General features: G+C 37.6%; 1 protein-coding gene and 1 pseudogene across 1 annotated transcript; one reads left to right on the forward strand and one right to left on the reverse strand.

Annotated features, from left to right (window-relative positions):
- Positions 1-17,345: 17,345 nt before the first annotated feature.
- On the forward strand, positions 17,346-113,662 carry LOC125233523 (extracellular serine/threonine protein CG31145-like). Its single transcript, XM_048139575.1, has 11 exons — positions 17,346-17,398; positions 24,409-24,441; positions 81,777-82,124; positions 95,557-95,793; positions 98,309-98,433; positions 100,091-100,169; positions 103,828-104,071; positions 106,754-106,834; positions 109,803-109,915; positions 110,486-110,626; positions 111,681-113,662. The coding sequence occupies exons 1-11, from the start codon at positions 17,361-17,363 to the stop codon at positions 111,871-111,873; spliced, it is 1,632 nt and encodes a 543-aa protein (XP_047995532.1). The 5' UTR covers positions 17,346-17,360; the 3' UTR covers positions 111,874-113,662.
- A 23,445-nt stretch (positions 113,663-137,107) lies between these two features.
- On the reverse strand, positions 137,108-139,218 carry LOC125233526 (annotated as a pseudogene).
- Between the last annotated feature and the right edge of the window lie 4,961 nt (positions 139,219-144,179).

Consider the following 144,179-nt stretch of genomic DNA (forward strand, 5'->3'; position numbering starts at 1 on the left):
ACTGCAGACTGAATACAAACGTAAGTCAACGTAATCGGTTTTATTTAGGATTTGCGTAGGAACGGCGACCGATTATGGTTATATGGGTTGTGTTTAACAATACATCTACGTAGCTAACTAAAATTAAACATGATCATGGTCAAGGTCGGCGAAACGGCTATATTTAGACGGTCATTGCTTTCTCATGTTGTATTTACATATTAAATTAATATTCCTGACGAAAGGCCTAGACTTAGCGACGAACACAGAACTAGATTTAGATAGAAGAAAGAAGTTCATGTATTTGTATGGCGGCCGAGCGTGTCAGGTTTTGTACTGAAGTTGTTACTTGCCTGTGATTTTATATATGTCTCAGGCACTTCGGCGTTGCTATTCTCATTAAGGCCCCATTTAGACGGTACGAGAACTCGCATACGAGTTTTATTACATATGCGGTATTTCATGGCTGTGCAAAATTAATCTAACCTCAACAGCCCGCAATGTAACTAAAATCGCATGCGAGTTCGCACGCCGTCTAAATCAGGCCTTACCACAGAATATATAATAGTCAGGCCTTACACTGGTTAACGCCGTGTCTTGCGTGGGCGACGGTCGCGCGATCGTCGCCGTCGCGTCTCATACTTCCATATCAATAAGGTTTGATTTCGTATGCATCGCATCGCCGTCGCGCGACCATCGCGCGACCGTCGCCCACGCAAGCCACGGCGTTAACCAGTGTTAAGGAGAATAGCAACGCCGAAGTGCCTAATAAGATTAGAGATACATAATAGAAGAGGCGTATTTACAATAATGGCCCCGCCTACCACCAGTAGCGCACGCGTGGTTGTTCAGTCCGCTGTAAACGATATTTGATGCGCAGTATTATACACAGATTTAACCTCTTTTATTATTAATGAAACTTTTCTGCTCCGAATATGCTTAAAATTGAGTATTATTTTTGTGGCTTATACTTTTATTTTTCACCACAAATGACACTTGTTTAGCAGCGTGTCTTTGTTGGCGTGACTACGTGGGACGACCCACTCGACTTATGTTGTGAATTTAAGCTTCGAGGCGTAAACTACAAGACTCGAGTCGCGATTTCTGAGTCTTGAAGCCTCGAACCTTGAGTGACTCGACCCTTGATCTCAAGGAGTATCATGAAATTTCAGTGCATGGGAAGAAATTATGTTAAATTTAATTGATTTCACTACATCAACTGATAAAATACTCGTCATATTTACATCAAAAACAAATGAGAAAGTTTTATCCACATGTGAGCAAAGTAATTTTCACACACTTTTAACTTAAGATAATAACTTGGGGGTAATCGCTACGCATATTAGCACTAACGGTTAAACAAAAGCTTAACTCCTTTTAAAACAAATAAATATTACTGTATAAAGTTGTTTAGGTGATTACATAAAATATGTTTAGGTGAGGTAGCAGATATAAAGGATTTATTTAACATAAGGTAAAATTTAACTATCTACAACTACACTATATTTACAACTACACTATATTTACTATATTGACAATCCTGCACTAACTAAAGTTTCTGTTTGATCCAATGGTTGACTGGTAGAGAATGCCTTAAGGCATTAAGTCCGCCATTTGTACAATTTTATGTCGTGCAATAAAGTTTAAATAAATAAATAAATATATTTAAGTACCAGCTTAAGTTGCTCTAATTATAAAGTTACCAGCTTTAAATTGCGTGCCTACTAAGTATTCTCACGACTCTGTCGAAACAGCGAGCGATCATGAAATAAGATGCGAAATTTTTTATCAGCGAGGTTTTGTCTCGAGGCGCGAACAATGTTCAAACGCGGCTTTCGTCATAAGAATAAACTTACTATGCTGCAGGGTTTTCAGACACGTGCTAAAAATGTTGTAAGCTGGGAATTTCGTCATCCAGCATCTTTTGCCTTGGTTTTGTTTTTAAAGGTATATCCGTTAACTTGTTTGCTTTCGAAATAAAAAAAACCTTTCATGTAATTTCGCATTATATTTCTTTGATCAAATGTATGAGACAAATTGAATAATAGAAAGAACAAGTTGAGAAGATATCTTCAAAAGACGCAGTTGCCCTGATTGGCTAGCCTCTAAATTCTAAATGGACGTAGTTACGCAAAAACGTTCCAATCCACATGAAATTGTCATTATGTTTTAGACCTTCTATACCTTTGAAAATCAAAAGTCTTTCATTTCAATGACACTTACAGATGGATTTTTTGCGTAACTACGTCCAAATATGATACTAGAACTAGACCTCTAAAACACCAAGGTAATCCATATCCCGATTGCAATCGTACGACACAACTATTACCTATGTAGGATACTGTATTCCCCGCGTTGTGACAGGTCAAGAAGCTTTCCTTACATGGGTATCGCAGAAGTCGACTGTGAGATATGATTTTTTTATCATGCAGAAACGTCTGCGAGCGATATTACATATTTTTTAAAATAAAGGAAAAATTCACACCTCCGGCAGGTAATAGGCATAAGATAGTAGTGTGAAGTGTCAGCGGTTGAAGATTAACTAAACAATTAAAACAAAAACGCCAAACATGTGCATTGTTTGTGACTTACGCATGATCTTGCTTCAGATAAGGTTAGTGCTATTACGCCATGTTGTTATTGTGAGGTCGTTGTGTAAAACTTCTTATGAATAGATTTGTCGAAATAGTAGCGACGTGTGAATGTCGTAGAAATTTATAAAGTATGGACGCGGAATGAAAATATAATCATTAAAAGAAGCTGATTTTACCAGAAGGAAAGTAGCCTATTTTTAAAATGTCCTTATTCGTGTCAGTGTCAAAATTGTCTTTGTTTGAAGAAACGTCATCTTTGACACATGTGTCGCTTAACTTCAAAACTGGGTAAATCTATTCTGCTATAAGGTTGATTATCTTTCAGATATAATATTATATTTTTTATATATTCAACTTTAAAGCATAAGTAATGGATTTACCCAGGTTTGAAGTTAAGCGACACACATGTTCGACCCATGTCGTACCTAGAGCTGATATTTGACGTGTATATAATTCCAATCGTGCCGATAGTCGCGACATCGAGTCGGGGTCATCAGCGGGAGACAATTGATTCACCGAGACGCGCTAAATGTCGCCGGGCTGTTTGTCGCACGTAATCTTTTGCATTCATGAAACATAAACGTCAATTTGCCATTTATCTCCTCATACGCGCCAAGTCGAACACTACATTAATATCAGACTTAGGTATATAAAACTGTCAATTAGGTAAGTACTAAGCATTTCGCTCGAACTTTTCTTGCATGTATTGAGGCGGGTGAAACCCGAGATAAGTAAATATTAATAATCATTTTAATATCAGTTTTGATTGTTACAGAAAATTCTGTGTTTCGAAATGAATAATAAATATAGTTTTTGTATTATTGTAATTACTGGATTAAACATTCATAATTTTCGCACATTATTTAAACTTATTGAAACTATTAAGCAAACGATGGCCGAGTTGTTTTGTACGGCTACCTAGGTAAGTAGAGGTATACTTAAGTTTAAATTATGTGCGAAATTTATTTTAAGAAAGAAGAAGATTTAAGGAAGAAAGGTCGTAATTTATGTACAAATAACATCTTAGAGCGTCCCCGAGCGTCACCTATGCTTAAGCGATATGTGGTAATATTTACTTGAGAAAGCCGCATAATAGGTATGAACTACAGTTTGCATTTGCACTGACTGTAACGAAATGTGCGGATGTGAAGTTGCTAAAGTCGTATTTATTTATAAACGGATTAAGGAAATAAGGATCCAGCCAATCCAATCAAGCCAGGAATTTTAATCGTTGTAGATATGCACTCGACTGCAAACGCAATAGTAATGACTCTGTTAACTGAACGTATTTAACATTTTAAGCGATATTGGGAAGTTTATAGGATAGGATGGACGAACCGTGCGAATATGTATGTATGGTTTAGTATTAACCGTCCATGTCGTGGATTGTTGGTTTCGTTTCAGGATTACAGCAATCTCGTTATATGGAACATATTATGTACGTTCTGGAAATTCAGAAATGTATTTGCAAGTATACGTGAATCTCGTATACTGACACTATCCAGAGTTATTCTTGCGTCGTCATTATTGGAGCTTGTGAATTGTCAATAATTTAATTTAATTTATTTATTTGGCTCACAAAACAAGTTACAGACATTAATAGAAAAATACATTACAATTTTACTAAAGTACTGAGCTGGCCTATAACTCTAAACATGTGTGCACAGATAGTATTTAATTTAAGTAAACAATATGCGCTAGGGAGGTGAGATGTCTTCTTTTATACTAGGTACTTACATCAATTATGGAAAAGCAAATGACTAAACTTATACATATTACATACAGAGGTAACTTAAAACTAAACTAAACTAAGTAGAAAGTAGAAATTATCATAGACATAAACATGTTCGTAATTGCCATTACTGACTAGACATATGAACGCAGCTTATGGATTATGTGTAAAAGATTTTCATGATTTTATTTTTAAAGGAGGGTAAGCTACATTCGAATATGTCTATAGTCGGATATTCAATAACCGTTTCGTTGTATGAACGACACATTCTGGTAACGGGATTATAGAATGAGGTATTGTTTTTATAAATTTGAAGTTGGAATAGTTTGGGTGAGGGATTTCGAGATTTGTAACGAGTGATGAAGTTGAGAAGAGAAAGAAGGGAAGGACAGTCAATTTGGGAGTGTATAATTTTATAAAGAGTAAAAAGCTCGCTGCATTTCCTGCGACTTGTAAGTGAAGGAATTTTAAAATGCTGGAGCCGGCTAGCGTACGATCTAAGGCTGCGACCAAGCTGGAGTCTGTAACTTAAGATGTTGAGAAACTGCTTTTGCACTTTTTCTATTCTGTTCATGTGAGTATTATAGTAAGGCGCCCATATTACAGACCCATACTCTAACGTACTCCTGACCAAGGTACAGTATAGATATTTTAGAACATATACGTTTTTAATTTCCTTGGTGCAACGAAATATGAATCCGTTCAATTTTATTCCTTTTGCGATTATGTATTCGTAGTGAGATTGGAATGTTAATTTATCGTCTAAGTAGATACCAAGGTCACGAATAGTAGATGTACGATTTAGTGTAAAATTATTTAGGGAGTAGTTAAAATATAATTTTTGTTTACAAGTCGAAAAAGAAATTACATAACATTTTTCTGAATTAAGGAACATACGGTTAGAGCTGCACCATTCTGCCACTGTATTTAGATTTCTCTGGAGAACCGCGCAGTCCTCGTCGTTTTGGACTGTTGAGTAAATCTTAATATCAGAAAATAAAGTTTTTAATATATATTTATAATAAGGTTTTGTATAGGTTTTCTAGTGGTAGTGAGCAGGTTGAGATATGGGCTGCCCTAAATGATAATTCTAAAACATTCTGCTATTAATTTATTATTAATAATTTGAGTTCTTTGCTAGCCTCGCATTCAAAAACGCCTCGATTCAAACTGTAAGTCAAGTCTAATATTAGCTCTAGATACGATTAGAATCGGGTATCAAAAATGACGTTTCTTCAAATATGTAATCAATTTTGTTATAATAATAACCAATCGATGTATCAAGAACTTGTTTGACGTATTTTAGAGTTGGTTTATTTAGTAAGCTACTACCAGCGTTGTAAAAGCCATAAACGGTTTTTAAAAAAAGTTAAAAAATAATCCAAGTACTTACTTATGTTGTGGGGGCCCCTTAACTAATTAAGAGTTTCAGTCATCCAGTTTAGTTCAATGGTCAATGGCAGGAGGGGAGCGCTTCCTGCGCACGACAAAACAGGATAAACATTACGTGTGTAACGTGTGTTGTTCTTCATATTATCTCAACGGCTTTAAATAATCCGATGAAATAAGTAGCATTTTGACTTTATGACCATTAGTAGCTATTTCACACACCTTTATTTAACTTGCAATTGTTGATTATTAGATTTATTAGCAATAACTTGGGTTCTGGGAATCTTGCGAGCTTGAAACCCACTTTCTGTGATTGACCTGTAACTTTCCACAATCGTACAATCGTAAACTGTATGACAGTGCAATACCTATACAGGTCAATTCACAAGAGCTGGCATGAATGGAACGAATGAGTGAATGAAAATATCTATGTGATGTGTGTGACAGTTTAACCAATAAAATTGTGGATCTTGACAGTTACGAGACTATATTTATAAGGTACCGATGCAGGTGACACGATAAAAGTTTCGTTCATTCCACTCATGCCAGCTTTCGTAAATTAACCTGTACATAGACATGATACCATTGAACTTGTCTAGTGATCGACCTACTAAGAGGTGGCTAAATTGTTCCAATGTTCTGTCGGGGTACGTAAGTTTTTGCCTCGATAAAGAGTTGTCAGTTTAAAAAGTCAATATAAGCCCAGCTTACAAGCTTCGCTTAGTCTAGCTAAATACTCTTGAAGGACTTTATATCATTTAACTCTGGTATTTTTAGTTTATTTCTCACATTTCTATAGTTGTTGATGACGCTAGTTGTAAACAACGGTAAACGTCGTGTAATCGATGTCGCTAAATCACTCCACTTCCGCGACATGTTGTGTTGGTCCGATATTTTACGCGCCCACGCGGCCTGAAACAGTCGATGTACTCGCTGTACTAGCGAAGTATGGAACCGAGATGCATTGATTTATGTCGCCAAACTGGTTCATACAAAACCTTTGACCCTTTGGCAACGGAAATCAGAACGTACGTTAGATTTGACCGTCTTTCTGAATCAGACGGTAGGACTATTAAGCTCACGGTAAGGTAACCTTAATACTTAATTAAATAAAAGGTCCTGCATTCTCACAATCGAATCCATAATTGAATGTAATGGTTTCAATTTCTATGAGTAGAATTTATCTTATTTCTCATGAGATCCTCAGGAAAATTCCTAGATTTTTCTTTAACATCACGCGAGACAGCCCGAGGTCTTGCGCTGTATTTTATACGGCACATTGACCTCTGCTCCGCTTATCACAATAATCTTGTCAGCTATCTAAGAATATATTGAATCGATATAATATGTATATTGAATCGAGGTCGCTGTATGGCACTACACTTACCTATTAAAATAAGAAGTATCGCGACTTTTTTACAGATATACCCACCTATATATATTATAATAGACACTCTTTATTTGTTTATATTTAAAATTCATCATCATCATCATTTCAGCCATTAATCGCCCACTGCTGAGCATAGGCCTCCCTTCGTGTACGCCACTTATCCCCGGTCCTGGGCTAATCTCATCCAGAAGTGCCCCGAAATTTTAAAATTATATATTTAAGAAGAATTGTCTTATTGGGAAAGTAATGGAATAAAATACGATCTTGTTGTCATGCTGCTTCTCTGTGAGCGACAAAGTTTCGGAACCAAAGGTTAGAACAGACAGAGTACACTGGGCAGATATACTGGTTTAAAAAAATGCAAACATTTGTATGATATGAACCTGATTTAGATTGAGTGTCATTGTCAAATCAACAAAATGCTAGTTCACTGACGACATCTCCGTCCACTTTTCACAAAATGCTGCGTTTCGTCTTTATTATACTAGCAAAATTAGCTACTATATATCGAACATCTGACACAGCAGGCTAATGCATGTTTATCCATAGGTAGATCTAGGTAACTAGAGTGCAACTCATTGAAACTTAACAATAAGGTTAAGAGGCAACGATTGAAAGAGTCACGATCCACGCTTGTGCCTCCGGCCGTATATTATCAAGGCGCCAGCGATGGCCAATGTAATCTGACCTAAAAGTCCTCAATAAATATGAGTAAACATGAAAGTTTCGTATACTGGTTTCAGCAATATTTTTGTTCTTTTGCTTGCGAAGCGATTGCAATGGGCGTTTCTGTAAGTGACGCAACAAGCCAGGTTGACAGCAAAGGTTAAATCTGCACTTTAAACGGCAATAATGTCAGCCATATTATTGCCAAGTAAACTTTACGATATTTAAATCACTTACGGTTTCTGAATGAAGAATTGTTTGTTAAGTTTGCAAAATACAAAATTAACGTGCAAATTGCGGACTTAAGTATCGAGTTGACGACTTGACGCACATTTGATGTAGGACAGCGTGCAACTTGTTAGATTATTCTTCTAAAGGAATTTGTTTTCTTTTTGTCATTTAGTATTGCTGCTGCAGAGCAGCCGGCGTAGCCGAATGGCAATCGTCGATGCCAGACGCCGACAGAAATGCAGTCTAGCTTTGTCCCTCCAATACGCAAGAGCGAAAGAGGTAGATAGCTACGAAACAGATAAACGTTTGTGCATTCGGCTACGCACAATCCTGCGTGACCTATTTTTCATTCATAAAACACCCGTTATCTTTTAGGGAAAAACGCGATTAAATGGAAACAGGAATCTATCCAGATATGAAGAAATTAAAATCATACATGAATTAGGTAAGATCATGCTGTTATGGCTTCAGCAGGTTGCACATTTAAACGATATGTTAGTAAGTCATTTTGACCTAGTAATGACGACACAGCCGAATGCATCTTGCGCACGAGTACGTAACAAGCAAATATTCGGCGTACCGTAGGTGGGCATTGTACAGCGTGTCCCAGAAAGGTTTAACAAAGTATAAAGGTTAATGTCCAAAAATAAATAGGTATACCTATATTAAATAATGCATCCAGTGCCTCTACATGATTATGCACATGCAGGTACGATTTGAGTCTGTACTTTCTAGAACATCTTTATACTGTTTACATCTCCTTTTACTCGTAGATATACAGATATACATATATACCGGGTAGCGATAATTGTGTAAGCAATTTACATTTCATATTACCGATAAATCGATTATTAATATCCTATCTATCTATCTGCCTGCGCCATTTCCCATCATCTGGGGTCGGCTCTCCTTGTCCGTTTTCTCCATTCCGGGCGGTTTTGGGCGATATCTGGGTTTATATGTTGTTGTTTCAGGTCTTTTTGGACCGTCGTTAACCAAGTGGCGGTAGGCTTTCCACGGCCTTGCTTCGTCACAGGTATGTTTAGGGCTACACGCACCATGTGGTCTTCAGGACGCCTGAGGATATGTCCATACCAGCGTAAACGTTTCTCTTGGACTTTTTCAACTATGGGGGTGATTTTGAAGCTACCTCTGATATACTCATTCCTGATTTTGTCGAGCCTGGTGACACCCGCTGACCAGCGTAACATGCGCATCTCAGTGGTGTGCAACTTTGTGAGATGTTTCTTGGTAGAAGCCCAGCACTCTGTTCCGTACAAAATAGCAGGGCGAATAGCCGTTTTGTACAGTTTGCCCTTTGTTTTTAGAGGCATTCTTTTGTCGCACATTACGCCTGTGAGCTGTCGCCATTTATTCCAACCACACGTGGTACGATGGATCACGTCGCAGTCAATTTTGCCATCGTTGTTTATGATTGACCCGAGATATTTAAATTGTTGTATGGTTGGGATAGGTGTGTCGTCAAGCAGGAACTTAATTTGCTGTCCATCCGTTGTACCATCGAATATACAAGACATGTGCTCGGTTTTCTTGCGGCTAATTTTGAGACCACTTTCTTCCAGCGACTGTGTCCAGGTATTAAACTGGCATTGAAGGTCCTGGACGTTGTCAGAAATCAGCACGACATCATCCGCGTACAGTATGTTCCAGGGTACGGGTTTTTGGCAGTCTCTTGTTAGGTAGTCCATGGTAACGTTGAACAACAGAGGGCTGAGTGCGGATCCCTGATGTACTCCGACCTCAATTGCGAAACCATCACTGGTACCAGCTGGGCTGACTACTTGGGTGGTGACATTGCTGTACATATCTCGTATCAGCGATATGTACTGCTCGGGGACTTGTTGAGCTCTTAGAGCGTCCCATATTAAATTTCGAGGCACGTGATCAAAGGCCTTCTCTAAATCTATGAAGATCATATGTAGATTTGACTTGTTTGCCTTTGCCTTTTCGAGCAGGATTCGCAATGTTTGGACTGCGTCCGACGTACCTTTCCCAGCGACGAAGCCGCATTGATTCGGAGTTAATTGTATTAAGCATTCAAATCGATTTTTTAGTACGCGTTCCCAAATTTTAAATGTATGAGACATGAGTTTGATCGCCCTGTAGTTGTTACAGTCACGAATATCTCCCTTTCCCTTGTAAAAAGGGACGAGATAGCTTTGTCGCCATATGTCAGGGATATGCTGGCCGGCAATAAACTTGTTGAAGAGCTTATACAACCAGAGTTCTCCCACATCTCCTAGTTGCTTCCACATTTCGGCTGGGATTTCATCGGGGCCTACAGCCTTGTTGTTTTTCATTTGCCTAATTGCCGCTTTTATTTCGCTTGGTGTAATGAAAGGGAGAGGTCCATGAACTGGCATAGGCTTCTCATTTTTTTGCTTTACCGGATGGGACACATTTAGCAAATGTTGGTAGTATTCCACCCATCTAGCGTTGATATGGGCGTCTTCTGTCAATAGCTTATGATCTTTATCTTTAATGTACTTTACTGTGCTGTAATCCTTTGAATAATTATATCTAGTTCTAGCGATTTTATAGATGTCTACCTCAGATTCTGCAGTTTCTAGTTGTTCGTAGATATTATGGTCAGATTCAGACTTAGCAATGGCTACTTGTCGTTTGGCTATTTTCTTAGCTTCCTTGTATAGATCTAGGTCAGTCTGATCTCCCGAAGTCTGCCATCTCTTGAAGTATTCTTTTTTGGTTGTAACTGCCTGCTTAACGTCTTCTTGCCACCAGTGAGTTTCTTTAAAGGGGCCTTTTCTTGGTTTTGTGCGGCCTAGATGTTTTTCAGCACTGACTTTACAGAAGGGTTCGAACTCACTCCATAGATCTTTAGCGGTGCAATATTCGGTATTCATGGAAGTTAGTTTTTCTGAAACTGTTTCAATGAGTTGCTTTCCATTTGTCTCTCGTAACAATCTCCACTTGATCTTCGGTGTTGTTCTTTTATTAGACTTAAGCGCTTTTGGGAGTTTGTATACGGTTACTAAGAGTCTATGTTGGGTTGTCAAGGGTTCTCCAGGTATGACCTTACAATCTCTATACAATCCTAACTGTGTGCGCCTTGCTAGGCAAAAATCTATTTGTGTACTATGTCCTCCACTTTTATAGGTTATTAGGTGGGTATCCCTTTTTTGAAAGAATGTGTTGATAATAGCGAGGTCGCAACCAGAAGCAAACTCAAGAATGCGGTCACCATCCGCGTTTCTTATCCCGTAACCAAAGCCACCGTGCCATCTGGCGAAACGGCTGTTGCTAGCGCCTATGTGACCATTTAGATCGCCTCCGATGTGTACAGATTCGCTAGGGGGAATTTCGGTTACGAGTTTGTGCAGATCGATTGTGATGTGCAGATTATTAATATCCTAATGATAAGTATAATTTGGCACGAGTTGCCTAGTAATACACGTCAAATTTAGATATATTTGATTACGAGCCGTGCCAAATAAAGTCATGCATGAGATAATAAATACAAAATAATATCTCTGCACTTAACCGAACTGCAAGAGTTTAGAGACAGGTAAACCGCCATTCTAAATGATACTGGAATGACAGAGAGAAACATAATTTGACCAGCGTATCAACGCTAGCCCGGGAAGTGGGCTGCCTATTTTCGCTTTTAAGGGTCACAAAAAAGACCCTAACCTAACTTAGTTTAGATACTTCATTGGTCTTTCTATTTTACGGGGGTCTTCGCCCCCGGTCCCTGTTTACTTTATGTTTCTTCAACATTTAACTATGCGAAACGAAAAATAAAACCCTGACTACATATGTAGGTATTTAGAAACACAGATCCTGCCTTGAGATAGTACAAAAACAATTTTGCAATGGTATCAACCTACACGCACATTTCTGCAATGCAAATTCGGTGTGTAAAAGCAGTCAAGTTGCATCGGCATGCGGGCAAAGCGCATAAGCAAGGTTGTGATGTAACGTCTTGTTCCGAAGACGAGCCTCGAAAGTGGTCGAGCCGGTCGAGTCGACGACCGGTTGCACTTGGTAGGGTTGACACCGCATCTAAAACGATTCGTAATGAGGTGGATGTACAAGTACATTAGCGATTTTATGATTCCGGTGCAAATTTTGAGTGTTTGGTCCCTGCAACGGGTCCTTGTTAATGCGAAAAATAACTGCTAATTGGACATTAATTTGTATGATAATTATTCTGTAGTTTTTTAACCGCCTTCCAAATCTCAAGGGAAGGGGTTCTCAATTCGTCTGATGTTTTTTTTTTTTTTAATGTTTGTTCCTCGATATCTCCGTCGTTACTGGACCGATTTTGATTTTTTTTTTGATTGGATATATATGCATACAGATTGGTCCCATTTTTCTCAGAACCCAGTTCTGGTGGTGGGATCCTGGAGAAATCGAGGGAACTCTTCAAATCTGAAAGGCATACATATGGTGATTTTTGTGTTTTTAAAGGAACAGCATGCATTTACGTACGGAACAGTGACATTTGGTGCAGTGGAACTCCTGATGATGGTCAGAATGGAACTCCTCAAATCTGAACGGCACACTTATAGTGACTTTGGTATTTTTATAAGAACAGCATACACTTACGTCCAGAACAGTGACATTTGGTGCAGTGGAACTGCTGATGATGGTCAGAACGGAACTCCTCAAATCTGATCGGCACACTTATAGTGACTTTGGTATTTTTATAAGAACAGCATGCACTTACGTCCAGAACAGTGACATTTGGTGCAGTGGAACTGGACAGGACTGAACAAAACCCCAAAGGAAGGCGGTTTTTTTTTATTAAAAATTATTACAGTTAGAATCTCATTTAATTTAATGATATTTAAATTTGTAAAACACTTGTTTAAAACCGCTGACGAATTACTTTTTTCAGTGTACTCCTAATTTAATTTGGGGTGTTTCACAGTTTTCCATGTAAAACACGACCTTTGACAGCGTCGTATTGGGCATTAAAAGAAAAAAAATAACATACAATTCTTACGTAAGCAAGCAGGGGCCTATTTCTCGAAGCTACAAGGTACAATTTACAAGCGGTACTCAATATCTAATATGACAAGTTGGAAAAAGACTTCCGCTTGTAACTTTCAGTTTTGAGAAATGGGCCCCAGTTATCCAAAGCCGTATCTTCTACTGAGGGAAATTCTGTCAATCCACAGATAAAACGTGAAAGGTGACTTTGCTTCTCTATGAGTCTATTTGCTGTTACTGCAACCTCAGTTGCCAACCCTATACCTACAAGCGATTCCTGATTGGCCACTGTGTCACCGGAGCAACGCGAGCTGACCGAGAATAATCGACAACATCATGAAGATCGTCACGCGTACATTTTTCCCCAGAAATTGCACAGATTGCACTCATCGATTGTTCATACTTTGTCCGTCTTTGTTGTCCTGGCACGCAATTTCAATTTGATTATCGACTCCTCGCAACACCACTTTGTGATTTTCGCGCGGAATTTGTTATACGTCTACATATAACAGTTTAAACGGAATATAAAAATGCCTAGAAATACCTACTACTAATAATAAAGTAGTAGTAAAATATAAAATAAAACATACCTATGTATGTCGTAATTATACGAAAGAAAAAAATAAGTCAGGTCTCGATTGGCCAAGGATGGAAAATAACCAGCAATATTTATAGGTGGGTTGGGTTTGTCATGTGGGTCCAGTGGGTCACAGCACAGGGCACAGTGGCATGGGTCGATTTTTCTTATGGTGCCTTTTGGATAAAAATATTTTGAATTTGTGTACCTACTTTAGTTTAGTAACATAGTTTTTACTTTATTTTGCTCAGTAAACAAAAATCTTACCACCGTGCGCCATGTATCGAACGAAATCATCAAAAATCATAACAGACGTTTTATTATGGCCACGCTATAATCACATGTCACAAAGAAGATAGATAACTTTATTGCTTGTATTTAGAGTCTAAAATACAACTAGTCTATGGTGAATAATACAGGCAAAGGACGTTATTTAGATTGATTCTCATTGCAAATGGTTTCCATAATACAATTAATCAATTCTGTCCATAATAGGCATAATGGGGCTAATAAGAAACACATTGGATAATTGAGGAGATTACTAAGTCATCCTGTTATTCAAGTACTTAAAGTTATGTCATAGGTTTATTTTTACGGCATAGGTACAGTCGAGTAATATTGCAACGAGTTAAGGTGAAGAAATGTACACATAGGTATTTATGAACTCGAACTGTACTAACATACACAAAGCTGCTAAAAGAAATTGTTGTTCACGTCTTCAAAAGATGCGCCGTCATTACGATGAAGATGTCCCACAAAACGATATGTCCCATTCCCATCATTGATATAAATGTATCTTGGACGTCATTTGGGTTTCTCCTTTAAAACAGCCGAAGGTTGCCCGTGTTAGTTGCTCCTACCCATAGACTCGCGAAGGTTCGAAAGTCGCTCAGTGTAATCGGGCCCAAAATATACAATAAAATTCCTCATGACATTAAAGCTATAAGACTAACTAAACTTTTACTCCTAAGTCAAGCATGTTACTTATACTGTCGAGGACTTTATGAAATGATGTATGAATGTAACTATTTCTAAAATAATGTAATAATATAATTATAGCTGGCACAATCATTATTATTATCTCAACAAAAGTAAATGTAGACCTAAGTATTCTTTATAATGAATTTAATAATAATGTAAGTAATTTATTATTTTATTGTGTACCTTTTAACTTCCTATTTCTGTGATGACCTGATTTGACCTGTAAAATGTTTAATTTTTACCAATAAAGAAACTGAACTGAACTGAACTAATAAGTGATGGAGGCAGAAATGTGTCATTTTACTTAGAAAACCATTTAGTATGTCTGACAGACAAGTTTGTGGCATTTCATAAAAATCATAAGAGTAGTAGTAGAGAGTCTTTGTAGAGTTCACTATTTAACGCTGGATTACATCTTGTAAAAATGAGAAAAATATGTTCAACAAATACTCGTAACCAGTAAATTAGTATAACTACGTGAAACTTTTCCATCTATTTTAAAATTATGTGTTTTATATCATAATTATGATACTAACCTGCTGGAGTCAAAAGTGACTTTTTGGTCTGTCACTTTTAGTACTCACAAATAAGTATAATATCAAAAACAGATCAAATTATTTATTTCCAATCGGGCAGTAAGCCCTCAAAAAACAGATGAATATTGCTATGCTCTCTAAAAGATGTACTATATGTATGTATGTTCTATAGATACGTTTGTTTTGTTGATCCATCTGAGACACATGCTTTTATTCGAAAATCCGTTTTAAACACCAATGCAAATGTTGCATACAGCAATGACCGCGATATCGGCGAAGATTTTATTGGGTATTCGTTCAACAAAATTGGGTTTCGGAAAATAATCACAAACTGTTTATACGATTAACTTTATACGACGCGATGGTTGCGAAAGTGGCATTCGCTGGGATGCAATAAAACTACTTCTAGTCGGAATATTTCTTGCAACTTGTGACGATCCAGTAGAATTTAATGTATTTTACTTACTTATAATCAGAGATCGGACGGATTTGCGACATTCTTAGTGACTTACGTCATTTTAATGACTTTTAGTATGAGATGACGCACAAAAATCCGATCTCTGCTTATAATTGATGTTTAGAGGTTTGTTTTTTTGAAGGTGTGACCAAGAAATCTACGTAAGATAGCAGTATCTTAGGACTATAGACCGAGGTAAGTCGTTGTCCCTTGGTCTACATGATTATTCGGAAACTTTTATGATGCAAGTTGTAAATATTTTTCTATATTGCTATAGTTTGTAGATTGTAAATATTTTTCTATATTGCTATAGTTTGTAGGTAAAGGTAGCTTAGGAAAGTGTACTGTCTCCAATTCTCCCTTAACTGCTCTAAGGTTAACTGGAAGAAATCCCTTAATGGAATAAGTTCGCCTTTGTACAAATGATGTGTGTGTTATTTTTATTTTTTCTGTTATATATGTTTTTATTCTTGTACAATAAAGTGTAATAACTGCTACTATATTATGGTACACTGTAATTACTGCAGTGGTGATATTTTGCTTGAAAAATTCAATAAGTAATAATGTTCAATAACTGGATAATATTACTGCAATTTGGCAATACTGTAATGTAAGTAAACATATTAAAAATATTTCTTCTTCTTTATAAGCATTATTAATTCGGTTTTTGTTGGGACATTCTACTGTTAGGTATTGAATGCGTCCACCCTATAAGCCTAAAGCATGTACTGTAATAATTTTCACGGTCGTCGTTTACATTTGTATTATTTCCTGACAATATTTTTCACCAAATATCTGAATTTGTATCCGATGTATAAGTTTCATAAAACACCCCGAGGTGAGTTTGAAACTGCAACTTTATTGTAAATGTTTAAATTAGTAGTAGGTATACCTAAATGAGTTTAAACATTTTCCAAAAACACTCTTCGTCCGGTTCATTCCGTCGGATGTTCAGTTTATTATTCGAGCACGTAAAGACACAGTGTCCCATATGATTCAAACAAATATGTAAGTTGTCAGTGGTATTTACTATGATAATAACAATTACATATTATATTTTACTAGAGTCTGTTCGGAACTTCGGAAAGAGAAGAGTCGTGGAATGTATTACAGCCCATACATTTCACGATTCTCCTCTTTCCGAACAGGGCACCGATTTTTGAATTTCGAACGATCGAATTCGCTGTTCGGAAGTCTGGAAAAACGGCGTAATGTAATTTTTGAACGAATGCGGCTAGTTATTTTAAAACTAGTGGCTATGACCACTCGCTTTCGCTACTGTTAGTAGAATTTAAATCGCTAGTAGTGCAGATATTATTGAACGAAATTCACGAAATCGAATGGTCGACATTCAAAAATCGGCCCCCAGACTCTAGTGCTTCGTATATTTAGTGTCACTACCGGGTCTAAACTAAATATCATTATTGTACCTTTTTCCCGAGTGGTTTGTCGTGAGCTACAATGGTTTGTTTTTATAAAGAGATCCGAGTATTGATTTGGCTTATCGTTCACAGTATTGACATCGAAAAGTGTCATTGCCACTGGGATAAATTTAGCTCCAATCGTACGAGTACCGTGTTCAAAATAAGACTTGTTTTTAAGATAGACCTACAAGTGGAACAAGTCGTCGTATTCCAGGCAACCTTGCCGAGGGCCGAGAAGCTCTAGTTATAGCCGCGTGAATGCGTGGGCGCGTCTTTCTTTGCCGCGCGATTTGCTCAAAACACTTGGCGCCCGCGCATCGCGCCGGATCGGCTTACATCCCTTTCCTCTCCCGCTTTTTTAACAAATTTATTCGTAATTGACGATGTGTGAGTGAAATTTTGTGAAAAAGTGGTTAAAGTTTACGTGATGAGATATTTTCAGTTTTGTTTAGTGTTATTATGCAGGTAATGTGTTGTTTTTTACAATTTGAATGTCTGCGAATAAGTTGGTACGATGATTTTTGTGCATGTGTCTGATGTGTCATTGTAAATTTTGTGAAAAATTCGTTTTTGGCAATTAGAAACTATTGCCAACATTTTCTCATTTAGCTTTTAATAGTAAAAAATCGGGCAGTAAGTAATTGGAACAACTCTATAATGAGAACTCGGTGTTTGATAACCAATAAATTCACTAGACGATATAACACTAGTTATTTAGACACTGTAGGTACTAAATACCTACCTGCCTACCTGTAACATTATTAACGCTCAAGGTTGATTCGACGGAATTGATCGAACGGTTGGAATGTAAGAGTCTCAATTTTAGTTTGACGCAGATCTTAGAAATTTCCTCTTAACTTTTCAGATGTGACTTTTTAGAAATGAAAATTCAGATCAGATTCTCCTGATTCCTGATCGTAAATTGTATGTACACGAATAGCCTTTTAGCTATGATAATTTTGTATTTATGTTATTACTTAGAAAACTGTCTGAGTCTGAGCTGAAGTTTTGACATATGTACCTATTTTATAATTTCAATGAAATATAAGTAGGTACATTATTAATACAAATAGATAAATATAAGTAAGTATGAATGTGAAATTAATTGGCTTACTTTTGCTTGTTTCTTGGAAAATAATTATATCCTTTATTTTTTGGCTACCTCTACTGCAAACTAATGCAAATAATTACGCTAATACTCATATTATATCATAACTGAAGATTGTAAGTCTTTAAGTAATATTCAAAAATTGCGATTTATTAAAAAAATGCCCATTGTGTCATTTAGTAACATAGTAACAAGTGGCACACTAAAACGACTGTATCATCTGCTTTAAATAACAATAAGAATTACGTACGATTCGCAAGTTTGCATAATATCACATCAATCGAAAGGCCTTCTTCGTTCAAGTGATTTGAACATGATCCAAAGAGTAGTATAATATATATGAGACATGATCTGCCAGCCTAGCCGAAATGACAATCGCTGACGCTAAACGCCGATCGAAACGCAGCCTTGCTCTGTTGCGCCAATAAAGAGCGATAGAGATACAATACGATACCATTACGATATTATCGTAAGCGTTTGTGCATTTGGCTATGTTACGTATCCTGAATGGCTTTACGTTACAGTGTAACTGCGAGGTCAATCTTATTGATGTACAAATGACGTAAGTTTATGCAATGGAGTAAAAATTGCAGTATCTTTCTAGTATCATTTAAGTGTTAAGTCGATTCTAAAGTACAATACAAGTGGCATCTACACAAATTACGTGGTTTGGTCTGTTAAAATGTTGAAATTTGGTAATAATACTTAATAAATTGAATGCAAACAAAAAATTATCTACCGTAACTTTTACAGATGCAAAATGAAATGGTGACCGATTTGTTAACTGTATAAAGATAATATAATATATGTTTAGCCCAATGGTTGACTGGTAGAGAATGCCTCAAGGCGTTAAGTCCGCCATTTGTACTCTTTTTTTTGTAAATTTGTGCAATAAAGTTTAAATAAATAAATAAATATAAGAAACATGAATTAATAATATAAAAGACTAGAAAATTTTAATATAAGGTTATACTTAGTATAAAAGATTCAAAATTTGATGGATTTTAAGTATAAAAAATATAATCCCGAAATAATACATAATTATTTTATCATTACATAATCACACACTTTTATTTTTGAATGTTAAATAAGAGGAGTAGGTACGAATTATTACGGCAGCGGAGATTTTGTCGGTAACCGAGTCATGACAGATCACGAAACCTGTCTCCGACCTTGCAGACAAACCGGTATTTGATACTGTTATTTATGTTCATAAATAACTCGTTGTATGATAACATTCTTCGAGAAAAACCGATAGATTTTACGAACTATTGAACTGAATGAGGATTACTGTAGCACAAATTGTAGTGTATTTTCTCTACCCATCGAGGGTTCCGTACAAACTTTCAAACTCCCCAGTTAAAATAATCTCATGTTTTCACATAACTCTAACGACTTGACTAGAAGACAAAAGTATAGGTACTAATGAGCATTATTGTGTATAGCGCCATCTCTCGGTGAATTCGCTAACTAATTTGCGCGACCATAGTATGTTGGTTTTTCAGTGATTATTCTTTATAATGTTAACCGATTTAAACAATTTTTACTTTATTGGAAAGAAGATGATTTACGTAACATCTCGTATTAATTTGAAGTACTATATACATCTGCAAAGGTGGGTAAATTAAAAGTAAAAATGTGAAAAGTTTTTTGTGAATTAAAAAAAAAGTTTTCAAGATACAAACACGATTATATTTTTCCTGTAATATTTAGCATAAAACCAATGTTTCCTAAAATTTTCATAATTTTTCGTTGGTAAACTTCGGAGATAAGGGGGGGGGAACGGTATTTTTTTTTACATTTTGCTTCAAAATTCTTTTTTTTTCCACAACAAAAAAATTATAAAAAATAGTTTATTTACGTTCAATTTAAGCTCTTTCTAACGATACCCCACTTGACCTAGTAACTTGAAATTTACAGTTTGCCCCCCTTTCATTTTAGCCATTTTCTACAATTAAAATTAATAAATTTAAATAAAATTATACCTTCTATTTGTAGAGGTTCACAATGTTCACAACTATTCCAAATTTCAAGTTGATAGCATAAGTAGTTCTCGAGATATTTAGGAATGTGACAGACGGACAGACAGACGGACAGAGTCGCACCATAAGGGTTCCTGTTGTACCTTTTTGGTACGGAACCCTAAAAAGGTAATCACGGTCTATATCCCGGTCAATATAAGTCTAATGAAAATAACTGTGAATCATTCAAAACTCTTATATATGTTTTGATTTTAAATTGTGATTTTTATTTACTCTTATTAGCGTCTAGAATCGTTAGTTAAAATCTTTCGGGTTTTTCAAGCCCACGGTGTATAAAATAAGTAGTTTAGTTATGGTCATCTAATTTCAATTAACTACCGGGATCCGGAATCAAGGTACCTAAGGTGTACTAGGCGTGTTAAATAATAATCCCCAATAGATGACACCTCTGTCATGTATAGATTTTGGCATTGACATTGGCTTATGATTGAAAATGGTGGTTACTGGAACACAGTCGAGCACAGGGACATTTACGTTACCAACATACCTAATAGCGAAATAATCGTAAAATTTTTCGCATATCAGCTCAAAATCTGCGCACAGCCGTGACGAATTAACTAATTAAAACTAAATTAATTTCATATGTACTTGCATTAATTGTACAAATGGTAACATTAAAACACGGAGCTCGGCCCATTAGTAACTGGGCCATTGTCACTGCCATATGACTGGAATGGAATTTTAATTTCGTTCTGCATTTTTATTCAAAAGTTAATTTAAACTGGTCCTTAACTGAACGCTGCTGGCATTGAGACTGGCAGCGTAGCCAAATTGCCAACCGTTTACGCTCTGTAGCCAATGAAACGGTGTCACTTTCACCTAACCTAACCACAAAATTGAAATTTTGAAAAAAAACCCCAACGTAGTGGACAGATTTCCATCAAACATGACTAAGAACACTCCCGACTAATTCCGTTTTTAAACATAAAAACTAAAACAGTTCATCCGTTCGGGAGCTAAGATGCCACCTCAAACTTATAGCACCCCGTCGTTTTTGCGTCGGGGGTTAAAAAGGGATAGAAAGAAAGCGTTTCGTTGTAGTACTGCAATTGTCACCTCGGCCATGCAGTAGGTTATATAACCGTTGTTGTTTAAAGCCCGTTTCATAGTGGGGTTCGTTATTGGGAGGTCATCTCGATTGCTACAGTGCGATTGCAAGCTTCGGTTTCATATGACAATATGAAGAAGTTGATGCAATCTGGATTTTCCATTTTCCGATTTAAAGCAAGTAAGTTGTTTTGTCTGGCACAACTTTTAGTGAAGTACCTATTTATATTATTTTTGTAGTGAGTATAGCCAAATTTCTATTTGATTTCAAATTTTTTAACCGACTTCAAAAAAGGAGGAGGTTCTCAATTCGACTGAATGTTTTTATTTTATTTTATTTTTTATTTTTTTTTGTATGTATGTTATTCGATATCTCCGAGAATCATGGACCGATTTTCAAAATTTTTTTTTCATTCGATCCGGTATAACCCCGAGATGGTCCCATTGGCACCAAGTCGGGGTCTGATGATGGGATCTTGGAGAAATCGAGGGAACTCCTCAAATGTTATAGGCACATGTAATGTTTTTAGTGTATTTTTCAAAGGTACACCAGTATTTACGCCTGATGGTGATAACTTTATGTGGCTGAGCTGATGATGGAAGGTCAACTCCTCAATGGTTAGGAGTTAAAGGATAATTCTTTCACTACTGTACATATATTCGGACTGATACATAAAATATCAATAGGAACCACTAAAAATCAACAAATAAATAAACTTTTTAACAAAAAATAAAACCGCCTTCAAAAATGAGCGCGTTACAAAACACGGAGAAACTAAAAAGCAAAAAATAATAAACCTTTGAATTCAGATTTCTTATCGGATTGCAATAATCTAAACATCCAAATTATAAACAAATCAATTATTTTTGGAGTCGGTACCAGCCTGCGTATGGTTGAGTGGTGCAAACAGGAAGGCGATGTACAGGTCTGGTACCGACTACAAAAGTAATTGATTTGTTTATAATTTGGATGTTTAGATTATTGCAATCCGATAAGAAATCTGAATTCAAAGGTTTATTATTTTTTGCTTTTTAGTTTCTCCGTGTTTTGTAACGCGCTCATTTTTGAAGGCGGTTTTATTTTTTGTTAAAAAGTTTTATTTAGATAAAAAATTAGTATTATCTTCTGATAATACTAATTTTTAATCTCATAATTAACTGAAAACCACACTTTGAAATTGTAGCCGTATTTGCTTACTTAAATAAAATGGGTTCAACATGAACCAGTATTATCATATCATATCTATGGTGTGGTATGTCATATCTATGGTTTTAAGCCATTCTAAACTGTATCATCAATATTGTGATTTATTCCGTTTACTAAAATACTTTTGTTTCAAACGGATAAACCCGCAACAAGTCGAACTTGTTAAATTCACAATACAAATTTCTCTCAGTGTAGTCTATGTATAAATAATAAATAAAAATGTAGTATAGTACACCTGTATCTACTCAAGCTTAACTAATTTAATGACAAAAAAAACTTTTGGGGATAAAATTTATTTGAACCAATAATTCCTTGCTGTTAATTAACAGTTATTTTTATTGCGGTTTAAATAAAGTATTTACCTTATCGAATTTACACTGGAAACTACCTGTTTACATTTTATAAAGTTATTTAGCTTTTATTTTCTGTTAAAAGAGTAAGTTGAGGCAATTAGCGCAACTTTCCCGCGCCGTCAGCGCACCAAGTTCGTTTGATTTGAAATGTTCCCTCTAATGACCGATGCTCCCCTCCTAATGGGGGTTGATGGCTATTTGTTGACATTACCGACTGTTATTAATATTTATTACTTGCAGTTCAGTACTTTGTGGTGATGAGTCTGTTGATGAGAATATGATTTTTGAACTTATGTTAGTGTGAACCCAAAAAGGTTGTTTTTTGCGTTTTGTGTAGATAAAGTCTTCGTACAACGGGATGGAAATTTAAGCATTTTGTTTTCTTTCAGAATAAACTTTACAGTATTATTTAGAAATCTGGACCGATAGCATGGTCGTGCGATAAACGACATAACGTCAGGCCGTCTTTTTCGCACTATTTGTAAGTGCGATAGGGACGGCCTGACGTTATATCGTTTATCACGCGACCATGCTACAGGCTAGCATGGTCGCGTGATAAACTGTATTCTTTAAGTAGGTACATAATTTGAAAATTTGATATAATAATTATTTGGTTGAATACTGAGATAATTAATAATGTAACTGTAGGTATGCTGATATGCTCTTACCCAACTTAAGCCGAGAATAATATTAATATCGGTTTTATTGGAATAAATTACAAAATGAAATTACTTGCAAAAGTCCCGCCGACAATTCTGAAGTTATATGTTCTGGATCAGGCATTAGGTTGCGTCACATCCAATTGTTAGTAAATAGGTATCCTGCATTTGACGAGTGATAGTTTCCTGCACCGCCGAGAGGACATTCCTATTTCCACGCAGATGAGATTAACTAATAAACTGGATTTATCACCGCGTGGGAGTGCCTTCCTTCGCTGTAACTAGTCGAGTTCAGAAACATCTTTAATTCTTTATAACCCAACATTCCAAATATGTATGTTACATGACCGTCTTATCACCGTCTTTGTCTTAGAGACGTGTAAACATCTTTTGACTTGTCGGATGTTTGCTAATTTTGTAATACTTTACATTGGTAAAGTTGCACCGCGTCTATAGGAATTTCCCACCCCAGACATGAACACTGGGTGGTGTTAAAAGTGCAACAACCTGCTAACCGTACTGTTTTTTCACCTCACGGTTCTAATAAAATGCCACACGATAAATAAATAAGTAGCGACGAAAAATGTAATAATATTTTGACGCCGACTATACTTACAGTAATGTTGTTTTTAGTGTTCCATTTCATGAATATTATGGGTCATAAAAGAGTATTGTAATTTAAGTTCATACTTTTCAAACACTAAACTCCATACCATTTTGTTTTAAGTAATAGTTAATAATATCAGTTTATCTATTCAGTTTACACGTGACGGTGTTGCAATACTTGCGATGCACTAGAGGCCAATTCGGATAGATCAAATTGTTGAACTTTTCATATTGTTTTGACAAGACAAGTAATCTGTGTCACGTACTGTCGCTTGCACTGAAGTATCTCGCTTGCACTAATCAGGATGTACCAATACACAATATGAAATTTTACATTCTTAATCAGAATTTGATATTTACATGATCTACCTTATTAATTTTCTAATTCTGAAGTATGTAAGTAATGTTTTGATATATTTTACTTTATTTAATTTACTTTTTGTTTATTTTCAGGAATCTGGAAGCTGTCTTCTACTTTATCTCTGGGTAAGTTTAAGTATATTTTATTATTAGGAATAACGAGGAGCAAAAAGTTTCTATCACTTTTATTACATCCAGAAAATTTACATTTGCATTGCACTTCTTAAATACTCTAAATGAGATATGAAATGAGTCTTAGGGTAGAAGAACAATGCACTAATGGTACATCCAGCAGGAAAATTGACATGCATATTCATTATTTTTTAAATCTTAACAATTTATATCCTACCTACTTGTAAAAACCTATAAAATAAACAGTACCGTACTGCAGTCGATCAAGCTCCCCAGAGAAAGAAGCGAGGCCCGTTAACAGCACCCTGGTGACAATCGACGATCTACACCCAAGAGCAATAAAACTGGGTCATATTATATAGAAATTACCATTCAATGTGGCTCACTTTTATTGGTATCGAGTGTAACATGATCGGTACCGATCTCACGCGTGCCCCACAATGCTCGATTTATGCGCTTCGCGACATTGTTTTTGTAACATGACGGATTATTGTGACCTCAATAATTACCTACATACGTGGGCATAATTACATATTGTATTTCTATTCATATTGATTTTAAAACATGCATATATCGCAGTACATATGCTAAGTCGAAAGCTCAGTTCTCAGTTATCACGTACAACTTTTGTAGTCAGTTTTTGGAAATGTAACATAAATTGTTAGAAATGTAAGATAATTGGTTATTAGGGTTCCGTAGTCAACTAGTTTCGCCATGTCTGTCTGTCCGTCTGTCTGTCCGTCCGTCCGTCCGTCCGTCCGTCCGTCCGTCCGTCCGTCCGTCCGTCCGTCCGTCCGTCCGTCCGTCCGTCCGTCCGTCCGTCCGTCCGTCCGTCCGTCCGCGGATAATCTCAGTAACCGTAAGCACTAGAAAGCTGAAATTTAGTACCAATATGTATATCAATCACGCCAACAAAGTGCGAAAATAAAAAATGGAAAAAAATGTTTTATTAGGGTACCCCCCCTACATGTAAAGTGGGGGCTGATATTTTTTTTTAATTCCAACCCCAACGTGTGATATATTGTTGAATAGGTATTTAAAAATGAATAAGGGTTTACTAAGATCGTTTTTTGATAAATATTAATATTTTAGGAAATAATCGCTCCTAAAGGAAAAAAAAGTGCGTCCCCCCCCTCTAACTTTTGAACCATATGTTTAAAAAATATGAAAAAAATCGCAAGAGTAGAACTTTATAAAGACTTTCTAGGAAAATGATTTTGAACTTGATAGGTTCAGTAGTTTTTGAGAAAAATACGGAAAACTACGGAACCCTACACAGCGTGGCCCGACACGCTCTTGGCCGGTTTTTTTTTTTAAATTAAACCTGTTCAAAAGTTATTTGGGGGAACTGTCATAGACACCATGATTCAATATTAAATGTAAGAATTAAACTCCTTAAAATTACTTATGTTGTTATTCATGTATGTTTAAATATAAAGTATTGTTTTTTCCTCAAACGCAATACCTATTACCTCTATTTGTGTTGTATGTAATACTCCTCACATAGATGAATAATCAATCATTTCAAAATTTTAATATGATTATGATTTCAATGCTAAAATGTTATTTGCCGATACTGAATTCAGTATATTTTGAATTAATTAAAGTAAATGCTTTATTTTTATAAAAGAATACAGATATCAACTTCACAACTGTATAAGTGTATTTAACTACTACCTCTACATACCTACATTACACCTACTGCTTGATATCCGGCACGCCAGCGTCTTACACCACTTTGTGGTCATTTTGTCATCTCTGACAACTGCGTGATGGGGAATATGATGAACTTGATTTTAACTTATCAATTTGAACAGAGCACAATGGAGTGTTCAAATCTTAAAGGTTAAACTATAAAACGAATCAGCCCAGCCGTATGTAATGTACTTCTCTGATGTCAGCGAACAGTTGAACAGACATTTGTAATTTTCTGGAAAGCTGGCTCCGACATGTATGAGTGCACCGGGAACACTACCGCTTTCTACTCGACGGTCAATTTGAGTTACTTGTAGGACTACCATTCATACCGCAGAGCAATGAAATAAACAGAGTAATATGCAACTTGCTATGAACAATAGATATTTACTGACCTATTTGGTATAATACAAACCCAAATTATGAGGAGTAAAAATACAAAACGAATAATGCGAATAGCATTACTTTCTAGTTGTGCCTTAAGTTATCGCTCCTCTTGAACACGTATGAGAGCATTTGAATGACGTAATATATGACGTACTCTTTTTCTTTTATAACTCTGTGTCCTTACAACAGAATCGCGTTTTATTCGTTTAGTTAGAGCGTTGTTTGCGCTGGAAAATTATATTATGATCTAGTCTCACAATCCACAAATGACAAGTATATAAATAATTGTGACAAAATAGATAATGTAATAGATACGTTGCACAAATATTTGGTGTAACAATCAAAGATGGAATCTTTTGGATTAAATAAATTTCAGACGAGGCTATTCCATTTTGCAAGTTACTAGATGTCGTAAGATTAAACATTTTTCAGCAATAAAATTAGGTTTAGAGTATCGCAGCGGGTGGCAGTTTTAGTAATCTAATTGTCTTATTTAATGTTTCATAACGTTCATCAGTCATAATCGATTAGACAAATAGGCCCAGGTTGCGAAAGGCGACGACCGGTAAAATGGCGGACTGTTGTTGCTGTTCCTTTAGCTTACAATGGGTTAATCTCTGATGCACTAGTATAAGTTGTACTAATAGTTAAGAGTGCATGCATATTTGATAGAACGGCCATTTTTAGTTCAAATTAGAATCCAAAGAGATCGTGCTACTCGTGTGGTTTACTTACAGAGTCTTCTTGCCTCATTCGCGGTGAAATGGCACAGCAAAATATATTGTATATATTGTATTAACTGTATTCGATATACAACAGTATAAACTAAAATAAAAAATTACATTTTCATAATCTAACGGTAACGTTTTCCTGAAATTTACCGCAATTTCTGAGCGCTCTCAGAGTGCAAAAAAAGTAAGTAAAATACATTTCAAAACTTTCTTCATGGAAGAATAAAGACCGAGGTCAGAATTATGCTGGTGTCACGAGACGATGCGTTTCGTTTAGGACGGGAACTATCCAGTTGTATCGGTTATTAAGCACCGCGACGCTTGCTTGATTACTAACCGCTGTCCCGCAGTGAGTGACGCACTGACGCATAAACTGCTTTCCGAACTATATGTGGACTATGGTGACGGCTGTATTAGATATAAGGCACTTGCGAGAAAGAAAGTACTACTTAGTTTAAAAAATATTTCTTTTAAAAGTCTGAATGGGTGCGTCCATTCGCCTGATTCGCACACTAGACTCACACTATGCTTGTGCATGCATGTATGCAGCGATTAAGATAGCCCTACCTGTGCAAGTGTTATTTTTTAAAGTTAAATTTACATTATACAGATCTATTTATTGATTCTTAGTTCTATCATACGATAGTACTCTTTATTATACTGTGGTTCTATGTAGTAGCAAAGAGAAAACTGCTGTTGCTAACTTGTGACATAAATTGCAACCTTTAGATACAATTTATTTTCCCCTCACTAGCTCGGAAACACGTGTTTTGTCCTTTAATACCAGCGGGTAAAAACGCATTTTATCCACTAGTGGGTAAAGTAATTTGACCTTGAATAAAGTCAAATTAACTGCTTTAAAATTGATAAAAGTAGGTGAATCTAGTAATAAAGATGATTTACCACCTGTGGAACTACTGGAAGCAGTGATAAACGCATTTTTTGCGTTGTAGTTTCCTCGCTATAGTGAGGGGAAAAGTTTTGTGTTACACTCGGGTGCAAATGTATTTTACTTCTCGTGTGTTAAAAAACTCGCAAGTTCAGGATTCTATTCTCGAACCACTCGCTTCACTCGTGGTTCAACTATAGAATCCTTTCACTTGCTCGTTTTTCAATTCCACACTCGGCGTTAAAATACAACTTTGCCCCCTTGTATAACAAATAACTATTCACTGACTGTTATATGTTTTGTAAATGGAAGAAAAGACTGAAGATCGACATATAATATACATAGAATACGAGTATATATTCTGTGTCGAAGAAATAAGTATAATTACTTATTATTTGTTTGTATAATGACCCTTTTATGCGAATAAGGTTGCAGCTACTTAATGATCATTTATTGCACAGTTAGCGAAAGGCTAAATAGGGTTCAATTAAAGTTAAATATCCATATGGGCAAATAATTTATTGCAATTGACAAACAATCATGAAGACGAACGAGCGTAAAGTTCAGTGTAACTTCGCCATGAGTGTTTAGAATGTTCCAGACAATTATTATTTAGTTCTGAAAAACATGTTTTCTTGAACATGATAGTGATACTATTCATATCTATGTGTCTGCCATATAAACAACAATAATTTATCTTACCTGAAAGTTTGACATGCGTGTTTGTAAAGATATAGTATAGACAAAAACATGTTGTAAGTAAATATATATTTAGATTCATTTATATTAATTAGGCAGAAGCGAAAGGGGTATGTCAGGATCGCAGCAAGTGGAAATTATAGTGTCTGCTTCCCTAGAAATGGCGTGACTATATATATATCGAGCATTAAATTTGAGCCATTTACTATTGCTATCAACTTGAAATTTGGAATATAGAAAGTATAATTTTTTTAAATATATTAATTTTTTTAGAAAATGGCCAAAATTTAAATTTAAATAAATAATATAATACAACAATTACTTTGACATTTGACGAAGCGGTTAGCTAAGTAAGAGCAAATATTTGTTCCTTTATCTCGGATGTTGTCTCAGTATAACATATCTGTGTATGTGTATTGTTTAAGCCCTTGAGTGGACAATGGTAACATATTTGTAGTCATACAACGAAAAAGATTGGACAAACTGTGTCTTGAAATCTAAAGGTTTGGGAGGGTTCAGGGGTTGTATCTTGTTATTTAATGCATGTTAGTTATAAAATGTAATGTTTTGAAAAGAAGTTGCCCGCCGAGTTTCTTGCCGGTCCCATAGGATACCCCCTCCCAACTGAGGGGGACTGAAACGTCTCGAGGCTGAGGCGTAGGGTTAGAGCCGGCATAGCTTTATTTGACGTTCATATGCGCATTGTAATATGCCTACTTTAAAAATTAAATATTTCATTTTCATTTTTCATTTTCATTTTCATTTTCAGTTTTAAATTAGCACATAGGTCCAGACACGTCTAGCTATGTAGACTGCTACTTATTCAAACTAAATAAAGCCCTAGCATTATTTTGTACAACATTCGTGTACTTCATGTATCTACATAACATAAGCAATAAAAAACCTCATTGTCGAACATAATAAACTTACAATAAAAACATAATATACGACATGTGTAGGTATGTACGACGTACATACGCAGTTACTGATCGACCTGTTTTTTTTAAATAAATTAAAATATTTGTCTAGTGTAAAAAAAATCTCATGTTAACCTTAGCCTGTACTGCTGGTAGGCGTTTTGCACTGTCACGTACGGTCTGGCAAAAGAGTATTAAAAAAATTGCAATATTGTGGTGTTGTCCTTTTAACATCAATACTATACAAGATCACGAGGCCGACTAGACGTTACCACTTTTTAATTTTTACTCTTTTCTTGCCAGACTGTGCACAGGCTTCGCAGTTAGTGAGTTTGTCGCTGTTACATAGAATTTTCAATTTATTAGCTGTTTTTTTCAGTTTTAATTAGATTTTAAATTCGACCCGAATCTCCGTTAACGTCGTCTCGGTGGCGCGTCGAATGCTAAACACAGCCCAGCTCATTAGAGTTTTCATTAAGCGATTCGTGAGCTGTGCGGTGTGCGTGCATCGTACAATAAACAACTATGACAAATTGGTGCAGTTTAATTGCCTTGGCGATATGATTTGTGTTCGAAAGATTGAAAGAAAATCTTAAGACGCTACAGGAGCGAAAATGCTAAAATGGAAAGGACCCCCTTTCAATTTGGGAATTCTAGTTTAATATACTAGTGTTGTTAACTAGATTTATCGAAAAAAAATTGTCTGTTAATAACAAGTCATTTAAAAGATATTGCGAAAAAATCATTAAAATCGAGGTTTCGCTCTCGACTGTTTACTCCTTCAAAACTTAATCAATCGTAACGAAATTTGATGATCTGAATAATAATGAAATAGTCTGTGTCGGACCGTTTAGTTTTTTTGGCTAATTGTCACCAATTTTGAATACCACACCTTTTTTACGCCATAATCAATAACACCGTTTTTGAAAAATGTTGATGGCCTCTAGCGTCTTTAAAAATAAGAATATCGAAAAAATCAAAACGATCCGACACAGATAATAGTATTTTATGCAACTGGCGTTTAAGTGAGGTCAAAAAAGACGAGAGGCGTAAGTATTTTTTGAAAGGCGCCACGAGTATTTTTTACTCAGTTAAACACCGTTGCATACAATACTTTTTCTACGACCATGCACTTACTTTTTAATAGTTTTCTAGAATAACGTTCGTGAAATTCGCACTATTTCCTGTATTCACCCCTGCACTCACCCTGTCGCCCGCACTTCCCCCCGCCGCCGCCAGCCCCCGGCGCCCCGCGCACCCCCACTATATCCATTAAAGGTTTACTAACAATGCTTTAAGAGCTATATCGTAAGAGCTATATCGGGGCGCCGGGCGGGGGCTGGCATCTTTTATGTAGGGTTTTAAAGATCTATGCAAGACACTGTAAATGACGAATAACACTATGGGAGTAGAAAAAAAAATAGTCTGTGTTGAAAAAATCATTGCTCTATCTTCAAAAACCAGGGAGGAAATAGTCGAGAGCGTTTGTATGGAGAATTGACGCTTCCTGTAGCGTCTTAATATATTATGTAGGTAATAAAAATGGAAATCAAAAAATATATCACCTATCACCATATTTGTTTCATATTTATACCATATAATTGTGAAACCATTTCTGAAATCTTTCAGAGATCCTTCAAGATCAGGTCGGATATGAAACGTAGGATTATGCCAGGTTGGGTATTATGCCTAATACGGCCTAGCTTACGAAAACATACCGATAAGCGTCATCCATATATTACGTCACAGTGTTGCGGGGGGGGGTCATAATAAAGTGACAATCCCTGTTAAAGGGATACAAAAAAGATGACATAATGGGTTAAAACCAGAAATTTTGTGAATAATATGTGGATAACCCAAGCTGGATTAACCTTCACTAATATTGCGTAATACTTTCGTAATAAGTCCTATACGGTATCTGTAACCCTATGCGCGTCTCCAGAAAAACAGTATAATATTTGTCAAGGTCTGCCAAGTAGGTACATCACTATCCTTGGTGTAGCAAACGTGTACATATATGCATATCGGTAATCGCGATGCCATGAAATTTGTTACCAATTAGGTAACAAATTTCATGGCATCGTAGTCGAATTACAGTGAAGGAAAATTTCAATTTGAAGCTTACGGTCATTTAACGTTAAAACTTAATACTTAGTTTTAAATTTGACCTGTATTTAAGTATATTTCTTTAATTGATACATCTATTGAAGTAAGGTAATTTTCTTTCACACGCAATTTACGCGTAATTAGATAAAATATATCCTGATATAACGTAAACACGCACGTGCACAGTCAGTAACATAAATATCTATACACTTTAAAGGCTTACAGATAACGAAAGTAGTACAAAAATGTATACAACATTTTTATTACCGTTACTGTCCGGTGGACTGATTGTCAATGGGTGCATTTAGATAGACCCAGTCCAGTACCTACATACTTATAATTATAATAGAAAAATTTTACAATAACATGTTCAAAATTCAAATTTCGAACGGGAAAATTAGCGTCGTCAATTGTTTTTACCAGAGAACCGCGCATTTTTGTTTGTATTTGGAATACACGGTATAATCCGAAGTACACTGATTTTAAAGCCGACTGTACTTGGGTCACTTTGTGTTTAAGGTTCACATTAGCTGCACTCGTAATTATCTGCAATCTTTCTAATTGTAAGTCAGTTAATTGAGTTTTATAGCGTGATGCGCTCTGACACAGTGGCTGAGTAACCGCCATGTTTTTTCGCACGCTGCTCACATCGACTCTTGCGCTTCGGAAGCGGAACGAGTGCGCGCGCGCACGCGATCACATCCTAGTTGCAGTTTGCGCAATAGACAAACAGTGTAACGACGAAAGTGAAAACTATGACTATTGTAGGAATGTTATTACAATTGATTGGTCTATTTGATGTTTGGCAGTATGTGTATAAATTTTAAGTAAAGGAATGGAAAAATTTAGGAGGTTCTGACGGGCCTACCGTAGAGCGATAGACTGATTCCAATGGATTTGAGTTAATATTTGTATGTCCACGAAGCTCTACGCTTATGCACGCTAGGAAAAATTGCTACAATGAGCTATCATATAATAGACTTCGTCATAGATTTTGTATGTTTACTCATACGTCTATTACTATGCTGCCACACGTCAACCAGAAGGCCGATTCGAGTACTTACTCGAGATGTTTACTCAAGATTCTGTGGGAGTGATACTGTCATCAGAAATCAAGAAGTGTAACATGGCAAACCTGCATGTTGCAGTCGCCGCGCGCACTGGCCGCTAAGAAGAAAAAGTACGGCCATATCACGCGTCTTTTGTTTTTTTGCACAAAATTTTCATTAAGAATGTCTAATGACGCCATTTGTGGCTTTTGTGCTGCTGAGGATTGCAATTTGGATCATTTGTTTTTTGTTTGTCCTTATTTCAATTTGCAGAGATTACTCTTTGTTTGTAATTGTAAAGATATATTAAAGGACAAGAAGTTTCCTACTTCCGTACAGGAACTTCTAAAGCATTATGATTTGTATAGAGTAGTTTATGAGTTTACCAAGCATACCTTCGGCCTATTGTAAATTACTAATTTGTTTGTTGTTGTTTATGTATTTTTTGTATCTTTGTTATGTCTCTGTTTGAGCTGATGGCCGTGTTGCCAATGCTCTAAATAAATTAAAAAAAAAAAAAAAACAAAATTTTCTCTGCCGGGGAAGGCTCATAGACATTTCAAGTGCTAATTATTTCATTGCATTTAAAACTTGTGAAATACTTATATTGTAAAAACAGTGTGTTTGTGTTGGGCTGCCTCTTATGCAGGTACTTATAATTGTATAATATGTGTAAATAGTTAAGTTTATTCGTTTAATGTTGAAACCTAATCCAAGTCTTATTGTACGTCACTGTTTCGCGAAAGCGAATAAGGCCTGGGCTAGGTTCCGACTGCAGACCTAAGCACGCACGATTGTTGCAGCCCTTTCTTCTACTTTAAAATTGAAGAAGAACTTTGCTAAACGTCGCTGCTTATACTACTCAGCGCTGGAACATCTTCAGCCTGGTTTCTGTACAACTCGCGCAGTGGCACCTGCGGACAGACCACGTATACGGCTACACGAGAAAGATGTAAAATTTAGGGATACTTAGACGAAAGAAAATAAATGCTAAATCATAGATTTCTTGTTTCAAAACAACATATTATTTCCTTAAAACAAGAACTATTTATTAAATACGCTATAAATAAAAAATTTTCCCATTATAACTTTAGATACGAAATAAAATATGTATTTACAACTTTAAATTTAGAAGTTTCTCGTCATCACTATCTTAGCGCGTCTGATAAGTGAATTTATAGTTCAACTCGCTTATTTGATATTAGTTTATCTTAAATAAACTGATATAAGTAACTTTGACAATGCCGTGAGGTCTTTTAGGTAGTTTCTAGTCTAGGCTAGGTACTCGTAGTTTTGTTTACGCGTTTGTTTTTTCAACATCGTTATAAGTATACGATCAAAACGGTGTATTCCCATTCGACCACCGCAATACAAGAAGCAGCACACCCTTGAAATAAGATTATACTTGGCAAAGTAGAAGGCCGACTCTCTAGGGATGAAATACCAATAAGGTGGGCTAACACCATGAAAAAAGTATGTGGTTCCATACAGAGGGCAGTCTATTTCGCCCTAGACAGTGCCAAATGGAGGGACATCACTGTTGGTCACGATCCTCAGCAAGAAAGATGAAAATACAATAAGCAGGGATAAATATCTTGGAACGATATGCAGCGGCTATTGCCTATTGCCACCTGTGCCACAGTATAATAAAGAGTACTATCGTACAGTATGGCCACTCCCGCTCCCCGCTGAAAGTGCCTCCACCCCCTCTCGGTTACCTCACAGTTACCGCCTGTCAAAAACACGAACAGTCGACCTGTCATATGTCACTCATACAAGCATGGTACGCGTTCACCTACACGAGCTTAGACTGTGTGCTAGGAACGCGCCTCTTTCATATATTTGATCGCCAGTGTCCAGAGGTGTGCCTGCGCCCACCACAATTGAACATTGTGTGGACAAATGGGAATGACCCTCAAAATAGAGTAGGTATCTAATCTATGCTTGGTTGTTCCAAGTATACGTTCTCGGCCGTAATGACTACCGTCAAAACAAAGGTGCGGCCGAAAAAGCGCTAAGGGGTGACTTAATTGACGTGCTACGTGGATTTATGGAATACCGATACCCGAAGAATCGATACGAGTGTGTGCGTAACCTAGTTCATATCACACGCTTTTTGTGTGTCGGTATTGGTTAAACGGAATACAAAAATAACAATTACCGAAATATTAGTAGATACCGGTAACAGGTAGCTTTCTTGCCAGTGTTATTAAATTATGCTGAAAAAATGATAATAGAGGTTTAGTACCTGGAGGCACACCACACCTCGGACACTGGCGATTAAATATATGAAAGAGGCGCGTTCCTAGCACACAGTCTAAGCTCGTGTAGGTGAACGCGTACTATGCTTGTATGAGTGAAATATGACTGGTCGACTGTTCGCGTCTTTGACAGGCGGTAACTGTGAGGTAACTGAGAGGGTGTGGGCGGTTGCACTTTCAGCGGGGAGCGGGAGTGGCTATACTGTACGATAGTACTCTTTATTATACTTTGCTAGAGGAGAAATTATGTACCTACTTGCTCACTATTTTGCTTCAAGAAGTTTTATGTCTTCCTAACAAGATTTCGTGCAAACGAATTGATAAAAATAGATCTATCAGAAGGAGATTGCACGTAGCGGAAATGAGAATGTTGAGATGGATGTGTGGAGTGACCAGAATGGATCGGATCAGGAATGAGTATATTAGGGGAAGTTTGAAAGTTGCGCCTATAACGGAAAAGATGAGGAGTGGCAGGTTGGCGTGGTACGGTCATGTAATGAGGAGGGATGAGTGTCATATAGGCAAAAGAATGTTGGAGATGAATGTTGATGGATAGAGGAGGGGTAAACCCAAACAACGATGGATGGATTGTGTGAAAGAGGACATGAGAAAGAAAGATGTGAGTGTTGAGATGACGAAAGATAGGGGAGAATGGAAGAGAAAGACATGTTGTACCGACCCCACATAACGTGGGATAAGGGTAGGAGGAAGAAGAAGAAGATCTATCAGAAACTGCTACTATTTAATTTAGAGTGGTTGATTAAATAATGTTGTTTTGTTAAGTAAAAGATCAACTAGTGTCTAGATTTAGGCGTATACAGGTTGTAATGCTTATGTGAATTCAGTCATTATGTAGGTAATTTTGCCAATATTTCAAATAAATATATTTTGCAAATCTATTGTGTTACCAAGTTACCAACTTATCACCTCATATTATGTTTCAATACTGAATTTAATACATGCTTCATACGCGACAGCATTATGTTCTTAGTCGGAAGCGACAAGTAAAATGTAATAATAAATGATTCGACTAAATTTATCGAGCAACGAGGAAGCAATATTATTAGCGCAGAATATCAAAACAAGCCAACCAAGAAGACGACAGCGACATAAATGTCGTATTAATATAACGTGTTGGATATGTTGTTAATCGTATGACAATAATTTTAAATGCTGATACATATTGTCCTTTTGTATTACTTGGTGTTTAGTGAAATATAAATGTTTGATTTGTAAGGTACTCGTACTATCGGAAATATTACAAACTGATAAAAAAAAGTTATGTTTATAAGAATTATACCTAGGTACTTACAGCAACAGAAAGGTGTAGGTATATGTAGAAAATGTGTAAAATGTCTGACTTATTCCTGGCAAACACGTAACACAGTAGTAAGTCATCAAATAAAAATAAACCTTAACGTAGAATATTGACTATGAAAGTAAATAAACAGGCTCATAAAATACGTTTAATTTTATTATCTAACAAGCGCCAACTATTACTAAGAAAACAACTCTGTCTTGCTCCAAAATTTGGCTTCAGGCTTACACGATGACAACACTGACAACCAGGTAACACTTTTCAGGCGTTCTAAAGACGGTGCCAGAGTACCTAGCCAGCGTCACAATTGCTTACCCTTCCTAAGCGTTTTGTATATAACAGTCCCTATCGCTCTTCTGTAGTGAAGCGACAGAGACTGCGTTTCAATCGCCAAGTAGCGTCTACGATTGTCATTTTGGGTAAACCGGCAGGTAACACTCTTTAGGCGTTCGGAACACGGTGCCAGAATAGTGTCCCGAGTATTTTACGCACGTCAATGGGGATTAGTTCCCGACGGGGCGACGACACCGCCACCTGTTGGCGTCTCACCAATTACCTGCCACTTCCCATATCTCCTGTCCCTCTCGAATCCAGTGAATCAGCCAGGGATGACACATGTCGTCGTTCAAATCGTTTATTGTGCGGGTTTACGTAATGAGCACATCTTTGAAGCTGTTCGAAGAAAATTTTCGTGGGTTTGCTCAGGTGTTGTTTGCCGCAGTTGTCACATTCCACGCGTCTATGATTATGAGTTCTTCGTTTATCAAATTTATTTGACACAATACATTCGAATCAAGCTACACTGCCAAGTTAAAAGTTGGCAAGTATAAATGATAAATTCGCAATACAAAATCCTGCGTACCTCTACTGTGCGAACTACCTACCGCGGTTACCGCGAACGACACACTTCGCAAAACCGGATTATTTCTCTATCGCTCTAATCGGAGTAAATTAGAAAAGAGGAGTTTCACGGTAAACCATCTACAATAATATATGTGGTATTCCTAGGGATATCCTCTTCCAAATTCAACGTAATGTTGATACATGTCCTCAAGATCTAGTATCAAAGTATGTAATTCTATCACCATCACTAAGTATGATAAATACGTTAGTGACAGTGCCAAGTTTCTGTCGTAGATAATTTAGACGGGGTAATGAGTAACATGCCGGTGCGACACATTAGATGTCTACTCGACTGAGGAAATTACAATAGTAAAATGATACTTTGTTTGGGTCGACAATGACATATTTATTTAGTTACAATTCTCACGCGTACGCGACAGGCTGGCAACCTGTCACTGCAATGTCACAGTTTCGTTTCCTTTCAACCCCTTATTTGCCAAGAGTGGCACTGAAACCTGAGTAGTTTGATGTGTTCTGCCTACCCCTTCATGGGACACAGGCGTGATTGTATGTATGTATGTATGTACAATTCTCACTGTTTGGCTCTAAATAGTTATAACTCCAAAGGGGGTCACATGGTATACCCAGTTCGTCAGACGATATCTTCCTGTCCGTTCATAGCTACTAGACGGAGAGCTGGCAGGATTTTGGAGTAGGTCCTTGAGGCAACCTGGAAAGGTGCTCAGATGCTTCTCTGATCATAGCCAACATCAGGTCTGCAAGTCTGGCAGCTGGGGAGCGGGGCTTTATCGAGCTATGAATTTTTAAAGATTTAATTTTTTGAGGCCCAAAAAAGGTGTTTGAGGCAACCTGGAATTATTAAAAAGTGAAAATAGAGTTCCTCAGAAGTCGCATAGTATTTATGCCAGATCATTTGGCCGGGTCCTTCACCGTGCCAGAACGGTACAAAGTGGTAAAAAAAAAAATTCCAAAAAAGGTTCTTGAGGCAGTCTGTCATTTTTACCAGTGAAAGATGAGGGTCTAAATAGCCATGGAAAAATAATGCTATGACATGAGGTGGGGTCCGTACCCTGCCATTCGATCTTGAAAGTCAATTTTTTAGTTTTTCGTAAATAACTCGTAAACGGTGGCCCACAGCAAAAAAATATGTTAAACAGAAAATATCTACATAAAATTTCCTACAAGAAAGGTTATGTACGTTTTTTCGATAGGATCAATATATAAATGGATAATTTAGTAAGAAAGTTTTTTTTAATCGATTACATGCTCCGTTTTTCGTCAATACCTCGTAAACGGTGGCCCACAGCAAAAAATTATGTTAAACAGAAAATATTTACATAAAATTTCCTATAAGAAAGGTTATATAACTTTTTTCGCTAGGATCAATTTTTTAGTTGGAAAGTATTTTAAATAGATATTTGGGCCGTTTTTTGTTGATAACTCAAAAACGGTGGCTCACAGCCAAAAATAATGTTAGACAGAATTAATCTACATAATATTTCCTACAAGAAAGGTTCTATACGTTTTTTCGCTAGAATCAATATTTTAGTTGGAAAGTATTTTTAAATACATTTCATGGGCAGTTTTTTGTTAATAACTCGAATTCGGTGGCTCACAGCCAAAAATAATGTTAAACAGAATTAATCTACATAATATTTCCCATAAGAAAGGTTCTATAACATTTTTCGCTAGAATCAATATTTTAGTTGGAAATTATTTTTAAATAGATTTCATGGGCCGTTTTTTGTTAATAACTCGAAATCGGTGGCTCACAGCCAAAACTAATGTTACACAGAATTAATCTTCATAATATTTCCTACAAGAAAGGTTCTATAATATTTTTCGCTAGGATCAATATTTTAGTTGGGAAGTATTTTTAAATAGATTTCATGGGCCGTTTTTTGTAAATACCTCGTAAACGGTGGCCTACAGCTAAATAAAATGCTCACGAGAAAAAATCTACATAATATTTCCTACAAGAAAGGTTCTATACGTTTTTTCGCTAGAATCAATATTTTAGTTGGAAAGTATTTTTAAATGGGCCGCTTTTTGTTGATAACTCAAAAACGGTGGCTCACAGCAAAAATAATGGTATACAGAATTAATCGTCATAATATTTCCTACAAGAAAGGTTCTATAAGATTTTTCGCTAGGATCAATATTTTAGTTGGAAAATATTTTTAAATAGATTTCATGGGCCGTTTTTTGTAAATACCTCGTAAACGGTGGCCCACAGCTAAATAAAATGTTCACGAGAATAAAATCTACATAAAATTTCCTATAAGAAAGGTTCTATACGTTTTTTCGCTAGGATCAATATTTTAGTTGGAAAGTATTTTGAAATAGATTACATGGGCCGCTTTTTGTTAATAACATCAAAAACGGTGCCCCATTACCAGAAATAATATTAAACAGAAATAATCTATATAATATTTGCTACAAGAAACGTTATGTATGATTTTTCGTTAGGATCAATATTTTAGTAGGACAGTATTTTAAATAGATTACACGAGCCGTTTTTTGCAAATAACTCGAAAACGGTGGTCCACAGCTAAATCAATCTTCAACGGGAATAACAAACATAAAATTTGCTACAATAAAAGTTTTGTACGTTTTTTCGCTAGGATCTATTGATCCTAAAATTGATAATGATAACGTTAAAAAATATTATTATATTTAAATAGATTTATTTATTTATTTACACAAAGAAAATTACACAGTATGACAGTATACAAAACTAAAGCACCGTGAATTTTAAATAAACATTACAACAAGTAACACAAAATTAAATATTAAATAAACAGCAAAATCAAAACATTACATACCATAACATAACTAATAAATAACAGATGAAGGCCTAGCATCCAATCCCACACAAAACCTCATGCATTCGTCACGTATAAACGCCCATCTGCTCGCAAGAATATCAACATTAGGTGCCACGTCTAAAAACTCATTCACTATTTGCAGTGCACGAACTAGCGGTTACTTGCGGCAAAACACGGTTCGAGCGGCCGGCACCGCCAGTAGGGGTTATATGCTTTTCGTGAATGTAGGCATCACGAAAAGCATATTTCGTCACAGAGGGAACAAATAGACGGACCAGCTGGGATACTAAAACCGGGCAATCTGACTCTCCCTTCAAAATACCACATGCAACAGACATCAGCACGACATTACGCCTAACTTCTAACGAGAAGAAACCCAACGTCCCCAAAAGGAATTTTGTTGGGTACAAGAATTGGTAATACCCGTACATTTTTTTATAAAAGAAACGCAAAAATGTTTTTTGGACCTTTTCGAGCAGCAGGATGTAGGGCGCTTCATGGGGATTCCAAACGGCTGAGGCTGTCTCAAGCTTACTTCTCATGAGGGCAGTATAAAGAAGCTTTATGTCCCTGGGATTGTCAAATTCTTTGGCGTTGCGGACAACAAACCCAAGCCTGCGGTAACAGTCTGCAGCAAGCATTGTTATGTGCTCATGAAAGTTAAGGTGGGAATCTAAAACAACCCCCAAGTCCCGTATCAATGTGACACGGGCGATGGGTTTCCACCCCAGGAGATACTGCCTACACAGGGGACTACGCGCTTTACAAAAAGTAATAACCGCACAGTTGTCAACATTGAACTGAAGTTTCAGAAGTTTGTTTACAAGACTCAATTCATAAACCCGATCAATATCACTTTGTAAAGATTGTAAGTCAGAATCTTCCTGGACCCTGTAAATTAGTTTCAGGTCGTCAGCATAGAGTAGGCATTGCGCATGCTTAGGCACCAAGGCCAGATCATTGACCATAACACCAAAGAGCAGAGGACCCAGAATAGAGCCCTGACTGACCCCGGAACGGGTGGGGTAGGCACTCGACACATAGCATCCGTGCTGCACATATTGCCGTCTATCACGTAGATAACTAGCAAAAAGGCAAAACAGTTTAGGCGAGAAACCAATGCTGCATAATTTGCTTAAGAGTACGTCGTTATCTACGCGATCAAAGGCTTTTTTTAAATCAAAGTACAGCACGTCCACCTGCATCCCTCTATCTAAGTAGCGCGAAACGGAATCAACCAAGGTTAAGAGGCCTTATTCCTAAAGAAGAGCGTTTTTTGCAAAATGTAACATTTTTCATTCAAAACTATATAGAAACTATACTTAAGTGATTATTAAAAAACTGATAATGTTCCTAAAAGAACATATCTTAAGCTAGTTAATCATAATATAATATTTTAAAATATGTCTTTTTATACTTAAAACAAATCAGTTTTTTCGGTAGACGTTTTCAAATTTCGTAGTGGGATCACTCGTTTAGAATCGTGATTGTGCTGTTAAATATGTTATTTGGGGTAATAAATGATCACAATCCTATTTGTTATATCCAGCACGGGAAGCATGGTCGCGCGATAGACGATAAAATATCAGGCCGTCCGGATATCGCACTTACAAATAGTGCGATAGGGACGGCCTGCTATTTTATCGTCTATCGCGCGACCATGCTCCCCGTGCTGTACGAGGTAATCATAGTTTGACATTTTAAGATTTATTTGAAATGGTGGATTTAATAAATAACCTTCCGTATCTTCCCCATTTTTTCGATAAAAAGAGGTTTACATTATGTATTTTTCCTGGGATTCCTGCATTTATTGTAACTCTTAAATAATATTATCCTAAACTAGAACTTCTTGTTGACATATAAGAAAAAATTATACATATAGGACATACCTTTCTGTCGACAGACATTTTTTTAAAGCACCTAAAATTCGAATAAAATACACTGTGTTGATACGGGCCCGCTCAGTCTGCGCCGAGCGCTCGTAGGTCGTAGACAACGGACTTGCGTTCGATCGTCCGGCGCTCCTTGCTTTCGTAAGTAGCTAGATAGTTCCGAGAAATGCTGTATACTGCGACTTAACAAACCTTGATCCCGTGGGTGGCAAACAGGCATACGGTCTTATATATAGCTGCAACCCCACTGATTTCTAACCTCTCCCTATATCTGGAGAACGGCTAAACCGATTTCGAAGGTCGAAGTGTCTTTGTATAGAGGGAGCGGGGAGACGTGTGGGAAAAATATGGAATCTGGTCTGCGACTCTTGGGTCAAAAAATGTTGGACGGCCTGGCTAAACGGGGGAGATATTGGGGGGGGTGCTCGACCAAATGTCATAGATATTGAATATAATGATAATGAGATATTCGATAGAATCGAGTTGTGCCTAAGAGGCCACAGTACTGGCTGTTGAAGGAATACTGTCATATTTTGTATTTGGTATAGCAACCGATTCTTTGATATGTTTGTTTACGTTTTGTAAGTCAGTCGGTCAATAACAGTTCTCATGTAAACATTGAATAAATTCCTGGTGTACACTTTCTTGGTTTCCTTGTGCTATAGATCTCTGCTATATAGTGTTAGACCTGTGGGATATCCCCCACAGTGGTTATGGTCCCTCGTACGAATCAAGAATTGTGTTAACAGTAAAAGGAAGACATTTTCAGCGGAAATGAGTAGTACTGTGAAAATTGACCAACTCAACGAGAGTAATTATGAGACGTGGAAAATCCAAGTAGAAGCAGTGTTGATAAAAAACGACGCCTGGGGATACGTTAATGGGAGTATCAAGAAGCCAGCTGGAGAAAGTGGAGAAGCCGAAGTAGCGAAATGGGAGACAGGAGATTCCAAAGCTAAGTCTGACCTAATTTTATCCATAACTCCGAGTGAATTGAGGCACCTAAGAGGTTGCAAAACATCGCGTGACGTATGGCTAAAGTTAAAGGATATTCATGCTTCCAAAGGACCTGCGAAAAAGGCTACACTGTTGAAAGAGTTGTTGCTGCGTAAATTGGATGAAAACGGCGATTTGAGGGAACATGTTATGAGATTTTTCGACATTATAAGCCAATTATCTGACATGGACATTGAAATGCCTGACGATTTGATATCTATAATGCTTCTGTATAGTTTACCGTCCAGTTTTGACAATTTTAGATGTGCAATAGAATCTAGAGATGCATTGCCAAAGCCAGACGCACTGAAAGTGAAGATTTTAGAAGAGGAACATTCCAGAAATCAGAAAGAATGTGTAGATAAGGCACTTCTTGTAAGAGGAAAGAGATCTTCTAAGCCAAAGAGTGGCATAGAGCAACGTCAACGCGCAAGTGATGCCCCAGAGCAGGCTAGGTCGAAATTCAATTATAAATGTTTCAAATGCCATTTACACGGTCATAAAGCCTCGGATTGTACTCGAAAGAAGAAGGAACAACGTAATGACAGTGCAAAGTATGTGTCGAACTCAAGTGATTTACATGATTTTAATTCCAATTTTGTAACATTTAATTGTGTTTCAGATGTTAATGCTGTTGGGAACGAGAATGGAAATTGGATCGTTGACAGTGGGTGTACGTCACATTTGTGTAACGATGCAGATAAATTTGGTACTTCATTACTACCGTTGTCCGGTAAGCTAAATTTAGCAACGAATTCGAGCACAGACGTACAAGGTAAGGGGACAGTTAGATTTTCTTCATGTGATAATGGTTCTAAAACTGAAGTGCAATTGCCAAATACATTATTTGTTCCGGATTTGCGATGTAACCTGATTTCAGTAGCAAAAATTACCGATCAAGGTTATAGCATTACGTTTAACAAAAATATAGCTAGTGTTCAAGATAGCTATGGTAATACTAAACTAGTCGCAAATCGTAAAGGTAATTTATATTACGTCGAGGAACATTGTGGTGTAGTGTCAGCGATTTCTGAGCGAAAGGTTGACGTATGGTCGTGGCACGAACGTCTTGGTCATTTAAATGCGAAAGATCTTGTCCGAGTTTTAAATAAATCTGGCATGAATTTAAAGATGTCAGATGTAACTGAATTGTATGATTGTGACATTTGTGCGAAAGGAAAAATAAGTAGGTTGCCATTTTCTAGCTCGAATGGACTATGCAATGAAAAGTTAAAAATCAAACATAACGTGAAGATAAACGTGAAGAAAAGAAACGGATCAAGGTTTGAAATCGATAAGAAAAGATCGACAAATACTACAAATCAACCTTTATCGGTAGATGTAGAGTTCCATCCGGCTCAGACTAGGGGAAATCCGGTAGAACAGATCTCTGATCACGAGGATGTGAACATAAGGTCATCGAGTGGTCGTGATCCTGAACCCGAGAGAGAAGAGGATATTCCTGTTGAAGCCCGTCAAATGACAGATGTTCCAGGTACTGTCGCAGAACCATCTCAACATGATCATCATCAAGATGAAGTTCATGTTGATGGGGGGAGGATAGTGAAGAGAGGTCCAGGGCGACCGCGACTGGAGAGAGGTCATGTTGGGCGTCCTCGGAAGATATATAACACAGTTATCGTAGAGCCAGAGGTTGTCGTAGAGCCAGAGATTATCGCAGAGCCAGAAGTTGCCATAGAATCAGAGGTTTCTGCGGAAGAAGGCTTTGAGTCAACCGAGGAGTATGGAGACTGCGAAGATTTCGTTGGAGTTGCCGAGATCAGTCTGAAAGAGGCTTTATCAGGTAACGAGCGAAAAGGATGGAAGGATGCAATAATGTCAGAAGTCAAAAGTTTAATTAAAAACGACACTTTTGATATCGTCAAGAAACCCATGGGCCGAAATGTCGTTGGTTGCCGATATATTTTAACGACGAAGTTAAATATCGACAAGACTGAGAAGAAGAAAGCTAGACTGGTGGCGAAAGGCTTTAGCCAACGTTACGGCGTCGATTACCAGAAAACCTTTGCGCCAGTCGCTAGACTTGATTCAGTGAGATTATTAGTTGCACTTGCAGTGGAACTGGATCTTGAAATTCATCAGTTGGACATAAATACGGCATATTTAAATGGATTATTAGAAGAAGAGATATACATGAAAGTACCAGATCTTCTTGACGAATGTTTGCAAGATTTAACACGATTGGAGCAGCCAGGTTCATTCATATATGAAAGAGCTAGCAAGTTGTTATGCGACCTGAGGTCTGGAGGCAATGTATGCAAGCTCAAGAGGTCGCTGTACGGCCTAAAACAAGCTGGTAGACAGTGGAACATCAGACTGGATGAACAGCTGAAGTGCATGGGATTGCAAGCATCTTTAAATGAGCCATGCCTTTATTTTAAAAATATAGACTCGCAAACTAAACTCTTTGTATTAATTTATGTGGATGACATACTCGTCGCATCGCAAAGAGGTGAATGCATCGAACATTTCAAAAAGGAACTGGCCGAAAAGTTTGAATTGAAAGATTATGGCATTGCGAAGTATATGTTAGGCATAGAGTTTGACAGATTTGACAATGGAATGAAATTGTCACAACAAAAATATATTGACGATTTGTTAATTAAATTTAATATGGATAAATGTAAACCGATATCTACGCCTATGGAATTTAAGCAAAAGATAGAAAAACCGGTGAATAAGTGTAGTGCGCGTGAACAATACCCATATCGCGAAATTATAGGTTCGTTGATGTATCTTTCTACGGGAACGAGACCTGATATTACGAATACGGTGGCTGTATTGAGTCAATTCCTGGATTGCCCTAACGAGGAATGTTGGAATGCAGCAAAGCGTGTGTTGAGATACCTGAAGCATACGAAACAATATGGACTTATTTACAAAAAGACAGGTAAATCATTGCATGGTTATTCGGATGCTGATTGGGGAGGTTGTTTGATAGATAGGCGTTCTTATTCTGGTTATGTTTTTATGTTAGGAGCTGGTTGTGTAAGCTGGAGATCAGAAAAACAGAGATGTGTGAGCACTTCATCTTGTCAATCGGAGTATATAAGCTTGGCATCGGCAATGAAGGAAGCTATATACCTGAACAGTTTGCTTACTGAAATTGGGTTACGTAAGTATGCACCATTATCTTTACATGTAGATAATCAGGGGGCAATATGTCTTGCGAGCGATCCAATGTTTCATTCTCGGTCCAAACATATTGATATAAAGTATCACTTTGTGCGAAGTGTATTAAAGGACAATAAGAGTATTGAGTTAAAGTACTTACCGACCGACTCAATGCTCGCCGATATATTAACGAAGGCTTTGCCTAGAGAAAAGCATTATACGTGCATGCGCGGTTTGGGCATTGCTTGTTAATTGTTTACATTTTTAATAGTTGTTCTTTGATATCACTTTAGTTTGTTGTATGTTTTATTGTGTTACAATTTATTTTGAATATGCACATTAAGGGGGCGTATTGAATATAATGATAATGAGATATTCGATAGAATCGAGTTGTGCCTAAGAGGCCACAGTACTGGCTGTTGAAGGAATACTGTCATATTTTGTATTTGGTATAGCAACCGATTCTTTGATATGTTTGTTTACGTTTTGTAAGTCAGTCGGTCAATAACAGTTCTCATGTAAACATTGAATAAATTCCTGGTGTACACTTTCTTGGTTTCCTTGTGCTATAGATCTCTGCTATATAGTGTTAGACCTGTGGGATATCCCCCACAATAGAGGACCCTGGGCAGTTTTTGAGGCCGCCATTTTTTTTTTCAAAATGGCCGACTTGTTTTTTGTCGATTTTTTAAAGTTTATCCTAGAGTGCTCAAATTTTGGTCATAGAATCTCTCTAGGGTCTAGATTAGAATGATATAAAAAAAATTTGAAAAATGCTACAAATGGGAAAAAAAAATCCACTTTTTTTGTATGGCAACTTTTAAACCGTAAGAGATAGCCGGGGGGTGCTCGATCAAATGTCATACAGGAGCCCGAGTAGAAAAAAGTTGCATCAAAAAAATTCAAAATGGCCGACTTTTTTTTTCAAGTTGGTTTCAAGCCCTTAGAATACAAATGTCAAAAAATTTTTTTCGAAAATCCAAGATGGCCGCCGTTATGGCAAAATAATTTTTTCAAGTATTTTCGCGAGCCCAAAGGGCGAGCTTCAGGGTGGGAGGCCGAAGGCCGACCCCGCGAAGGGCCGCAGGAACGGGGCTCACCTTTAGGCTCCCACCCGGGCCAAATCAAAGTAATTTCACTGCGGGCATAAAGTGCTCCCATACAATTTCCTTACAAAAGTGTCTTAAACAAGCGTAACCGGCGGGCCGAAGGCCCAACGGTAGAGCTTCGGAGTCGAGCGAAGGCCGAAGGCCGAGCTCCGCGTAGGGCCTAAGGCCCGGAGCGTCCCTGATGGACTCGCCGGCGGTCCGGGAAGTTGGAAAAATACTTTCCAACTAAAATATTGATCCTAGCGAAAAATATTAAAGAACCTTTCTTGTAGGAAATATTATGAAGATTAATTCTGTGAAACATTAGTTTTGGCTGTGAGCCACCGATTTCGAGTTATTAACAAAAAACGGCCCATGAAATCTATTCAAAAATACTTTCCAACTAAAATATTGATTCTAGCGAAAAATGTTATAGAACCTTTCTTGTAGGAAATATTATTTAGATTAATTCTGTATAACATTATTTTTGGCTGTGAGCCACCGATTTCGAGTTATTAACAAAAAACTGCCCATGAAATCTATTTAAAAATACTTTCCAACTAAAATATTGATCCTAGCGAAAAATCTTATAGAACCTTTCTTGTAGGAAATATCGACTCTTTTATTTTAACCCTAGAATCCATTCGCTAGTTCGTGTTGCAATTCCACACTCGGTTAAAATACAACTTTGCTCCCTTGTATAACAAATAACTATTGCTTGTTTTAATTATTGCACTGTCAGGAAAATCTAGTTAGTTTATAAATCGCGTGTAATGTCTAATCGGCTAGGAAAACCTTGTTTTTATACCGCGACCTTGATTTACTAGGGGGCCGGTCTCTCTTACCAACGTCATACTATGTTCAATGATTTTGAAACTAAGGATAAATTTATAGAAAATGGCGCGAAATTAAAATGTTGTATGGGACGATAAACAGTATAAATATTCACGATTTTTTTTTATATACTACGTCGGTGGCAAACAAGCATACGGCCCGCCTGATGTAAAGCGGTCACCGTAACCTATGGACGCCTGCAACTCAAACAGTGTCACATGCGCGTTGCCACCCCATTAGAAACTTGTACATTCCCTTTTTAACGCTTTGGGGCTAAAAGTATTGTATAACTAAAATATTGATCCTAGCGAAAAATCTTATAGAACCTTTCTTGTAGAAAATATTATGTAGATTAATTCTGTCTAACATTATTTTTGGCTGTGAGCCACCGTTTTTGAGTTATCAACAAAAAACGGCTCAAATATCTATTAAAAAATACTTTCCAACTAAAAAATTGATCCTAGCGAAAAATATTACAGAACCTTTCTTGTAGGAAATATTATGAAGATTAATTCTATGTAACATTAGTTTTGGCTGTGAGCCACTGATTTCGAGTTATTAACAAAAAACGGCCCATGAAATCTATTTAAAAATAATTTCCAACTAAAATATTGATTCTAGCGAAAAATGTTATAGAACCCTTCTTGTAGGAAATATTATGTAGATTAATTTTGTGTAACATTAGTTTTGGCTGTGAGCCACCGATTTCGAGTTATTAACAAAAAACGGCCCATGTAATCTATTTAAAAATACTTTCCAACTAAAATATTGATTCTAGCGAAAAATGTTATAGAACCTTTCTTGTGGGAAATATTATGTAGATTAATTCTGTTTAACATTATTTTTGGCTGTGAGCCACCGAATTCGAGTTATTAACAAAAAACTGCCCATGAAATGTATTTAAAAATACTTTCCAACTAAAATATTGATTCTAGCGAAAAAACGTATAGAACCTTTCTTGTAGGAAATATTATGTAGATTAATTCTGTCTAACATTATTTTTGGCTGTGAGCCACTGTTTTTGAGTTATCAACAAAAAACGGCCCAAATATCTATTTAAAAATTCTTTCCAACTAAAAAATTGATCCTAGCGAAAAAAGTTATATAACCTTTCTTATAGGAAATTTTATGTAGATATTTTCTGTTTAACATAATTTTTTGCTGTGGGCCACCGTTTACGAGGTATTGACGAAAAACGGAGCATGTAATCGATTAAAAAAAACTTTCGTACTAAATTATCCATTTATATATTGATCCTATCGAAAAACGTACATAACCTTTCTTGTAGGAAATTTTATGTAGATATTTTCTGTTTAACATATTTTTTTGCTGTGGGCCACCGTTTACGAGTTATTTACGAAAAACTAAAAAATTGACTTTCAAGATCGAATGGCAGGGTACGGACCCCACCTCATGTCATGGCATTATTTTTCCATGGCTATTTAGACCCTCATCTTTCACTGGTAAAAATGACAGACTGCCTCAAGAACCTTTTTGGAATTTTTTTTTTTACCACTTTGTACCGTTCTGGCACGGTGAAGGACCCGGCCAAATGATCTGGCATAAATACTATGCGACTTCTGAGGAACTCTATTTTCACTTTTTAATAATTCCAGGTTGCCTCAAACACCTTTTTTGGGCCTCAAAAAATTAAATCTTTAAAAATTCATAGCTCGATAAAGCCCCGCTCCCCAGCTGCCAGACTTGCAGACCTGATGTTGGCTATGATCAGAGAAGCATCTGAGCACCTTTCCAGGTTGCCTCAAGGACCTACTCCAAAATCCTGCCAGCTCTTGGACCATACTGTTTATTACCTTTAAAAACACTATAAAAAAAAATCGGAAGGAAATCAAATACTGAAACAGCATCTGCAAGCCAGAACCATAAGGTGACTGATATTTTTATTATGATACAAATAATATGTGAATGGATTGTTACGCCCTGGCTTGCGTGGGCGACGGTCGCGCGATGGTCGCACGACGGCGATGCGACGCATACGAAATCAAACCTTATCGATATGGAAGTATGAGACGCGACGGCGACGGTCGCGCGACGGTCGCGCGACCGTCGCCCACGCAAGACACGGCGTTAGGTAATCCATCTTTCAAACTAGTTACTTACATTTTATTCAGGGTGGTGAGGTCTTAGTTTATCTTAGTTTATATTTTTGTGATGTGTATTTAGTAATTAGCTGAATGTTAAGAGTTAAGTACTTCATTCAATATAGGTACAGGTTGTAAATTATGCAAAAATGCATTTTCTTGCTTTTCCTTTGTCTCAGCCGCGTTTCTAGTGCCTGCGTAAACGTAGATTTCTCTGTTTATAAATGTAACTCTAGGTCAAGAGCTCTCGCGATCGCTGGCTTCCTTCCAATCGAGGGGCTAACCTCAACTGTCTCTTATCTATGCAAAATGGGGAAATCTTTCTCTGCATTTTACTGGGAGCTGCGCAGCGTTATTTTAAAAGTATCTAAAGTTTAAAGAGGAAAATGTATTTATTGTTTACCGATTTTTGGAGCTTTTTGTGTGAAAATGTAATTTAATTGCGCTGGTATTTATATATTTGCCTTATTAGGTTGTCGTTTAAAAACATATTCACAAAAAATTCATCTCCTCCTTTCAATTCGGACCATTGAAGATACTAATTTCTGACCTAAAATGCTCCATACTGGGGGAGCCCTTTTAAAACAGCTAAAAATAAAACTGTATAGGCTATATACCTACGTACTCCGTAGACTGATCACCATTTTATCACCACCCGTACTTGTACTAATATGTATTCTGTGCCACCCGCTATGTGTTGACATATAATCTTACTTAACTTACCTATTATTAAATCTCGACTACTAGAAAATTTCGACATCAAACATTTTATCAGACCTTAAGATATTCACTCGACTGTAGATATACTCGTAAACTCACGGTTGAAGTAAGTTGATAATAATACAGCAATAATATACAAAGGTTGAATTGTCTAAAATTTTATACATGTGTGGATCCCGTTACAGTCATCAGTTGATCCTTTCAAATATCATACCGTTTTCTTCCATTTAGTTTCTATCACGGCACACTTGATTATGCAGTTGTATTGTTGTGATCACGAGTGGCGCGACGTTATGGTCGCCGCTAATATACAGTATGACGCATGCGTCTGTATGGTTTCATAATAATATTAGCAAATCACCGGCACGGTGCGAGGTGCAAGCGTACTTTAACCTGAAACTGAGCCGAAAGCATTTGTTGCCATGCGCATTTCATATACTCCCTTATTCACAAACGTGCACTCACTAAAGTTATCAAGCCGATAAAGTTCATTTGTCTCTGTCCGACGTATTGGTGTGATAGAAAGGGACAAACGAACTTTATCGGCTTGATAACTTTAGTGAAAATTTATGAATAAGGGGGTTAGAAATCATTTGGAGATAAAAAGATGAAGTATATTTTCAGAGCATAAATATATTAATTCTTCTATTGGCAATTGACTATTCTATTGCAGGGGGTATTGCCTGAAATGCCTCAAATTGCCTTTCCTAGTAGAAAATTTTAAGCAAATGTACAGTGTCTACTTATTTATTATGCTCTCTATGTATATTATTCGTTACGGAATTGTACGGAGATCAATCATTAAGAGTTATGACCCTTATGAGTGCACGGCAAATATATGCGTGTAGCAATCAATCAATATGCGTATATTAGTGCCTAATTAGTTATATACATAGACATAGAAAGGCTTTATTTAATATCACATTAAAGTGTTAAAATGGTATAATGATATAGTGATGGGCATAAGTGCAAAAATATAGTACAGTCAGCATCAAAGGTAGCGGATCAAATAACGCTTCAGGAGTAACTACCATTCTGTAACTGCTAAGCAAAAATAAAGTTTGACACATCTGACCGCAATCTGTACGGATCTAAAGTATTTGGTATATTTAGAAAAGTTACTACTTTAGGATTTCAAATAGGTACTTTTATTTTAGGGCTTAGGTAGGCATTCACTGGGGAATTTCAGAAATTGGGTGCTGCAATTAGCGTAAAAAGTTAAGTTAGTGTCAGTTTTGTTGCCAACGTTAAGCATTAAATATTTACTAAAACGAACTACATATTTCTGTTATGTGTTTCTGCGTTTTTATATTGTGCGTTGTTGTTTATACTTTATGAAATGAACACCAAAACCAAATTATTGTAAATATTTAATGCTTAACGTTGGTAACAAAACTGACACTGACTTACTTTTTCTTAACTTTTTACGCTAATTGCTGTACCCTATTTCTAAAATTGCCCCACTGTACAATTATAGGTGTAAATTCAATAAAATCTTGCTCCGAAATATCGAAATATTTTTGATTTTATTATAATTTTATTTTTCATGATTATTTTGGAACAGACTTACGGTTTATTTATTATTTAAATTTAAGAATCACCACCACCATTACCAAGTTAGTAAGTAGATAGCTAATAAAGAAAGAACTGTCGACGGTTACGTATTAAGCCGAGTGATCAAGCACGCAAATGCCACGCACGATCACCCCTTACAGGTCAACTGCTTGCCAGGAATACTACAGTAGTTATCTGTGGCTGTAAATAAATTATCAACTCTAAAAATATTGTTTCGTAATTAACATTAAGCTAAATTTAAATTAACTCATGTGTTTCACCCATGAGGTGACGGGATGGGAATTTCACCACCCCCTTTCTTCCCGTAGGTATCGTAGGAATTGACTGTGATATAGGGTGGGCGATGATGGGCTATTGACCTGTCACTGAAACATCACAATTTTGTTTTTCTTGAAACTTGCTAAAAGTGTTAAGCCAATAGTATTGCTGACGGTACTTGTAAAAAATACACGACTTAAATTGTAAAACATAAATGTTTCTGGTAGTATAGTATGTCTGACGACAGTTTGTATTCAATAGTTTTATAATTAAGCAATAAAGGCTGAAATGTATATTGATTATTGATTTAAATTAACGCGTTTTTCACTCAGAGTTTACAACGAAACGATACTTATCGCGTGCATGTGTAAAATAAATAAATAATTATTGTAAATCTACGTGACTAGGTCCCGTTTCGGTTTAAATTATCATTGATAGATATATTTATGTAAATAGAAAAATATCTTAGTTAATTTATTAAACTGCTGTATCCGTTATTGACGACCGGTCTGGTGTAGTCACCCTGCCTGCTTAGCCGCAGTCCTGGGTTCGAATCAGGGCTAAAGGTACCTACCGTTTATAACAAACATAAAACACTTATTCACCGGTAAATTGCGTTGTCAAATGCTGTAATGTTCACGCACCAGTGCCATAACTGTCCAATTTGATGGTTCGCCCACCAGTAGGCCTAGCACATGATGGCCGCGGGAGTATGTCGCCGCGAGATAGATGACACGTCTTTGTCTAATTGTATTAATGACATAAGGACAGGTAACTCTCGCGGCCATCATGTGCTAGGCCTGTGCTAATAAATCGTCACTTTTAAAAAATCTCGTATCTCACGCTGCTCCTCAAAGTTAAAACGCAGTAAGTCTATATGCATTCCATACATACTTACTACAATTTTCTTTTCATTGACAGACGAAGATACAAGTTTTTTTAAAAGTAGAGACGAAATATATGTAAACCAACTAAACAAACACTACTCGTTACATCATACGTAACAATCTTAGCAATAAAAAAGCAATAAACTCTCTTTTGTTCTTCTCTAGGCGAGCGATAAAATTATGTTCAGTTCAAAGGCAAACGAATTGATTCGTCGCACGCGATGGCCGGTGTATGTAAATTTAAAATAATAGTGTAAAACGTATTAAGGATTTTATGGATTTTCTGAGCAAATTGTTCAATTTTTTATGAGTTGATTTATGATTATTTATAATCGGTGTGTAGACAACATTTATATTTGCCGTGTATACAGGGTGTCCGGTAATTAATCGACAACCTTTTAACCAACAAGAGGGCACCTTATACTGGTCCAGAAAATCGACATTAAGGTTTAGTAAAAGTCGCCTGGTTTTCGAGATTTTCACACTTTTTAAAATTTTAGGTAGTATTAAAATTTAAAAAACCGGCCAAGAGCGTGTCGGGCCACGCTCAGTGTAGGGTTCCGTAGTTTTCCGTATTTTTCTCAAAAACTACTGAACCTATCAAGTTCAAAACAATTTTCCTAGAAAGTTTTTATAAAGATCTACTATTGTGATTTTTTTTCATATTTTTTGAACATAGGGTTCTAAAGTTAGAGGGTCGTCGGAAGTCGATTATTTCCGAAAATATTAATATTATCAAAAAACGATCTTAGTAAACCCTTCTTCATTTTTAAATACCTATCCAACAATATATCACACGTTGGGGTTAGAATGAAAAAAATATCCGCTCCCACTTTACATGTAAGGGGGGGTACCCTAATAAAACATTTTTTTCCATTTTTTATTTTTGCACTTTGTTGGCGTGACTGATATACATATTGGTACCAAATTTCAGCTTTCTAGTGCTTACGGTTACTGAGATTATCCGCGGACGGACGGACGGACGGACGGACGGACGGACAGACAGACATGGCGAAACTATAAGGGTTCCTAGTTGACTACGGAACCCTAAAAAGTGTGAAAATCTCGAAAACCAGGCGACTCTAACTAAACCTTAAAGTCGATTTTTTGGACCAGTGTAAGTTGCCCTCTTGGTGGTTAAAAGGTTGTCCATTAATTACCGGGCACCCTGTATATGTACTTGGTTACCTATTGAAATCGTACTGAATTAATTCATGATATGACGGCTGCAAATTTAGGAAAATGCTTAACATTAAATGAAAATATACAAAACACATCACGCGACTTTATTTGTTTGCCAAATTTATGAAAACTTATTCTAAGTTGGGTTCAGTAGGTAGGTAGGGAATGACATTTTAAAAACGATACTGCACACCCATTTAAACTTTCTTTCTCTAACAGTTGCGTAGAAACATGAAATAACATGCAGCATGACCAAAAGTTACGCATGCGGCCTAAAGACTCACGATTTACCCATACCACTTAAAAAACATGTAGATCGGGCCATAATCAACATTAAAAATGGAATCGTGCTCTTACAGACCAGCGCCCTCTAATTCGGTTGTTTTCACTACAAACGTGACAGCGATAGAGATCGTCCGTTTACCAAATCCATGTCCGTGAAGCTACGAGTGACAGTGTTTTGTTTTGGCATGCAGAATGAGTCCCGGCTACCGGAGTAAAGAAACGGAACAGAGTGACATCTTTAAAAAGTTATTGAGAACCGATGAAATATTTTTAATCCCTGACACAAAAACGACGGGTGTTATAAGTTTGACGTGTCTGTATGTCTGTGGCATTGTAGCTCCCGAACGGGTGATCCGATTTAGATTTAGTGTTTTTTTTGTTTGAAAGCTGAAGTAGTAGTAGTAGTAGTTAGTAGTAATTAGTTTAGTATACATGAAGCAATTGAAGCAGTATGACCTGTATGACTACTTAAAACACAAAAACCAAAATATTTGTGTTTTAACCATGTCACACTCCCGGTGTTTTAACCATGTTTGATGGAAACTGGGCTTTTTTCAAAATTTTAATGTTGTGGTTATGTTAGTCACAAATATTTTGGTTTGTGTGTTTTAAGTAGTCATACTTAAACAATTGCTTCATGTATACTTAAAACAATTGCTTCATCATGTCGAGTGATCGGGGATTTGGATGCCACATTCTTATGTCATAGTAGACAAATCATCAGACGGAGCGGCTAATGGTAAGCAACTATCGTAGCTCATAAACAATGAGGTTACAAGTAATTACCTACTACTAACTTTAATTTATAAATCACTACTACTACTAAATGTCATGTCAGCAAAAAAAAAACGATGGAGGCTAGCGATTTTCTTGTTATGGCATCAGCCATGCTACCTTCCATCCATTACATGTAAATAAACGCATTGATACATAAATAATTCCTATCGACCGCCCGTTGTTACCTCTGTTTAATTTGTTTTTGTTTCTTGTGCATTAGGTACTTGAAAACTATGTGAGGTGTGCAATAAAGAGTATTGTATTGTATAATCTCAAAAACTAATAAAAAAAAACTGATCAGGTACACCAACCAGTCAACATGCACTATATGTGAGTGTGCACGGGAAAACGTCCCACTTTGTCGATTGCTATAAAGCCGCTTTGTTAGTTTATATAAAGATAATAGTAAATCTCGCTTTAATGGTAACCGACAAAGTGGGACGTTTTACTAAACATGCTCACATATGCTTTCTTTGTGCAACAAACTAAGGTCAAATGAAGCTGTTACTCTGTTCCGTTCCTTTACTCCCATGTCCCACCGACCGCGCTTTATTAACCACCTGACACACTTACAAGGAGAAACAAACAGTCATAGGTACCTTTCCAACGCCATAGCGTACTTCAATCTGCAATCTTGCTGCATACGAAATACAGTTATAATTTGAAAAACACAGAATTTATAGTTATGAGGTTGGGAAAAGTAACCGATATGGACAATTTAACATAATAGTTAGTAGTTTAATGGAATTAATACACAGGGAATAAATGATACATTATTGTCAGGTGAAGTGTAAAACGTCTGTTTACATTTCAAAATTATTTTCACTTTTCGAAAGCAATTATTATGAACATATTACTTAAATATGTCAATCGTCAATCAATGTTAAAAATAACATAATGTTACAGGTGTACAGTCAACATCAATAGTAGCGGATAAAATAACGACCCAAACTTTTCTGACATCCTGAATCTATTCAAAATATAGATAAATCTGCACAGTTTGCGGTCAAAAATCTTTCTTTCAAAGTTTCTTTTTTTTTATATAATTATAAATGGGATATTATTAAGCGCACAGCAAAAAAAATAATCGCCTATCAATTTATCGTCATCAATAATATACTTCTGTACATCAAATTAATTACTTCACTGCAAATAAACTAAATGATTAACAAAACTAGTAATGCAGATTATTCCAAAATACACATCAGCACGACATTACTTTTTTCCTCTAATGCAAGACAATTAAATTCCTTTAGGAAAAAAAATACAACAATCTTATCAAAAATACTAATTGCGCAGCAATTTACCCGTCTTCATAGCAAATTATTCAATTCGAAGAGCATACATCCTTTTTTCTTATTTTTTAAGTATTCACGTTCAGCTAATTTAATAATTATTATAGCTACAATATCTTAATTCATTGCATTATTTCTAAGGAACAGAACTGTCACCGTCACGAAAACAAACTTTTGCTAGAAAATTGGGTTAGGTTAGGTTAGGACTGCGACCCTCACGGAAACAAACTTTTGTGAGAAAAGTGGGTTAGGTTAGGTTAGAACTGCTCCCCCCCCCCTCCCGAGGGTGCCCACCTTGCCGTGGTGGGGGGGCTTAGTAACCGTGGACTGGTCACCCACGGCGAAGCTAAGAGGTACCCAGGGCCGGCTTGTTACTGGGCGAGCTGGCCCGAGGAGGATGCTCCAAATGGGCTTGTAAAGCCCACTTGAGACGCATTTGGGAGGACTGCCGTGGGAGGGAAGATCCGGCAGTATGGGATGCCGCTCTGTGCCCTCCCACGGTAGCCGAGGTGGGATCGCAGGAGGAGAGGCGTGATGGTATAGCGGTGCGCCACTCTCCCTACCCCCTGCGACCTTGGCGGGGCCGCTCCGCTGTAGCGGCATTGGTGGGGCCGCAAGGGAAGAGGAGTGCCGGTATTACGGTGCGCCGTTCTCCCTATCCTTTGCGGCCGACTAGGTTAGCGGTGGAACCAAAGACCATGTCCACCGCCGGGCGCCGGAACTCTTCTGGCGCCCATGGAACCTGCGGGTGATGGATCGGGAGTCCCATCACCCACCTAAACGAGGTTCCGAACTGGAAGGCCCTCCCGTGTTCCGAGGGCCTTAGCGGAGTAAGCTGTCTAAGCAGTCTTCGAGAAGGGCCCGCAAGGGCAACGCTGACGGGGTATCGGAGGCCTGCAACCGAGTGCCCGAAACCCCGTCCAAAGAGCGAGCGGCGGAACGCCCCAGGGGGTTGGTTGAGCATGAGGTGGAACAACTCGGAGCTGCGCTGATTCGCATCTGCGACGCAGCGATGCCTAGAGCAAAACTTCTTTCGACGAAACGACGGGTGTACTTGTGGATACCAGAACTCATTGCTAGAATTCACTGCCAGAATCAATTGCGAAACGCTTGCGTGGCTGCGCGCCGTCAATACACAAGAAGTAGAAGAAGGCGCATCCGAGTTCAAGAAGAGGAAGATGCTTTTTACGAATTGTACAGGGCCGCTCGTAAAACGCTGCATAATGCTATCGCGCAGGCCAAAGAGGCCAGGGAAGCGCTCAACAGGGATCCATGGGGCAGATCGTATCGGAGCGTAAGGCAAAAGCTCCGGCCCCCCCCCCCCCCCCCACTGACCAGCAGTCTCGAGCCAGATCTTTTGGAACGAGTTGTCAGTGCTCTTTTCCTAGAAAGGGGCGGCTTTGTGCCACCAGCTATGGCATCTGGTTGTGCCATACCACCAGACGTGGTTAGAGATAGAGAGGTACCGCCAGTCACGGAGGTCAAACTGAGTGTTGCTGTCTTGAAACTCCGCTCCAAAAAGACAGCACCCGAGCCAGACGGCATACCTGGGCGAGCCCTGGTAGTCGCGCTCAGCGAGATGGAGGAAAGAGTCAGAAACCTTTTCACTGCGTGCCTAACCCAGGGGCGTTTTCCCGATAGGTGGAAAACAGGCAAGTTGGTGCTCCTTCGGAAGAACGGGCGCCCACCTGATCAGCCGTCAGCATATCGCCCCATAGTGCTGCTTGACGAGACGAGCAAGGGAGCTCTCGTTAAGAGCATGCAGCCGGGTCTGAGCGATTGCCAATATGGCTTCCGTCCGCAGCGTTCGACACTAGACGCAATTGCCCACGTAAGGGACTTCGCAGAAGAGGAGATCTCCCAGGGTGGGACTGTGATGCCTGTGTCACTAGACATTTCGAATGCATTCAATACCTTACCCTGGGAGACAATAAAGGCGGCACTCAAATATCACAATGTGCCCAATCATCTACAAAACACAGTGGCGGAATACTTTGCCGGGCGCGTTGTGGTATTCCCAACTAAAGATGGCTGGGGAAGACGGAAAATGGCGTGCGGTGTTCCACAGGGCTCGGTGTTAGGGCCGCTCCTGTGGAACATTGGATACGATTGGGTCTTACGCGGGGCCACTCTGCGGGGGGTCAGCATCTCCTGCTATGCTGATGACACTCTCGTGTCGGCCCGTGGCAGAACCTACAGGAGGCCGCCTATGTAGCCACAGCTGGGGTAGCACACGTAGTGCATAGGATTCGGGCGCTAGGTCTGGAAGTCGCACTGCACAAATCCGAGGTTCCGGTCTTCCACGGGCCTCGAAATAAACCTCCGGAGGGAGCCCAAATTACAGTGGGGGGAACTTCCATAGCCATCGGGTCGACGATGAAGTACCTGGGACTCGTTCTCGACGGTAGGTTCGAGGAACACTTCAAGCGTCTGGCCCCAAAATTGCTGGCTGCTGCCGGCGCGCTTGGGCGTATTCTCCCAAATCTGGACGGGCCAGGAGGAGCATGTAGACGACTCTATATGAGCGTGGTACGTTCAATGGCCCTCTACGGGGCGCCAATATGGGCGGACACCCTGAGATCTAAAAGTGAGGCCCTTCTACGTCGTCCTCAACGAGCTATAGTTCTCAGGGTGGCTCGAGCGTACCGCGACAATTCGTACGCGGCAGCTAGCCTACTAGCCGGAAGGCCGCCGTGGGACCTTGAAGCCAAGGTTCAAACCGCGGTCTATTGGCGGATGACGGCAGCAAGGAGGGAAGAGAACTGGCCTGCCCCTCAAGAAATCCAAAAGTAGGAGAAGAAGCACGAGAAGTGCTCTTCGAGCGTTTGGAGATCCCGGGAGCTAGCCGGGAACCAGAAAGAAGCGGCCGCTGTTCGGCCCGTTCTAAAAGAATGGGTGGAACGTAAGTACGGCGCAACTTCTTTCCATCTCACACAGCTCCTGACGGGGCACGGCTGCTTCGGCTGGTACCTGTGTGAGAGGGTGGGAAGGGAGCCTACTACAGCGTGTCACCATTGTGATCGAAGAGCAGTGGACACGGCCCAACACACGCGCGAAGAGTGAGGGGCTTGGGATGAGCCTCGCGCTGCCCTGTTCACGGTTATAGGGGGTGATCTCTCACTGCCGGCGCTAATACGCCATATGCTTAGCAGTGAAGAGGAGTGGGAGGCAGTGACCACCTTTAGCGTCGTTGTCATGACGCAAAAGGAGGCCGCCGAAAAAGTGCGCGAGCTCAGCGCCGCAGAAGGCCAGGCAGGCGGCGAAGAGTCTTCGCAGAGAGACTGATGCCGCCCTAACCGAAACTTGCGGGTGATGGACCGGGAGCTACATCACCCGCCTGAAGAGTTTCTGTGCTGGAAGGCCCTCAAGCGTTTTAAGGGTACCTTCAGCGGAGTAGGCTGCATGACCAGCCACAAGAGCCGGGCCCGCAAGGGCAACGCTGGCGGGGCAACAGTGGTCTACAACCGTGTTCCCGAAACCCCGCCAAAAACCGCCGCCTTTGGGGTTCTGGTGAAAGCTACTTGCGAATGTTGGATTATGTAGAAATGTGTAGGTATTTTTTTAAACTGCTTTTAATGCTTTAATTATTTGATGGCAACAAAAATCAATATACGTATACCGGGGTTTGAGGAGTTTCCTCAATTTCTCATGAATCCGATTATAAGAAATAGAAGCTTGACAAAATTTGACTTGAAAAGTCAATATGCGAAATAAATGTTACTGTTCTGAAATCCATGCTGTTTTTATAAAAATACCAAAGTCACTATAAGTGTGCCATTCAGATTTGAGGACTTCGGTTCTGACCATCATCTGCAGTTCCACTGCACCAAATGTCACTTTTCTGGACGTAAGTGCATGCTGTTCTTATAAAAATACCAAAGTCACTATAAGCGTGGCGTTCAGATTTGAGGAGTTCCGTTCTGACCATCATCAGGAGTTCCACTGCACCAAATGTCACTGTTCTGGACGTAAGTGCATGCTGTTTTTATAAAAATACCAAAGTCACTATAAGCGTGCCGTTCAGATTTGAGGAGTTCCGTTCTGACCATCATCAGCAGTTCCACTGCACCAAATGTCACTGTTCCGTACGTAAATGCATGCTGTTCTTTTCTTTATAAACACAAAAATCGCCATATGTATGCCTTGAAAGGCAGAAGAAGATCTGAAGATTTGAGGAGTTCCCTCGATTTCTCCAGGATCCCATCATCAGAACTGGGTTCTGAGAAAAATGGGACCAATATGTATGTATATACAACCAATCAAAAAAAATTTCAAAATCGGTCCAGTAACGACGGAGATATCTAGGAACAAACATTAAGAAAAAATACAAACTAATAGAGAACCACCTTCTTTTAAGATATTTTAGGCGGCGGTTAAAAAAGCCGTTCTTTTCTGAATGCGCTTTAAATTTTTTTTTTTTGCTGGTCACTTTATGTTGTAATTAATAAAAAAAATGATTGCAATTAGAATAAAATGCTGTGTCATTTAGATTAAACTGCTGTATATTATGTAAAAATAGAAGCTACATTTAAAAAAAAAAGCGTTGCTAGGTATACTGTGCGTTAATAATTATTAGCGATGCAATCATGAAAAAGTTTTACTAAAAGTTAAAATAGATGCACGCCACGAATATATATTGAAGTGTATTTAGTAATATTTTGAGTTGCAAATTTTGCTGTTCAATTAGTATTTTTGATATGAATTTGGACTATATTTGCGTAAAAAAAGTAATTTTTTTGATTTTCGTTTAAATACCACCCATTATAAATTATAGACAGTTAGACACGTATCTCTGTTTATTTAGCGGTCTGGTATTATATGGTAATTATTTCTGAAGCGTTATGATTAGGGATGTACCGACTATTGATTTGGCCGACTAGGCCGACTACCGACTAGTCGGCGCTTGGGTGGCCGATTAGTCGGCCGACTAGTCGGCTAGTCGGCCAAAACATAATTTTCGACTAAATTCACATTTTGAATGTCATTTTTGGTCCTTCGAACGCGCTATTCATGATTTTTTACAAGTTCAAAGGTTCATGACAATATTTATATGTATACATTTTCCATTTTTGACAACCGGCTCGGCTTAGTGGGTAGTGATCCTGCCTATGAAGTCGATAATCCTAGGTAGGATATTTATTTCTGTGAACCATAATTTTCAGATGGTAATTTAATTTTGTACTGTTTTTCTATCACTAATGAAGTGCCGACTAATCGGCCCTTTTTGCCGACTAGTCGCCGACTAATCGCCGACTACAAATGTGGCCGGATAGTCGGCTTTCCCGACTAGTCGGCGACTAGTCGGTACATCCCTAGTTATGATTCGCTAGTTTTGATGCTGACTGTAACTATTGTATGTTAATTTAATAAGATGTTAAACAATTATTGAACATGAACACTACACTTGTTATGAAGACTGTAGTATACTTTCTGATGCATTCGGTTACTCATCAAAGATGACTCAAGGACCTCTTGAGTAACAATTGACTAAAATCACTTAAAACAGTCCACCCACTCTGTTTACATAATTTTCAATAATTTCAATACAAATGCGAAGGTTTTTGTATGCTAACAAACCTGACTTTGATACGATATTACCGTGAACTGACACTGTCATTGTGTCACCGTTACATAAATGGCGATATTGTGGTCAAGCCAATGTCAACCATTCAGAAATATCAATTGAAATTGGACTGCATTATGATCGTATTCGTGACGAATCAATTTCAGAGGTCAGAAGATTAATGATTTACCTATTACGTTACATAATAACCGTAATAAGGCTCATTTGGACATTGACATCACTATTTTGGACATACCATGATAGCGCGGACGTGACAGAGATGGTATGTAACTTTTACTAGAGTAGGTACCTACTGTACCTAGCCTATTGTGATTGTATTGACATTGTGATGAGATCATGTGCTTATGTTCCGAAATTTTGTTAGAACTGTATAGTTTTCAATTTTCATACTAGGTATATATTGAATTGAGATCACATTATAATATTTCATATGTCATAGGGTGGTCTACTATTAAAACATGCGTACCAACAATAACATATTTAAAATTTTCCAATTAAGTAGTTCCGCCTTATTTATTGTACCTATATTTTTTTTATAGATCTAAATTGTATTGTAATCTAAAAAAGTCACACATACTTAGATGCAGCATTGAATTTCAATTAGACACCGTAGTATGTATGTCAATGACAGCGTATGCGTAGAAAAATATATCTGTTTTGTTTACAAACAATGTTACAATAGGTAAATCCTTTTTTTCTACTCCCAAACTGTTATTCGTCATTTACAGGGTCGTGCAAAAGATCTTTAAACATAAAAGTCTATTCCCCAAAGCCAGCGCCCACCGGCTATCGCGCACGCGCGCAGTAACGAAAAAAATTAAAACGTATTATTTGGCTCTGTAACCATGGCGACGTATTGTTATAACGATACTTCGCGCGTGCGCGGTAAGCCGGCGGGGGGATGGCTTTGGGCAGCTGCGCTTGCAGTGAAAAATACAGGAAACAGTGTGAATTTCACGAAAATATTCTAGAAAACTATTAAAAACTATGTGCATGGTCGTAGAAAAAGTATTGTATGCAACGGTGTTTAAAATGTTTAACTACCTCCTTTAAACGCCTGTTACATAAAATACTATTAAATGTTTAATTCTTAATAAATTATTATGTTTTTTTACCAGTGCCAGTGTTTATTAAATTAGTAATAGGTAGAAAAAGAATTTATTTACTTTTATTTTTGTACTCGTAATGAAGTGATTGTATATTTTTACTGTCTGTAAGTACAAAATACCTAACATAATTATAGTTGGCTAGAAATTTACAAGCGAATTAAAAATCTAAAAAAATCCCTTCTATCATAATATTCATAATAAACCTCTCTTCTCTCTCTTTAGATGTTCAAGAGATAATACCTAACATTGTAAGTGCTTTTAGCAGGTAAATATCTACTTAATGTAATAACATTTTATTGTATTTCCTCATAAATTAATATGTATATGATAATTATCACCAGTCTTTAACACCTTGTAACGTTTATTTATTACCATTTAACAGAAAGTTATTGGCACGCTTTCAATTATTAGTTGTAGGAATACAGGGTGTTTTTAGTCACTTGCAATATTTAAGTCATAATATGAAAATATATTTTTTTCTCTCTGTTGTGTATTTTTTAATATGTGCTACATATATTGTTTTTTATTTTTAGTTTCACAGTGCCTTAGTTTTTGCTGTTATGCTGTGTAACTTATTTGAATAATAAATAAATACAGTAATACCCCGCTTAACGCGAGTGATGCGTTCCAAAGAAAATCGCGTAAAGCGAATTTCGCGTAAATATATCGGGGTCACTTGAATAAGGTACCAAATTTAAAATCAAACCGAAAAAAGTTTATATTTTACCACTTGAAAAATTATAATCAAATAGCTTGTTGAAGGAAACCTTAACATTTTACATTTAAAAAACAATAATAGAGTGCTATTTTTTATCAAAAAAACAATCTAATGTCTTCTGAGTGGCGTTTTGCTTCCAATCCATCAAAATTTAAAAATCGCGTTATAGTGAATCCGCGCTAAATGGGGTCTCGTAAAGCGGGGTATTACTGTAAATTAATGGACCAACGCCAAAATAGGGAAAAAACTTTCTCAGTCAGACAGAAAATATTTGAAACAACGCCTTTTTTTCGTGACATCAAGGTTACTCTCACAGTAAAAGTTTCTTAATAAGTATAACCTTTGTGTAGATTAATTAACCATGTAAATATGTAATTGTAGGTACCTAACTAAATACAAACTGTAAAATAAATAGGTATTGCCTACATTACGAGCTTACTACAACAAGGTTCACTGCTCTACATTTAGTTTTCATTCATCACCTATAATTATAATCAAACCAGTATAAAGCACTGCCCAGCTAAAGAAACTAGAAATAGTGGCGTCGGACCGAGTCTCTCAAAAACGACGCCGCTGAAAGAAACTCATTTCCTCGGCGTTTTCTCAATACATTTCATTTAAATACAGTCTTTAAGTCATCTGAATACAAAATGCGTTTAATTCTATGCAAACTCATACGGGACAAGGGAATGCTTTCATTGGCTCACGGGGAACTCCTTGAGTTTAAAGTGTGAGGTGTCGTAAAATTAGATTTTTTTTACGGCGATCATACACACGAGTAGGTGTATAGAAACTCGTGGCTATTTCTTTGTGCTATCATTTACAATTGAAGGTGTAGGGACATTTACTTCTACTTTCAGTAGTATACTTTAAACATCATGTTCAGTGGGCCTAGCACATGATGACCGCGAGAGTATGTCGCCGCGAGATAGATGATAAGTCTTCTCTAACTGTATTAATTACATAAGGACGGGTAGGCTATGTCGCGGCGACATACTCTCGTGGCAATCATGTGCTAACCCTGCAGCAATGTTCTTTAGCTCTGTGATACCGTGTAAGTATGTGTATACAGGGTGTAAACCTAATACGAGCGAATCTCTTAACGGTGGTGAGTATAGGATATAAGAAATGTAATTAGATAACCTTTACTTAAAATAAAAGTACTTATAAATAATTCGACCCGCAATTTAATGCAAACACACTCGCGTTAAACGCTCGTTGACTTGACAGTTGTCATTGACTGTCACCGCAACCACGTGTGTGTATACATTGCTGCTGGGATTTTTTTTAAAAAAAAAAATCATTATAATTATGGGGTGAAACTTAAAAACACCTCTCAATTAATGATTTATATGCCTGGTTTCATTTATCGCCCGTATTACGATTACAGCCTCTGCATTCACTGCATTTCACTCGTTCATTAAAAAAATACAATTTGCTGAATATTTATTTATTTATTTAAACTTTATTGCACAAAATATACAAAAATGTACAAATGGCGGACTTAATGCCAAAAGGCATTCTCTACCAATATCAGTATGAATATCAGTTTTAATATCCGCTTAAAATTAATAACTCGTGATTTGCAAAAATACCTCCGTACCTACATACTTAGGTAATTTCCAATTGGACTATGTACTCTATAATTTACGAATAAATTATCTAAGCAACAAACTAACTGACAAAACATAATTGCGCAATAAATAGATCAACTACTACACTCATTTACACAAGTTGTCATGCATATTTTTGAAGTCATTAAGAAAATGCAGCGTTCGATGATTACGCGCAGGTTTTATGATATTTTTAGACTTCGCTCCTTTGAAATAAGGTTGCAATGTGTACAGATATTTATATTTCTAGAAAATGCTCATTTGCAAGCCAAATGAAACTAGTTTCTTGTCATATCTAGTACAAAGATATTTTAAAGTAGGTGCCTGAGTATTAGGTATTGCCCGTGAATTTGTCTTTGCTGGAAAATTTTGTTTGTAAAGTATGTGCTATGTTTTATGTACATAACTGTCTTGTAGACATTATTTTTCATCGTAAATATCTAATAAATATTTCTAATGGTACATGAATCACGTTATATTTGCAATTGTACAGCTTTCGTTGGTTAGCTCTATTATTAAAAATGGTAAGTAATTGGACTCGTACTTTACAATTTAACTTTTGCCCGCGACTTCATCTGCATGGGATTAGTGAAGCTGAAAATACCTACCAAATTTTAAACACGCCAACACCATTCTAATTATAGGTAGATGAATAAGTACCTGAGTAGAATTGAGCTTGCTACGTATAATTTATTGATAAATTGATTAATCCGCGTGGGCATAAAATCCGTGTCATATTACTCATTCAAGTGAACCATTAGCAAGGTATTTTAAGCGTCGGATGCATATTATAGTGGCGCCACGCCATGTCCAATGGACGCATTTTGCAATCCAATCGCAGCTGCCGGCCTAGCTGAAATGACAATCGTTGACGTTAGACGCCGATCAAAACGCAGTCTGGCTCTGTCGCGCCAATACGGAAGAACAACAGAGATGGCTGGCTACGACGATAACGATATTATCGTAAGCGTTTGTGTATTTGGCTACGTACCCTGGGTCTATAGCCAAGAGTACAATTGTCGACACCCCGTAGCGTATCGTAGTTTATTATCTCTTTCTATCGTTCTTCCATAATGGTGCGACAGTCAGTTGTGTATCGTACGCCATATCATTGTACTCTGGGCTACCGTAATATATCCAAAACGCTGGGCAATTATTTCATGAACCAGTATAAATACGAACTGCAATTACGTACACTTCGACCGATGTTGAATGCTTAGTTATATCAGTGAAAATGTAATATCTTTTTAATTACAAGAAGGTAAGCACATCACGCGGGTGGTATCATAATATGCTGTTTCAAATGGATCGGCCTTGTCGAAGAAAGTGAAAGACCTACATCCAATATACCTGAATACATTGATATATATATGAGAATGCTATTTTAATAATTTAGTTATGTCGCTCACGCAAATCTATTTGCCTGTACAGCAATATACAGGACATTTTAAAGATATCGTTCAAATTCAATTATTATACCGATTTTCGAATGTCATAAAATAAGACACAATTTAGATGAAAAGTCCATAGCAATGAAAGAAAAATATTGTATTCGAAAATGTACCTATTTGTTAGTAGATATGGTTTGTAATTCACGCAAAAGAGAATATCGTCACTACTTTAAAAAAAATCTTCGTCTGTCAATGAAACGAAAATTGTAGTAAGTATGTATGGAATGCATATAGACTTACAGCGTTTTTTTTGAGACGAGATTTTTTAAAAGTAGTGACGATATCATTACCTCAAATAAAGTATTATCACTATACAAATAACTTATATTATGGCACTGACAATACTTATCTAATCTAATAATAATAATGGCCAATTACTTACTGTACGATGTTAGCTGAAAGCATGGATTAAATATAAGAAGATCATACCACCCCATACATTAAAATGCGACCGCCTAAGAACGCGCATACACTACACCACACATAGATGGCGCCACATCTCCACATCATATATTTAATCTATGCTGAAAGCTACATACTGTTGTTATTTAAAACAACTTTAATACTACCAAGAATATGGAAACTAAACTAGTTTAAAAGCTTATATCTGGTGCAGTATCAAAACGTATTGCTCCATTCTACACGTTACTTCTCCAGGCTTATGAAAAACATATAATTATAATATATACCGTGTTTTATTTTTGTTTTCCGTTAAATTCGACACGCAGTTATGTTCATCATCAGGAACCAGTCTGTACAAGTATATCGCTTTTTGTTAAATTCGAAAAAACATTTTAAAATTTTTATTTTTTATTTTAAAAAGGGTGTATTGGTGTATATAAGAATAGTCGCAAGGAAAAGAAGACATGTTGAGACAAAATATGGATATTTAATTAAGCATAGTACAATTTAAAAAAAAAATCAGTACTCAAATACTTTTTCCCTCACTAGCTCGGAAACACGTGTTTTGTCCTTTAATACCAGCGGGTAAAAACGCATTTTATCCACTAGTGGGTAAAGTAATTTGACCTTGAATAAAGTCAAATTAACTGCTTTAAAATTGATAAAAGTAGGTGAATCTAGTAATAATGATGATTAACCACCAGGGAACTACTGGAAGCAGTGATAAACGCATTTTTTGCGTTGTAGTTTCCTCGCTATAGTGAGGGGAAAAGTTTTGTGTTACACTCGGGTGCAAATGTATTTTACTTCTCGCGTGTTAAAAAACTCGCAAGTTCAGGATTCTATTCTCGAACCACTCGCTTCGCTCGTGGTTCAACTATAGAATCCTTTCACTTGCTCGTTTTTCAATTCCACACTCGGCGTTAAAATACAACTTTGCCCCCTTGTATAACAATAGTTATTTGTTATACAAGGGGGCAAAGTTGTATTTTAACGCTGGTATTAAAGGACAAAACACGTGTTTCCGAGCTAGTGAGGGGAAAATAACTATTCTAAGTCAATATTGCAAAATAAAATGTTCATCTTTCACAATTTGACGTTTGGTTAATTATTTGTTGTACTTAATATATCAAATTGCCTACATGTGAGTGAAAAGCAATATTTCACATGGTAGCATAATTATTTCTACCTTAGACGTAAACAGTTGAACTCCTCACTTCGCTTTATTGCCGTAAAAAAGGCATTTTAACTCTTTTAATTTTGACATGGACAATACTCAAAGTTAGTAATTAATTAATTATCTTATAATGAAGAGCGTAAATTTAGTTATTAAGTTTGAAATACAAAGTCCGTAGCGCACTATACGCGGTGTCATATGAGGAAACCGAATAATTTTAACAGCGTATTCTTATCATATTAGAAGAGAAAAATATCAAAAAAATTATGAATATGAATGATTTACTTTTTATGTGAAAATACACCCAAAACAACAAAAAAAAATACAGATTTTTTTTTTGCCAAAATTTGCTTGACGTCATTTAACATTTTATCTTTATTTTGCCCTCAGAAACGCGTAGTTAAAATCTTTCGGTTCCCTCACGTTACACCGTGTATAAAATTAAGTACTTGACCTAATATTCTTTCTGGCATTCTTCTCCAACCGCCTTACGACGCAAACAAGTAGGTAGGTAGATACCTACATTACCTACACAGGCAAGGCCGATAGCAAGAACAAGTACCTACACAAAAGAAAATTTCTAGAGTAAAAACTTGTGTTGCAGGTTTTCATTACTTTCCAGTTAATCTAGACTTCAGTTCGCGTGTCGCTTTTGACAAGAAAATGCATATTTAGAGATTTATATCAAGTTTGACTACCTTCATCTCCAGTCAACCTTAAGGCAAAGCAGAGAATTGAAAACAAAAGAACAGAAAAAGAAAAGATACATTTACATAAATATAATTTAATGATATATAAATATACTCATATATACATAATTAATATATACATTTTAAACTTGTTAGATAAATACTTATATTTAACCAACTATAATCACTTCACGATTAAAATATTTCTGTGCTTTATGTATGTATATTTTTAATCTAAAATACCTACCTAATAGGTAAATGAAAATGATTCTCGTCTCGTTCCAATCATTGGCAGTTATTTTAATTAATTGTTTACGTAATCACTTAAATTTAGTCAATGATAAAAATACTTATATTTTGATTAATTTATTGAAATGTAAATAATATAATAATTGAAATGAGTAAGTAGATCGAATAAAGATCAACAAAACGACAGACAGCCCGCATCCTTCCTACTGCGGTTGACTTCCGTCTCTATTTCTGTGGGTCTAGTGAAAATTGACTCGGTGAAAAAGGGCACAAGTCCCACCTCGGACTTGTGATCTTTTTCACCGAGTCAATTTGAGTTAAATACCCTTTTTCACTAGACTCACAGATTTACTCGTCGCAGCTATTCACTATTACAATATTATGGGCAAGTTAATGCACTTAATTTGATGCCTTGTCTCATAAGTATTTAAACTTCATGAATAGATTAAAACTCCTGTGCGGGTTAACTATGCCACCATGGAATTTGAGTTTAATTATGGTGTAAGTGATGGCGATGGGGCTAGCAACCTGTCCACAGATGACATAGTATACCACAGTAAAATCCACTGAGTCGTCAGTCTTTAATCGCAGCTTGCAGCTTTTGGGCGTCAATTTTTGTAAGTTAATGTCAACAAAAACATTAAAAATGCCTCGTTACGTGATATTTAATTACAACAACACAAAAATTATGAACACTCAAGGGTCTGAGACATATTTATTTAAAATTACAGGCAAGTAACAACTTAAGTACAAACTTAACACGCTGACCTAACAAATAGATGAACTTGTTTCTTCTATCTAAATCTAATTCTGTGAACCTGTCACTGCAACATGACAATCTCATTATTTTTTCAACCCTTGCTGAATTGTTAAGAGCAGCACTAAAACTTAACAGTTTTATACCTGTGCTCTGTCTTTTCCTTTTGGAAATACAGGCATGAGGCGTGAGTTTATGTACCCATTTAAAAATATACTACTAGTTTATTGGGCACGTTTAGGTATGTATCTACCTAATTGAATTTGGACGTAGGTGTTGAAAGTAATCAAATCAAATATAAATAATTTTCCTACTGTGTTTGGGCATTTACCTACATATCTACCGTCGTACGTTATTTTCCTAGGTGCTATAGGTTAATTTCCATAGTTCCTAGGCGTGTGTTATTTGTTACATTCAGACCATTTCGACAATCACAGTATAGTAACTAGTTTTAACGTAATTCATTTTTAGACTCAATCATTATTACCGTTTTTTGCCACATTAATCTAATTACATATCACTAACACACATGCTAGCAATATATAACTTTTTCATACCTAGTCAATAACTAGTTTTAAATGTAATTTATTTTCAGACTCAATATATAACATTAATCTAATTTATCATACCTAGCAATATATCAATATCCACAATAATGCGCTGAGAAAAACCGTCCCACTTCCCATGGAGAATTTTTCCGTGCCATTGTCTAAAACATGTGATGCACATGCATTGTGTCTGGTCTGACATGCAACGACATTAAACCACCAGTGTTACGTAAAAACAAAGACTTTACCTTTTTTTCATAAATCCAAAATATTATCAGATCCCCTTAATTCTAAACAAAGTTTCTGATGCTTCTATTACTCATTATCATTTAAGCGTGTTAAGTTTGTTTTAAGTTGCTATGGAATAAAATATAATATATCTCATCTTGTTTTATAGTCTTCGAAGATAATCTCTACCGAAAGGCCGCTGTGTGTTATTTGTAGTGGATGGTATTTTATTTCTTTTAGCGTTGGTAGCCTAAGTGGTAAGAGCGTGCGACTTTCGATCCGGAGGTCGCGGGTTCGAATCCCGGCTCGTACCAATGAGTTTTTCGGAACATATGTGCGAAATGTCAATTGATATTTGCCAGTCGCTTTTCGGTGAAGGAAAACATCGTGAGGAAACCGGACTAATTCCAATAAGGCCTAGTTACCCTTCGGGTTGGAAGGTCAGATGGCAGTCGCTTTCGTAAAACTAGTGCCTACGCCAAATCTTGGGATTACTTGTCAAAGCGGACCATAGGCTCCCATGAGCCGTGGCAAATGCCGGGATAACGCAAGGAGGATGATAATGGTCTTTTATTTCTGTTAAAAATTGACCCGCGCGTAGGTACCTAATCAAGAATCAATATTGAAACGGACCTTAAATTATTTGTTTGTAGCTTTTAATTAGGTACCTAATTGTTTTCGCCGGCCTTTATAAGCTACAAACAAATAATTTAAGGTCCGTTTCAATATTGATTCTTGATTAGGTACCTACGCGCGGGTCAATTTTTAACAGAAATAAAAGACCATTATCATCCTCCTTGCGTTATCCCGGCATTTGCCACGGCTCATGGGAGCCTATGGTCCGCTTTGACAAGTAATCCCAAGATTTGGCGTAGGCACTAGTTTTACGAAAGCGACTGCCATCTGACCTTCCAACCCGAAGGGTAACTAGGCCTTATTGGAATTAGTCCGGTTTCCTCACGATGTTTTCCTTCACCGAAAAGCGACTGGCAAATATCAATTGACATTTCGCACATATGTTCGGATCAAAAGTCGCACGCTCTTACCACTTAGGCTACCAACGCTAAAAGAAATAAAAGACCATCCACTACAAATAACACACAGCGGCCTTTCGGTAGAGATTATCTTCGAAGACTATAAAACAAGATGAGATATATTATATTTTATTCCATAGCAACTTAAAACAAACTTAACACGCTTAAATGATAATGAGTAATAGAAGCATCAGAAACTTTGTTTAGAATTAAGGGGATCTGATAATATTTTGGATTTATGAAAAAAAGGTAAAGTCTTTGTTTAGTGTCTCTACATGTCACCTTTTTATAAAACAAGTTTTGTCCTAATGCGAACTATATTTCTCACGAAACAAATATGAGGTAAATACCATAGCGTATTTAACACACTGAATCATTCGAGCTGAATTACATATAATGATGTTCATCAACCGGACCATATCAGCCAAATAGGTGCTTTTCAACTATTGTTTACCGGCCCCTAATGTATCTACTGGAGTTATTGCGTGCTGCTATCGCTTACTAAAACTATTTTACCCATTGTACTACTTAGGGCCACTTGCACCAACGAAAATGGAGGGTTAACCCAAGGGTTAACTCACCGTTTTATATGGAATTTGACAGATGACAGCCCACTAACCCTGAGTTAAGTGGTTGGTGCAAGTGGGCCTTATTTATACACGTATGTATTGTATTATCTAAAAAATAAAACAAAATGGCAGACCGCTGCGGACTTTTTATGATAACCTCATTTTATTGCTTAGCAAAAATTTATTCACGCAAACATACATGCATCAATGCACAAATATTCCTCGTTCTAACAAAATGTGTGGTCATATTTACCTAAACTTTTGTGATACCAACTTTTATAAATTATTGTAGAAGAGACTGAAAGTATGCAGTGTATCTAAATGGAATTAATTAGAAAATACAAACAGTCATTAATTATGTAGGTAATTAGTTTTCAAGCTTTCAGTTTATAATGAAGGGAATCAACTCATTTAACATATATATCTCATATAAACGATCAAGTTATTATAGTTTTCAACTTTCAACTACAATTTTACCTACATTTACAGGTTAATTGTTCGGGTCCACCGATAATAGTTCTCATTAGCTCCAAAACAAAGTTTTACATCTATTATATTATTCAGCCGTCATGGCGTAGTTTTACAACCCAAGGAAAGTTAACAATGTCAGCCTTGTTACCGTGGATTAAGGTGTACAATTGTAAAGGTATTTTGATGTAGAACCTCCGTTGAGAGCTTTTGCCGCCGAACAAAAGCCTTTTGACCACTCAATCAAAAGGGCTGGCACTCACAAAGATAGTCCGGAAATATCTATGTTTTTTTCTTTTCTGTAAGAAAAGTGCACGTGTAAATGTGGGATTCTACGCTTTATAATATAAAAATACCGCTTTGTAATTACTTGAGAATTCAGAAAATCTAAAGTGTCGAGTTTCTTTATAGCTTGGTAATAGAGAATTGTTATAAAGTGTCATAAATATATACATACAGTAAGTAATAAAGTATTGTCATAAATATTACTTAGGTGATGCATGATATGTAATTCATTCTTATTAACTTACGTCAAATAGTTATATATCAAGATAGTTTAATAACCATCAGCACGGGAAGCATGGTCGCGCGATAGACGATAAAATATCAGGCCGTCCCTATCGCACTTACAAATAGGATAAAACGTATTAACATTCATATTTTATCATTACTAAAACAAATCTACAATGATGTACATACAACACGACAGGTAGTAACTTAAAGCGATTTTACTTTATACATAGGTATAAGCAACAGAGTCAGTAACCTACCTATATAAGAATTTATTAGTAAAGTTTTGCAGTTCAAGTTATGCTTAGCATCAGCACCAGTTTCACAAATAAGATTTCCTTTCTCGACGATCACAGGGACAATCTCGTTAGACGTAGGACTGACCCCAATTCGACAGTTCCGCAGTTAGGTCAGTTTAGATGCACTGGTAAATAAATACAGGCAAAAAATATTAACTTGTTATTATACTCACACAAAGAATTCAAAAGTTTATTAAAGATTTCTTTTCATACTTATAATGCCAAGCGAAGATATGCTTCAACGAAAATGTGCATAAACGCCGTTTTCATGTAATGTTTATGTACCTAATTCATGTATGTGCCTGATGTCTTTACGAAGGAATAATAAAGCTATGATTGTATATCTGCACAGCTAAATCAACTATTGCTTGTACTTGGCTTCCATGGTTGCAATTTTAGGTCAACCATACCTTTTATTTAAAGCTTATGCTGGTGACCTAACCGTAATAATGAACCTAACGATACTTTACTTTAAAATCTGTCAAGATTTATGATTATGAGTTGCAGGAAGTACAAAGACGTACAAATAATACTCACTAATACGTAGAGTTGTATCAGGTGGGACTTATGTACCTACATAGTACCATAACTTAATTACTAAGTATACTTATAATCTTTCGCTTCATGTAGTATTTAGGTAGGTATTAACTAGGTAAGTTTTAATTCCTAGATTCAAATATGTAGTTCGATTTGTTATACCTGAATCGCAATTTCCTTTGTGAAAGCTTTATTAGCGTATTACCTCGTAATTACTTCTACATACATACATACGTTACATGAACGCTATTTAACAAATAGTTCGAAACGAGTAGTTAGAAGTGAAACTTAGAGTCGGAGAAATATTGCATTCCAGGCCAGGTGCAGTTTATAGGTTTAGGCATCAGATAACCAGTCCTTTTCCTATAAAATATTAAGGGTCATCAACCATGGCTAAAAATAATAATTATAGAGAGTGATACTTACTCTCTCTTTAAGTCTCCTAGATGTAGGCTTTTTATCCACATGTGCCCTCAGAGATTGGTACCTAACGGTAATATACCTTCACCATGCTACATAACAATCGCCACTACTTCATCGGCATGCGTGTCGAAATGACTGCATTCAATGGAGACAGTATTAATATACCTATACGATACGGGTACCTTACACGGCACGGCTGCTTGGTCTATGTAAAACTGTCCTAAATAAATTAAAACAAAAGGAAAGAAAATTTACGGCTAGTTAAGATTTCTAGCTGTAGTGTAGGTAGTAAAATTACAAGCTCCTTAAATCAAAAGCTAAGCTAAGCAAAGCTGCTGATCTTCTGAGATCAGCAGCTCGTAATTCGTTTTCCTTCAACCTCTTATTTGCCAAGAGTGGCACTGAAACTTGAGTAGTTTCATGTGCTCTGCCTACCCCTTCATGGGATACAGGCGTGATTGTATGTATGTATATGTATATTTATACTTGCTGTTGGGAAGGTTATGGCGAGTTCTGTGGATAGTTTGTGGTGTGTGCATTCCCACCCCGTCAAAAAAAGTACTATCATACAGCATACCTTCACCATAAAGCTACATAACAATTGCCAGTAGTTTGGCATGCATGTCGAAACAACAGCGCTCAATGGGGACAGTATTAATATACGGGTGGTGCGCACACGGCGCGTAATGAGGGGGTAATGTTGGCGGTAATCACTCCGTTGTGCAAAGCGCTTCTCAAACCCTTTCCTATCAAATAAGCCTGAACGTGTTTCACAGTGGGTAGAATATAGTGCTTAGAAAGAGAAATTGACTATGGCCTGGCTAATTTGAAAGAAACAAGAAATTCCGAGCTATAGGTGAAATGGCCTCTTTAATAGTCTCAGTTCTTCTTTGAATATGAAGTCATCATAATTATTTTGTTTTCAATCGTCCACTGCTGAGCATAAAATTTTCTTCGCTTATGCTATTATACCGGTCCTGGTGCCGTAGCCGAATGGCATTTCTCCGACACGAAACGAAAACGAAACGCCGCGAAAGGTAGTCTGTCTCTGTCGCGCCAATACGCAAGAGCGATAGAGATAGATATCTACGAGCGTTTCGTTTCGTGAGCGTTTCGTGAGCGTTTGTGCCATTCGGCTACGCAGCCTGGGATAGTCTCATTCATAATAAGTGTGCTTGATTTTTTTGGCCCAACGAGCCAGCGGACACACCAATCTGTTATCATTTTGGTCAAAGAATGTGGAGTAGGTAAAAATGCAAAAGAATGATTGTCCTTGTGGTCTAATAATTGACCTGGAGGTCTAATAATCAGTGCATTCAGTGCCTTCATCCCATTGCGCAGTGTGGCTATTACAACGAATTTATACTGACAGAGACCTCTGGGAGGTAAAGGGTACAAATGTAATTTTTTTAATTATTTCTTTTTAGATTTGATTAAATACTTCATTATTTTGAAATGTTATTTTTACTCTATGTTATATGTTTTACCAACTTTAGTTACTCTCAAAGCTACAGCTACAGTTGCAGATATCTCGGTCGTATGATTTTTCATTAAATAAAAACATACAATTGAGATATGTGCAAACGGACAGAACAGTGGCTGACACGACCGCGGTAACTGTGCTGAGCGCTTGAAAGTTTAGCTAAAAATAGATACGAGTTTTGCTTACCGACCGTGACCTCCCAAATTCAAGTGCAACAGCGTGAGATGTCACCCACCACACGTCGAGCGGTAACAATTCATTTAATGTTTTGACACGCTGTGTTTACAACAACAAAATTTATTTTAATGATGGATTCATTTACTACGAATTCTGGAAATGATGGAAATGATGACAGACTGTTTAAGAAATATTAGTGGTTTTCCATAGGAGGGGCATTTACATTTTAGGCTTAGATCGTTACGATTAGTCTATCTATCGTATATGGTAACCGTTGCATTCGGACATTCCTATCACCAATTTTACTATTGATAATAAGTATAATATATAATAAGTATGTAATTTTTTGTCTTTTTCCATTAATTAACTTAAAATATTTATCTTCTATGAATCAAAATAGTAGCACTTTAAAATAACGGAAAGCCGCAGTCAATTATCAAAGGTTCGAATGAGCCTTTTCACGTCTTGGCTAATTGGGCCGTTCATTAATATTGTTCGTCAACTTTTCATTTGTCATGTTGTAGGCACTTGTTCAACAATGGATTCTTTTTAAAGGGTTGCGTTTTGAACCAGTGACAAAAAATGGAAGCGTATTGAGGAACTTTCGGTTATTAACGTGTTTCTGTTTTTTGTCGTTGCTCGCATTACGGTTTGGTTGGTATAGGTATTACTTGTATTGTGTTTTATTTTTTATTGTTCTTTTTATGGTACGTTTTATTTTGAATTTAATAGTTATTTGTTATACAAGGGGGCAAAGTTGTATTTTAACGCCGAGTGTGGAATTGAAAAACGAGCAAGTGAAAGGATTCTATAGTTGAACCACGAGCGAAGCGAGTGGTTCGAGAATAGAATTCTGAACTTAGCGAGATTTTCAATACACGAGAAGTAAAATACATTTGCACCGTGTGTAACACAAAACTTTTCCCCTTACTATAGCGAGGAAACTACAACGCAAAAAATGCGTTTATTACTGCTTCCAGTAGTTCCACAGGTGGTAAATCATCTTCATTACTAGATTCACCTACTTTTATCAATTTTAAAGCAGTTAATTTGACTATATTCAAGGTCAAATTACTTTACCCACTAGTGGATAAAATGCGTTTTTACCCGCTGGTATTAAAGGATAAAACACGTGTTTTCGAGCTAGTGAGGGGAAAAAATATTAAGAACCATACCTAAGACCGTCACTAGTGTGTTGTCAGCAGCAAGGTAGGGCTCTAGATGCCGGGGTTAGTTCCCAATTCGCTAGATTATGATTTCGTCAGATTTTCGTGTAATTGGATTGTCATGTTAAAGTAAATGCGACAAAAATACCATCTAAACAGGTAGTAATTGGCCGCAGAGAGCTTTAGGAACCGCCGCGCTATCTGCTCCGTACCTATGCAGGCAATACTGCCGCCTTATGCATCTCCACACATTCCACAGATCTATTCGTATTCACATTCGCGTAACGAGTCTCTCTTTATCAGAATCCGATTTATTGTTTTACTTTGTAGGAATCCTTCAATTACCTACTAAGTAACATTAATAATAGGTAGGGGAGACCGGGGCTAGTTGACTATACGGGTAGGTTGACTAACTATTAAAAAATTGAGCCAAAAATCAAACTTGAGCCAACCAGTGATACGATATGAGGTACGAGAGGCTCACCGGTGACTGAGCGGGGGGAGGTGACGGACTTTCGTACCTCACTGGTTGGCTCAAGTTTGATTTTTGGCTCAATTTTTTAATAGTTAGTCAACCTACCCCTATAGTCAACTAGCCCCAGTCTCCCCTACTAAGCGATCAATTCGCCTAATCTATAATTAATTGGTGATTATATTTCATTACAAAGGTTAAGCCTAATGAAATGACAATTACAGGTTGCAGTACACCAATATACATAATTATAAATAGTATACGAGTAGATACATTGCATCCCAGTAATTACAGCTAATCAAGGTGTTGATTTCAAACTAATTACTATTGGTAAGCTAATAACGTCCCTTGTATGACCGTGAAATGTTGTAATTGCGATCAACAATTACACGCAGTCGATTGTCAGTTGATCGCTTCGGGTAATCAACCCCGTTAATAGGATACGGTAGCGAAAATGTTAAAATGGAAAGGAGCCCCCTTTTCAACTTGGGAATTTTAGTTAAATATACAATTGTTATTAACTAAATTTATCGAAAAAAAATTGTCCATTAAGAACAACTCAGTCAAAAGATATTTAAAAAAAAAATCTTTAAAATCGAGGTTCCGCTCTCGACTCTTTCCTCCTTCAAAACTTAATCAATCGGAACGAAATTTGAGAATCTGAATAACAATGAAATAATCTATGTCGGACCGTTTAGCTTTTTTGGTTAATTGTTACCAATCTTGAGTATCACACCTTTTTTTGCGCCACAATGAAAAAGGCCGTTTTTGGAAATTTTTGATTGGCTCTAGAATCTTTAAAAAGCAGAATATCAAAAAAATCAAAACGGTCCGACACAGATAAAAATAATAACAATCTGTGTTGAAAAAATCATTGCTCTATCTTCAAAAACCAGGGAGGAAATAGTCGAGAGCGTTTGTATGGAGAATTGACCCCTACCGTATCGTCTTATATAATATTAATACATTGTATGTGGAAAACGTTGATTAAAATGTTGAGTTGCGCGTGTAATGGAAAGTATTCGAAAGGTTATCATCGTACTTTATATCAACTATTCATGAACTATTCACTTCACAGAAACAACTTATATGGTATGGCACGTGTACTGAGATCTATTATATTATTACATCTGCAAATTATCAGGTTTTTTTTTTTTCACTGCAAAGGGACCATGTGTTTAAATTGTTGAAGAAAATATAATCAATTCAAATCTATAACTATAATATAGGTACGTGTTATGCTGAAACTATACTGGAACGAAAAATAATATCCTTGTTTTCGCTTTCCCGAAGAATTCCCGTTAACGATAGAGCACAGCGTATTGAGCTCAGCTGGTGCAGAATGTATTGAACTTTGACCAAGCGTCGTATTTCTCGTAGGTACTCCATTTTACATTCGTACCATATGACACCGCTGCAGTTGTGCAATGGAATATTGTTTTGTTATAGAAATTGTATCGCGAGCACATTTTACAGGCGTCGTTAAGATTTTATGCAGGTTGTTGCTAGTGTAGGTTTTCGATATGTTAGCGGGCGTAGGCAGTGTTTCATTGACTTGCTACGTAGATATCATGCATATTTATTTAAAGTATTGAACTCACAGCCAACCCGGATTAAATATCTGATTAATGGCAGAAATTGGTATTAAAATTACTCTAAAATTAAAAACTGAATATATGTTATTATTCTATGGAACCTTTAACCCTCTACTGCATGAATTATTAAAGGTGGGCAAAAAAAAATGTTTGTTTCGAAAAATATACTTTAATAGCCATCTTAAACAAGAAAATGTAACAAAAAAAAATTTAGTATCTTTTAGTACGAAAATATGAATCAGGTCCATTTATGGCTTCGTATGCGTTAGCGTTATTATACATGTATGCCATTTGTGGCTTCACATGCATACAAACAACATACTTTTATTACGTTTAGCTACATATGAAAATTTTTAAAGCAGTTTCTCTTCTCATTGAGGCACAAATAAACATTAAATTTTTCACATTTTAAGTATGAACGATAGCCACAATTGTTTTGACATAACAGGCGGGATTTTTCGTGTACCGGGATATGGTCCAACTTGTCAGAGCGTACAGAGTTTAGTGGCAGTTCTTGAATTCTTGCCGGGGTGTTCCGTGGTCTTTTTGGTAACGAAGTTTTTTTTAGTAAAATTTGATTGTTCTACTATATAATTCAAAATTTCATCTGTGATGAAAAATTAAAAAAAAATCTGCCGGAGATTCTAATTCTTCTACAAAATTCGGCAAAAGGGTAGAACCAAGGAACTCAACATTTTTGGCATCGTATGGAGGCATTTTTTCTTCAGACCAGTTGATTTTTTCTTTGGGTGCCTTCTTTTTCTTTGAAGGTGTGGGTTTAGAATTACCCTGCTCACACTCTTCGTCTGAAGAATCAGGATCAGAATCTGGAATCACAACGTTTTTACGCCGCATATTATATTAGATAAATATTTATAAAATGACTCTGATTAACTAACCTAACCTCAAAATTTAAATTTTGAAAAAACCCCCGACATAGTGGACCGATTTTCATGAAACATTGCTAAGAACATTCCCGACTAACTCAGCTTTCAAAAAAAAAGAAACTAAATCTAAATCGGTTTATCCGTTCGGGAGCTACGATGCCACAGACAGACAGACACGTCAAACTTATAACACCCCGTCGTTTTTGCGTTGGGGGTTAAAAATGAAATAAAAGATGTATCAGTTTACTGTACTGGTAATGCTTTTAGGGTTTTTGTAGGCGCATACCATGTGACTGCGTTGCAATCTTGATATAATACCTATCTAACACTTGTAAATTCGCCCATTGCTCACCCCGCCCCTCTTTTCGCCCAAGTAATCCGCCCAGCAAAGCTGACCGCCTGTTTCTGTTTCAGCGTAACCTGGTGGGCGCGCGGCCGCTGGCGGCGCCGCGTCGGCGCGCGCGACTGCAAGCGGTCGCCTCCGCCCGACGGCGACCATGCGCGAGCGCGGGCGCGCAGTCCGAGCCCGCCGCGCCGCCCGACCGCGCGCATCATGCTCAACATGAAGCTCAAGGAGCGCCTCGCGCTCGCCGTCAGCGCCTTCCTCGTCCTCTTCACCCTCATGCTCATCGTCGACATTCAGATGGACTATGGCATCTCCGGGCAGAGGGTCCCCCTCCACGGCCGCGTCAAGATCGGCGACGACACCGACAAGGGGAAGTCGGCCTATATCGAGTTTCGGAAACGGTTTTTGCAAAAAAGGTGAGGTGCTGTGTTTTAAAGTGATAGTGATGTGATTTTTTTGGCGCCTTGTCGTCCAATTGGTAAGTTTTAAGTCTAGTTTCAGTCACAATACCGGTAACAATAGGACACTTTATCCGGCTCTATATCAACAATCATATTTTGTCTTACTTTATCATAAAATTTATACAAAGATAACAATGACCTTTATTTAGGTTTAGGTACCAACTAAATACTTACAAGATAACATGCGCGGATCCAGGGGGGGGGGGGGGTCATGGGGGTCATGACCCCCCTAGAGCCTAAGTTGGCCATACAAATAGACCACGTGACCCCCCCCCTGGGGCCTTTACCACGTGCCCCCCCCCTGGGCACGAAGCTGGATCCGCGCTTGCAAGATAACGTATTTATGTTATCAGTATTATTAAATATTAATGACATAAAATGAAATGCGGATTACCTAAATATGATCGATCATTACCGGACTAAGTGCGCACATTCTGCAAATTACTAATTATAATTCGTTTTAACCTACCTACTTAGGTATATTTGGAACATTACTTATAACAACTAGGTACATACTTCATACTTTTACCAACTTTTACGTAGTTATCCACAACATTTATGCCAGGTCGCCACTTCCCTCCAAAATACAGTTATCACCCAGTATGCAGTTAATCGTAAATGTGACCATAAATTAATTAGATACAGCTCCTTGAACAGAAGTGTTTGTCCATGTACCTCCAGAAACCGTTATCGTAATGACTTATCACTTGTTTACCAATTTGACAGCGTCTCGCCCGATAACGGCCTCGGAACGGAATAAATCTTATTGTACTACATTACTGAGATCGATTACACAGCCACATTAGAAAAAGTAAGAATTTCATTTTGAGAGGAATCTTTAAAGGAAATATGAAGTAAAAGCAAATAGATTGAATAGTGCAGAAGACAGAACAGTAATTAATTAGTTACCTTGTTGTTTACTCGTAATAGAGAGAAACTAATAAAATATTTAAATCAAAGGAACAATGTAACGTAGGATGTAATGTAGGATTTGTAGGTACTAATAATGTTGAGAATTACAGACTGATCCCTTAAATTCAAAAGCCTATCCTGACAAGTAACAAAATAGTACATTGTGCAACAAGGGGAGAAAGTTGAATATTATTTAAAGTTGATTTAAAGACTCGAGTTAGTAATATTCATACTCTCCGAGTTACACACAATGTTTTTCATCACACTCGCAATGTAAAAAATATGTAAATAGATGTAAAAAAGTTAAGTACGGTACAAGAAATTTAATTATTCCCTTGGGAGAACGATTTTTCTATAACTCACGCTCCGCCTGCGTGAAAAAGCACATTTAAAGTGCGGGTGTGATGAAATACTAAATTGTAGAACATCTGCAAATATGCAATTACAATTACTTAGATAAGAAGTTTTAAGTTTAGTAGTTTAAAACTTTTGTTACATTACATATTTATATTTCTTTCTTTCTAATAATATTTTTAATTTTATAATTAAATTAATAAACAACTCTTATTTCGTACGCTAAGTTCAACTGTTTACCGATTTCGCACTCGCTCAGTTAAATCCTGATCGTGGAAAATAATTTAGCTATTCATTAATTTCAATTAAAAGTTATTCTTAGTTTGGTTAGCGATTTTCGCGTACTTTACATACTGTAAGTACGTTGAATTTATCAGCAAGTAAAGTAGGTCACATACTTTATTAAGTTGTAAATTTTAGTCAATGACGCGATTCTAGCTCACAACGTGTGAACTTACCTGAGGGGAATAATAATTACCTACCTACTCAAGTTACAGATTCCTATGAGAAATTGACAAGTTCATATAGTTACTTTATTTCGCAAACAAGATATGATATAAGTAAAATATTAAAAAAAAGACGATGATTCATTTTCCTTACCTTAATGAATATGGATATTATGGAAAAAAATGTACCTACACTTGTTTTGATACTGTTAAGAATTTCACCACGCCTTTCCCGAGCTTCCCTTCGATTGTGGGAATATTTTTATACTACGTCGGTGGCAAACAAGCATACGGTTCGCCTGATGGAAAGCGGTCACCGTCACCTATGGACGCCTTTAACTCAAGGAGTGTCACGTGCGCGTTGCCAACCCCTTAGAAACTTGTACACTCCTTTTTGCTGTGTTAAGATTTGTGTTGTGATTTGAGTTCAATTATGGTCACGGGCTGTCAATCTGTCACTGCAATATGACAACGTAAAGACATATAGCGGCGGATAAAATACCTACTAATTACAACTGTATCAAAACATGTTTAGTAATGAAAGTGTTTAATGTTTCACGGTTAGGTAGTTTAATTAGACCTATATAGTCCGGGATTACCTTCGTGATTATCGCTAGGATCAAATGTCAAAAAAAATTCAAATTTTACTGTCTCTATTTTGAAGCGAAGTGTTATGGTGCTCTCACACTTCTTCTTCTGAGCATATTTGCGTCCACTGCTGAACATATGCCTCTTTCATGGATTTCCATTCCGTTCTATATGCAGCGGTTCTGTGCCAGGTCGGCCCTGCCGTCTTTTTGATGTCGCCTTGTCGCCCGACCATCTGGCTCGTGGTTTCCCGTCACCTCGGCTACCCAGTCTAGGCCTCCACAGCAATACTAGCTGGCCCCATTGATCGTCATCTCTGCGACAAATATGACCGGCTCCCACACTGGACTGTTATACATGTTAATACATATAACAGCCATTTTGGGGGCACCATTACGCGATTATATTCCGTTGCAGTTCAAAAATATAATCCAGGTACTGTGTACCTGGTAAATTGTATTGTTTTGTAGGTATTGGATTTATGTTAATATTTACCCGGAGATAAAAATTTGGCGCTGATAAAATTTATCTGTGATAGCAATAATCAATATCTCTCCTTATCAAACGTAAAGTAGTGAGTGTTGGCTAAAAATAACGATGTTGAAACTAAAATAGTAATAAATAATATTAATTTCAGAGCAGCATCCTCGGTTTTGTTCAATTTAAATAGTGCCAAAAGGGATTAACGTGTCGGCTTCGGCTCCGCGCACGCCTCCCAAAAGTCCCAAATGTCCGGACCGCCATTGATCCGTAATGGGAAAGACATAATAATACGAAAAAAATATTATTACTAATTATATTAGTACCTATACAAAATAGTTTGACATGTACTTAATAAAATTACCTATTTTTAACCGCCTTCCAAATCTCAAAGGAAGGGGTTATCAAGTCGTCTGTATGTTTTTTTTTTTTTTAATGTTTGTTCCTCGATATCTCCGTCGTTACTAGACCAATTTTGAAAAATTTTTTTTTGATTGAATGTATATGCATACAGATTGGTCCCATTTTTCTCAGAACCCAGTTCTGATGATGAGATCCTGGAGAAATCGAGGGAACTCCTCAAATATGAAAGGCATACATATGGTGATTTTTGTGTTTTTAAAGGAACAGCATGCATTTACGTACGGAACAGTGACATTTGGTGCAGTGGAACTACTGATGATGGTCAGAATGGAACTCCTCAAATCTGAACGGCACACTTATAGTGACTTTGGTATTTTTATAAGAACAGCATGCACTTACGTCCAGAACAGTGATATTTGGTGCAGTGGAATTGCTGATGATGGTCAGAACGGAACTCCTCAAATCTGAACGGCACACTTATATAGTGACTTTGGTATTTTTATAAGAACAGCATGCACTTACGTCCAGAACAGTGACATTTGGTGCAGTGGAACTGCTGATGAAGAGTGAGCCGCCCCTGGTTAGAGTTCCATTCTGATAATCATTCTCATCTGTAAGTACTTCAGAATCATCCAGATTTCAAAATTGGTTCAGAAATGACGGAGATATCGAATAACAACACATTAAAAAATATACAGACGAATTGATAACATAATCCAACATTTGAAAGTATTTATCACCAGAACCCCAAAGGAAGGCGGTTTTTTTTTTCTTAAAAATTATTAATCATAGTCTCTATCTAAATAAGTACAAATAATGTTGGTTTTCTAAATTTTGTTTCGATTTTGGGGTTGGTCTCTTACCCTGTATGTAGGTTCAATACTTGCAAAAGATTTTGCATGAACCAAAGAACATTTAAAAACAACGATGAAACGCTTCACACATTCACTAAAAGAATATTTCAGACTGCGAAATTTGAAAATCGGTGGAATTTCAGCACAGAGTGCCAGGAATTCGCGCAAAAACTAAAACTAATTCAATTTAATTCGGAATGAAAGCACGACCCTGCAGTTTCAAGCAAAGCTGCTAACGCCAACACTCAATATGCATGTCCAGTTCAGTATCTATCTGTTAGAAACAGTTTGCTTAGTTGTCTTCGAATGTAAACATATTTGTTTTATTAAACTTTGTTCACGGTAAGATCCGATCGAGATTCTCGGCCTCGAATAAATTGTATGAAGTCTCGGCCGATAGTCTCGGTCTGTGTGGTGACGGGTTAAGAATTTCACCACCCCCTTTCTTCCCGTGGGTGTCGTAGAAGGCGACTGTGGGATATGGGTTAAATTGTGGCGTAGGCGAGAGGCTGGCAACCTGTCACTGCAATGTCACAGTTTCGGTTTCTTTCAACCCCTTATTTGCCAAGAGTGGCACTGAAACGAGTAGTTTCATGTGCTCTGCCTACCCCTTCATGGGACACAGGCGTGATTATATGTATGTATGTACTTCATACAATTTCACGGACGGATTTCATTAGCTCACGGACCTTTTTTTGTTTACTAATCATTCATCTGAGCAGTTCATGTGCTCTGCCTAGCTTTTTAGGGAATTACGTAATCAAATTCACATCACCTGAAATCGACGACTGAAGTGGTTAGTGGGTAGTTCCCCTGCCTGTGAAGCCGTTGGTCCTGGGTTAGAACTTTGCGGGCACCTAGTGTGATAAACCTTATCGCACTTATAAATATGTACCTAGTGCGAAAAGGATAGCCTGACGTGATAGACTTTATCACGCGGCCATGCTTGCCCAAACATATTTGTCAGATTTATCTCTATAATAGTTATTTATGTATCCTCCGTGCATTCCACGGCTTTGGGGCTAAGGGATTAGTAGGTACTACGAGTAATCTGTGCAAAATAATTATCACTTTGAAATCTACATTAAAACCGTTATAAGTATATGTAAGTACTATTTATATGGGGGAAAATTAACTATAAAGGAATACCGGTTACACAAACAGATACTCGTGTCTTATTTTACTCTCGATACATGAAATGTGAAATACGTTGAAATACTTAAGTACGAGTAAATGACTAATAGTTACTCTACACAGTATTGTTATAAGTATTTCACACTGCAGAAATATAACACTACTTATGTACTCTAATTTCAAAATCGCATGCTTCTATCGTGCATAGAATGCATGACCGTATAAAAAATGCAAAGTCAATATGCAATGAGACAACTGACAATGCAAATGTGTATTGCATGTCGATAGTAAATGCGTGAGAGATCATTATCATATCGCCGTTTTTGGATTTATAGAAGCTTTTTATTGTAAGTTTGTGTGACTTAATGAGGTTAACTTGATTATCGTTTTGTGGTCCCTAGGTGTGTTTTTAATTTAATAAAGTAGGTAAAGTTTAATAAAGTCTAACCTTTTCTCAATTAATACGAGTATGTGCCCCTTTTAGGACCACAATGCACGGTGACAAAGGTACTTTAATATCTTATTAATAAAATAATGAGTCAGTATAGTAATATCGCATCTTTATAACAAATTATTCATTTGCCTTAGAAAAAAAAAACAGTCGTCATGTGTTATTTTGATTTAAAAATATATTTGAATGTATACAACATGCATTATTGGTCATTTTATTATCAATTACGAAAATTACAAGGTCTTAAACTTGATAAAATCTATTAGCACTACAATGCCGATATTACAATTCTAAGTTTAGAAAAGTTTTGAAAACGCATTAACTAATCTTTATTTGAGACATTAGTTGCACCTGTGGTTTTGATGATGACCGATTGACCGCTAATTATTGAACTTCATTAATAGGCTAGTTTCCTACTAGTCAAATCAGCTTCTTTTTAAGAACTGTCAAAACGATTTGTTAGTATGGAATTAATATGAAATACTGAGGAGTGACGTCACGGTCAATTCATTTACTTTTTATCTTTCTCTTTGACTTATTAAATAGAAATTTTGTTGAAATACAACTACTGTCCATATATTTATTCAAATTTTGTGGAGCTTTATTTCGTGCAGTGCATAAAATATTTTATTTTAAGTATAGGAAACTAGCCTATTGTAGAGGTACAATGCTGATATAGAAATAAACGTTACTAATGAGAGAAGTGCATTTTGTTAATGTGGCATCAACAAAAAAAGTTAATGATAAAAATTTAATTAATTAGAATTTAACTACTAAGTATATTAGAAGTTGATATTACATACATACATACATACTATCACGCCTGTATCCCATGAAGGGGTAAGCAGAGCACATGAAACTTCTCAAGTTTCAGTGCCACTCTTGGCAAATAAGGGGCTGAAAGAAAACGAAACTGTGACATTGCAGTGACAGGTTGCCAGCCTCTCGCCTACGCCACAATTTGCCCCATATCCCACAGTCGCCTTCTATGACACCCACGGGAAGAAAGGGGGTGGTGAAATTCTTAACCCGTCACCACACGGGAAGTTGATATTATAATTTCCTTTTCGTTATTTTAAACGAAAAAAAATATTTTTATGATATTTAAGTAAAAATGGATTCTTTTGCACCTTTTTCTGCAATTTCCGTAGAATTTCGTTAATTATTAAGAGATTAATAAGTAAAAACTAGGGCTTTGTTTTGTTTGGTCAACCCTAGAACCATAGAAACATATTTATTAATGTAAATTACTGTTACATTGTCTTTATTGAAAATCAGGTCAATCATATCGCATCGGAGCATGGAAGATAGCTTTGAGAAAAACAATGTGATAATCTTAGTAAATGACGTGTATTTTTAAATATTGGCACTTTGAAATCCTTTTAGGAACAAAAATATTCATTACACAGTGATTGCAAGTAATTGTCCAGCATTCATGACAAAACAATGATTATTGAAGCATTATCTTAGGTTTTGTGGTCCCCCATTGTCGAGCCGAGACTTGATTGCGCTCACATTGTTCTCAAAAACGCCATTGAGTGGCGGGCTCATATTTCGTTTAACATAATATTTGCGCAGCCGAAATGACAAATTAATTAACGCATTGTTCAGGACAAAAGCTACCGATGACAGTTATAATGAGATGTATTTTTAAGTTCTATCTTCATTAGGATCGTATTACGCACACTTGCTTACGTAAATTGCACGCGGTCGAATGCTTACAAAGCGACCCGTCGGCACTCCATCCAATGCGAATTCGTTGGTGGATTTAGACAGTAGTTCCACAATGGTTAGTCCGTCATCGCCTTTGGTTCCCCCGGACCACGTCGTAGCATTCTTAAACGCATTTCTCCAACATAAGAAATGGCTTGTTTACGTACGTACAGTGAGCGGCAAAACTGCATGGCAAATTTACCAATTGCAATGAGTAAATCATAACTTCTTGCAATTTCGCAGCTCACTGCACGTGGAAAACTTTTAAATAGTAGTTTAGTATCTAACACTATTCGCGTATCTTGTTTACTTGTAAAAGAAAAAAAAACACGTGAAAGTCAGCGAATAATCTGAAACATCACATGTTTGTTTACACGATGTAAATATGAACTAGAATTAAATAATCTTGATATGCTGTTTGTTCATATTACTCACACACCTTTAAATTACGTAGATATTTAAAAATGTAGTTTTACGCATTATTTGATTTGGGTTATATTTTATGAGCGATGATTACTATCTGAACTATGCCACTACTTATGTTTTTTTCTAATGTTTAACTAAGGTGAAATACCCCATAATGGACGGTGATGCCATTATGGACAAAAAAACACAAATCCTTAAAAATAAGTATCTAAAATTAGTTTCTAAAAACTGACGGCTATGTACCATAAACTAGAGTTGTAGAGCTGTTTCATTTTGAAGTTTCAATTAATTCGGTTATTTCTGAAGGATTTGGCGACAAGATAAAATTCATCAGTTTACTGAAAAAAATATCAAGACGAATCCTTAGTAATGTTGCTAAGAGAGTTGAGTTCATGTATAAAATAATAAAAAAATAATACTCGGTGTAAACTTGAATGCGTTTTACTTACTGAATTAGGCATGAGATAAGGTATAAAACATACTAGTTTGTTGCTCCAAAGATATAAAGAAATGGCGTTATTTTGCGAGTGTCCATTACTGGAACCGAAAAACTGCCTACCTCCTATGATGGACAAGGAACAATTTACAAAACCAAAATTTACAAGAAACAATCCTATGTTAAAATAACTCAAACTAATTGTATTTATGGTATATAATATTGACTCATTGAGTATCAGTTGGCTTTAAAAGTATAATTTTAAACTTATTTCACTGTCCATAATGGGGGATCCATAACTGGAGAACTGCCGTCCATAATTGGAGAAAAAACACCTATTTTTAATTTGTTAACTATGAAGAAACCAATAGGAGTATCCATTCTGCAATACGCTTGAAATGTAAAAGAAGGATAGGACATTCAAGATTTAACACGCTTAGCGGTAGAATTTTTACATTTATGAGTGAAATATCAAAAATAGGCGAAAATTTTTCTTAAACTGTCCATGATTGGGTCCGTTACCTTACATTTATCAACTATTTCATAAAAAGATTCATCTAATGTAGTTTTCTGTTTGCATTACACTCAGATTCCACAGGAAACACGGAGAATCTGTAATTTGGCATAAGACGGGCAATTAGATAAAGTCGTTTTGTCGTAGATAACAGGGTAAGGTTTTTAAAGTATATGTTACTGTTACTATAACTAATCTCTCACGTTGTTTTTTTTTCTAGTCATGTCGTTGAACACAAAGATATTTTATCTGGCAACTTCCACTGCAATATAAATACTGTTTATTAGTATGTACTATTAAATTGTAATTCTAGATAGTAGTTGTATTTTGTAATTTAAATAACAATGTTAGAAACTTTGTATAAATACTGTGTAGGTACTTACTTTATGATATCGGTATTATGATTGAGTGTGCACGGGTAAATGTCCCATTTTGTCGATTGCTATTAAGCCGCTTTGTCAGTTTATTCATATAAAGATACAAGTAAATCTCGCCTTAATGGTAACCGACAAAGTGGGACGTTTTACTAAACACACTTAATGTCTATTATATAAAATAAACTTACTTTTGACGTAGCAGTGGCCACAGTGTGTAATTCATAAAAATATTGAAGTGTTGGAGAGTAAAATCGGTATCAGCACGCTACTAATTGGAGATCGAGTCGAGTGGATGTATATCTCTATCTTTCCATAATATACTTATGGCGTGTTTCACCCTTTCACTCACAGAAAATACTTTCAGTTAAAAATCAAAACTGAAATAGTACTTTTGTTTGATTCGTAAATATTGCAGTCAATATTACCCACGCACGACCTCTGAAACAATCTACTGCAACATGTTGACGATCGGATTGGTTCGTACCTACTCGTACAAACACTTTTCTACCCACCACGGACCAAGCTGTTCTTAAAGCTTACCGAGTAACTCCAACTCGCCCAAAATTATTACATTTCATAGTTTTCTATTGAAAATTAAAGCTGTATATATTCCAATATGGGTGCCCTGAAAACCAGTGCCGCGTCTATTAGACACGGTATTCACTGAGAGGCATCCTATTTGGTGTACTAGTTATTAAGTATTACTTGTTTTTATCATGTATCTGTATGCCAAATAAATATTTTCTATTCTATTCTATTCAATATATGCGAGTGTGCACGGGAAAACGTCCCACTTTGTCGATTGCTATAAAACCGCTTTGTCAGTTTATTCATGTACACTCTAAAAAAAATTTGGTTGTTCCTATCAATATTTTGATAGTCGTAGTCAAGCATCTTGATTCCATACGAGCCTGATAAGATCTTAGACAAATCAAATAAGGTAATTTTGATTGCTCTTACTTTTGCAACGTAACTGAATCGATTAAGATCTTGTTCAATAATTCCATGAAAAATAATTATGCTAACTAAATTACCTTAGTAAGTTCAACTAAGGATTGAATCAACCTATGTTACATAGTTATGCCTAACAAGTTAATAATTGATTCAAGGTGTACAATGGTTAGGAATAACAAAAGACCTAAGTAATTAGTTCAATCATACATTCCCTTGTTGTTTTTAGTAATCAGCTTTATTTGAATTATATAAGATCGTAATTGTAGTGATTAACTTAACGTCAACTAAGAGAAAACTGCTCTTAGTTGGTCTTCATTTTTTAGAGTGTAAATACTTACAAGTTAATTTCGCCTTAATGGTAACCGACAAAGTGGGACGTTTTACTAAACATACTCACATATTATGTATAATATAAGTGTATAGCTACTTAGCTACATAAAGTATATCTAGAAACAATTAATAAAATCTACTTAAATTAACAATTGAAGAAAGTAATTAAGGAAGTATGATCCTGGGTGAAAGGCGCACATTACATGTATAGATATTACTAAAAATTAAAGAGATTGCAGGGCTAGCACATGATTGGCGCGAGATTATTAATTTAATATCTTATTGCGAGATACACTGTTTGTTTATAAGACATGATTGGCGAGATACTGTCGCCCAATCATGTGGTAACCCTGCTGGTTAGTTTACTGAATAGCATACAACGATGTCGTGTAGATTTATCAAATCTAATCTTGAATAACATGACGTTACGAGTCAAAGCACGCGTTTTTGTAAAAGAACTGACTTACGGATACGGCCATATTTAGAAATATGTGGTCCCCGACCTCCCTAACAGAGATGCCGTATGAGGAAGATAGCAGATCATACTTTCACTGGCTTAGCTAATATTTTGTAAGCAGTCAGACTAGCAGAAGTTAATGCTGTTATTGAAACTGAAGGCACAAAGGACCTTTTACCCTATTCACCCCGGTTCTTCAGAAAATATCGGCAATTATAAAATCACTGACAGCTTGTTATTGTTATTGTACTAACGAAAACGGCCAAAGGTAATTAAAACAATAGATAATCGCATTATAAAATTGTACAAAAGGTTCTTCATATTTGTTAATTAACTCCATTCTCGTTGGTATTTTCTTGATGATTGGTTTACCTTCTATTTATGTATTTACCTATGTCGAACTTAGTCATAATTATTTCATATTTTTCAAGACAGTACTAATGAAGATATTGAAGGAGCGATTTAAAATATTTGATTCTTATTGAGAAGCGTTTAAAGACGCATCAGTGTATTTACTGAATGGAAGGAAAATAATTTTGTTATAAGTATTCAGAAAAGGCCGGCTAAATGAATGTCTATCCACATAGGTACATACTAAACAAAAGACATGCAAACAAAAAATAAATTATAAACTCTCAATTGATTATTTATGTAGTATAGATATGTACTAGTATACAAAATTGACCTTTTCGTAGCATTTTCCAACAATGCTCAATGATAGTTTAGTACCTACGTACGTAGCAAGTTAGTTAAAACATACTATAACAAATAAAAAAGCCATCCCTTTACCAATCATTTTTCATTTTGTAAATTCTTCTGCCGTTTCAAGAGGAATGGCAGTGTCTGCTTCTACATACGAAATATGATATGAATACGAAAACCGAGACCACATATATTTTATGACGATAAGGTAAAAGTGCAGTGCTCGACAGTATCGCAGTAGATGCCACTTTCAATCTGAATTCATTGACAATAAATGTGACAGAAGGATGTCATCTATTGGGCATTAGCGTGTCGACCACTGGTACTTTTACCTTAATCCATTTTCGTCTTAAGACGCAACAGGAGGAGTTAACACTGCAAACGCTCTACGCCACGTTCTCTACTATTTCCTCCCTGATGTTTGAAGCTAGTAGAGCAATCACAGACCAACCCCTATAGACATCTATTACAAGACGACTCGCCGTGGCCAGCCTTCCTAGTATTTGCACTGATATAAGCGCGGGCGCTCGCCGTGCCCGATCAGTAGCGACCAAGTAACAGACCCGAAAGCAGCGCGTGTTTTTCGCAGTAAAAAATTGAAAAAGGGTATTTTGATGTCTTGAAGATGTCCACCTGTAGTGTGAAGTGGTGTGGAAAGGTAACAAGAAGCTCAAATTTAAAAACAGACGTCATTACATTCCACATAAAAGTCATATTTATAATTTATTCAGAGCCGGCATAGGTCAACTTACATTGGCCACTTACGCGTCAGTAGAGGGACAGTCATACTTCTGTCCCTTTTCATCTGGCGCGACTGCCCGCCGTCCTTGAAACGGCCAATCACAGCGCGCTTAACACATTCCCCGCCCGCTCCTCGCACCACTGGCACTGGTGACTTGTATCGCGAACAAAATTTCCTAGAATGCTACTCTATAGGAGGTTCTCTGTGAGAGCAATGTTTGCACAACACAGATTGTTATTATTTTTATCTGTGTTGGGTTTGGGGATTGTTGAGTTTGTTTTGATATTTTTAATTTAAAAGGCCTATTTCTAATTATTCTTATTGATAATTGGCCCAAAAACTAAAAAGTTTGACATAGTTTATATCATTGTTATTTAGATTCTGAAATTTCATTCCGAATGGTCAAGTTTTGGAGGATGAAGCAGTCGAGAACGGCACCTCGATTTTAAAGATTTTTTGCACCTGAATTGTCCTCAACATACACTTTTATAAATGTAGTCAGTAATACGAGTATATTAAACGGGAATTCCGGAATTGAAATGATTCTTCCATTTTAGCATTTTCGTGCTCTGAGAGTATTGCGTGTAAAGCAAAAAAAAAAAACAGCAGCATTAGGCTAGACCGCTGTTGTTGTAACGCGGATCCTAGCAGGTGTTAATGGATTAAGTAACTCGCCAACCGCCCACGGTTTTATCAGGTTTTGGTTACAAAACACTAGCAGCCACTCGCACACTGAGATTTATTGTACTTGTTCAGTTGTGATTAAAATGATGAACAATGGTTATATGACAGCAGTAAGATGGGTTTGCGACATTACTTTTACTGATGCGAATTTATTTCAGTTCATTCGAGGATAATTAAAGAAAGATAACGTGACTTGAATTCCAACGAAATCAAATCACCTACTTAGAATCTTTTTAAGTTATTTATTTAGCTTGAAAGAAGTGTCCGACATATTGTAAGTAGCTAAAATGCTGCGTGCTTCAAAAACGGTTTGTGATTGGGTTTAGGTAAAACATTCCTCTACAAAGATAGGGAATACCTTCACTTTCCAACTTCCTGATAGCTTTAGAACGTAGGCAACATAAAATACGAAAATGCGAAGTCTTTTAGCTAGTTACGAGCATCATACTCATCCACACTTTCCTTTACAGTAATGGCAGCAACAGTTCCCGAGAGTACGAGCCGAGCGAAACTAGCGGCAGCGGCGCCGACGCCGAGCCGCGGACGCCGGCGCCACCTGCCGACAAATTTGAAGACTTGCAGCGCATCGTGGATGCCCAACGACTAGGAGCGCATAACCACGCGGTGGTTGTACCGCCGCATAAAGACCTTAATGTGCTCCGGCCTGAGAATCCGACTATAGGGGAGATGGAAGACTTGGAACCTAGGTAAGACTTGTTCTCTAGTACCTAATGTTACGTTTCACTGACTAGGGACCTCCAGCATGAATGAAGAGGAGATGGAAATATTTGAAGACTTGCACCGTATCTTCAAATGTATATAAAACAATTTTCAAAATAAAATGAAATATCTGCAACAGCAATTACAGCCAAACCTCAGCTAGATTTAATATGCGCGTCACAGTTAATGTTGCCATAGAATGTCTTAACGTCACCAGTACATTTTACAGAATGTTAACGCACAATGTAAATACGTAATAACAGGAACGTTCAGCTTAATATTCTGTCCGTTAAGAAATATTAATTAAAATTTCTCCGGGTAAAAACGACGCGAAAAGGACATTACAAGGAAAATTTCTCCAAGTTCTCGACAGCTGACATCCACAAGTAGTAGTAAGATTTATGTAGCGTTCTGCGAGTCCCCAAATTAAATTGTTAGTTAGTTCGCTATTGCTGCAATTAAAGTTGATAATACGAATATCGCGGCGCCGACGGTCGTCGGTAAACACAGCCTCAGTAACTGTGCTGGGCCCGTACACAAGTCGCCAATCACTCACGCTCTGTGGTGAACAATACGCGACTCCCTCTGTCGCTTTTCCGCATTACTTTGTAGCGAATAGTTAGCCAAGGTGCGTTAGTGGTTGCCTACTTGCCTACGGTCCTTGATGCTCCATTTGCGTGTCCCGGAACTATCGCGGCCGTAAACTTGCGCGTGTGTACAATGTATATACATGTCCAACACCTACGCTTATTTATACCGTGATTTATTACCGATTACTTTATCACTGTTATTCTAAGACCTGTGACGAATAAATTTTAGTATCGCGTGGTATTCTTATATTACACGCCAAAAACCATGAATAAATGTCAGGTTGTCAAAAATTCTGCTCGCGGCTACTCTAAAACGAGTGCTTTATTCATTGGAAATGCCTGCGCTTAGTGCTGAAGTATGCATTAAAATCAAACAAGTTGGTCGCAGCCGGCCTCTGGCGGCCCACGTAGGTAATTCCACCAAAGTAAATATTAGGCCAAATCTCATAGGAACATTGTGTAAAGATGAAAAGAATATTACATGTTGTGTTGGCCCAGGAGAAAAGGAGATTCAAGCATTTCTAAACAGTTGGTTATAAAACTTATAAAGTTCGGATCATATCATACTCGGTGACGTGCCGATTCCGTACGGATCAGACAACGCGACCTTTCTTTATCTCACAGGGCAAATTTCGCAACCTCTGAAGGAAATCTTATTTAAAATCCAGTTACAGGGCGGGCCGCGATAGGCGCGGGTCTCGGACAATAAAACTAAATGGAATGAATGCATGATGGCTGGCTGAAACGCTGCTTGCGATATGAGGGGCCCTCTTATGCCCAAAATTTCATGTCTCATATAAGAAAGGGTCGGCATGATACTGATTAATTTGGTACACTCTTTACGAAATTGCCAGCTTATCCCGTGCAAATGTTACATGCACTAAAACTGTAACGCAAATCCTTATTTTAGTAAATCAACAGTGAAAGCTCGAACGTTATTCTAATGGAGCGGGCAGTGGTGGTCATTTAGTATTCCTTACGTCCATTTGTCCGAGCGGGGACAATCGAGCTTTTAGAATTCCCACCTGATGCCGGTACAATTCTCACCAAAAAGAGAGTCAATAAATTTTCGAGTAGCTGGCGGCTTGATTTCCAAATGCAGGTTATCGGAGCATGCCACAAATCGAGAACGTTACACGTAGGCTCCTTAGTATTCAGCGGCGGGCGCTCCGCGTCGCCTGGAGTCTCGCACCTCGCGCTCGCAGGCGAATCACGTCCACTTATGTGTTCCACGCAGCCAAAACCAACACCGCCATCGGAAAATCTTCCATGTAAATCTCGACATTAACGGCCAGGTTTACTAATATGCGCCAACACTGCAAAGTAGCCGTGATGTTTTCCCAACCGTCCGCTTTGCATTTTGCTCCATTTTCGAGACCGATTAAATATTCAATAAGAGTGAGACGACGTCCGATTTACGCAGTTTGTCATAGGTACTTGGCGGATAGTTGCATTTATGCATGGAATTGATTGTGTTTACACATAGTGTCAAAGAGTCACCTTATTTGAATTCCTACATATGAGTAGGTACTTAGCGACTTTTTCAGTATTCACCCGTTCTTACGTACTCACTAACTTTTTATTCATAGATAATGTCGGTTAGTTATATTGCCCTATCCTGAAAGGTAAATTTCAAATTTTGATTATTTAGTACCTAGGTAGAGTTAATAGCATTGAAATTTTAATTGAATATATACCTAAACAGTTTTGCGACGATCAAAAAATTATAAATAGTGGAACTTATCGCATAACCACGCATAACTTTAAACATAGTTAGTCATCGACTAGGGCACGACATATTAAACAAATGCCAATATCCAGAAAAATAAGGACTATGTTTTTATTGAGAAGCCGTTCCGTATTAATTCATTATAGTTTTAACAATCTAATGAACGCCTTTCTATTGTTCCAGCGTGAACGCGTCCAACCTGGAGAAGTTCCAGCTGCGGATAGCGCAGCACGAGCTGTATGAAGACGGCGAGCCGCTCGTGGACGCCGTGGTCAAGGACATGGTCACGCTGCCCGTGCTGCACGCCGGTACGTATACTCAAACACATATGTAACTCCGTATTGACAGATAAAGTCTAAGAAAAGAACCATGGCCTAGATTAAGCGTTACACCTTTGGAGGACGCTCGGCTAGATGGCGCTAATATTAATATTTGACATTTTAAAACATATCAAGCTAAGAATATGGGCCAAATTGTCAAAACTGAGGTTCAAAAGTTTTAAGCCTGTGTCAAGAGATGGCAGTCTAAGCACTGTGATTACACATTTTACTTCGACAGTAACTCTCTATAATACTCGATCCTCTTTGGTATAGTATAACCCCCTTATTCATAAACGTTCTCTAAAGTTATCAAGCCGATAAAGTTCGTTTGTCCCTTTCCGATAGAACTAGATTTAGATAGAAGAAATAAGTTGATCTATTTGTATGGCGGCCGAGCGTGTCAGAATTTGTACTGAAGTTGTAACTTGCCCGTGATTTTAAATATATCTCAGGCCCTTCAGTGTTCATAATTTTTGTGTTGTTGCAATTAAATATCACGTAACGAGGCATTTTCAATGTTTTTGTTGACTTCAACTTACAACTCGAAACCTGCAAGCAGCGATTAAAGACGGACAACGCGGTGTATTTTACTGAGTTCATTTGACACGCTAAATAGTTGCGTTTGCTTGATCTATGGTAAATATGACATCTGTGAATACATGCCCATGTATTGGTGTAATAGAAAGGGACATACGAACTTTTTCGGCTTGATAAATTTAAAGAAGGTTTATGAATAAGTGGGAACTTTTAGCGTACGCCAAGCCAGCCCCGCTACGAAGCGTCAACAGTTTGTACGTTAGCTACGCAAGTACGCAGCACTACGCACCGTTCGCGAGCCTACTAGCAAAAGTTGCGTATTTGCGTGCGTCTCCGTATAATATCTTGCACGACTTCAACTAGTATCCTACCCATGCTGGCCTCTGTTTTCCATTCCGTATTTATTATTTCAAATAGACTTTAGTTCGATTAACTTAGGCTGTAGATATTATACTAAAGTAAAGGTATCAAATATGTAGGCATGTCCATTTGAATTAAGAATACATTAATATTTTGGACAGCTACCTTCAGCAGCGTTCTCGTTTGTTACGCTTAAATGTCCGGGCTTACTCAGTTTGCCTCTTTTATAATTCATTACTAAATCCGTTTCTCTTCAGTCTTGATTTTAAGGGTCCTTAATTGAAATAAGCCTTTTCTAAATGTCTTTATAATATTTTACTCCGATGAATGGATCTTAATATTTGTTAGTGAGTTATTCTATTTGATGGCCTATACTTAGTTTACTTAGTAATAATTAATATTTGTACGTATGTGTACTATGTATATTTAAGAACAATGGGCAAACTTCTGTGAGGGGCGGGTCCGAACAGGGAGCCGTATGTATATTAAATGAAGTCGGATTTGCAATCAGTTGTGGGGTTAGCGGTCCGGCGGACAATACTACCACAACAATCTCGCCCTTTACTTCAAATTGGACTTAAATATTTAAACCAGTTAATTGGATTTCAGTGTTAGAGACTTTATTCCATAGTTTACCGTTTGTTTTCAGCTTCAGGTAGAAAACCCTTCAGATGTCCGTCTACAAAGAGCGATTATTTTCGATCAAATACCTACCCACGTTTTCAATAATTAATTTTATCTTTGGCAGAGCAAAAAGAAGGAGGGACCCAGCTGAAGCTCATTATCGACTACCCCAACGGTATTCAAGCGCTCTTCAAACCAATGAGGTGGGTACATTGATTTCTACTTATCATGTTGAGAAACGTTTCAAGCCACCCCGAGCGGCTTTGGGCGCGTTGTTCGGTAAACAAGTTTCCTTCGAGAGCTGTACGAGTAGTTTCGAGTACTTGCGCATGGTCCGCGCGAGTAGAGCGATTTGCGGAAACTTAGCAAAGTTCTTTCGGATCCGAGAAGGTGTGCGTCAGTTCCATTCACTAAACTTCCAGACACTTCTTTCACGCGACCGGCTTAGCGGCTTGTCCTACAACTTCTCCACTACAACTACTGTTCGAGGCGACCTCGAGTTTGCTCCGTTGTGTATATTGTTCAATACACAAAGGGCTTTTAGCAAGTTTTCTTTTCCATAAGTTCTTTCAGATTTCTGAAATTGAGTGAGGAAACGTAATCTAATACTGTTTTACAAATAAATAGTACAGTTCAGAAAGGCCAAAGAAATAAATTTTCGTTGCGACAAACAAAACAAAAGGAAAATCCAAAAATCCACTCCGGGGGATTGCGTGAAATTCCTGTAGGAGGTGCATTATCGCGTGTCAAACGTCTCAGCACTTTACTTTGTTACTATATTCCTTTTTGCAAAAATTCGGAAAAGGGAGAGACGTCCGAGAAATAAGTGGCCGGATATAGATATCGATAGATTATGTACGTAACTCTCAGGTTACTTTTCTAAGGGGTCCGTAGCTTTGCTAGGTAAATTATGGACTCGAGGGGATGGCCCGACGACATATCAAGAGGCCTTAGAGGCCGCGCTACAATTCACTCGGGGGCGATAGATTACTCGACAGCCGATAGTTAACCCTATCGCTCGGTATTTTTAGGTGTCTCTGAGATTATGCTAATCTTTATGCTCGGTTTGATTTATAATTTTCGATTGAATAGTCAGATGTAAGCATAAATTATTCTTATACCTGAAATAACGTTTCTGTTTCAAATAACTTTGGTAAAAAACCAAAAAATCAAAAGCATAAATATGTATTACCATTACTGTTAAATATAACCCGATTTTTCAGTAATACAATTTCGTAATTTTCAGTTTTTACTATTTGGTTAAGCAATGATTTATTGAGGTCCCGTTGGAAACGGCAAAAACTCTTTCACCGTTAGTTTACATGGATTCAGCAGGTGACTTACATTACGACGCCGGTCGTCTAGTTGAAGGCTAGTGCCCCTTACACCCAAAAGGAGCAAACCGGCACCGAGGCGGATCAGTACCTTACTGACCGGGGGCTGCCCGGCTTAAGCGGGCGGTAACTGATCAGTGGGCCTGTTTGTACTCCAATTCACTATAAGTACATCATCATCATCATCATCATCATCATCATCATCATCATCATCATTGCCTTTGACATCAATTATTATGATGTATTAAGCAGCGTCCGTAAGATTGCGGCACTTACGCAAATAACCGGCCGTTTACCGTGCGCTATTTCACTCAGGAGAGTCTTACGTGGCAAATGAGAGGGCTCCATCCTATGCACGTGTCCCAACTACCGTACTTACATTACGTAGTTACGTACATTAAAAACATCCATATATCTTAGTTAAACATCGTATCAAATAATTCAGTATTGTACCTAACATTGCGTTTAGTGAGTGAAACATGTAAAAATCCTGTATTTATTTAAAGCGAGTTGACCGATAATGACATAATGACGTTATCTAGTACCGCACTTTAATCAAGTGGAAATATCACGTGTCCGATTAATCGATTATAAACTTAACAGATAACACGGACTTATTCAGAATTGCAAAATCAGTGCATCCCTATCACCCCTCATGGGTGTGAACGAGAGGCAATTATATAGAAATCGAATTGGAAGATGATTTCAGGTTTGCGAATACGCCGCTAAGTGTTGTTAGCCTTGATTGTAATCTAGTACGGCCTATCTTAATCCTAGAGCCGGCAATAAATAACAATAATCAGGTGTATACCAACAGCCAGGAACGAAAAATTATACTTATAGATAGAAAAATGTAGAACTTTATATGTCTCCGTTGAAAAAATATTACTTTTTTTTCTTTTTTTTTTTAATAAATATTATAGGACATTCTTACACAAAATTGACCGAGGCCCACGGTAAGCTCAAGAAGACTTGTGTTGTGGGTGTACTCAGGTAACGATATATATATAATATATAAATACTTATATACATAGAAAACATCCTTGACTCAGGAACAAATATCTGTGCTCATCACACAAATACAACATGCCCTTACCGGGATTCGAACCCGGGACCGCGGCGTAGCAGGCAGGGTCACTACCGACTGCGCCAGACCGGTCGTCGTGCGACATTGCGAAACAAGTGCGAAAAAAAGGAAGCTCGAAACGAGTGGACATATTAAGACACGAACGAAGGGAGTGTTTTAAATCGACACGAGTTACTAATTTCCCTTTCGCACGTGTGTCGTACGACGTTTTTCAGTAGGTACCTACAGATGACAGAAGTTTCGACCAGACAAAAAATGACCCACTTCTCGTACCAGTGCGATAAAAAATGAAGCAAATCAAGGTGGTTGCTAAAATTACGAATGTTTTATGTTCTCATAACTCATTAATATTCATTAATAATTATCTGAACTTTGTCGTAAATAATTAAATAATTTAATTTCGTGTCGTCGTTTGGTCATGTATATTTTTATTACCTACTAGCTTTTGCCCGCGGCTTCGCTCGCATTAAATTCGAAAATTGCGGAATGCTCCATACATACTTCCGTGCTCCATACAAACTTTTCTCATTTTAGGAAGAGACAAAAAGTAACTTATGTCACTCTCTATCCCTTCAACTATTTCCACTTAAAAAATCACATCAATTCGTCGCTCCGGTTTGCCGTGAAAGACGGACAAACAAACAGACTCACACAAATTACCATTTATAATATTAGTATGGATTAATAATTAGTTTATAACCTCTACGTTATTAGAAGACCAGGGTGGCTAGCCGAATGGCACAATCGCTCACGAAACGCTCACGAAACGAAGCGCTAGTAGATATCTATCTCTATCGCGCTTGCGTATTGGCGCGACAGAGCCAGCGGCGTATCGCTTTCGTTTGGCGTCGGAGAAATGCCATTCGGCTACGGGGCCAGAATAGCTCTAGTAATCGACCCTATACTTTAAACATAAGAAGTTTTAAATATATCTGGGGGTTACCATGACGTACTAAAGACGTTCAGTTTAGGTTGAGAGAGAGGGACGGAGCTATGTAACTGCTATAGCTGTGTCCCTTTCTCTCAACCTAAACTGAACGTCTTTAGTACGTCATGGTAACCCCCCTGATCAATAATAACAACATTAGCAATACACGTGGAAATATTTTTGTACGACTAATGATTTCCAAAATTATATGTAACTAGCTTTTTCTCGCGGCTTGGCCCGCGTACTAATCTAATCTTGTTTTCCCATACAAACTTTGGACTCCCATTTCACCCTTTCAAAATTCACCTCCTAAGGTGAATTTTGAAAAATTCGTTCTTAGTGCTCATCTATACTTTATAGCGCCAAATTTGGAATCTCTTAGGACCAGCGGTTTCGGCTGTGCGTTCATATGTCAGTCAGTCAGTCAGTCAGTTTCTTCTTTTAAGTATTTAGATTTTAATAATACAAACTAATTTTATTTACATGATTTTAATTCAACTTTATTGTTTTAGGATACTGGGATTTCGTCGAGCCATGCCAGTAGTCGGGCGCATCCTAAACATGACCACAGAGATCTACGATGTCACCGAGGGTGACATCTTGAAGACATTCTTCGTCTCGCCGGCGAACAACTTCTGCTTCCACGGAAAGTGCTCCTACTACTGCGACACCGGGCACGCTATCTGTGGGAACCCCGACATGTTGGAGGGAAGTTTCGCTGCGTTCCTTCCTTCCTCCGAGCTAGCTGAACGAAAGGTACGCAATTGTTGAAGACCGTCTTCGTCTCGCCGGCGAACTTCTGCTTCCACGGAAAGTGCTCCTACTACTGCGACACCGGGCACGCTATCTGTGGGAACCCCGACATGTTAGAGGGAAGCTTCGCTGCGTTCCTTCCTTCCTCCGAGCTAGCTGAACGAAAGGTACGCAATTGTTGAAGACATTCTTCGTCTCGCCGGCGAACAACTTCTGCTTCCACGGAAAGTGCTCCTACTACTGCGACACCGGGCACGCTATCTGTGGGAACCCCGACATGTTGGAGGGAAGCTTCGCTGCGTTCCTCCCTTCCTCCGAGCTAGCTGAACGAAAGGTAAGCAATTGTTGAATACATTCTTCGTCTCGCCGGCGAACAACTTCTGCTTCCACGGAAAGTGCTCCTACTACTGCGACACCGGGCACGCTATCTGTGGGAACCCCGACATGTTGGAGGGAAGCTTTGCTGCGTTCCTTCCTTCCTCCGAGCTAGCTGAACGAAAGGTATGTTATATATAGTCAGTCTAACTTCAGTATTAACTTTTGTTGCATTTATTTCTAAAAAGTTTCTTACGTGTTTTCAGAAAGTACCAACATTTTATAAAATAGTTAAATATTATGATTCGCCTACTCATACAGTTCAGCTTTTGTTACACTATGAGTAGCGCCATGTTTATCAAAAAAAAAACTAGTCTTGAAGTTAATAATTTAGGTTATCGATGCCAACCACACAACGTAATAAGTAATGAGCGTGCATTCGTGCAACTAGTACAAAATGTAACTTACGATAACATGCACCTAACACGTAATATTGACATAACCAATTTGATACCTAATTACCTACTTAATGCTTTTTTTTAATCCTCAAAGCAAGGGTGCCAATGTTTCTTTGTTGTCGGTCTCTGACATCTTTGCTCTCAAAGTCAAGTTTTGATTTTTGAATGATTCATGGTTAGTTTCATTAGACTTATACATATTGACCGTGATTACCTTTTTGACCTTTGTCGAGCCCCCAATATCATCATGCACGAGTTTTCCGTGATCATGATGGATGTAACTGCGTCGCAATCGCAATATCGGGAGCTCGATAAAAATCAATTAGGTAATCATGGCCTATATCGCGGTCAATATAAGTCTGATACAGACATTTTTGTGTCCAGTATATAACATATGAATTTCTCCTTTATTGACGTGATTTTTTAAGTGGAGATAGTTGAAGGGATGGAGAGTGACAGAAGCTATTACTTTTGTCTCTTTCTAAAGCGGGCGAAGCCGTGGGCAAAAGCTATTATTATATATATCGTTGTCTGAGTACCTGCTACACAAGCTTTCATAAGCTTACCGTGGGACTCAATCAATCTGTGTAAGAATGTCCTATAATGTTTATTTTCACACCTCATGCTCGACAAAGTCGGATTATATGTCATTAGAACTTCACGGAAAGCATGACATTATATCCCTTGTCAACAACCGTGATATAATGTTGTATGAAAATTCATTATTACACACGGCGCAATAATGTAATTGCCAAATAATTGTACCTTATTGCTTTGACGATAAAGTCTAATTTCGTTAAGCCGTAATGCCCGCGGCGGGCATGGCCAACTCGATTTTCAAAAACCGAAGCCGCGACCGACTCGATTTTCATTTGACGCACGATCTTCATTTGTTGAAATGCTGTCAGAAACGAGTTGTGACAAGTTTCCATAATTGGACTAATGTCTCAAATATAAACTTGTATTTTTAAATTATAATTATTTTCTTAAATATATAAATATAAACACTATTAATTTGCTGTTTTTTCTTGTCTCGCATAAGGTGAGAAAAGTAGAGTATATACCTCGGGAATAAAACTGTTTTTGTCTTGGGCGCTTGAATCTCTCACTGCACTCAGGACTCGCTACGCTCGGGAGTAAAACTAGGAGTCCTTCGTTACGTTCAGGATTCAATGTCGCGCCCGTGACATAAAACAGTGTTTTATTCCCTTGGTGTATAATCTACTATTATTTATACCTACGTAGCACAATGAGAACAAACATATATCTGTAGAATATGTGTCTTGTTTTACTTATTCGCAATAAGAACAAGAAATCCAAGCCGCGTCATATTTCAAAACTAATGATACGTATTAGCACCGTAATAATATGCTTACCGTAAATAAGTCCGCTCTGTAATTTTGTATTTTTTTAGGGTTCCGTACCTCAAAAAGGAAAAATGGAACCCTTATAGGATCACTCGTGCATCTATATGTCCGTCTGTCACGGTCAATTTTCTCCAAAATTACTGAACTGATTAACTTGAAATTTGGCACACATATTTTAACCTGTGACCCAAAGACGGACATGTAGTTTAAATTAAGACAATATTATTATAGGGGCCACTTTTGCGGGGTAAAAACTAAAATTAAAAATCATACTTTTTTTAACTATATTGTGATATTACATACCAAATGAAAGAGCTTTTTATAAGTAAAAAAATATATAATTTTTAGTCGAGTTATTTTCAAGTAATTTAAGAAAATAGCTAAAAAAATCCCCTCCCCCCTCCCAACCATCCCCACCTTAACTATATCGCCTTCAATCTATAGATTACTTACAGGAAAACTTACCCCATGTTATAGTATGGGGAACGTTCATCGAGTAGGTGACGAGTAACTAGCTACTTAGTTATAATCGCGTATTCTTTCAGGTGTGGAGACATCCATGGAGACGATCGTATCACAAACGAAGAAAAGCCCAGTGGGAGTTGCAGTCTGACTACTGCGAAACGGTACAATACAAATTATTAATTTTACTAAGGACTATAATTTGTATAGGATTCACAATCTTCATACTAAGAATCGTACCTCCATCTTTAGCGCCACCTATTAAATACTATCATAACTACATTGATGATGCCTACAATTTTTTTTTTTTTTCAAAATATGTATTGACATGATATCATGATATTAAAATAAAGAAATGTGTCATTTGTTCTTATAGAAAATAAAAACGCGCAAAAATAATTGGGGAAAATATGATATTGGCCACTTCCAGGCTGCGCAACAGCGCCATCTAGTTTTAAGCCTAAAAAGCTATATTTCAGGGGTACGCTTTTTTGTATGGACTTTGTCAGTCCCGTATTATATCGTTTTTGATTTTACTTTCTTTAGTTTACTGCGCCTGACGTAATATTACAGCAAATATTTCCGCTCAGGTGCCGTAGCCGAATGGCATTTCTGCGACGTGAAACGAAAACGAAACGCCGCGAAAAGTAGTCTGGCTCTGTCGCGCCAATACGCAAGAGCGATAGAGATAGATATCTACGAGCGTTTCGTTTCGTGAGCGGTTGTGCCATTCGGCTACGGCCGCCTGAGCGGACATTTTTGCTGTAATATTACGTCAGGCGCAGTAAACTAAAGAAAGTAAAATCAAGAACGGCCAACTTAGAGCTACGAACTAAGCTGAGTAAAGGAGTGCTTTACAAAGTAATGTAGTTGTTTTACTTGCTAAGTATTAGGTGTATATCTAACTGACTATAAAATTACTAAGTACCTATAACATTTCACTTTCGTACATTAACTTTCCACTTTCGAAAAGCTTCAATGTAGATATATTTATCGGTGTTGTAAAGGTGTGTAATAATAAGAAATTGATGAGACATCAGGGGGGCGATTTTTGAGTCTCACTGTCACTAAACACCGGTTGAAAACGGTGAATTGCCTATTATTTTCAGTGACAATTTTCTGAATTCGAACGCCGTGAGACTCAAAAATCGGCCCCAGGATATAAACCAGACACGAATGTATGAAGTAGTTTAGTTTATTACTTATTAGGATGATGCGACACGTTTGATAGTTGTGTCTCTAAACTCTTAACAGTGTTAAGAGTACAGTCAACCAATCTGAATCCTATACCACTGTAGAACCCTTTCACAGTAAAATTTAAACTGACTTCTATAGCAAATAGAGAACGCTGTCAATACGACAGGGTTATAGAGGCCTAGGATTCTAATTGTGTGACTGTACATAACTGCATATTTTATAATTCAGGTGCAATCGGTACAATACTTTTTTTAACTACAGCAAGCAAAGTTTCCTTTGTTTTCTTTGATGCTCATCAAATATCTGAATATCATCATCATCCTCCTTGCGTTATCCCGGCATTTGCCATCTCATGGGAGCCTGGGGTCCGCTTTGACAACTAATCCCAAGATTTGGCGTAGGCACTAGTTTTTACGAAAGCGACTGCCATCTGACCTTCCAACCCGAAGGGTAAACTAGACCTTATTGGAATTAGTCCGGTTTCCTCACGATGTTTTCCTTCACCGAAAAGCGACTGATCAAATATCTGAATATAATGTACTTTATCGTCTTGATAATTATTACTTATTATATACCTGATGGAGACTGTATATAATTTTTCAGTAAGTACACATGATGCTATTTTGTCGCATTAATGCGAGGAGGGGTCGCATTAAAGTCGCATTAATGAGCCCATGTCGAAAATTTAAAGGGCCATACGTGTGTCATCACTTTCCATCAGGTGCGACTAAGGTCAATCACTGGCCAGTTTATAATAAAAAAAAAAAAAACGTAATGATAAACATGTTATAATGCATGTGCGAAGAGGAAACTTCCTCTCTTTCGCACTTGTATTAAAATTCTACACTCATCTCATTAGTTATTTCCTTACGCACTTGTCCTGAAATTCCGTTCTACTTTGACAAATAAATTCAAGTTAATTCCCTTACAATACGAAAGTGAATATTGTTATTCAGTATTGCATAGTAAGTTGATACGTTAGGCGTATAGGTATGTAAATCTGAAAATGTTACTCCATTTGTGCCAAATCGGTTTTGATGTATGGAAATTGTATGTAAATGTCAGAATGTGTGTTGAGAAATAGAGACAATTGAGGGCAATGCATATAAAGGGTGTCGAAACGATTGATACGATAATCGTATCCAAGAATAATAAAACTTATAAAAGTAAGAAATAAGACGGAGTAACTACCTCCTTATAATTTTTTGGGTAAAATGTAACCTAATTATATTAATTTATAGTGCCAGTATGTGTATGATCGTTGCATTTATTTACGAAATTTTCTTATTTATTCGACGCCTAAATAAATGTGGATGGATAAGTGTGCATCTACGTATGCAGTTGAATATAATAGTGGGGTTCGTCTAAGCTAAATGTGCATCTGGCAATTTCCGTAGCATTTTTCATAAATAGTATGGTTTCAATCCCAATCTGTAAGAATTTTGGTCAGTCTAAGAGAAAACGTGAGCCATACGGTTGTGTGTAATGAGAAGAAAGATATGTGTTAAAATTTTATTTGCTGGCTAAGGGTCTGTTCCATCAACCACATTTCACAGACACATCATCGCCTTGCAGCAGACGTCTATGGAACTTTCCATACAGTAAAATTTAACGAATGCTTTAACGGTGACAGACGGTTTGGTGCAACTGACCCTAAAGCCACCGCCACACATAAAGCGTTTTGATAGCGTAGAGCGTAGCGTTAGCGGAGCGCAATGATAGCGGTGCGCCGGCGGAACGCTGCCGCTGCAATCCGCGCGCATTCCACCGCAATCCGCGCTCGTTAGTTCCCGCCGGCGTCCGCTGGGCGCAACGCCAGCCTTCGTCCGGCGCACCGCTATCGTTGCGCTCCGCTAACGCTCTGCTACCGCTTCGTCTACGCTATCAAAACGCGCATGTGTGGCCGAGCTTTAAATGTTTCGATTTTGTTGTTAGGTGAAAACTACGGCGCCGTACGACTCGGGGCGGCGGATGCTCGACTTGATGGACATGGCCATCTTCGACTTTCTCACCGGCAATATGGACCGGCATCACTATGAAACTTTCAAGTTCGTATCTTTAAAGTAACTTTTTTTTTAACATAAGGTTTTTCTTTTATTTACGTATTTTTTTAACATAATAAAATAAAAACTTAACGCGCGCGAAATATCAGGATAAGCGCATGTGTCGAGAAGCAAACAAGTATCGCATTTTTACACTTTAAGAGTGGTTTCACACCACATCAGATCCGAATCTGACGACGAAGATCGGATGTAGTGCGTAAAGTACCTAACCATAATAACATAACCACAAAATTAAAATTTTGAAAAACCCCCAACCGTAAATAGTAGACAGATTTTCATGAAACATGGCTAAGAACACTCCCGACTAACTTAGTTTTCAGACAAAAAAAAACTAAATCTAAATCGGTTTATCCGTTCGGGAGCTACGATACCACAGACAGACATACAAACAGACACGTCAAACTTATAATACCCTGTTGTTTTTGTGTTGTTCTACGGCTATGACGGATCTTATTTTCACGGATCGGAATCGGGTTCGAATCGAACGTAGTGCGAAACTGCTTTAACTGTGATACATATGGACGATGTGTGGCGTTAACGGAGAAATCGTTCCAGAATGTTCGGGAACGAAACGTTCCCGCTGCACTTGGACCAAGGCCGCGCGTTCGGCAAGGCGTTCCACGACGAGCTCAGCATCCTGGCGCCGCTGCTGCAGTGCTGCCTCGTGCGGCAGACCACGCTCGCCACGCTACTCAAGTAACTATCCGTAATAAGTAACCAAGACTGAACCGTAATACTAAAGCCTTGCCAACCGCTATAACCGCAACGTAACTCGTAGCATAGATTAAATATAAGAAGATCATACCATCCCATAAATTAAAATGCGACCGCCTAAGAACGCGCATACACTACACCACACATAGATGGCGCCACAAAAAATGCCTTGTTGCCATCGATTATTTGTAGATTGGTATTAAGTGTCACTTTCGAACCATAAATCTATGTCATGCTCGTAGGTCCGTTGTCAGAGAGTGGTCTGCAGGGCTTCTACGACGGACTGGGTTTTATAACACCGCTACACCAAGGCTGCCCAATCTATTTTTTTTTAATTTACTGGCACTTAGAATGGTGACAGTACAGGAGACCAATCGCATTGTAGCGTTCCACCAAGGCACATCAAATGGAATGTTCAGTCGAAATTATAAAATGATGTTTTGTTGTTAAAGGGCGTAGAAGCTATACCTTCCACTACCGACTGATTATTGTTGTGCTGCCTCTTTAGGGACTTTAGGCCACACTTTTAACGTCATGTTATAGTAGAGAGCACATTTTGCGTTTTATAGGTATGCACCTTGAAGTAGTTATTTAATTTGCATATGTTTCGCTCGAATTTTCACAATTTGTTTTTTAAATAGTTTGATTGTACCGCGCGTAATCTAATTGCCACATCGTTTTAGCTCTAGCTATGATAAAATTTAATATCCGAAAACAGCGCGTTTATAAAATGTTTCTTTCTCAATGCAATTTTGGAAACATCTGTAAAACTACATGCACGGTTAGTCATGATGTGAAAAATGACTTTATAAATTTTTCTAGTATATCCCAGCATCTCCACCATCTACAGTTCTTGTCAGAGCAAAGTTTGTGAGGTGTAATGGTTCTGTCTACGTACCTACATTTTTTAGCTAACCATCTTTAACAATCTGGACATGTACAAAAAGCACGGCATAAAAGATTGCACACTTGTGAAAAGAAGTAGAGCTCATCAAACCAAAACATTATTTGTGAACATTATATTCACCTTGCCCAGGTTCCACAACGGCAAGCCGCTTTCATCGTCCCTCCGAGACGCGATGAAGGTGGACCCGGTCTCGCCCGTCCTCTGGGAGCCGCACATGGCCGCCCTAGACCGGCGGACCGCCATCATTCTCGACGCCATCCGCAAGTGCGTCCAGAAATCCGAAGCCCCCGTCGACAACAACGATGTCAACGACTTTGTATGACCGTTAGACCCACCTATGTGATGGAACTATGTGTGATAAAGCTACGGTCTAAGGTAAACACTACCCCGGACTTAGACTTAAGATTTTAGTGCCAAAGAGTATCCAAATGACATTGGGTGAACGTTTGAAGTCATTCCACTGACTCTGTAAGAAGCCATTGTACAAGCCAAAAATGCCGTTTTCGCAATGACCAAATAGGTTTTACAATTGGAATCAGTATTGATTTGTAGAAGTTTTCTGTATTTATTTTAATGGAACTAAATTATTGATAGGCATGTTTGTGATGGCTTGATTGTGCTGGTTCAGGGGTCCCAGAGAGGGAGATCATCCTTGAGTGCCACAATTTTATGGATGTGATAGTAGTTAGAACATGGCTCGTTTTAAATAAAAGATTCTCAGGTAGAATTCAATGGAGATTTTTGCGCCACACTAATTTAATGGGGTGATTATGGTAATACAATGCGCTGTACATAATAATAGTGAAATGCAATAGTTTAAGTTTAGTTTTCGTTTTAGATTATTTTGCTATATTTAGCTGTCGTAATTTAATAGCTAAAAGCTCAAGAAGACAGACATATCATGGTGGCGGAGGGAGCTTCGTGTGATAACATGCGGATTGAGTTGAGATGTTTTGATAAGATTGACTTTAGTATATAAGAGGCTAAATGCTAATTTGAAAAATGTTCCCTATTTATTGGTTAAATTTTTATTGTTTCTACGCATTTTATGATTTGTTCCTTTTTGTTATTTAGTTCTGCTTCTTAATTTGTTTAAGTGTGTACTTTAATCAAAACATTAAAATTATAAATACTGAGCTAATATTCATTTGGGTAGATCTCGAAGCGGCAAAGAGGAGCATTCCATTTGGTAACATGATTTCTTTAGGGTTTGTTGCAAACCTTTGTAAGTTTTGTCCGAAAACTGAAATGGTATGCTTTGACATACATATTAATTTGGCTCCTATTTGCCGCATTTTACCTACTTAAAATAATTATGTTATGTGTAACTTGTGTAAGTGTAACTATAGTCTAGAGTCAACCAATGCAAAGTGTTTTTCTTTGATGTATGTTCGTTGTGACCGGCAGCTTTATTTTAAGAACTTCAGATACCATTCCTGTTAATTAAGAACTGTAAAAGACAAATCAGTGTATTTCATTTAAAGTGCAAAGTGTAATAAATTGAAGACTATTGCGTGAATTTCAACAAGTTCCTGTCTCGGAAATTTGGCATCACGACAGAGTAAGTGTATGTAGGTACTTACGTTTAAAACTTGTTCGGTTTTGTTTTGCATAATTTCATAGATAGCGACATCTAAGTCAGAAGGAGTACCGTGAATACCGTAGTTCGTAAATTGCGGACATCTTTCGCTCTTGCTCTAATTACGCTTCAATTTGAGTAAAAGAGAAAGATGCCCGCAGTTCGCAAACTTTGGTTTTAGTGGTTGGGTTTTTGTTATATCAATTCAGTGATAAGAAAAGTGTTAGTAAAATATATTTAAATATGATTAAATAAATCGTGGTATCGTAATGCTTACTTCGTACATGTGAAAAGTGAGCAGTCGTTAAAGATGTATTTGTATTTATTAAATTAATATGTGCTGCTGTGTTAGTTAAGTGCTACTTATTGTTGTAAAGAGGATGGATGTATGTCATATATAAGAGAAGTCGACTTGCCAAAGATGTACCTACAATGTTATAAGATGTAAAATTAAGTAGGTATGGAAACATGAATACTGTTTTCGAAGCGTGTTTCTGTTGATCGTTTATAAATTAAAAATGAAATGATATGACATGATTGTTTTAATTCCTCTCAATATGAATTTACGTACCTACCTACTGTAAGTCGATTATTTTTCTCCTTTCACTTTTACTGAGGGTAGATAAGTCTAGTACGTGACCGGTTCGTACTATATGATCCATACTTAATGTTATAAATGGGAAAGTGTGTGTGTCTGTTTGTTTGTCCGTCTTTCATGGCAAAACGGAGCGACGAATTGACGTATTTTTTAAGTGGAGACTGGAGATAGTTGAAGGGATGGAGAGTGACATATTTTATTTTATTTTATTTTTCTTTATTGGGGAAAAAAACAGATACAGACCAATAATATTTACAGACAAGTTATAAAATCTTACTTATAGCCTACATCCTAACACAATTCTCACTAGGAGGTATGGCAGTAGTTCTAGGGACAGCATTGTGATCGGAATTAATTAACAAACGTATACCAAGACTTAAACTTAACCCTAAATTTAACAAAAGCGACATAGATTGTTACCAAATTATTAATACAGTGAAAACGCTCATGCACTACTAACCAGTGGTCATAGGCTACTTTTTGTTTTTTTCTAACGCGAGCGAAGCCGCGGGCAAAAGCTAGTATATAATATACTTACAGAATAGATGTAGTACGAAAAGGGTTTCCTTCGGAAACGTTCGTATTTGTCATGCTAGTTCAGTCAATGTCAGAACATCTTGTACTGAGACTGACTGAAATAGCATGACACGTTCGTACGTTTCCGTAACAACACGAAGGCAAATCTTTTCGGACTACATCTGTAAACACATATGACGAGGTTATCTTGAGGTTGTGGTGACGGGTTGAGAATTTCACCACCTTTCTTCCCGTGGGTGTCGTAGAAGTCGACTGTGGGATATGGGTTAAATTGCGGCGTAGGCGAGAGGCTGGCAACCTGTCACTGCAATGCCACAATTTGGATTTCTTTCAACCCCTTTTTGCCAAGAGTGGCACTGAAACTTAGTAGTTCATGTGCTCTGCCTACCCCTTTATGGGATACAGGCGTGATTATATGTTATATGTATGTATGTATCTTTTATTTTAAAAGCATATTACAGAATGTGGGTTAAATTGTGGCGTAGGCGAGAGGCTGGCAACCTGTCACTGCAATGTCACAGTTTCGTTTTCTGTCAACCCCTTATTTGCCAAGAGTGGCACTGAAACTTGAGTTGTTTCATGTGCTCTGCCTACCCCATCATGTATGTTGTATGTTGTATGTTGTATTACAGAATGTCTGATAAATATCATACTGCATTTGTAATAAACAAAAAGCGCGCCATAAAACCGGGGCCTAAACGAATTTCGCGGGTCAGTGTGCTTGCCGGTCCCGTAAAGGTCACATAAACCGGGAAACACAAAGATATGTCGCTCCCCATAAAAACGGGAATATGAATAGTACGGGAATATTAGGATACCTATTTGCTATAACGTTTTATGGGTTGAAGCCTGTTTTGTTGTTTATTAAACATTTCGGCGGGCCGTAAAGTTAGGTTCAGTTTGGGTTTACGTCTGCCAAAAATCTTTACTATCTATCAGACTATACTGTTATAAAAATATAAAATTAAATTTTTATTAGTTTAGGGAGCTATTGCAGGTATTTATAGTACGTGATTAGTGTCTACTTATTTTTAATATAAAATATCTGGGCGACCGAGCTTCGCTCGGTTCTATTTTAATATATCACGTCTTTAGATGAAAAAAAAACTCTTATAAATACAAAAACAAAAAAAAGACAAAAAACAAAAACTTAATTTCTGGCCGGGATTCGAAACCCTGACACCTACGATCTATCTGCGTACATTAGACCGACCTCGTACGACTGAGGTCGGAGCGGAATCGATGCGCGCGCGGCGAAATTAACGACCATATTTTACGTTTACTAACGCGAAAGAAAAACTCATGAAAACTCGAAAATTCGCGTTTTCCGGGATCTAAGGCTACGCTAGATCGATTTTTCACCCCTGAAAACCCCCACATAACAAATTTCAGCGAAATCGTTAGAGCGGTTTTCGAGATCGTCGGTATATATAAATAAATAAATGAATATACAAGAATTGCTCGTTTAAAAGTACGAGTATAAGATAAATAGTAACGTTCAGGTTCACTAGGCCCAATTCGAAAGATGATTCGAAGTTATCAGAGTGATAGTTTCTCCAACAGTGGCTTCGCGTTCGCGATAAGCGGTATCGTTTCGCTATGTATCTTAAGTGCATTGTTCGGATTGTACACTTAATCTACGTGCTACGAGCGTAGCCAATATGATGGGACGTAGCGGAAAGCGCCTTCGAACAAATAATCTTTGTACGTAGCCGGTCGTTATCAGTTAGAGCATTTTCACATTCTCCGATCCGATATACGAAGGCCATTCCCTCTAGTCTTACCGCGTAGTTTTACCAGTTGAACCACTGGGAATTTTCTTCCCAAGAGACTTGGCTAGGGTAATTCATGTCAAAACTATAACCAAGAACGATTGAATACTGCACTAACAAAGCCCATACAAAAAAGCGTACCCCTGAAATGTATGGGCCTTTTCGGCTTAAAACTAGATGGCGCTGTTTCGCAGCCTGAAAGTTGCCAAAATCATATTTTCCCCAAATATTTTTGCGTTTTATAAGAACAAATAACATATTTCTTCATTTTAAACTCATGATATCACGTTAATACACATTTTGAAAAAAGAAAATGTAGGCATCATCAGTGTAGTTATGATAGTATTTAATAGATGGTGCTTAAAATCTAGTTCCGAAGTACGTAAATCCTATATAAATAATCCTTTGCTATAACATACCTACCTAACCTCACCTGAAAGTTTCTTAAAACTACTGAAACAAACTATCCCTGTTGACCCGTAGTTGATGGTTCAATAATATGTGAAGAAGCTCTAAATAAGATCGAGTCAGATATTTGTATGGTCTTTATTGTCCAAGGTATTATTGACTGTAGTGTACAGTCAACCAATTGAAACCCTAGGCCACTGTAGAACTATGTCACAGTGACGTTATTAAATCAGATTGTAAGAAATTTCTTACTGCTTGTCATTTTAACATGGTTGTATAGTGGCCTAGGGTTCCAATTGGTTGACTGTACCTTAATTTCCACAAACACGATAGAATAAGGAAGTAAACTCCACGTCAGAGTTAGCAAGCGGAACAGGACGTGATATAGTTCCTACGGATATTGTCATTCCCGGCCCGGCGCCGCAATCTTCCAAATTGTATATTCACATGAACACTTCCCGGCCTTCCACGCGGGGAATAATAAAATATCGAACGCAAGAGCTTTTGAATCTAATTAATGGTGTAGGTACCTACGGAAAACAACTAAATTATGAAACATAATTATATGTATAACGAATAATTTAGAAACATAAGTATATTAAACATAATATACTTGTTTCTAAATTATGACGGATTCATATTTTTAGCTGTAATATTTTTTCACATGCCAACAGTATTTTGTTATTGACTTATGCAACCCATAAACTTTGAAATAATGAAAATTTATTCGCGGACTTCGTGTATTTCGTTCAATATTGTTTCCACTGCTCACCATTTAATACATTTGATTTTATGTGGCGCTCCATGTCTAAAGGAACCTTTTTTTTGCATGGAAAGTCACTTGAAAAGTTGTCGAAACTTAATAATAGATGGCGCTGCCGATATATCTTGACTGATAACTCTATACTCTATGGTAGGGCACAGCACAGCGGATATCATCTCGCTCTAGTCTAGGAAGAGTCTAACTGGGGAAGTACCTCCACTTTACAGAAGACCGCAGCCAAATAGCACTAGACCCTACTAATAGTGTTGTGTTCCTGCCGGTGAGTAAGGCTGCCAGAGCTCAACGAGGGTGCGATGTGCTGACGACGGGAGGACCTACGGAACTAATTAGTACCTACTGTCTATTGTCCTTTGAGGCCTCCGCACCCCGGACCCTCCTTAGAAATAAGTTCAGGTTTGTACAAGTTTCTAATGAGTCAGCAACGCACATGTGCCACTCCTTGAGTGGCAGGCGTCCATAGGTTACAGTGACTGTTTTCCATCAGGCGGATCGTATGCCTTAGTCGACCTGTCATATTTCACTCATACAAGCATAGTACGCTACGCGTTCACCTACACGAGCTTAGACTGTGTGCTAGGAATGCGCCTCTTTCATATATTTGATCGCCAGAGTCCGAGGTGTGGTTTTGGTTAAGTATATGAAAAAATATGAGTAGAAGCGCAAAGGTATATTAACATAATTAAAATATAAATGCACTCTCTTTTATATTATATTAAAACAGAGAGTGCTACGGGAGCCACGCTGCGCCACGTAGCGATAGTATGTTTCAGATTATCTTACCTACTTTCAAACTCACGAGACCACTGACTTAACGAGAAATAATGGCCGCTAAGTACCTGAGCGCCTTCACTTAAACGGTCCGTTCGCTTCACAAACTTCTCGGAAAACAAATCAGATTTCAAGTAACAAACATTATTTCAGAAATTAAGGACGAAAGAGCTAAATTAAAAGGAATATTTCGATAATTACGAGGGAGAAGGGAGAAATCTCGTGGAAGTTGACAGATCTAACATTTAGGACAATTCACTTACAATCGGCAACTTTGACTCTTTCGCTGATTAAAACTTGTAAGCGCCTATCAACGATTCCGTTTTAATCAATTCGTTTTGCAGACGAAATCATAAGTAAGAGAAATTAATGATTTGAAAGGTCATAAATATAAAAAGGAAACAAATGAATGTTGTGGAACGGTATTTTCATTTTTGCATGCCATTCACCGACTGAATTCTATCACCTACTGTACTCTGGTACCTCAACATCATTTACTACCTATATCATTATGTTATTTTTAAGTAGGTATTATGACAAATAAAATTGTTCTAATTCTTTTAACCTTATAAACTCAGTGATCGGCTACGAGCGTAGCGCCACAAAACACTGTCAGTAGAGTCAGACCTATATTTGGAGCTATGTTTGCATTTATTTTGATAACCCCTTTTGTGCTAGGTTTAAGGCCGGCAACAGACAGTCTTAATTTTCATAATCTTAAAAAATCATAATCTTATAAAATAAGATTGACTGCCTTGCCACACACATTCTTAAAATTCAAATTATTCGCAATCTGTCAGATCAATCTGAAAAAAATCATAATCTTAAAAAATAAGACTGTGTGTGGACAGTTGCGAAATTGTATGGAAATCCGTGCACTCGATCTGATTTCATAAGATTATGGTTTTTAGGGTTCCGTAGTCAACTAGGAACCCTTATAGTTTCGCCATGTCTGTCTGTCCGTCCGTCCGTCCGTCCGTCCGTCCGTCCGTCCGTCCGTCCGTCCGCGGATAATCTCAGTAACCGTAAGCACTAGAAAGCTGAAATTTGGTACCAATATGTATATCAATCACGCCAACAAAGTGCAAAAATAAAAAATGGGAAAAAATGTTTTATTAGGGTACTCCCCCTACATGCAAAGTGGGGGCTGATATTTTTTTTCATTCCAACCCCAACGTGTGATATATTGTTGGATAGGTATTTAAAAACGAATAAGGGTTTACTAAAATAATTTTTTGATAATATTAATAGTTTCGGAAATAATCGCTCTTAAAGGAAAAAAAAGTGCGTCCCCCCCCCTCTAACTTTTGAACCATATGTTTAAAAAATATGAAAAAAATCACCAAAGTAGAACTTTGTAAAGACTTTCTAGGAAAATTGTTTTGAACTTGATAGGTTCAGTAGTTTTTGAGAAAAATACGAAAAACTACGGAACCCTACACTGAGCGTGGCCCGACACGCTCTTGGCCGGTTTTTTAAGATTATGAATTTTAAGACTGTCTGTTGCCGGCCTAAGTGTTTAAATGTCATAATTTCATTCAAGTTTGACGTTCAAAATAAGATAATTTTCACCGGCGAGGCTGTAAAAATCGCTGCCAACTTAGCATGCTTTGACTCTATAAATTAATGTGAAAAGATAAATTTGTTGATTTGTTATTGTCAGCTTACGTTACTTACGTTACAATAACTCTTTACAAGTTGTCGATAGTTGCAGACAGCCCCGCAGGCTCGTGTAGCTATCAGATAGTTCCAAACACATGCTAGCGCTTGCTCGTTCGTTCGCAGGATGCAACTCTGAAACTATTAGTTAGTCTGCACTAATTGTAGTTTGTATGAATTTGAAGGGATGAGTATCACTGGTACAGATATTGTTATGGTACCCTTCACCGTGGCTTATAAAGAAAGGTGTCTAGATTCGGAAACCGGTTATATTTCGCAGAGACATTTCAGTGTCGTTTTTGAGGCCGTTATATAAAAATCGGTTTTTATGGAAAAATAATTATATAATTATACTATAAAAATCGTTGCAAATATATAAAAAAACGGCTGACTCGTCTCCATACTTGTCAAAAAAACTAATTTATTTATGTAGGTAAGCATAAACGTTCTTAAAACGTTCACGTTTAAGATAGTGCGAAGAAAAACACATACTTACTTACCGGTATCACCGTTTTTCTTAAACCGTTTCTGAACTATGGTTTCAGTGTAAAAAAAAAGTGCATGAATACAAAAAACAAAAATTCTGTCACACCAGTTTACCAACAAGGAATGCAATAAAACTACGTGTCGCGTCTATCTGTGATTTACGCGCGTCCGATCTCGCGTTAGCGTCGAACCTGCGCTATTGTTTAGTGCGATTTATCACCTACGTCGGCATTGGAGTCGTAGGCACAACAATTCACTTGGACACAGCGCCCATTGATGGCGTTCCGCAGTGGAAACTGGTACCTACAGTAGGGAATTGTTGAACACCCGGCCTAGCCGCAGCAAGTGGCAGTTGTTGACGCTACGTGGCGATCGAAACGCAACTGGCTTTGTCGAGCCAATACAAAAGAGTCATACAGAGAGCTCCGATACGCTATGGTGCAAAAGCAATTATGACGTTGGTTAGGTACTATCAGGTGCAAAAGTGCATACACAAAAACAAAATTAATTACCTTTTATCCGTATCAAAAAGCTCCATTAGATTTAGAGTTTCATTATAACAATACACAGATAGAGGTAGTAGACGAATTCACCTTACTTGGCCTAGTAATAGACAAAAATGTAAATTGCACATACAATTAATAAGATCAAAAATTTCTAGTTTTACCTACGCTTTGAGTGAGATAAAAAAAACCACAAACTTACAGACAGCCCTTACAGTGTACAATGCATATGCAAACTCATGGCTAAGATACGGGATCATCTTATGGGGAAACAGCACTGATGTACAAATATTTTTCATACAACAGAAGAAGCTAATTCGAATCTTAGCAAATGTTAACCACCCCGACACATGCAAACCTTTATTTCGCCTATTTAAAATACTTAAAAAACATTGCCATCTATCTACATATTTGAAATGTGTAAATTTGTGAGGCAAAATATACACATATTTAAAAAACGACGCGAATTACCCACAACGCACCTACTGAGACACCAAAACAAATTATTGCTACCAGCCTCTAGAATTAAAAAACATTCCAATAGCACCTATGTAATGGCCATCAAGATATTTAATAAACTACCAGATGCTATTAAGAATATAGAAAATGATAAAAAAATGTTTAACGTTATTAAATCAACGAATATTTAAATGATGATAATATAAATGAGAAAGTTTAAATAATGTAAAATGTAAAATAGATATTAATAATTGTATAAACTTCTATAAAAATATAATATAATGTAATGTAATGTATGTACTTTAGTATGTAAGAAATTTTGCTGTGCCCTATCAGGGTATCATGTACCAACTATATTACTACCTAACACCTGTATAAAATGAACATGATCGCAATAAAGGTTTGAATTGAATTTAATTTAATTGAAATCAAATCCAGCCAGTGCCAGTGCCAGTGTCAGTTAGCCTTGGCATTTTTTCTTTCGTGTATGGTATCTATTTCAATTTATGAATACTTACACAATTACATACATATGTACAATACGAGAAATTTATTTAAATTTATTTATTTATTTATTTATTTAATACAAAGACGGAAAGTTTCCAATACTTTTTAACTTGTGGGATGTTTTGGCTCTTTATAAGACTAACCTCTCTGTCGATACATATTAGAAAAAAAAACATAGAACAAAGACTTATATATACCTAACTTAAACTAAACAATTTAATATAATTCTTATACACAACTTAAAACTACACAAATTAATATATATTTACAAATAGAAAATGCTCCCCAGATCCTCCTCGGAGGTGATGGTGCCCAGTAGGCTGGCAGCGTTGCCTTTTTGAATGGCCAGACTTATTCGCTGGCCAAAGTAGCTGCCAGCCCTCTGGTCACCGGATACGTCAACCAGGCGTTGCGATATTTCATTCATTATATTTTTAGCGCTTGGCCCCCACGGCCCAAGAGTTTCTACTCCAAAAGGCGCAAATATATACCCGTCACTAAGGGCGGAGTATTTGCGCCTTTTGATTGCTTCTGCAGTTGTCGCCGCAGCTCCAGCATTAGACGAGGTCGCATGGAGGTGGGACGGCGCCAGCGTATCAACGCATGTCGCGTCCCATATCAGCGACCTCCCCAGCCTCCAGGGAATGAGCGTCATACCGTCAGGTCGCTTGCCGTCGTCACGTGCGATACCGTTCGGCTCTAGGATGGCCGGCACGCTGACGGAAGCAAGCGCCCTACGTATGACGTCATTCAGGGAGGCGTGGCGGGAGATGCGGCCAGCGCTCCTTTGACAGGAGAGGCCGCGTGGTGGCCCAGCATATCAACGCTGGCACCGCAACGACACTGGTGACATTCATTTGTCTTTATTCCCAGTCGCAGACAGGTGGCAAGTGTGAGAGTTGTTTTAGTCAGAAGGGTGCCAATGTTAGGGGATGGTAGTGCATGTAGCCAGAGCCCCGACTCTGGCTCCGATACTGCAAGGAGACGAGCTCGCTCTGACGGATTTTCGGCATTATCAATTAACGATATTAAAGTTGATCTACAGAGCGGCTCGTCCCACTGTTTTTGGGATTTCATTTCGCATGGAAATGAGGTATTAACGCAGGCTTGCGCCCAGGCATTTTTGGCTTCGTTCAGTGTCGTGGTACAGTCATTTCCTGCAGAAGGGCAAAAAATTTTATTCGCTAGGTCTTGAGTGCTGTGGAACGAAGACAAAAATGCCGGTAGGGCAACACTGATCACTTGCCTGATGCCCAGTCCCCCATGACAGATTGGCAAGGAGGCCTGGGTCCAGGCGCGGTTGTCTATGTTGATATTCAGAATTGATGAAAGGGTAGACTTTAGGGCGGAGTCTAAGGGTTCGATGACATGAGGAAATTTCCAAACGGGGCTACATCTAAGAATATAAGTGAATTTGGGTACGAATAAGCAAAATTTTATGATCACTAATGCCATATGGGCGTTGATTTTGAGGAGACGGTCCGAATAGGCTCGGTGAGTTTCTAAATGTTCACTAATGATGGGTTCTATGGATTCAGGGAATATTGGAGCACCAAGGAGTCTCAGGGAAGTTTTGTCTACAATTTTGATGTTAGGAGCCAAAGTGTTAAAATTTAAAATAATGTTTTGCAGTTCGGTTTTCGGAAGAGGTTTATTTATAAAAAGTTCGCATTTAGAAAAGTTTAACTCTAGACCGATGGCGCTAAAAGAGTCAGTAAGAATTTTCAAATCATCTAAGACAGACTTCCAATCACCACCTAATGCTCCGTCGTCCAAGTACCAAGAATTAAATTTTGAAATTAGCTTGGAAATAATGGGGTGGATGGCAAGGCCGAAAACAGCTGGTCCAAGCGGGTCACCCTGCTGACAGCCCACAGCTGATGCCAATCGATGGGTTTTGAAGAGGAGGTGTGTGGGTTCGTTGTAACACTGCCATAGGTATTTGTAGATGAGAGGGGTGGTGTCTTGAACTTGTGTCAGCAGGGCGCCTCTATCGACGGAGTTGAAGGCGTTTTTCACGTCCACTTTCAGCAGCACCTCGCACGAATCGTCATTGACAAAGGCGCGCTGCGTGAACGGCAGCCTCGCAGCCGCCTTTACTGCCGAAACCAAGTTGAAAGGGTTGAAATTTTTTGGTAAGGGATCGAAAAATATGTCTGCAGCAGATTTTGGAGCAAATACGCCGAAAGGTAAAGCCTACAGCGATAGGTCTTATTCCACCGTCTTTCTTTTTAAGGGCGCAGAGGTTCGCTCCGTATAGGATTCCTAAGACCTCGCTGCAGACTTTACCTGATAACATGAGATTTATCAATTGTGTGATGCTTTCCAGCAGACGCTCGCCGGCGTCGCCGGTGGCACCGCAAAGCAAATCTTTTAGGTGCTGCGGTGTGAGGCCATCGAGGCCACCGGCAGAGCCATTCTGGAAAGACATCACAGCGGATAACACATGTTTTCTATTGGCTACCAGGTGTGGAGCATCGGGTTTCGGGGTTCGGGTAGCCGGAGGGATGCTGCTGGGAGTGGATGCTTCGACGATAATGCTGCGACGGTGTCAGGGCAGTCGGGCGCAACAACGTCACTGGAAAATAGCATTTGGGCGGCACCTTTAATATCACCATCTATAATTTTATGTTCTACACGTTTGAATAATTTGCTCTCATCTTTCAGTACGTGTTTTGTTGGCGGGCGGGGAGAAGGATCTAGAGGATGAATACAATTGGATTTAATTTTTTGCGTGAGAGAAATATTGTCATTGCTGTCGGTGGTGTGAAGAGTATTGTAACAGAAAGAAAATAGCCGGATCCAACTTTCAACTGAATTTTCGCTCACAGTTTTAGATATAGTTTGGTTGAGTGCATTTGCAACAGAGATGCGAGCTCCTCTCGGTATCCTTTTGATGATAGGAGTTGCATTTTTTTGCGCTCCAAGCCATGGTAGAAAATTGTCCTGTGTGTTTAGGTTCACTGCAATGTGGGTGTTGAGCCTTGGCGCTGTATTGACACATTGTGGTGGCGCCTTGTGGGCGGCCGTTATGTGGATGTTTAGTCCCCTGTTTCCTTTGTACAGGCGGCGGGACTGGGGGCAGTGAGGGCATGCTATGAGATTTCCAGTGGCGCTGTTATGGGTGGCATTTTGTTGTGCGGATGTTGATGGAGTCTGCGACATGGGCTGGGGAGCTACTAATCACTTGTATTATTTTAGAAACATAATCCATTAGGAAGAGTTTAAGTAGCTTGTGCCTACTGTATTTCCCTAGTAACCTCGTGATGCGGCATTGTCTGCTTATGCTTTATACGCGCGGATAACAAATGAGGTATGCCCTGGAAATGACTTTGTATAGTCGGCCGTACATCACCATTGTGACGGCGTGGGGAAAAATCGACTCTTAATTACTTTACTGCACAGCTTGTTTAAGCGGTATGAATAAATGATGTGACAGAAACAAGTTTAAAAATCGCTCCATTATTTAGCTACTAGGTATCTACCTAGAAATATTCGGTATACCTATTATCCTTGCGTCATCCCAGCATTTTCTACGGCTCATTAGAACCTGGGGTGTGCTTTGACAAACTAATCCCAAGATTTGGCGTAGGCACTAATTTTACGAAAGCGACGGCCATCTGACCTTCCAACCCGAAGGCCTTATTGTTAAAGGCCTTATTGGAAATTAGTCCGATTTCCTCACGATATTTGCCTTCACCGAAAAGCGACTGGCAAATATCAAATGACATTTCGCACATATCTAAGGTCCGAAAAACACCTTGGTACGAGCCGGGTTCGAAGCCGCGATCTCCGGATTGAAAGTGGCACGCTCTTACCACTAGGCTACCAGCGCTTCTCAACAACTCAACTCTTCTGAAAACAACTCTTCCGAATAATGAAAATAATTGAATATGAACCATCTCCTCTTAATTTACACGAAGATTGCGCTAAAACTCCGTTTACGCCGCCAATTATCATCATATTTCACAAAGTTGTCCCTCCTCGCAGACCAATTAGTCATTTAAACAATTAATGTGTGCAATTAGACCCAGATAATGTAACGATATCGCTGTAGGACCGTCTCGCGCGCCGTTTAATTGTCGATCTATCGTGGGGCGGGCCGGGGAAGGCACGTTTTAACTTTGTTCTAAGGCAGTGGTGGGTAAAGTACGGGCCAAGTCCGCCCGCGAAAGGAACTAATCCAGGCCGCCATATATCCCTAAAAATAGTGTGTGATATCATGATATGACCAGCAAGTAAAATAGTTATTTGTTTTACAAGGGGGCAAAGTTGTTGTTTAACCGCACGTGCCAATACCTGAGCAAGCGAAAGATTCCAATATTGAACCGCGAGTGTAGCGAGTGGTTCAAAATGTGGAATCTTGAGCGTTGCGAGGGTTTAAAGGCACGAAGGTTAAACAAACTTTGCCACCGAGTGAAACACAAAATTTTTCACCACACCAACACGAACAAAATATTGATTATTAAACATCAAACTAAATCAAATCCATTAATCTATTCAAGTATAAAATGGGTACAAATTAGCCTACAAATAAAATGAAATTAAACCTAAAAACCTAAATAACGCCGTGGCTTGCGTGGGCGACGGTCGCGCGACGGCGATGCGACGCATACGAAATCAAACCTTATCGATATGGAAGTAGGTAGACGATGCGATGGCGACGGTCGCACGACGGTCGCGCGACCGTCGCCCACGCAAGACACGGCGTAACTCTAAAATTAAAAAACTTACATCGAGTATAAAAAAAACCTACTGGAAGAGGCCTCCCGCGCAACCCCTGGTGCAAAGGTGCACATTACACTTGCCGCGTTACCGCGTTGAATGGCAACTCGCACTTTAAATTGAATAAAATTATAATATCTATTCAATATTTATGATTCTAAATCATCATTTATATGTAATAAAATCTATATAATCCTCCTCACCGATTTCGGCGACGGCGACCTCAGCAACTATGGATTACGCCTGTTATGGGCTCTAATATGCCGAACTTCGTCTTAGAAACTCTTTGGCAAGTGCTACAATAGAGTTGGCCAAAGGTATTGTATGTATATACGTAGGAGGTCTTCGGTCTGTCTTTGCGTTGCTGGCGTTTGGCGTCTAAAGTATTGAGGCGGCTTTCCTAAAGTTAAAATTCGTAGGTATGAAATTACTTTGCACTCTTGTGGATAAAATGCCATTTTATTTTATTTTATTTTATTTATTAGGCACACAAAACAGCTGACATTTACAACATGATATAAAATAGTATACACATAGGTTTTAAGTTAGAATGCCACCCAAAACATGTATGCGCAGCATGAAATAAACACATGTAAGGAACGAAAACTATAACTATTTACAGCTTATACTACTGAACGAAAACTATAACTATTTTGCTATCTGTTTTCGAATAGCAAAGAGAGCCTTTACCAGTTGGTGTGGTGAAAATGCATTTGTAGTGTAAATCTGGCCCGCCTCTAAAATTCCTTTAAATTTTGGCCCCTAGTGAAAAAAGTTTGCTCACGACTGGTCTAAGAAATACGCCTGCTTGCTATTGGAGTGCGAGGCTCGTAAACAAGTGGTCAATCGCTGAAGCTCTGTGGTGAATGAAACGCTACTTGCTCTATCGTACTAATATCGTACTAATCGTGTGTAGACGAAAATAGGCAATAGCAATAGACAGAGAGAGATACTCTACCTAATTATTAACGATACGCTAAAGGGGTGATAGTTTGTTTGGTCACTGGACTAGGAGCCGTGTTTTGTCGAGCAGTCGAGCACTGGTGAGTTAAGAAGTTTAGGATCACACCACACAATGTGCTATGCAATGCAATTTATCACTAAAGAAATATTACTTAATGTTCACGTGTATACAATAATTTTACTATACAGAGTGGGGCCTGTAACAAAGGCGAAGAATTGAACTGTAGGCTATTCTCCTTATACTGATCAACATTTGTTCGGCGACTTTTAAAAATAACTTGTATTTTGATTTTTATCACCCTTGAAAGTTTTTTCTAAGAGGTAATGTATTGCGAATTCTGTTACGTCTAAAGTGTGACAGACAACGTCAATGACAACAATAATGGCGTACATTGAAGCTAATATTTATTATGTATGAAAACTTAAAAATTTAAAGACTTCATAATTTTTAAAAGTCACTGAACAAATGTTGATCAGTATAAGGAGAATAGCCTACAGTTTAATTCTTCGCCTTTGTTACAGGCCCCACTCTGTATGTGCTTGCTTTGCTTTTCGGTGAAGGAAAACATCGTGAGGAAACCGGACTAATTCCAATAAGGCCTAGTTACCCTTCGGGTTGGAAGGTCAGATGGCAATGGCTTTCGTAAAACCAGTGCCTACGCCAAATCTTGGGATTAGTTGTCAAAGCGGACCCCAGGCTCCCATGAGCCGTGGCAAATGCCGGGATAACGCTAGGAGGATGATGAGGTTTTGTGTTCTTATTTAGATCCAGCGGTAGTTGGCGTACATTTATTTTAATGTCATTTAGAGGTAGAGATGGGTAGTGAGTAAATACTCAAGAGTAAATATCGAGTAAATACTCAGTATTTACTCAAAATACCCGTATTTACTCGTTTTTACTCAAATTGATGGGTATAAACTATTTCGCGTGCTGAAATGGAAATACAAATTAGAAATATTGGTGTATTTTGTTATCGACTACTAAGTTAAGTAATCAAATTTATATTAATTTTATTTTAAAGACGTGCTCTCCATACATGTAACTATTTTTCACAAAAATAAAATTCAGAAATTACCAGTGTGTTATACATCATCTGATAGGTCTTTAAAAATTAATTGAATGTTTCTAAAAAAGTTTTTTAATAATATGAACAGTTTTGGAATAAAACGATAATTAAGGCCGAAATAATGTTTATACCTTTATAACTTTCGAATTCGTTGTTGGAAAAATATCCAGAAACCGTCAAATTATTGGCCATATAATACAAAACACAAAACTAGTACTTTAAAGGTCACCAGCTGAGCCATTTTTGAGTTTTCTTTAGAAAACCCTTAATTAAAGGTCGTAAGTGCCACATTAACAATCACTTCCGAACGTCATGCCGTTATCTAGAACATCAATTTCATTGAAGTCTCATACTTTTACTGTAAATACCTGCTTTCTTAAAACAAAACTGCTAACTAAACATTATCACTATTTTTTTCTCACAAAGATTACCTTTTTTTCGACAAACTAAGACTCCCATAAGCTTCTAATAATATAAATCTCATTTAAACATGTCCACACAGTTAAAATAAACACGACTAAGTACTTAAATCTCATTTTTTAAATTATTTTTAGGTAACAGTTTATACTCACCCAAATGAGTAAATACGAGTATTTACTCGGTGCTTTGAGTAAATTACGGGTAAATACTCAGTATTTACTCACCCCTACCCATCTCTATTTAGAGGTAGAGTGTACTTCTATTGACATGAAAATATAATTAAAAGATTTACTTTTCAGTGTGTAGACGAAAACTGGCGTGTATGGACGCAAACTAGCACAGAGAGCCTACCTACAAAATTAACTTGATTGAAATGTTTCTTTTATTTTTTCGTTAATATCACCAATAGCTCTCGTAGCATTAAGTGGCAGTAAAAGGGACACTCGCGCTCGGTGCTCGGTAGTGTTCTGTAGACTAATGTGGCTCGTTTTATTTTATTCCCCTCTATTTATCTGAGCCAGTTCGATTTCGCGAGATAACTTTAATTAAGAAAAAGAAATGTAGTTTACAAACTCGTGTCTTTTCCTGACAGTATGCCTAGATTGCCTACTAACGATATTGATGATGATAATTATTTAAAGGTATTTCCGAAAACGAGTGTTTGGCTTAGACTATTTTTTTACTTATACCACCAAACTAGTAGAGGTATAGTCTGTCTTATACAAATAAAACTGACTAAAATTCATATAGTCCGGTAAACCTAAGTCAGGAAATAAAATGTGACATTTTCATGGCAAAAGTACCACATTGTCGCTTAAGCATAAGAACGCTGTAATAGGTACAAAAATCGTATAAAAATAGTAGGTAAATTGCGTCCTTAAGGTCAGCGGCAATGTGGTACCTTTACCATGAAAATGTCACAAATAAAGAAAATTATACTCTGATCCTTCCTTTAGATGAAAATGAAATGTCACCGCAATCAATGATGATACAATAAAACACAAAATGTGCCATGCCAATCACGAACATATCCAATTATCCATATAACCAAATATTGAATAATTTTCATAGTCAATTGGGACGCTTGCCTAATTTTTTCTAGGCCATAAATAATAGATCGAAGCGATTTGCAGATTTATGGTTATTAAAGATGGCTGGTGAGATACGAACAACACACCACGAGTCATTTGCATGGAAATGTGTACCCCTATGATGTCCTGGCACTTAATGACAACAATACAGATGAATTCTAATGAACACAAGTTAAATTATAATCTATTGAAAATATTTCAACTTGTGCTGTCTTAAAGTAGTCACACTACTATGTATATAAATTAAAAACGAAATAAATTACACATATGAAAGAAAAGAAAAAAAAAGTGACCAAGTCCTCTGGTGCCTGAGGCTGGAATAGCGCTACGAGTCCTTGTATAGATTACTCATATGAGAGATAATTTCGACCTCGACAGCTGTGACCTGGGTGGCCGAGCGGATAAAGAGGCATCTCCCGCGATTGGAGAGTACGCTGGTTCGATTCCAGCCTCAGGCACCAGAGGACTTGGTCACTTTTTCTTTCATATGTGTAACTTATTTCGGTTTTAACAATACAGATGATTCAGATGAAACAACAATATAGATATTTACCTAGTGGGTACAGATAGCACCAAAAGTAACGTATAAAAAAACAAACGACATCCTGAACTATATAACTTTTCTAAATAGGTACTATAGAAAAGATCTAAGATACAGTTTGTGGTCAAAAGTATCCTATTCTTATTATTCTACAAATATAGACATAATTTCATCTCTTTTAGTACAGTGGTTATAAAATGCTTTTAAAGCATTTGTTTGATCCGTTTCTTTTGATGCTGACTGTAACTATTCTAAAACGTAAGGAATAGTAAACTATGTTGATCCATTATATAATTTATTTTATAAGCAAACTTGTACAAAAAATCCAAAATAATATTTCACTTCGTGAAGTTTCCCTTGGAGCCTCCTTAAGTCCCACGGCGCGAGGATTTACGGTTATTGTCGGCGATCGCGATACTTCCAGCCAATGCATTTGAACCAGCCGTGCTGTTGTATAAAGAAACTATCTTATCTCAAAAAGATTATAAAACCAAGACGTGGAAAAAACAAGAGAGTTTGTTAATTATGGTATACTGGGCTAATGCTGCTCTGTCGGTGGTCGGGTCACCTTACATGAAAGTACATAACTGCCAAAAGTGTTCAAGGTTATCAGTGAGAAGATACAAACGATAGGTAGGTACTACTAGACTAGTATCTGCGTGCGTAGCCGAATGGCACAAACGCTTACGAAACGAAACGCTCGTCGATATCTATTCTTGCGTATTGGCGCGACAGAGCCACACTACCTTTCGCGGCATTTCGTTTTCGTTTCGCGTCGAAGAATAGCATTTTCAGAATTTGGGTCCCCCAATTAGCAAAAATTAACTAGCTGTCAGTCTTGTGACGACAATTAAGCATAAAATCTGTCTAAAAATTTACTTTTTTCACATTCTGAATGTAGATTATCGCTTAAAGTTTATGTAATTAACATAAAAACAATATTTTTATTGAAATTTTATGCTTAATTAAAACTGACAGTGAGTTAATTTTTGTAAACAACTTTTGCTAATTGGGGGGTCCCAAATTCAGAAAATGCCCAGAAATGCCATTCGGCTACGGGGCCTGGTAAGATTACGAGTCTAGATTTTTTTTGTTATTCAATATCTAATTATTACAGTAAAACAGTATAACAAATAATTGTACCTATGTTTTCTTGAGCGTAGCTAAATTGTTTTTTTTTTAATTTATATTATGTTTTACCTGTTTTGTATTTCTTACCTGTTATAATTTTTAACAATTCTGCTAGAACATTCAGCCACTTCTATGTCTTTTAAATTAAATTGGCCTTCAAAAATTATCTAGTCATGTACATAAGAGTCATATTTTCTAAAACAAGTAAATAGAGCGGATTGTTACCAAGGATTTCTGTTCGGTGAAATATGCAGGCCGCCATACGGGTGGCGGCAGATGGTTAGTTTGTTTCCAGCTAACTCCATCGTCCAAGTAGTCCTTTTTTAAAACGACGTCGTATGCTTATTTGCTAAACTAGATTTTCCGTGTAAAAGTCATGTGCCTACCACGCAAGCCGGTGGGAATCGGCTTATATGGACCAGCCGCTGCTGTACCTAACTACCTACCTAACATGTCGGTCCTATGGTTTCGTATAATATGTATACTTACATTTTGCCACAGACCAACCCCTATAGACATCCATTACAAGACGACTCGCGGTCGCCAGCCTTCCTAGTATTTGCACTGATTTAAGCGCGGGCGCTCGCCGTGCCCGATCAGTATCGACCAAGTAACAGACCCGAAAGCAGTGCGTGTTTTTCGCACTAAAAAATTGGAAAAGGGTATTTTGATGCCTTAAAGATGTCCACGTGTATTGTGAAATGGTGTGGAAAGGTAACAAGAAGCTCAAATTTAAAAACAGACGGCATTACATTCCACAAATAAGTCATATTTATAATTTATTCAGAGCCGGCATAGGTCAACTTACATTGGCCACTTACGCGTCAGTAGAGGGACAGTCATACTTCTGTCCCTTTTCATCTGGTGCGACTGCCCGCCGTCCTTGAAACGGCCAATCACAGCGCGCTTAACACATTCCCCGCCCGCTCCTCGCACCCCAAACACTGGTGACTCGTATCGCGAACAAAATATACAAGATTGCTACTCTATAGGAGGTTCTCTGTGCATTTTGCTTACATTCGTAGGGATTATGAACCAAGATTACCCAAATCCTAAATATTATATGAGCGATATTAAAAATGTAGATTGACCTATGTACCTAAGTATACTGGTTTACTTTGATGTTCTGAAGTTAGAATGGCATTTCTAATTCGTCAACCGATTGTTGGGAAACTTTTGAAACTAGTTTCAATACACGCGGCTTCTACGGCCTAGCTTTCTCGTAGCCGTAGCCAGAGTACGAAATAACATAAAATGAAATATTATTAACTACACTGTAAGAAATACAGCTTTTTGAGACAACATACAACAAGAATAAAACACTCGCTGTTGTCTCGGGCTATTTTATACTTAATACAATTACCAGTCATAAATTATTGAGTCATAATCAATCTGGAAACTTTTTGTTATTACACCAATCATCTCTCCTTCTCTACCAACAGCTGGAATAACACTGACCACTGAAAAGCAAACTTATACAACCCGATTGAATATATTACACGTGGGAGCTTCGGCGAAGACGATCGGAGCCATCTTAATTATGCACCGACTCCGAGTATTAGCTATCAGATATATCGAAACGGTCGAAATGCTCACAAGTATCTATACGCGTTCAATAGCCAAGCGGTGTGCAGTTATTTTTGAGTACTTCGGGCGCTCCGATATATCTAGCGGTACCTGTAGCGTACCTGTTTGCTTTTCATTGGTAAATGGAGTTCTGTTTGCAGCTGGAGAACTGACAATTTACCTGATTGTGTTCGGTGCCTTGCTTGCGGGCAAATTTGGTTTTCATATTAATTTAGAGATTGGGCTGTTATCGTATGACTAAATATTGGTTGTTTACGACATTCTGAATTAAAAGCGAGCACTTTTATATACATACTATTAAGTATAGTACCTACCTTATTTTACCTACATTATTTATTGCAGTAAATATGATCTAATATTACATACACAAACAGGTACACGTCAAACTTATAACACCTCGTCGTATTTGCGTTGGGGGTTAAAAACGACTAACAGCGGCTGCAGTGGCGACATCTGTCCAAACCGTTGAGTGCGCTTTATTGAAGAAACTAAAATACAAACATTTAGATAGATCCAGCAAATTGTCGGTGAGCCGTTACGGACCCCTTAATTATTTCGCACATAGAATAGTAATGTGTCGGTTTCTAAAATAGCTTGTTTAGCGCAGAGACAGACGGACGGACACGGCCAATTACGCGACCCGTAGCCGCCAATGATGGCCGATCCATTATTCAGGGACATGTGGAATAGAAGCATCCGATAGAAACTTGTCCATTATAAATGTCCGATAAAGTTTTAAGGATTGTTTAAATGTATACCTAAGAGTGGGAAAATATCATTTTCCCCTCACTAGCTCGGAAACACGTGTTTTGTCCTTTAATACCAGCGGGTAAAAACGCATTTTATCCACTAGTGGGTAAAGTAATTTGACCTTGAATAAAGTCAAATTAACTGCTTTAAAGTTGATAAAAGTAGGTGAATCTAGTAATAAAGATGATTTACCACCTGTGGAACTACTGGAAGCAGTGATAAATGCATTTTTTGCGTTGTAGTTTCCTCGCTACAGTGAGGGGAAAGTTTTGTGTTACACTCGGGTGCAATGTATTTTACTTCTCGTGTGTTAAAAAACTCGCAAGTTCAGGATTCTATTCTCGAACCACTCGCTTCGCTCGTGGTTCAACTATAGAATCCTTTCACTTGCTCGTTTTTCAATTCCACACTCGGCGTTAAAATACAACTTTGCCCCCTTGTATAACAAATAACTATTATGCCTTCACGGGCTGGTAAAAAAGAGCAGAAATCATAAAGGGGCAACATCTTAGTGTCGCCCCTGTCAAGTGCCATCACCATATAACCGACTATCAACCAAATATATGGATTCATAATATATCTAAACAATAAATTAAATTTTAAATTCTAATTTTAAGATAAACATGTCCATTTTACATTCATGTAGTCAGTATACTTAGTTGAAGAGAGACTGGGTGGATGGGCCATTTTTTTATCAAAGTTGTCCACCCCACTTTTTTTGTAACATGGGTATTTTTTACGCAGTTCATACTCAGAATCGCGAGGTCTTTCGATCCTGATAGGAGAAAAAAAATCCCAAGATTTCCATACATTTTTCAAACCTTCCATTCCGTTACCGCCATAAAAACTGTATGAAAAAATGGTAACGGAATGGGAAAAAACCTTGGGACACTTTTTTCTCCTATTAGGATTGAAAGAGCTCACGATTCTGAGTGGAAACCACAATATTTTCCAAATCCAAAAAAAAATCTTCTACAAATGCTCTTGCGGTGTTTGTGTATTTATACTTAATTACCTACACATGAAATTTATTTAAAAAAAATTATGAACGACGGACGACCTTCTCTATCTGTACATGAGTCTTAATTTTCTTCCTTGTACCCTTGTACCAATACTGCCTAAATTTAAATCGTCCCTGCCTCGTTCACAGAAAAAATATGAAGGAGGCAAACGGACATTATATCACAGCAGTTGGCCACTATAACCTTGCGTTGTTACTGTACCTACATCCATTCGATTTTTTTCTGGCATGGCATGGCATACAAGCTGAACTTCGTACGTACAGTAGTTTGTGCCAATGGTGAAATCTCTCCCTTCAGTGCGCCTCCTACTCATTCTCCATTAGCAAGCTTGTCTTTCAGCAACTTTCAGTTTTGATTATCAGCAGTATTATAAATTACATCCTACTTGGGTGACTGAGAGCCAGGATATGAGCCCGCATCTTGTTCCTCTTCTAGAGTTTGAACCGGGTACTCGTCGTTTAATAAAATACCTTGGGGAAATAGAATAAGAGTCCTAGTTTTCCCTTTAGGAATCCCCAATGCCAGGTGATTAATTTAATACCAACGAAGAAAAAAGAATCAACAATGTAATAGGCATTTAATAAAAAAAGTATTACATTTTACGGACAAAGACAGTAATTTGCAATAAGTATAAAAAATACACATTTTATAAGCTCGAATATAATAACTTGGTATAACTATGCAAACATTAAATGCCGTTGTGACCACACAGATGTGAAAAGTAGTAGAATAAATATTAAAATTGTCGAAAATAAGTTATTATAGTCTATCTTATAATTATAACCTTGGAAGAAATGGACCAACAAGGTTTTTTGAATGCATTAGAACACTATGTGGTTGGTTTATCCTGTAGATTCTACAAACTATAACTATTCTGCTCTAATGCCTTCATATTTAAGGCATGTATGATTTTTAGTGTATAATAGAAAAACCTATTACATTTTTAAGAAATAATAATATTAAAGCTTCTATTCTGTGCCTTACTAAATATCTTATAGAGGTATATAAGTAGATAAAGATAATTTTATCCTTAAAATAAATACCTTCACAGGTGAGTTACATTAGATGATTTTCTCAATATTGTCTTAGTTGGTGTTAACCGGTTCTCGTTATTACTATAGTAAGTAAGTAAGTAAGTAAGTAAATATTCTTTATTGCACCACAAGGATAACAGATTACAAATAGCAGATATTAAACATAGGTAGCAACAGGCGGTCTTATCGCTGTAAGCGATCTCTACCAGACAACCTTAGGGTAGCAGGAAATAAAGAATAGACATTTTGAAAATGGTAGTGCAAGAAATAATTAAAGGAATAGGAAAATTACACATACACTAAGTTAAATAATTATATACACCAATATTAAAAATAAAATATAAAAATAAATAAATAAAAATAAAATATCATGTACACAAACATACACATATAAGTATTAATACATACATACATAACATAACATACACAGCAGCAAATTAAGGCAGAGATAGGTAATGATTCTTCAGTAAAGTTTTGAAGCTTTCAAGTGATTTAGCACACCTAATCTCTAACGGCAGGCCGTTCCACAGCCGAACCGCTCGAAACGTGAAGGAGTCATTGTAAAACTTTGTAGAGGAAGGAGGAGGAGCAAGTTGATATTTCCGTGAAGGTCTGACGGAGGACAGATAATTAAAACGCTCTTTAAGATAGGAAGGAGTAGAGGGGTTGAAAAGAATATTATAGAGAAGAGCTAAAATATGAGAATTACGGCGGAGACGAATAGGGAGCCACTTGAGCTGGGCGCGAAAGTTGGAAATGTGGTCAAATTTGCGCAGTCCAAATATGAATCTAATACAAAGGTTTTGAAGGCGTTCGAGTTTATTAAGCTGGTCCTCATTAAGATCTGGATAACAAGTATCTGCATAGTCTAAAATTGGCATAAGAAGCGATTGTGATAGCGCAATTTTGGTCGCGATAGGCAAGAAGTTTCGTAATCGGCGAAGTGAACCCATTGACGCAAACACCTTCCTGCTTACCTCGTTAATCTGAGGAACCCAAGATAAATGACAGTCTATTAAAACCCCAAGATTCTTTACCTGTTTAGAAAAAGGAATTACGACATCATCAAACGTTATGGCAGGCAGCGCAGAGAAATCTATCCTAGGAATTAGTTTGGAGCTACCTACAATAATCGTTAGTGCTACGTCGAGCTACCTACAATATAGTTTGTATCATTAGCGAATTTTACATAACCGTCGGTACCTTTTCAAAATGTGATCATTTGATCGTTATAGTCTTTGGATTGTATTTGTCTTGAAGTATAGTTAGTGTTAAGTATGAAAGTAATCCTTGATAGCTTAGAGCGTCAACCTCACCTAGTTGCATGGATGTACGGAGCGGTCGCACGCAGCTTTAGATATATGTCGCACGTGTCCGCGTCAGTTAGCGGTGCTTATACTATATTAGGAACGTTCGCCCGCTCTGTGCACCAGCGCCATCTAGCGATCGCTCTATGCAGAAAGTGTCGGCTTAACCGCCTCGCTGGGTGAGGATGGCGTCCACCAGCAGGACGGCACCGTTGATGATGGACAGGGAGGCCTTTCGCCAGGTTCTTGTTCACGAACTCACTCCGGGGAGGCGTTGTGGAACCTGAAAGTCGAAGATTGGTTCATTTATTTCACATAGTTGTAAAAACTCTTATTTTATTCTTTAAACGAAAAGACATACAAATAACCTAGCATGTAACTTATTTAAAATTGACGCAATTTGATTGAAATACATATTATAATATTAGCACGTTATTTACATGCCATATCGAGGTAAATTGGATCGCCAAAAAAAAAGTAACACTAATAGTTATACGCGAATAATTTTGTGGCATTATAAAAATATCGATGACCGCATTTACCGCAAGTTATTATGTTAAAAATTTTCCGTTACTGATTTCTACGCACAATATCTTATACCTACATAGTAAAGTTGCGGTCATCCAACTACCATGAGCCTGTAGCCAAAAAAGTAGAATCGTATGCGCTCCATGGTGAATGATACGCAACTGGCTCTGTAGTGCCGAAGAGCGATAGAGAGACGTTACTAATACGATACGATACGGTATGTAAGTCAATGACAGTATTTTTGACTACAGACCGTGTACCGGTTTATCTATGGACATATCGTCACTACTTTGAAAAAACCTCGTATCTCACGCTGCTTCTCAAAGTTAAAACGCAGTAAGTCTATATGCATTCCATACATACTTACTACAATTTTCTTTTCATTGACAGACGAAGATACAAGTTTTTTAAAAAGTAGTGACGATATTAGACATCCTCAGTTTTGATAACATTTGCTATTGTTATTCCATCAAAATTTTTAAAATAATATAAATTTGTCAAGTAAACCCACCTGTCAATGAGGATGGCACCGCTGGCAATGAAGAGGCCAACTCCGATGAGCGTGTAGAAGATGTCCACGCGCTTGTGGGACGGGGTCTGGAGGACGTAACCTGAAACCAACGTCAAATTCATGTAAAGTTATCATCCATGTACAATTATAGAGGTATAGACTTTACCAATATTACTCACGCTAGACGGAATGAGTCGGATCGGGACGGGACGGTAGTAGAGGTATAGTCAATTCCTACAGAAAGTGTCACGCGATGCCCGGGCTATCACGTATCACGTGACTTCTACTATAGGTATTTATAAATTGACATCATCCCAATCTGCTGTATTTATCGTGAAATATCTCTATCGCTCTTGCGTATTGGCGCAACAGAGCCAGACTACCTCTCGCGCCGTTTCCTTTTCGTTTCGCTTCGCAGAAATGCCATTCGGCTACGACACCTGGTCACCAACATGCCGGTCGGTGTCCAGGTCATATTCAGATGTAAGTAGAAAGTAAGTCAGTAAGTTACCGCAAGCAGCTCCAGCAATGACGATGAGGTACCCGACGAAGGTGCCAGTCACCAACATGCCGGTCTCCACGTCTCCGTTGAAGCTCACGGCGTGTATTCCCACGCAGGAGACTGTCAGCGCCTGGAATCAACAAATGGATATTTGAGACACAAAAAAAAATATCAAGGAATATAGATTGGTAAGACGCTAGTAGAAATGATTTTAAAATTTTAACGCCAAAGTTGGTGCCTGTCTGCCTGGCACCAACTTTGTCAGTAGGAAGAGGCGAGTGGCCCCACATGTTTGCCCCGTGACAGATAAAAATATACGCTTAATACCATCAGTACAGGGTCCCTATTACATATGTACTTCTGTGGATAAGAAACTATCCATCTGACCGGTTCACCCTGGCTGGTCTGATGGTAAGCCACATGTCCATTACCGATTCTATACACGTGTTTCCGGTATCACTCAAAACCTCAGACACCCCAACAGATTTTTATTTTTTTAAACTCATCTAGAGTACAACTAGGGAACAAATCAAATTATTTTATTGAATATTTTCGATTTGTTCTTTTTTCAAGTAGTCACACTAGTTCACACTACTATATATAAATTATAAATTTAAATAGATATCATACACGAAAGAAAAACGACGGGGTCCACTGGTGGCCGAGCCGGGAACCCGTCGGCCCTGTCGTTTTTTCTTTCGTGTATGATATCTATTTAAATTTATAATTTATATATAGTAGTGTGACTACTTGAAAAAGAACAAATCGAAAAATATTCAATAAAATAATTTGATTTGTTCCTAGTTGTATAGATGGCAGCACCATCTCTCTCGCTATATCGTAATCCTGCAAAGGATTCGTATAGGAGGTGCAAGCACTAATTGCTCGCCCTTAGAGTTGGTCAAAAGGCGCCTAGCCTTATCAGAGATAACATACACTAGAGAAATTTCGTCGGGTACCACGGCGGGCGGGTGGTCTAGTGGTGAAGACGTTAGCCGCGTAAGCTGAAGACCCGGGTTCGATTCCCGGCTCGGCCACCAGTGGGCCTTGTCGTTTTTTCTTTCGTGTATGATATCTATTTAAATTTATCATCTAGAGTATATATCTTTTAATCTAATAGGTTACTTTTTTTTTTAATTGAATTTTTAGATTTTTGTACAGCTCTACTGCGGACTTTTAAATCTACACTCAATAAAATAATTGCTAACTACCATCATAAACCATAAAACTATTTATTTGTGTACTTACGTTACTGCAACGACATAAGTGTTTGATCAATAGACAGCTAAGATGTCATTGTAAAACACTTTAAAAGCTTTGTCACAGTAAACTTCAAATTGGACAGCTAATCTCAGTAAGCAAATTTAAACTCAATATTCAGAATGACAAGGTTGCTTAATTAGGTACGAGTTCAATTTTATTTATGACTTATGATAAACATTAAGATTAAACTGACAAACAACGTCAAACTCTTAGCGGAAAAAAATAATCGCCTGAAGTAACCAGCCAGTATTAATACCCCTAAATACTGAAAAAGGTAAACAACCTCTAGCAATGCACGATATACACAATGTTGTATTACGAATACAATAGAATAGGCACGTAAAAAATAACTAATCATACTAATTTAATTAAAAATATTACCCCCATCAAGATATAGCTCAATCGATTCTACTCTCGATTCTGAACAAACAGTTTTCAGGTTTTTAGTGTTGATGAAACACGGTGTATAAAATGAACATCGATTTTTTTCATATATCAGAGTTACTTTTGATGGTTCCGTAGAAAATTTCTTTGGTAGGATAAGAAGTTCATTGTTTATCGCTACAGATCATCCGTTTTAAGTATACAAAGGTGCTCGCGAGGAACCCATATAACTTTAACGGCATATTCTTGGTCACATTTTAAGACTAAAATGTCATATAAACTTTTCTAGATTTCGTCTAGTTTCAGAGTTATTGCCAATTAAAAAAAAAAAAAACATTTCCGTATTGTTACTCAGAAGAGGTCTTCTCAACGGCGCTGATGCGCAGTTGTGGAGCATAGTCTCACAGTAGTCATTGATAGATGTCAAAATGTGACAAGAAAAACTTCCAAAAAATTTGGTTTTTAGAAAAATAAATTAAGGAACTCATTTTAATTGCCAACTTCATGGATAAAAATTACTTTATATTGGCATTTCTCCTGGGAGGCGCGTTTTACGTGTCCGAGGCAAAAAACGTTAGAACGGACTGTTCTTAAAATCTGAATTAAATCAGGCATAATCTTTTAACCTCCTGTTCTATTTGGTACACCTTACCATTATTTATTTATTATTTGGTATGATATGAGTAATAAAATATTAAATGCGGAAAATGACCGTCGGTGGGCGTGTCCCGCACTCAGAATTTGAAAAACAAAAAATCATAACTCAAAATGGAGTTGTTGATCGCAGTTGTTATAGATCACGTATAAGGTATTAGTTAACCTATCATATTTTCTGTATAAAAGTAATATGTTAGGCTAAACTCACCGGAGTAAAGACAAATTTACCATGTGTCCCGGGCTGAGTGACTGGGATTTCGGTGTAATTTTATAAAACATGACATTACTCTTACAAATTAGTAGATCAGGGACGTAGTAGCACAAATATAGTTAGTTTTAGCTATGTTTTAACCATTCAGTGTAAGAGGAGATGCAGTACCGTTTTATAAAGGGGACTTTTTGAAGGTTTCTCAGTCGTTCGCAGGGTTTGGTCCCATGTTTTTTAAGATTCGGTGGATCAATTTACCCCACAGTTTAGGTCCTCATTTGTCGTTATGTAAGGTACTAACAAATCCTTGAAAGTATAAACATTACGTCATTATAACATCTCCTCTGTATCATGCATGCTATTGCAGTTACTTATCTCCAAAAAAGCTATAAAATTTGATATCAGTACTGGAGTTGATTTTCCGTGGTTTACAGTGGATTTTTTTGACCACCGATATCAAAAAAAGTGACCACCGACTTCGATTGCCACGTTGTAAACTGATTAAATGTCCATTATTTTCTAATATTTCATACTTAAATAGCAGGATATACCTTGTAAAAACATAGAACTATGTTTCTAAGCAAATTAAGCCACTCTATGGGTACAAAAATACTCTACTCGATAATGACTTTAGCATATTACCATGTTAAATTTAGTAAAATTGCGCTGATTATGAGCCTTTTTACATGACCTTTCATCGAATTAAAAATGAAAAATATCATGGAAATTGAATAATAAGTTATATGGTTAAGTTGAAATGTGGAATAATGTATAAAAAAATTGGAATTCGGTGGGGCAATTGATTACACAGTGCCCATACATAATTTCGGTGATTTTAAAATGTCAGATTTCTTACAAACTATAAGGTTCTAATGGAGGCCTCCACCCACCAATATTTTTTATATTTAGGCTAGATTTTTAGTAAATTGGATCGACATATCAACAAAGTAGTAAATAAAAATCAGCACCGAAATTCAGGCACCGAACGTCATCCCCTGAGTAAACCGCCCATATGTGAAAAATACGCCCAAAAAAGTAAAAAAAAAACAAAAAAAATTTTTTTGCGACAAATTTTAAAATTCACAATATAACATTTTTTCTTTTTCTTTCGGCCTCAAGAAACGCGTGGTTATGCGGGTTCCTCGCGAGCACCTTGTATAATATTGCCACTATAATTACAGTGCATTAATGTCAAGAGAGAATACCGACCTAAATATTACAGTAACTTACACACCTTGCTTACAAATAATATTATGCTAATGAACTTTACCCTGACTCGCCCTTGTTAAAAGCTTTTATGACGTCACCGGCAGTTATATCTACATAACTATTCGCAACATAGCAAACATTTACTTTTTTCGTAAAACTTATTCCATTCCAAGATCATGGTCACCAGAAGTAAGGTTAACCACAATCTGACCTCCGTATCGCGAACGTGATGGCCGACAAAAGGAGACACACGGCCCGCTTCAAACTTAAAGAAAATAAGATAAGAGTTGGATGACGAGTATTATTTTTAGCTGTGACACTGACTGACACATCCGATCCATATCATATCTAGAGCTAATATTTGATCTAAAATAAAATTCGAATTACCTACCTCTGTAGTACGTTTGCTTTTTTTTTCTTATAAAAACTAGGTAACTTCAAAAGGCGCTAAAATGGCAAAATAACTTGAAACTTTTTTGGTCGGTCGGTCGGTTGTAAATGTTGTAATGACTGTTGCCGGTCAGGGTGCGGAGGTGATGCAGGGCAGGGCCTGCCAAGACCTTGCACAAAATTTTACAACAAGGAAGGAAAATGACAATGGCATAACAAATGGTGTCAACCTGTTGTGTCAACACAACAATAAAAGAGACGTGCTTGCAGCTCTAAGGTCGTAGGTGACAAATGTTCCTTTTCCGCCGAGTCGTCATTCACAAAAATAAGTGGTAAATGATCTCATAGTTGTATCACGAACTTTAGTGAGTAAATAGGTTACTCGTGGGGTAACTTGTTTACGATGAATAGACCTCAACGTGCGTGAGTCATGGCGATTAGTTATTTTTTTTATACCACGTCGGTGGCAAACAGGTATACAGCCCGCCTGAAGGAAAGCGGTCACCGTATCCTATGGACGCCTGCAACTCAAGGGGTGTCACTAGTTTACACCGAGAATAAAGAAAATTTGAACTCGAATGCTGTTAACAACTAGATAGCCGCGAAGACAATTTAGCACTAATTTAAAAACTAATTATAGTGTGGATGCTAGGGTACAAATTAGTCAAGAATTCAAGATGAATGCACTCCTTTATCTCAGAAATTATGGAATTATGGCTATAAATGCGTAAAGAAAGGTAAGTTATTCTGCATTTTTTCTATGTATCATCAGAAAGAAGCTATACATAGTTCTGGGCATATGGTACCTAAACTAAATACATGCATTACATAAGTATTATATTTGATTTAAGCGTGCAACACAATACGGTCTACCTATGTGCTATGAATTCTCATTTAAAGCTGCCTATTGTATTAACATAAGTTGGATAAATTATGCTTTTTGCTACTCATTGTCATTTATCTACAACGAATTCGATACCTATCACAAATTAAAGAGAATGTTCCCATAAACAACGTACATGACAATTTTCCAATGAAAATTTCGAGTAATTTTAAGAACTGCAACTTGTACTTGTGATACAAATGTTTCATTAGCCATTTATTAGTCCATACATTACGGACAGTAAATAGTGAAGTGATGTCACTCAGTGCCATAATTGTGTCGCGATCATACATTCAAGTCGAGCGTCGAGGCCGACAGTCAATGGGCCTCGCGAGGATAGCTTTCCTTGATGAGGATTAATCGATTTCCTAATCGGTTTAGTTACAAGTAGGTGG

This window comes from Leguminivora glycinivorella, chromosome 14 (assembly GCF_023078275.1).
Source record: "Leguminivora glycinivorella isolate SPB_JAAS2020 chromosome 14, LegGlyc_1.1, whole genome shotgun sequence".
NCBI classification, from domain to species: domain Eukaryota; kingdom Metazoa; phylum Arthropoda; class Insecta; order Lepidoptera; family Tortricidae; genus Leguminivora; species Leguminivora glycinivorella.

Bases quoted from the DNA above. Each gene is read 5' to 3' on its own strand.
- LOC125233523 (XM_048139575.1), top strand. From the start codon at position 17,361: ATGAGATATTTTCAGTTTTGTTTAGTGTTATTATGCAG. The intron at 17,399-24,408 runs GTAATGTGTTGT...GTTTATTTTCAG, and splicing joins TGTTTAGTGTTATTATGCAG to GAATCTGGAAGCTGTCTTCT. The intron at 24,442-81,776 runs GTAAGTTTAAGT...TTTCTGTTTCAG, and splicing joins GTCTTCTACTTTATCTCTGG to CGTAACCTGGTGGGCGCGCG.